At 37.2% G+C, this 118,262-nt stretch overlaps 1 protein-coding gene across 1 annotated transcript; it reads right to left on the bottom strand.

The window, feature by feature from the left end:
• Nucleotides 1-24,519: 24,519 nt before the first annotated feature.
• Nucleotides 24,520-117,833, bottom strand: LOC130681265 (bromodomain adjacent to zinc finger domain protein 2B-like). Its single transcript, XM_057493902.1, has 24 exons — nt 117,718-117,833; nt 117,184-117,305; nt 101,135-101,345; nt 96,407-96,499; nt 96,231-96,292; nt 92,960-93,025; nt 84,110-84,166; nt 73,543-73,602; nt 65,529-65,594; nt 63,837-63,902; nt 59,985-60,125; nt 57,470-57,724; nt 56,311-56,525; nt 55,367-55,441; nt 54,354-54,567; nt 49,362-49,424; nt 47,443-47,587; nt 42,808-43,392; nt 42,436-42,631; nt 41,930-42,227; nt 36,742-37,052; nt 36,219-36,354; nt 28,140-28,276; nt 24,520-27,865 (listed from the first exon to the last, which is right to left on the bottom strand). Exons 2-24 carry the CDS (start codon nt 117,238-117,240, stop codon nt 27,646-27,648), a joined length of 3,729 nt encoding a protein of 1,242 aa, XP_057349885.1. The 5' UTR covers nt 117,241-117,305; nt 117,718-117,833; the 3' UTR covers nt 24,520-27,645.
• Between the last annotated feature and the right edge of the window lie 429 nt (nt 117,834-118,262).

Genomic DNA, 118,262 nt, shown 5'->3' with positions numbered 1-118,262 from the left:
CATATGATTTTTATTCTTTAGTTTGTTGTTGTGATTGATTAGGTTAATTGATTTTTCAAATGGTGAATAATACTTGTATGTCTGGAATAACTCCCACTGGATTGGGATGCATACACACACAAACTTTGATACATGTTTGAAATTGATTTGCTAATGTTTTGGGGAAGACTCTTGCGTCTAGGTTCATGAGAGATACTGGTCTGTAGTTTTCTTTTCTTGTAATTTCTTTCTTTGGTTTAAATATTAGTATCATCCTGGCCTCACAGAATGAATTAGGAAATATTTATTCTGCTTCTAATTCCCAGAAGAGATTGCAGAGAACCAGCATCATTTCTTCCTTAAGTATTTGTTAGAATTCACTGTAATCCCATCTCAGTCTGGCCTTTTCTGATTTGGAAGGTTATTGATTACTGTTTCAATATCTTTAATAAATACTGGCCTGGACAGATTATCTATCTCTTGTATAATTTTGGTAGATTTTGTCTTTCAAGGAATTGGCCCATTTCATCTGGGTTATCAAATGTGTGGGCACAGAGTTGCTCATAATGTTCCTTTCTTAATCATTTTTTATTAAGGGTTTTTTTTTATCATAGTTCTAGGTTCACAGCCTCCCCTACTATCAACATCCCTCCACCAGAGTAGTACATATGTTGCAATACATGAACCTACATTAACAAATCATAATCACCGAAGTCCCTAGTTTATATAGCATTCGCCGGTGTTGTATATTCTATAGGTCTGGACAAATGGTATGATGATGTGTGCCCATCATTATTGTATCATATGGTGTGTTTTTACTGCCCTAAAAATCCACTATGTACCACCTATTCATCTTTCTCCCTACACCCGCCCCTGTCAACCACTGATCTTTTTATTGTGTCCATAGTTTCTCCTTTTAGAGAATGTCATGCAGTTGGCGCCATAGCCCTTGGCATGCAGCCCTTTCAGATCAGCTCCTTTCACTAATATATATTTAAAGTTCTTCCATGTCTTTTCAAGCTTGGTACTTCATTTATTTTAAGCACTGAACAATATTCCATTGTCTGGATGTATCAGTTTATTTATCCATTCACCTACTGAAGGATATCTTTGTTGGTTCCAAGTTTAGTCAATTAAGAATAAAGCTGCTGTAAGCATTCATGCATAGGCTTCTGTGTGGACATAAGTTTTCAACTCCTTTGGGAAACCATTGCAGGATCATATGGTAAGAGTATGTTTAGTTTTGTTAGAAAATGTCAAACTGTCTTCCAAAGTGGCAATACCATTTTACATTCTCAACAGCAATGAATAAGAGTTTCTGTTGCTCCACATCTCACCAGAACTTGATGTCAGTGTTTTGGATTTGGGCTATTCTAGTAGCTATGTAGTGGTATCTCTCTGTTGTTTTAATTTGCACTTCTTTGATGCCATATAACTTGAACCACCTTTTCATGTGCTTATTGGCCATTTGTAAATTTCATTGGTGACCATTCTGCCAAGATCTTTGGCCTATTTTTTAACTGGGTTGTTTTTCTTATATTGTTGAAGTTTAAGAATTCTTTGTATATTTTGGGTCACAGTCATTTTTAGATGTGTTGTTTGCAAGTTTCTTTTCAAGTCTGTAACTTGTCTTCTTATTCCCTTGACATTGTCTTTTGCAGAATAGAAATTTTTTATTTTAATGAAATCCAGGGTCTCAATTATTTTTTGTCACGATTCATGCATTTATTGCTCTTTCTAAAGTCATCACCATACCCAAAGTAATCTAATTGAATAATACCATATTATCTTGTAGGAGTTGCATCGTTTTGCAGTTTATTTATGGGTATGATCGATTTTGAATTTTGAAGGGGTTATAAGGTCAGTTTCTAGATTCATTTCTCTGCATGTGTATGCTCAGTTGTACAAGCCATATTTGTTGAAAAGACTGTCTTTGCTTCATTATATTTCCTTTGTTCCTTGTGAAAGATCACATGACTATATTCATGTAGCTCCCGCTTTGGGCTCTCTGTTGTGTTCCATTGATCTATATCTATATTCTTTCACTATCACACTAGTGGTCTTGATTACTGTAGCTTTATATTAAGTCTTGAGATTGGGTACTGTCTGTCCTCCTATTTTCTTCTCCTTCAGTGTTGTGTTGGCTTTATTATCCTTTTCATGTCCATGGGATCAGTAATGATTGGCCCATCTTTTATTTCTGATACTAGTATTTGTGTCTTCTTTTTTCTTAGTTTTCCTGGCTAGAGGTGAATAAATTTCACTGATATTTTCAAAGAAGCAGCAGGTTTGGTTGATTTCCTCTATTGCCCTTTATATTTTCAATTTCATTGATTTATGCTCTAATTTTTATTTTTTGTATCTTTAGTTTGGATTTAATTTTTTCTTCTTTATCTAGTTTTCTTCAGTATATTTTAGATTATTGGTTTTAGATTCTTTTTCTTTTCTAATATATGCATTAAGTGCTATGAGTTGTCCTCCAAGCCCTGCTTTCACATTATCCCACAAATTTTAAGCTGTTGTATTTCATCTCCATTTAGTTAAAAATTTTTTACTTTGCCTTACATCTCCTCTTTGACCCATGTATTATTTTTCAAGTATGATTTTTAATCTCCGTATTTTCAGATATCCCGGCAATCTTTCTGTTTTTTCTTTCTACTATACTTCCATTGTGATCTAAGCAAACATTGTATGACTTCTACTATTTTAATTTAAGATACGTTTTCTAGCCCAGGATGTGGAATATCTTTTCTAATCCTTTTTGTGAGTTTAAGTAGAACAGGTACTAAAGAAAACAAGGTCACTGATTCAAACAAACATATGCACCCCTATGATTATCACTGCACTATTTATGATAGCAAAGGTATGGAAGCAACCTAAGTGTGCATCAGTAGATGAATAGATAAAAAAGATGTGGTACATATACACAGTGGAGTATTATTCAGCTATAAAAAGAAAAGAAATCCTACCATTTGCAACATGGATGGATCTAGAGGGTATTATGCTCAGTGACATAAGCCAGGCAGAGAAAGAAAAGTGCCAAATGGCTTCACTCATTTGTGGACTATAGAAATAAAGCAAAGTTGAAGGAACAAAACAGCAGCAGACTCACAGACTCCAAGAAGGGACTAGTTGGGGGAGAGGTTGGGGAGAGTGAGTAAGGAGGGAGAAGGGGATTAAGAGGCACTATAATTCACAATCACCGTATAGGTAGGTCACAGGGAAGGCAGGTCACACATAGCACGGAGAAGACAAGTAGTGACTCTATAGCATCTTACTACGCTGATAGACAGTGACTGTAATTAAGTGGGTGAGGACTTGAAAATATGGGTGAATGATGAAACCACAGTGTTGTTTATGAAACCATCTTAAGATTGTATATCAATGATACTTAAATTAAAAATTTTTTAGAAGAAGAATGGATACTCTGCTGTTGCTAAATGAATTATTTTATAATGTCAGTGAGAGCCAGTTGATTACTCATGCTGTTCAGTACAACTACATCCTTACTAATATTTGTCCTTCTGGATTTGTCAGTTACTGACAGAGGGTTGTTGAGAAGGATTCCAAACATAATAGTGGATTCATCTGTTTCTCCATGCAGTTCTGTTATTTTTTGCATCACATATTTTAATGCTTTGTTGTCAGGGGCATATACATTAAGGATTATGTGTCTTCTTGGAGAACTGACTCCTTTACTACTTTATGAGATCACCTGTAAACCAGCGTGAGAAACATTGCTTCTTTTCCGGACACATAACAATAAGCTAAATGGGGCTGCCAATGAAGTGGCATAAGATACATCTCCCATCCTCATGTGACTTAAAAAGTATTTCAAGACGTGAGACTAAAAAACACACTTAATGGAGTAAGGAAGTACCTAATCAAGGAGGTCCCAGACACATTCAAAGAAAGGAAATCACAAAAGGAAAGTGAGATCTTTCGTGGACGGTAGAGTAGAGAACATAATAACACATCAACCATGACAAGGCAAAAAGCAAAGTCAACTTAGAGACATTAGTGAATTCATTCTGGTTTCACTAACATTCATAATTTTAAAACATAACTTTAATGTTGAGAGAAACTGAATTAAGGTAGGGCACATGATTTATTTTAAAAATCAGTATGCTATAGTAACTTTAAAATATAGCACTAGCAGTCTGCCCCAAATTACAAATGAATTACCTTCTATTGACTTGTTTCTGAGTTGGGTGGAAGCTACAGATGTCTTATAGAAACCCTGTTCAGCAGCCTCTGGCAGCCCACAGAAGGCCACATAGCAGGTCAGGCCACCGTGTCATTAAAATGCAGCACTCTAGTAGCCCAGCACCTGCCCACCGCAGAGACCAGGACCATTTTGGAAAGGCGTGTTCTGACTTTGCAGTCCCAGTAGCGCCACTAGAGACTTTCCCTCCCTCTGCCTCCTCCGCGAGGGCACTCCGTCTGTCAGGTCATCGGGGCTGAGTTTTGCCCTGGCTGCTCTGCACAGGAACACTGGCTGGTGAGGTTTCAGAAGGTTATGTCTGGAGTGCCCTGAAAGGGGAAGAAGAGCTCGTTAGCTTTAAACTGGGCTCATCCCAGTAAGTAAACTGTCCTCTTGTTGACATTCAGGTTCACAAGACAAAGTTCCAGGCCCCGGGGCTGTGGCGGGAAGGATGATCACCAGGAGCAGGGGTCAGAAGCTGCTCTTACTACAAAGGGTTCCTAACTCAATGTCCGCATTACCTTCAAAGCCAACAGGGATGAAATACAAGGCCTCAGGACACCTTAGACACACGGCCATCAATTATGGTTCAAAACTACAAATTAACAGAAAGTAGGATCAATTATAAATTAATTGGTATAGAGAATAAATTCTCGAAATAAATTGCCAACCATTGCAAGCAGGTAAAATGTGTATGCATTATCCTGCCCTTTTCTGAATAATTTTACATCCTGTATAACAGGAGCTGCTGTCACTGCAGAAGCAAGGGCACTGTGGATAGGACACTGAGAGGACATGACAGCAGGTTGACCTGTGAGCTGGACCTGGGCAGTTGGAGGCCCTCCCCCCCTTCGCTTGTTCTTGGAATGTGCATTGCATTTGCCTTCACCACTCCCAGAGGCTTCCCCAAGGACATAGCCTTGAGATAGTGATGTGGGGTTGAGACCTTCTGGATGGTGCACATTAACTGAACCCAGTTAAGATCTCTATGTGAACTTTAAGATTTGGCAGGTGGGTGCAGAAATCTACTAATCTTGTGCTGCCTGCAACAAGCTTCATCCAGTTCTGTTTCTTTCTTTGTTTTTTTCTTTGTCTTCCACACACAGAGGCTGATTTCAGATTACACCAAGGATGCTCTCAAGGAGGTTGTGAACCAACAATTGGCAAGACAGTCAGGAAACCAAAGAAATGAACCTTGGGAAAGAGGCATCCATGGGGGAAATCCTGAGCTGGCCATTGACCTGTACGTGGGGTGAGGTGGCCCATGTCAGATGCTTGTAGGCTGCCACACGACTATGGGGGTAACCCCCAAACCCTGGATATTTTAGTGCACTTACTTGAGGAATGGCATGTGGAGCACAACAGCAAAGAGGAATGAACGGTTAGTGAGCTGGCCTCCGCTGTGGCACTTTGGCTAGAAACTAGGGCCCCACCAGAAGCTGAAGCTCAGGTTACAAATTAGGAACAAGAGCTGAGATTAGAAAAACACATGCAGTTGTCCACTATTTTGTTAGCTTTGGGACTAGCAAAGAAGGTGGGGAGAAGAATGATAAGTTGGAGACCTTAGCGTGCCATTTGGCCAAGCTAGGAGGGCACAAGCTGCCACAGGTTAAGGCCCGAGCACCTGTGACGATGCCTAAAACGCTAAGAGGTGGCATCCCTGTGAAAGTGATGAGAAGGACGATGAGAATGTTGTGGCCACTGATGTGGAAACAGGCACATCATCCTATGCTGTCTGACCCATAACACAAAGGAAAAGGTTTTTTTGTAAGTTTTTTAATTGATGTATCACTGATATACAATCTCATGTTGGTTTCAAGTATACAACATAGTGGTTCAACCCCCACTAGTGCACTTGCTATCTGTCAACATAGGAAGATGTTACAAAATCTTTGGCTATATTCTCCAAGTTGTACCACCATCCCTGCCACCAACGTATATTATGACTGAGAATTTCTGTGGCCCTTTATCCCCCTCACCCTCCCCACCCACCCATCCCAAGCCCTCCCCCATGGTAACCACCAATCACTTCTCAGTGTCTATGAGTCTGTTGGAATACAAAGGGAAAATCTTAAATAGCAATTACCCAGAAAACTCCCAGGAGAAAACCTGCAGTCTTCCTCTGTCCCTTGAGGGTGTAAATCTTACATGTCTTTGAAATGTAAACACCCCAGGAGATGCCCAAAATGCTGCCCACAGAGACTGAAGGAAAAAAAGAGGGAGGGAGAGTTTTAAATTTCAACTTGTGTAGACAACTCTAGCCTTTTTCAGATACTATTCAGGTTGTTTAGGAAACAGGAGGGAAGGGAGTGCGGCTGGGTGACAGGGAGGCGGGGCAGGAGTCTGTAAACCAATCATGGAACTGGGATCCAATGCCACGTCATTTCCAGTGATCCCCACCCCACCCCAAGGGGAGACGTGTTCAAAAGTCCAGATGTGAGACTTCAGGCTTCTACATGACTGTGGGATCTTGCAGCACCTGGAGATAGTTCCTTTTGCTTAATTGTTAGTGTTTTACATTAATTCTATTTTCTTTTAGTTCCAAAACTTCAGAAGAACAGACTGGAAGAAAATTGTTAGAAAATGCTTCATGTAAACATCAAGCTTTGACAGGTGTTACTGGGTTTGTGACATTAGCTTCCAAAAGAGGACACAAGAGTTGCAGTCATGTATGAAACACATTATTGTGAACACTCACGTTAATTCCAAGGAATTATTGGCTAAGCATGACTCATAACAATCGCCGGGTATCTAAATAAATTGCTTCACAACGTCTCCTTCAAAGAAAACCGCAAAACTAACAAATTCCAAATGCAGGGAAGCACACACGAGTGCAGGCAGTTGCGAGATCTTTCCAAGGAGCTGCTGCAGAAGTGAGCAGTACACCTCACTGATGCAATTTGAAGTCCACCAACAGGCATATTAAACTGACCACTAGAGTCCTGGAATCTATTCTGAGACAATGCAAAATTTTTCAGCACTAATCTAGAGGAAAATGGATAAGATTAGTCAAAATGAAAAGAAATGAAAAGAGCAGTTATTATATAGCACAATAAACTAGAACACAGAGAGGGTTAAAAAGTTAGTCGTACCCTCCCCGTGGCCTAACGAGCTCCCCACCTTGCAGCATGCCTGGCATTTTAGGATGTAGAGGGAAGCAAAAGCATCTGGCAGCCTAGGGAACAGGTCGGCGGTGACCTGTCTGCTCTTAGCATCTGTCTGTGAAGAGAAAGTAGAAATAAAGGAGAAAATGGTCAAAATTACTTGCAAAGTGCTGCGTGTGCTATGCCGTACCCTTAAGCAAACACTTTTCCCACATTACGTGGACTACTTTCTGCTGTTCTACCCTGCATGTCTAAAACCTACAGTGGTTAGGTAAGAATGGGTTAATATCTGTAAACCCCCAACCTTCACCTGTTGAATAATCAGAATAGTCAGCAAAAGGCATTATAAATGGTAATTGCCTTAAGAATCCCCATTCTTAAGGAGGTTTGAACTTCTTATATTGGATTTTGCCACCTGCTCCCGTGTGTCTGCTCTACATGTCTAAAAGTAACACAGAGCAGCACATGTGCAACTTTAGTGTGTATCATCCCCTGCGGATCTTGTCTGATTCTGATCAATAGCTCTGGTCTGTTTCTAACAAGTTCCCAGGGGATGAGGATGAAGCAAATTTGTGGAAAAAAAATATATATATATTGCACTCATAGAGCAGGTACTGAAATTCTAACGAGTGGGAAATTACTTCATAAAAAGGGATTATTCTGCAAGTGATCAGTATACAGTACTCAGTGGTGCACCATACAAACACACAGGTCACACCCTGGGTGAGGATCCCAGCCAAGGGGACAATCCAGCTCTGAAACTGGTTCAGCTCTTCTTCTCAGACCTGGTGCTTCAGGGGAGAGCCCTGTCTTCCAGGAAGGGGAGCCCTCCAGGGCAGGGATATATCTTCCCACGGTAGGGTCATGTTTCTTTAATTTACACAAAGGCACAGTGTGGGTTATTTGTGGCTATTATGGCAATTTCACTTTAGAGAGAAGAACATAAAAATTTATCTCTTTTGAAAAGAAAAACTTGACCTTTTTAAGAATGAAATTATTTGTATTTATTTAAACTTTAATTTCTGATTTGCTTTTTTGAACAATAACTATATTTTAATTTACTTCTATTTTACTCCTCTAGCTTTTGAAAAGTTTTCAAAGAACAGCATTAGTAAACTCAAGCTCTCAGGGGATTAGAAAAACAAAAAGTTGTACCTTTCTAACTAACTACCAGCATATTAGATTATATTTTCATCCCCCAAGAGCAGCTTATTTGCCTAAATATAAATGATATCTTAAAACATTTCTATATTTCACTGTGTTCCTTGATAAGAAACTTAATTAGAAACAGGATCAATTTGTTTCCTCACCCTGTAACTATATGTGTGTGTGTAGGTGAATGGGGTTCGGGGCACACTACATCAAAATATGGCACGTTGGCATATTGAGTATTTTAAGCAGGTAGATCACACTGACCTCTAACGCCTTACTGTTTTCCTTGTAACAGGTCATAAAATCCTCATGTGAGAGTGACCTTCCTATACGCAGAGGAAAGAAGCATCTTTATGCCTGTGGACAAAGATTCCTAACAAAGAGGGCTTGCTAAGTTTCCCCCAGTTTACTATAATTACCTCATACTCTTTAACCTATCACATTCCTCCACAATTGTCCACTCTTCCTCAAGTCCAGTATAAGAATACAGGTCTGTTGGTCTGTTTCTTTAGGTCTTCATTTCCTCATTAAGGCTCCCATGTTGTGTAAAACATACACTAAATGCGTACACATTTCTCCTGTCAATCTGTTCTTGTCAGTTTGATTTTCAAACCCAGCCAAGAACCCCAGTAGGGTCAAAGAAAAAACTTTTTCCTTCCCTATAGTGTATATGTTCTTCTATTTCAAAAATAATTTAGTATCCATTACAGTAAAACATAACCACAGTAGAATCATAAACTATTAACCTACAACAAGAGATGGAAACAAAGTAATCAATGAAAAAGAGGTGATTGTTCCATACACCTTGGCTAAAACCAGAACCGGTTTTGAGTAGACTGAGCACATATTCCAGCTCTCCTCCCATCAAACACTACAACTTCCTGGAAAGACTATCTATGTGTGTGTGGATGTCCATCAGCATGAGCCAGAGGGTCCCTGGGAAGGCTGGGAATTGCCAGGGGTTACAGGGCATTCTAGACAAGCAGGGAAGCCCATTTTTAGGTAAGCATTCTGGTAAACTTTCTAAGGGATCTCAGAAGAAAAGAACCTGAAGCTCCAAGTCTCCTGAAATGTGTTATGGTTTATTTTCTCATTCAAGCAATTTTGGGTTATTTTCTTTTCTTTAATTGAAGCATAGTTGATATAATATTGTATTCATTTCAGTTATACAACATAGTGATTCAATAGTTATGTTTCACAAAATGCTCACCACGATAAGTATAATTACTGTCATTTTACAAAGATTATTGACTATATTCCCCATGCTGTACCTATTAATTTTATAATTGGAAGTTTGTCCCTCTTTATCCGCTTCACTTATTTCATTGTATTCTTTTTCTTAAAGGGGCCACCCCAATTTGGAGAAGCTTCATGACCCACAAGACTTAGACTACCCTGTATCAGAGACATGAGGAGTGCTACATCCAGGGTGCAAGAAAGGGTCGTCATGAAAAAATGCAGAGGTCTTGAAAGTGAAAATTACAATTGTTGAAATCTAAAAATAAGTGAATATATGGCTTGAAAAGGAAAATGGAAATACCTGAAGGGTGAATGAGAGAGCAAGAAGGTCCAGGAAGGGATTCTTCCATAGCCCATACTGATCAAAATTTAAGAGAAAAGTTAAGAGACATGGAAGATATATCGATCTTATGGCTTTACAATAGCACAGAATAGAATGAATGGAAGTCAGCAACGTGTGAAGGAATGATGGCTGAGAATTGTCCAGGAACAAGAAAGCACAAATCCTTAGACTGAAAGGGCCCACTGGATATGAGAGGATAAGTAAAAACAACAAAAAACACAACAAAAATGACACCAGGCATGTAGTAGTGAGATTTCAGGGTACCAAGCCTAAAGTTCCAAAAGTGACTGGTGAAAAGGGAGATTACCCAAAAAGAACCAGAGCCAAATTGACACTTGCCATCTCCTCAAAAGCACTGGAGCCATGAAGATGGAACACTATCTTCAAGAACAGGAGGAAAAACAATGGAATTTAAATTCTACATCCAGAGAAAATATTGGTCATATGTAAGGTTAAACCCAAGACATTTTTAAGCACCCAAAACTCAAGAAGTTCACCACCTACATACTTTCTCTAAAAGATGTGTTCCAGCATGAAGAACAATTATTCCAGGAGATAAGATGATATACAAGAAGCAATGGTGAGTGAAAAAACTTAATAGCATGTGTTGCACAAATAAATATTAATGTACTTTTAAAATTAAAATTAATATTCCCAAAGATATCAAAAGGAGAAAGACTTTGGGGGCCTTCCATGGAATGTGTTATAAAAGAAAAGTGTGCTTGGGATCCTGTTTTGATAAAGAGAGGTAGATACTAACTCCATATGTTAGAAAAAAGCAACATGAAGCACATGCATGGTAACATGAAGGACAAATTTTATAAATAGAATGCATAGTTTTTAAATCAGTGAAAGTGGAACACTTGAACCAAGAAAATCAAAACAATTCAATGGAAATCAAGAAATCAGGAAAAGGGAGAAAAATTAAAGGGAAAGTACTGTAAAAAAATCCCACAAACACATGGAGGCTCCACAACATGCTCCTAAATAAACAATGGATCAATGACCAAATTAAAACAGAGATCAACTAATATATAGAGACAAATGACAACAATAATTCAACACCGCAAAATGTGTGGGATGCAGCCAAATCTCTGATAAGAGGGAAGTATATAGCAATACAGGCCACCTCAAGAAAGAAGAACAATGCCATATAAGCAGTCTAAACTCACAACTAATGAAACTAGGAAAAGAACAACAAATGAGGTCCTTAGTCAGTAGAAGGAGGGACATAATAAAGATTAGAGCAGAAATAAATAAAATTGAGAAGAATAAAACAATAGAAAGAATCAATGAAAGCAAGAGCTGGTTCTTTGGGAAAATAAACAAAATAGATAAATCCCTTGCCAGACTTATCAAGAGAAAAAGAGTCTACATACAGAAAATAAGAAATGAGAAAGGAAACATCACTATGGAAACCATAGAAATACAAAGAATTATTAGAGAATACTATGAAAAATTATATGCTAACAAACTGGATAACCTAGAAGAAATGGACAACTTTCTAGAAAAATACAACCTTCCAAGGCTGACCAAAGAAGAAACAGAAAATCTGAACAGAACAATTACCAGCAACGAAATTGAACTGGTAAACAAAAACCTACCTAAGAACAAACCTCCTGTACCAGATGGCTTCACCGCTGAATTTTATCAACTGTTTAGTGAAGACCTGACACCCATTCTCCTTAACGTTTTCCAAAACATAGAAGAGAAGGGGATACTTCTAAACTCATTCTATGGGGCTAGCATCACTCGAATACCAAAACCAGGCAAAGACACCACAAAAAAAGAAAATCACAGACCAATATCCCTGATGAACATAGATGCAAAAACACTCAACAAAATACTAGCAAACCAAATTCAAAAATACATCAAAAAGAATCATCCATCATAATCAAGTAGGATTTATTCCAGGGATGCAAGGGTGCCACAACATTCGAAAATCAATCAACATCATCTACCACAACAACAAAAAGTAGGACAAAAACCACATAATCATCCCCATAGATGCTGAAAAAACATTCGACAAAATTCAAAATCCATACATGATAAAAACTCAACACAATGTGTATAGAGGGCAAGTACCTCAACATAATAAAGGACATATATGACAAACCCACAGCCAACATTATGCTTAACAGTGAGAAGCTGAAAGCTTTTCCTTTAAGATCAGGAACAAGACAAGGATGCCCACTCTCCCCACTTCTATTCAACATAGTTCTGGAGGTCCTAGCCACGGCAATCAGACAATACAAAGAACTAAAAGGCATCCAGGTTGGCAACGAAGAAGTTAAACTGTCCCTGTTTGCAGATGACATCATAGTGTACATAAAAAACCCTAAAGAATCCACTCCAAAACTACTAGATCTAATATCTGAATTAAGCAAAGTTGCAGGATACAAAATTAATACACAGAAATCTGTGGCATTCCTATACACTAACAACGAACTACCAGAAAGAGAAATCAGGAAAACAATTTCATTCACAATTGCATCAAAAAGAATAAAATACCTAGGAATAAACCTAACCAAGGAAGTGAAAGACCTATACTCTGAAAACTACAAGACACTCATTAGAGAAATTAAAGAAGATACCAAGAAATGGAAACACATCCCGTGCTCACGGATAGGAAGAATTAATATTGTCAAAGTGGCCATCCTGCCTAAAGCAATCTATACATTCAATGCAATTCCTATCAAAATACCCATAGCCTTCTTCAACAAACTAGAGAAAATCATGCTAAAATTCATATGGGACCACAAAAGACCTCAAATAGCCAAAGGAATTCTGAGAAGGAAGAATATAGCAGGGGGAATTACGCTCCCCAACTTCAAGCTCTACTACAAAGCCACTGTAATCAAGACAATTTGGTACTGACACAAGAACAGACCCATACAACAATGGAACAGGCTAGAGAGCCCTGATATTAACCCAACCATATATGGTCAATTAATATACAAAAAAGGAGCCATGGACATACAATGGGGAAATGACAGCCTCTTCAACAGCTGGTGTTGGCAAAACTGGACAGCTACATGCAAGAGAGTGAAACTGGATTATTGTTTAACCCCATACACAAAAGTAAACTCAAAATGGATTAAAGACTTGAATATAAGTCATGACAGTATAAAACTTTTAGAAGAAAACATAGGCAAACATCTCCTGAATAGAAGCATGAGCAGCTTCTTCCTGAACACATCTCCTCGAGAAAGGGAAACAAGAGCAAAAATGAACTCAAGGGACTACATCAAACTAAAAAGTTTTGTACGGTAAAGGACATCATCTGCCAATCAAAAAGGCATCCTACACTATGGGAGAATATGTTTGTAAATGACATTTCTGACAAGGGATTAACATCCAAAATATGTAAAGAACTCACACACCTCAACACCAAAGCAAAGAACCCGATTATCAAATGGGCAGAGGATATGAAGAGATAGTTCTCCAAAGAAGAAATTCACATGGCCCACAGGCACATGAGAAGATGCTCCATGTGGCTAATCATCAGGGAAATGCAAATTAAAACCAAAATGAGATATCACCTCACACCTGTAAGGATGGCCAGCATCGAAAAGAATAAGAACAAATGGTGGCAAGAATGCGGAGAAAGGGACCCTCCTACACTGCTGGTGGGAATGTAAGCTAGTTCAACCATTGTGGAAAGCAATATGGAGGTCCCTCAAAAACTAAAAGTAGAAATACCATTTGACCTTGGAATCCCACTCCTTGGAATATACCCAAATACAACTTCTCACATTAAAAAAGATATACACACCCCTATGTTTATCGTAGCCCTTTTTACAATAGGCAAGCTATGGAAGCAACCTAAGTGTCCATCTGTAGATGAATGGATGAAGAAGATGTGGTACTTATACACAGTGGAATACTATTCAGCCATAAGAAAGGAACAAATCCTACCATTTACAACAACGTGAATGGAGCTGGAGGACATTATGCTCAGTGAAATAAGCCAGGCGGGAAAAGACAAATGCGAAATGATTTCCCTCATTTGTGAAGTATAACAATGAAGCAAGACTGAAGGAACAAAATGGCAGCAGACTTATAGACGCCAAGAATGAACTAGTGGTTACCAAAGGGGAGGGGTGTGGGAGGGTGGGTGGGGAGGGAGGGAGGGAGAAGGGGACTGAGGGGTATTATGTTTAGTACACATGGTGTGGGGGATGACGGGGAGAACAGTGTAGCACAGAGAAGGCACATAGTGGATCTGCGGCAACTTGCTGCACTGATGGACAGTGACTGCACTGGTGTATGGGTGGGTACTTGATAATATGGGTGAATGTAGTAACCACATTGCTTTTCCATGTGAAACCTTCATAAGAGTGTATATCAATCATACCTCAATAAAATTTTTTTTAAATAAAGGGAAAGTACTGTAAAAAAAAGACTAAAATGAGATGGCAAGATAGGTCTTGAGTAGTCACAATAATTTTAAACAGGGTACATTGTAATATAATGTAAATTATAAATGTAAATGTAAACATGGAATAGAGCAGATGCTGAATGTTAAGTATATGAAAATATTTGAGTATTTAAATACATTTTTGAAACTGCACAGAAAACAGTTATATATAGATATAGGTAAGCGTTAAATCTTCAATATAGGAACATTCACAAAACTCTTGAAATGATGTATTTGCAGAGAGGAGGAACTGGGACCGATGATGGTAATAACTAAAAGATATTATCAATCTGAGATTTATTTCTTAAATAATAATAAATTATACTTGAAACAAACATGACTGAATGTGAACAGTTGCTAATTGTGAATGGTGTTGAGTATGGGCATTTGTCAAATTAACCCTTCGCTTTTCTGTTTTCTTTCTAGTTCTCCAAAATATTATTTTATGAAACTAGGGAAAGAAAGATCAGAGGAAAGGGCAAGCAAGTGGCTGACTACCACAGCTGACTTGGTTTTGACAGCCAAGAAGAAGTCGCATCCCCCCATGGGAGGCCGAAGGGAGAGAGACAGACAGCCGCGTGGGAAGTATCGAGCGCTGGCGGGCATGACGGGCGTGGACACAGCAGCTCGGGGAGGCTGCGGATGTACGCATGCATCAGAGGCCACTCCCCAGTGTCCTACAGTGGGAATCCTCACTTACCACCCCGAACAAAAATATATTCCCAACTTCTCAAAAGAAAGTCAATATTCAAAACTTTGCCTCTAGACTTTATAAGTAGAAATCAGTCTTAACTAAAGAACAAGGAAACCTTTCCTATAATAGCTTCTTATTGACTCTTTTCATTTCATGTCCTGGTGGTGCAATTCCTTGCTGACTTTTCTCTGGCTCTTGGTGGTTTACTTGCTACTTTTCAAAAGCAGTGGTCCCTTCGCTGCTTGCAGAAAGAGAACTAAACTGGAGCTTGAGCACGGAGCTGTAGTCTGGGAGCTGAAACATTGATTGACATCTTTTTTAGCAGAAGGTCAGAAGTGCCCACTCCATTCCTTAAGTGCTAAGAATTGCTATTCAATTTACTTTTTCTTCTCCATCTTAGAATTGATCACAGAGTATAACATATTTGACATTACTGTAAGAGTTTACACACGGGCTCATAGATCAGAAGGTAGAATTTATCCTGTGCACAGTTCTGTAGATTTTCTTTTGTTGACTTTTGAAGAGTTAAAGAAAGTACCTAAATGATAAAAAGTTGAACAAAAATCACTGGGCAAAATATGGTTCCGCATTGGAAGGGAACCATCCCTCCATACTTCTGGGTCAGAAAACTTAGAAAACCATAGTAAAAATGTTTATTATACTAAGAATACAATTTAGCAAGCTGAGTGACAAAATTTATTGAATAGTGTTCTAATGCTCAGGGTTTGTACACCTTCTATCAGCAGCATAATCCAATGCCCAGTGCAATGTCTGCCACACAGGTAGCTAATAACTATATTTTAATAAATAAACAAGTGAATGAATGAATGAAAGAATATAAGATAAAAGGAAAAAGGAAGAAAGATAACTGACCCACACAGCAATGGTGATGGCTGTATCTGCCCTCAATAGCTATCATCACTTTCAAGAATAGGTCTGCACCAGGGAAATAATCAAGAACTGCCGAGCTGTTCTAAGGTCAGTAGAAACAACAACAACAAAAAATAAAATAACTCTTTAGTTTTTACACTGAAATATTGATCTAGTAAAACACCATTCTTAGAAGTTCAGTCTTAGGTGATCCGTGTCTCCCCAAAACAGATATGCTGAAGTCCTAACCCTTAGGAGCTCAGAATGTAACCCTATATGAAAGTAGGATCACGTTAAAACTGTTTACAGAATTAGTCAAGTTAAAATGAGGTCTTCTGGTGGGCCCTAGTCCAAAATGGCTGGTGTTCTTACAAAAAGGGGTAATTTAGAAACAAACTTAGAAATGAACAGAAGGTAGAATTTATCTGGGCAAAAATGGATTCAAATTAGGCAGCACAAACTAGAAGTGGCTGGGAGCCCTCCACTAAAAGGAACTGTTGGAAAGACTTTTATAGAGGAGGCAGAAAGAAATCAAGGGAATGCTTTGGTTATAACTGAAGTGGTTGTGTTATTTGGGAAAGCCCACTTGGATATTTGTGATTGCTTAGCCTTAGAATTTCATTTCATAACGTTGAAGAGTGGGTTTGGTTTGCTTACATGAGCTACTAATACGTTAAAGCCACTTCGTCTAAAGATCTTCTTGTTTAGTTAATTTAACAAGGGTTTCCCATCCACGTTTCTCAGTAGAGATTAGGAAAAGTTGTTTTGCAACCATCATTTATCAAACATGTATTATATATGATTTTGAAACGGTTTAATGTCTAAATATGTGAAGCTCCTTTTTAAAATTATGGAACGTGTCACGTCCTGGGATGTTTTAATTCTGAGAACGTACAGGAATTTTGGAATGTTATTTATTTCATCCAACAAAAACCAAGGTATTCTAGTGAATGCTAGGATATAGTGATGAATAAAAACAGACCTGATACACAGCCAGCCTCCGAAGTTTATAGTCAGGTAGATATTTAAAAGCAAAACTTTAATAAATGTTCTCAAAATAGGTACACAGGAATAAATAACAGGAAGTTGTGACCCAAATACAGATCTCAGGGAACTGTTTTTCTGAAGTATGACTGATTTGAGGACTGAGAGTAGAAGCTCACTTCACTGAAGAGGAGAAATGTTTTGCAGGTAGAAGACGCAATACAGGGAGGCCCAGCAGAGAGTGTGAGGGGCAGAGGGGCAGAGGGGCGGAGAGGAGCCTGCGGCAAGCTCGGACGGAGGAGGAGAGCAGCTGGCTCAGGCGGCAGCTTCAGGCCTATGCCAACAACTTCAGGTGTTGTCTTCAGAGTATCTGTAAATCATTAAACAGTTTTAAACAGAGGGGGTTAATGCTATCAGATGTGATTAGGAAAAATCGCTCTGCCGTTTAACTGCCTCCTGGGGCTTTTTGTTGGCCTGGGTGTGCACCAGCCCCTCCTCAGCTGCTCCTTTAAAGGAAGTAGTTGATGTGCAACAAACGAGCCCAGTGAGCACTGGGCGGCGGCAGGAGGCTGTAGCGGAGGAAGGCGAACTGCTTTTCATTGCCCAGAACTTGTGTTATTTCTTTCTAATGAACACAAACGGCCTTTTGAGTCTTTTTAAGGATACCATTATACTCATTTTTGAGGCTTTCCTGCTTGCTCTATTAGCTGCTTCCTTAAGTGTTAGCTCTTTTTATTACATTTCTTTCTTCTTTCATGGTGTGTTTCCTCAAATGTGTAGTGACTTTCTGTTTTGTCTCTCTGTGCTTTTGAGGATCTTTGTTTATGGATACAAGCTTGCAGATGAGGACTATGGGGGAGACGGTGATAATACTCCAATAGTATTAGAAAAACTATTTTGGTAGTTTACAGGTAAGTTCATTAGCTTTGGGGGAACTTCGCTGTCTCTTGATGCCCAGAACCGACAGTGTTTGCTTTCTCCTTACAGCAAAGGTCACTGCTGTCTGTTGCTCAGTCCAAGCAGAAACTGGTCCATCTGCTCCAAGCATCCTTGCTCCTGAATCACCTGATTGTCCCCGGGGCCTCTCCTGGTAACTTTATTCCTCCAGGACGTGCCCTACACTTTTATAGAAGTTCTCTCTTGCCCCTGTTTTGGAGAAGGTTCCCTCTAGACTTGTTTCTCTATAAATGTGACCCTGTCTGTTTTCCCTCTTTCAAGAATTTCTCAGTTTTAGCTTCCTGATCATGGCACTCTTTCTCATTTTCCACTGCATTAATAGGTTATCCAAGTATACTTTTTTAAAGACTTTCCAAGAAATTTTGATTGATAGAGGAGGTAGAAATCATAATAAACATAATTTAAGTTTTCCTTGATGCTGTAGAAAAAAGAAATTAGAGTGTGGATCCTTAGGATCGCCATTACAAAGATCAATGATAGAGAGTGGTATGCTCTGCAGGAAATCAGGTGACTCCAACAAGAAAATGTTCTGCTGAAAATAACAAGTTCTGTGGAACTATACTGCTGAGACAGGGATGGTGGGTGTAGTCAGAGTAGGGTGAGGTCCTCTGGGAAAAGCAGGGCAGAAAATTTACAGTCAGAGCAATGTAACAATGGGCAAAGAAGTCCCCATTGAAACTCTGTTAAGCGTTATGCAGGGAGGTCAAGGTCACACTAATTCTCGAGCGAAAGATACCTAAGAATACAGACATCTTCAGTGAGATGAGTTAAAGGTCAAAAGGCCAGGAGCAACTTGGCCTGGAGTGTCTGAGTGTTCATAACCCATGACTCCGCTGTCAGCCCTGGCAATCAGACTATGACCGAGCCCACCTTGAGGACAGGGCAGGTGATGCAAGTCCACACCCCTAAGTTTTTATCATGTTCTCAAAAAATCCTCAACTGCCTATAAAACCCCCTAGACAATGCACCACTACGGGCTCTCTTATCCCCTCCTGGTGTGAGCTAGGAGCTCTATTCTCTCACTTTATTTCTATATAAAAGCCTGTACTTTGCTCTCCTACCTTGAGTGTTTGTGAAGCTCATTCTTCGGCTTCGGGAACAAGAACCCCGGCATCACTGGCATTCCTTTATAATCAAGGTTTCTTTATAACACTTGACTTTTCTTTTCATCTCTAGGCTTGTCATGGTTTATTTAGTGTCTGACTGGAGTTCTAGTAGCAGTGGACATTCCATTTCCTGCAGCTATGACATTAATAAATAAAGCAGTGTTAGAACGCCAGAAATGAGTTTTTAAAAATCCTCCTGTGCCCATTATTACCTCAGAGTTAAAGTCCATTCTTTTAAAATTAGACTATGGTTGATATACAATATTATATTGGTTTCAAGTGTATAATGTTAGGCTGGAGGAAGGAAAAACAAGGACATGCAAACAGAACAGAGAGATGCCATAGGGGGAGAACAGACCAGACCCCAAGGTCCATGCCTTACATGGAAAGGGGACAGCTCTCCCTGAATTCCATCCTTCTGATGGGCCAACTAAGATGCGGATGTCAGCCCCCTCCCTCTTGGAAGGAAAAAAGTTTCTAGTCTATTATGTCACCTTTAGCCAATCATACCTCTCCACGCTCCCTAGTATAGCTTGCCCACTCCTCCCCCTCCTAACCCCTTACAAGCCCCCACCTCCCTGACCAGGTGTGACTTCCCCGGCCTGTAATACCCAGACCGCGGAACATCACCCGGGAGTTGCACTCAAGTAAACTACCTGGCCCTTTGTTACCTCTCTTCACCGGCTTATTCCGGCTAAAATTTATCTTACACTTTTACCACATGCAGAATTTTTTAGGAGTGGAGTGATCCAGTTTCGGAAACTTACTTTCAAAATGCTTTGTAAGAGAAAGAGAGAGATGGTGTGCAAATATGGCAAAATGTGAACAACTGATCAGTCCAGGATGAAGGGTAAATGAGGTGTTCCTTTTTTCTGTAGGTTTGAATTTTTTTTTAATTGGGAAAAACACTTAGGAATAAATGCAACAAAAATACAGTGCCTATGTGAACAAATGTATAAAATAATATTTAAGGACATAAAATGCCATTTGAATATCTGAAAAAAGTTGTGAATCATTATAGAAATTAACAGATGTGGAATACTTTTTATCTGCTGTTTGTATTTTTAAAACACCCCCATTTTTACATATTTGGAAGGATGTTAATTTAAATTGTAAAAAGAAAATACAGGAGATTCATTCATTCATTCCTTTATTTTACATTTGCAAACTCATGATACTGGGCCCCAGCACAGAGTCCCATGCCCACTGGCACCCATTCCTCACTCCCTGAAGGTACTGGGCTGGATAGCAGAGAAGTGGGAGGTGGCAGGGGCATCAGAAGCGAATAACCCATGGTTAACACCCAAAATATATAAAGAACTTACACGCCTCAACACCCGAAAAGCAAATAACCTGATTAACAAATGGGAAGAGGATATGAAGAGACAGTTCTCCAAAGAAGAAATTCAGATGGTCAACCGGCACAGGAAAAGATGATCCATGTTGCTAATCATCAGGGAAAGGCAAATTAAAACCACAATGGGATATCACCTCACACCAGTAAGGATCATCACCATCCAAAACACAAATAACAACAAATGCTGGTGAGGATGTGGAGAAAGGGGAACCCTCCCACACTGCTGGTGGCAATGTAAACTAGTTCAGCCATTGAGGAAAGCTATATGGAGGTTCCTCAAAAAACTAGAAAGAGAAATACCATTTGACCTCGGAATCCCACTCCTTGGAGTTTACACAAAGAATACAACTTCTCAGATTCAAAAAGATATATGCACCCCTATGTTTATTGCAGCACTTTTTACAATAGCCAAGATATGGAAGCAACTTAAGTGTCCATTAGTAGATGAATGGATAAAGAAGAGGTGGCATGTATACTCAATGGAATATTATTCAGCCATAAGAAGAAAACAGGACTGTAATTCTCCCTAAATCCAATTTCGGTGGTCCCAGTGACAACAGGTATATAGGGGTGGGGAGAAACAAGAAGGACTCTTAAGTCACCAGCATCCAGAAGTAAGGCCAAGGTCCCTTGTTGGTGCCATGCAGCCTTGGGCTGGTGCATTCTGACCCTTGTAAGTGGATGCAGTTTTAGACATCTCTCTCCAGCAAGGCCATTTGTCCATTCAGTGAAGCAAACCGTGTTACTTTCCAAGCACCTGCTTTTTAAAAATGGCTCTTTAAAAAAAAACAAAAACATTATGAAGGTATGATTGATACACAAAAAGCTGTACATATTTCATGTGTACAGCCTTTTGAGTTGTACATCTACATCCATGACCATCACCATAGTCTATGCCATAATGTAGCCATCACTCCAAGATTCCTCTCCACTCTCCTTTTTATTACCGCTGTGAGGAAATGTTACCTGATATTTAGCTGAATAATCAAAAACTGTCTAATGTAATGTTCACATCCAAATAAACTTCTCTATGTCATTTAGTGGATTAAGAAAATTACAAGCATCAGATATCTTGAACTTAGCCTTGAAAGTTAAAATGAGACTTCATGTCAATAGCAGGGGCCTCTGAGGAAGCTATTGCTTTTGAGACTGTTAAGTACTTAATAACCATTAGCCTTCACTTAGAAAGACAAGAGAGATTTAGCAAACACGTACATACCCTGGTACTAAGTATTTTTAATTGAATCTATACTTATTTTGTATGTTTTCATTTTTTAAAATGTGTTTATAAGTCTGTTTGGTTAGGACAAAAATTTCTAGGTAATATTGAAAGGTTTGGGTTTTCTTATTGTGTCCACCTCAAGACATGGAGGTTTATCATTGGAAATGGTATTTGTTAGATTGCTTGTGGTAGAAAATTATGATGTTCAGGTCAAGCTGTAATCTGTTTACCACAGAGGTTTGGTCTAATTCCCTAATCATGTAATGACTTGCCTGCTGATTCTCACCTTGCTGATCTCTAATGTATTAGCTTAAATACCAAAAGACTATATTGACCATTTGTAAGTCTGGGCAAAGGAAATCCCCGGGCAAAATACGCCTAAAAACCAAAATCAGTTAAATGGAGAAATAAAGTTTAAAACCCGTTTATTGCTCACAAACTGCAGTCCCTGGCCGTCTCTCTTCTCTGCTCAAGCAGCCACAACACCCCCCTTCCCTCTCACCTCTCAGGTACAGATAAGCCCTCTGTTGCCCAGGTAATCACCCATTGATATGGAGATGAACTTCTCCACCCCAGGAAAGATGCAAATGCACTAAAGCCATACTTCTTTCCACCTCAGACCCCTATTGATATGCAGATATACTAAAGCCAGGCAAGATGTTCTGGAAATGTTACAGCCTCAACACCCAAAGAGCAAATAACCCGATTAAAAAGTGGGCCGAGGATATGAAGAGACAATTCTCCAAAGAAGAAATTCAGATGGCCACCAGGCACAAGGAAAGATGCTCCACATCACTAATCATCAGGAGCATGCAAATCCAAACCACAATGAGATACCACCTGACCCTCGTACACTGTGGGTGGGAATGTAAGTTGGTGCAGCCACTAAGGAAAACATTATGGAAGTCCCTCAAAAACTTAAAAAAAGAAAATCCAAAATACCAATTCAAAGAGATATGCACCCCCACGTTCACTGCAGCGTTATTTACAATAGCCAAGATATGGAAGCCACCTAATTATCCATCAGTAGATAATTGGATAAAGAAGATAAATTTACACAAAGGACGATTACTCACCAATAGAAACGAATGGAACCTTGCCATTTGTGACAACATGGGTGGACCTAAAGGGTAATATGGTAAGTGAAATAAATCAGACACAGACAAATACCATATTTCACTTGTATGTGGAAACTAAAAAAACAATACAAACGTAAAACAAAACAGACTCATAGATAAGGAACAAACTGTTGGTTACCAGTGCAGGGAGCAGTGGGTAGTGGGTGAAACAGGTGACAGGGATTAAGAGGTAACTTCCAGTTACAAAATATACATGTCATGAGGATGTAAGGTTCAGCAGAGGGAATATACTAATATTCTAATAACTGTATGGTGACAGACGGTAACTAGACATTTGGAGGTCACTTTGCAATATATAAAAACATTGAAACATTATGATATACACCCTAAACTATGGGCACACCTTGTTTTATTGCACTTTGCAGATACTGTGGTTTTCACACATTGACGTTTTGGGGCAATCCTGAGTTGAGCAAGTCTATTGGTATTTTTCCAGCAGCATTTGCTCACTTGATGTTTGTGTCACATTTTGGTAATTCTCATCGTATTTCACTTTTAAATTATTATTGTATTTGTTATGGTGACCTTGGATCACAAGTGACTGAAAGGTCAGATGATGGCTAGCATTTTTCAGCAACAATGTATTTTTAAGTTATGTACACAGGCTTTTAGACATAATGCTATTGCACACTTAAGAGACTATAGTGTGAAGGTAACTTTTATATGCACTGGGAAACCAAAAAATCCATTTCACTTTCTTGCTTGAGATGCTTTATTGTGGTGTGGAACTGAACCGGCATTGTCTCTGAGATATGCGTGTCATTGGATACTGCATGCCAATTATACTGAAAAACAGAAAATAAACCTTACGAGGAGCTTTTCTGGGTTGTGTGGCTTAGGATCTCTCAGCAAGTTGCAGTCCAGATGTTGTCTTGGGCTCCAGTTATCTGAACGAACGCTTGTCTTGGGCTGAAGGATCCACTTCTAAAATGCCACAGTCACATGGCTTCCAAGTTGGTGCAGTTCTTCGTTCTCCGTAGTTGGTTTCACTGAGAGCCAAGTGATCCAAGAGAACAAGGTAGAGGCAACAGCATATTTTATAACCTAGTCTGGGAATTTACCTGCCATCACTCTGCCATATTATGCCGGTCATCCTGGCTAACCGTGATACAGTGTGGAAAAGGATTACACCAGGGCATGAATACCAGAAGGTGAGAATCATTTGGGACCATTTTGATAACTGGCTTCTACCCATGAGTCCACATATGACATGTATGAGAAGTCATTGCAGTGACAAGGAGCTGCAGAAAACTTAAGTTTGCATTCCTAGAGAAATCTGGATGTTACATGTGATATATCCCTGTGATGGAGTACCTTACAGCATCAAAGTCATTAACTAGATTTATATATTTTATTCAACTTGAAACAAAAACAGAACGAGGTTTCTAGTATAATGCAACTGATAAGTCTAAAAACATTGCATGTACATATATCCTTCACACTTTTTTTTTTTTTTAATTTTAAGGTTATTGATATACTCATAAAGGTTTCCAATGAAAACAATGTGGTTACTACATTCACTCATATCAAGTCCCCACCCATACCCCAATGCAGTCACTGTCCATTAGGGTAGTAAGATGCCACAGATTCACTATATGCCTTCTGTGCTACACTATTTTCCCCGTGACACCCCACACCATGTGTACTAAACATAATACCCCCTCGATCCCCCTCCTCTCTCTCTCCCCACCACCCCGCCCCCACCCCTTCCCCCTCTGGTAACCACTAGTTCCTTCTTGGAGTCTGATGGTCTTTTGTTCCTTCAGTTTTGCTTCGTTGTTATACTCCACAAATGAGGGAAATCATTTGGTACTGACACTATTTATTTTTTTTTTTGAGAGGGCATCTCTCATTTATTGATCAAATGGTTGTTAACAATAAAATTCTGTATAGGGGACTCAATGCACAATCATTGATTAACCCCAAGCCTAATTCTCAAAAGTCTCCAATCTTCTGAAGCATAACGAACAAGTTCTTACATGGTGAACAAGTTCTTACATAGTGAATAAGTTCTTACATGGTGAACAGTGTGCAAGGGCAGTCATATCACACAAACTTTCAGTTTTCATCACGCATCATGAACTATAAACAATCAAGTCAGATATGATTATTCGATTGATTTTTATACTTCATTTATATGTGAATCCCACATTTCTCCCTTCTTCTTTTTTTAATAAAATGCTGAAGTGGTAGGTAGATGCAAGATAAAGGTGGAAAACACAGTTCAGTGCTGTAAGAGGGCAAATGTAGATGATCAGGTCTGTGCCTATAGACTAAATATTAATCCAAGCTAGACAAGGGCAACAAAACATCCACGGATGCAGATTTCTCTCAAAACGGGGGGTGAGGTTCTAAGCCTCACCTCTGTTGATCCCCAATTTCTCACCTGATGGCCCCCCGGCGACTGTGCCTGTCTTAGGTTGTTCCTCCCTTGAGGAATCTTACCCGTCTCTGGCTAACCAGTCATCTTCCGGGGCCATACAGGGAAATGTAAAGTTGGTAAGTGAGAGAGAAGCAATATTCCTTGAAAAGGTTAGCTTTTTACTTCTTTACAGATTTATGCCCTGTGACTTCTATGCCCAGCATTTCACACTACATATTTTTAAAGATACATGTGGCTAAACAAATATATAAAAGGTTGACTGGGAAGACATTAAAGTTATCTATATATGGGGGAAGGAAATTGAAGGGCTCAAGGAAATTAGGGGAATTACCTCAATTGTATATAGTTGAAGTTTTAAAAAAAATGTCTTTTTTTTAAGACAGATGCACCCCTACGTTTATCGCACTATTTACAATAGCCAAGAATTGGAAGCAACCTAAATGTCCATCAGAAGATGAATGGATAAAGATGATGTGGTACATATACACAAAGGAATATTATTCAGCCATAAGAAGAAAACAAATCCTACCATTTGCAGTAACATGGATGGAGCTAGAGGGTATTATGCTTAGAGAAATAAGCCAGGCAGAGGAAGACAAGAACCAAACGATTTCACTCATATGTGGAGTATAAGAGCAAAGAAAAACTGAAGGAACAAAACAGCAATAGAATCACAAAACCCACGAACAGACTAACAGAAACCAAAGGGAAAGGGACTGGGGAGGATGGGTGGTGAAACAGAAAGGGGGCCTTATAATAAGCATGTGCAGTGGGGGGGGGGCTAGGGGAGGGATGTACAACAGAGAAGACAAGTAGTGATTTTACAGCATCTTACTATGCTGATGGACAGTGACTGTGAAGGGGTGTGTGGGGAAGACTTGGTGAAGGGGGGAGCCTAGTGAACATAATGTTCTTCATGTAACTGTAGATTAGTGATACCAAAAAAAAAAAGTCTTTTTTTAAAGGTAGAGTTATAAAATGGCTCAAGCAAGCCTAAGAGATCTTATTGAAGTGAAATTCCTAGTAGATAAGGCTCTACTAGTTTCCCTGTGTTGTATGACAGTCATATTTCTCTGGAAGGAAAATTTTGATTCTCTTAAATACCTCCCTTAACTTCCAGTTGAAATTGAATTATTTTAACAACACAAACTTCTTTCATTTCTTAAATGGAAATACTTAAGATAAAAATAACGTTGAAAGAAGCCCACAAAGAAAACTTACAATAAGGAGTAAATGATTGATATCAGATTTCCATGTTGAGGATGTGTTTAATGAGAGGCTAAATGAATAGGATTTTAAATATTTTGAAAAGGTATTGGGGGTGGAAGAAATGGAAAAAGGAGAACAGAGGGGGTGCATAAGGTACCAAAGGCAGATTAGATACCCTCATTTTAAAATTAGTGCTTTTAACAAATTTCATTTTGAGGTTGAAACCAGGAAAAGAGATCACTGTGCATTTATGATAACTTAATTCTTCTGAGTTCAAGATATCCCCATACCCACACATAACTTTCACTTGATTTGCACTATGGTTAACAACTAAATAAATATTACTTTATTCTCTACATATTATTTCCCATGGATGATATCCTGGGTTTAACAGTAGAGCACTCATTGGTCATCATTCATTGATTACCACTTGAATGGCAATCGAAATACAAACTTGAGGGTCGGCCCGGGATCTATAATCTACAGAGCAACCAGGACAGAAATGATGACGGTTACGGCGAAGGCCTCGTGCATCCGAATGAAAGTATGCTGTGGATACCTGTAGTTGGGTGGCAGCAGAGGCTTAGGAGGACTTTGGTTATTTGAGGAGAACCGTGCCAGGGGCTTGAGGATACACTCACCCTAGGGCACCTCGAGTGCAAGTCAGTCACAGAACAAATGATACCCACACGTACAGTGACAATTAGTACTGGACCAACTGCCATTTTCATACCATGCCCACTACTTCCTGCCCAGCTGCTCCTGCTGAGTATGTACCACCAGTGATGAAAACACCAGCCCAAAGTAGCCAATATGCACACCACGCTTTCCTTTTTTCAGGGATATTGTATTTGTTTAAAAGAAAATGATCATTCTTGAAAGACTGCTCTGTGTGTGTGTTTAACCACTTTATTTCTTGTTGACGAGACCCCCAGATACCAGACATGTTATTATAAAGCTGCTTACGCACTTTTAATAAAAACGTGTCTTCCATCCCTGAGGCGGAAACGCAGACGACTCCGTGTGCTGCACTCCGGCAGTTCTACAAAAGGCCGTGCATCTTCATGACTGTCCATTTCAGTAAGGGTACAAGAGAAAGTAATGTTTGAAATCACTATCCATGCTTTAGTTATCTACCTTTAGGAAAAGATGAGCTTTCATTCTCTTCCAAGTAAAGACAATGCAAATTAATTCATAAAAACACATGAAAGAATACACTTATAGTACAGAGTGGACTTTACATAGGAAAATTCCTATTTACACAAACGGTCATAAAGTCACTTTTAGTATGGTGGAAGGTTTCTAAACAAATACAATGGGATGTTATGAATATATAGGACAGGGGAACAAAAATTATACCTGGAAAGAGTCAGGTCAGAGTGGTCTTGCTTCCTTTTCTTTACAGAATTAAAGCTTTCCTGGTTTGGTAAGTTAGTGAAGGTGTTTTCTTCTATTTTTCTTTTTTTCATGTCTTTATTGAGACGAGTTTGCATTTTAGTAAGGCTTGTACGAGAGAAAATAATGTTTGAAATCAATATCCATGCTTTAGAGTTATCTACCTTTAGTAAAAGTTTAGCTTTCATTCTCTTTCAAAGACAATGCAAATTAATTCATAAAAAAAGATGAAAGGATACGTTTACTTATAGTACAGAGTTTACATTACATAGGAAAGTTCCTATTTACACAGTCAAAAAGTCACCTTTAATATGGTGGACGGTCTTTAAACAAATACAGTGGGGTGTTATGAACATATAGGACAGGGGAACAGAAAGAATACCTGCCAAGAGTCGGGTCAGAGTTGTCCTGTTTCAGTTTCTTTCCACGAGTACAGCGTTCTTGTTTTACTCCAGTACCGCAGGTGTTTTCCTCTATTTTCCTTTTTCTGTTTTTGCGGCCCCTTTTCAGTGAACTTGCCTTTAATTAAAAAAATAATATATGAGGTATAAGAAAATAACTTTCTATAGCCCTTCTATTATTTTAAATTATGAAAATCTGACAGAATAAACAAAAAGAATACTCTTTCTCACCCAAAAAGTTGATAGTTTTATTATTTTCAAGAGATCTATGAATTTGATCTCCGATAATACTAGGCTAAAATCTAATGATGCATGAAAACTCTAAAGAATTCTTAAAACTCGAAGATGTTGATCTCACGGCACCATGTTTGGTGCTACAGAACTTAGCAGTTTTCCTTTAGACTTTGAACGAATCAAAGATACTATTCTTTTGAATGAACTGAATGTCACTAATGGAAGGAATATAAAGACTATCCTTTAGAGCACAATATAATTAAGAACAAAGGTGAATATACATAGAAATATAGAGAATACTAATAAGAAAGTTGAGGAGGTTATTAAAAAGGTACCCGAAACATGAAATAAGGCTCATGAAGTGTCAAATAGGAACAAAAGTCTTTTATAAACGGTCATATCTTCCGGAAACTGTTATTTTTCTGAGAAAAGCATTTGCTGTTAAGAAGAGAGTTCCAGAAACTTGTGGTTCCCAGGTGTGAACAAAGCAGTGTTATTAAAGATGAGGAGAAGAAAAAAAAAAAGATGTTTTTGGGGAAAACAGTAAAGAAATAGCATAAAATAGATCATCTTTGGAATTTAAGTGTATGAATGCCAGCTATGCTCTGTCAGTAATTAGCTATGGAACTTTGTAAAAAAATATCTGTGAGGCTCTGTTTGCTTATCTGTAGAAGAAGATAAGTCACTCAGTTGGTAAGGTCATTCTAGCTCTGAAAGTATATGGAAAAAAACAAACGAATCCCAATGTGGCCCTTATGCAGTCTAACAATTTGTAGGCAGCACATCGATGTAACAATGAGTACCCAGCCTCCTCCCAACATCCCCCAATTTAGAAATTGGGAAATAAGCATCTATTTTGAGAATTAAAGTTACAATGAATATAACAGATCAAAGAAGAGAAATATGCAAGGTCACTGGTAATATATGGTTTGTGTTTTGATTCTTTAGAACAGCGTTTATCCTCTTCTAGAAAATTATTTACTCCTTACTCAGACTGTTAAGAAATCTTGAAATAAAAATCTTAGAATGTGGAGTTAGATATTCAGTCTAGCCCTAATTAAATGTTGCCTATATTCTTGAACTGAACTTGGCGGAAAACATTACTTTAGAGTATTTCGTAACAATTTCCTTGAGGATTTCATGATTCTTTTACCAACATTTTTTAAAAACTGCTTTTAAGCAATTACAATTATTTGGTACTCTATTGGGATGTTAAATGCATAATTAAGGAGTTATTTTAATGGATTAAAATAAGGCAAACTATAAATCTAACACCTTTCCCATATCATATCAAAGAATCACTACCTCTTGCACTGATGGAAATAATTAAAATGTTTTACTAAGTCTCTTCTCCATTTAGTTTATTAATCTTTACTCAATAAAATCCGATTGAGTTTTCATACTATACTGAGCTTTTAGAACCCCCAAATCATAAAAAAAAGAGAAGAGAATGCTGAATATATAATGAGGAAAATGTCCATTTAATTAAGATTAAGTAAGACTGAATAGTTGTCTTACATAAAAAGAACATTTCATGAACAATGGGCTAACGCTTCTAGTTCCTATTTGAACTAAGATGTTACTTGAGATCATTTTCTAACAATACTCACAGTAAGAAAATGTGAAATTTAAACCACAGAATCCAAAGACTTTTGTTACAAAATGGTAATAAAGTCTCTTTTTGTTTCTTTAATTATTGATACTTGTCAGACTACTTCATTAGATTGTGCACATACACTTTTAAAAACAAGCTTTTATTCAGTTACCTGATTACTTTATTAGACAGAGATATTTCCCTTGCACCCTTTCTACCTTGTTAGAATGCACAGAGGACCTTCAGTATGTCTTAAGCAGGACCTATCAGATTGTACATACCATCGCATATTTGTTTTTGTACATTTATGTATCAGAAGTTGTAAAGCGGTGGCTCACAGACCGTAAACAGCCCACAGCATGTGTTGTTACTATGTTTGGCTCATAATGCTTGTAAAAGTTCTGAATTTGTTGCCAACATTTAACATTTGTGAGGACATGCATAAAGATCCATAATCTTGAAATATTGGCAGATCCTAGAACACTGGACCTACATGTCTACATGACAACAATTGGCAGGAGTTGAGTGATGACTGACACTTAAGTGGGGGCATGACTTCCCTGTCTGCCATAGTCTCAACTCTTCTGTGTTATTTGTGTGGCTTTCATAGGCACTGGACTTTGAAACTTCTCGTGTGTGTGTGTCTCTGTGAGTGTGTATAAATACGTATACTTTTTGATACGAATACGAAGGCTTTTTGATTCTATGTATATATCTTGGCATTAATATGCACATACACACAGGATAAAAATACTTAACCACAATAATGTGTATAGAAATAGCCATTGGAGTACAAGGTATACAGCATAAAAATTTGTAAATAACCATGAATTAACTAGGAAGATATTTCTAAAATTTAACTTTAAAAATCCTTATAAATCAAAATAGAATGTTTATTTTTCATTGCTACAAGAAATATAACATCTAATTCACTACATTTAAAAAACTAAGAAGAGGGAAGAGGCTCAGAAAGCTGTATTTACATAGAAGGGCTGGAATGAGGTTATAGATCTTTACATCTCCTGGTCTATACCCTGAATGAGAGAGAGCCAGAATATTATTTAACCAAATTTATCGGAACAGAAATCTCCTATAGCCTACCAGATGATACCCCAGGACTTAAAACCCTAATTTGTTAGTAATTCATAAAGTATTAGAGAAACTTTCTATAGCTTCACTGTGACTAAACTAAAAGATAATTCATGTACAACCAATAAAGGTTATTATTAAACTATAGTTGACTATAGATGACAAAGATGATCACGTAATAAGAAAGCAACTTAGTAAATATGATGCCACGTGAGACCCTCTGCTATTCTGTAAAACAGTCTAAAATACCATACACATTAATATAAATGTGTCACAGAACTTTAAATTCATAAAAATATTTACACTCGTGAACTTATTTGATCTTTACAAACCCCGCCAGGCAGATGCTATCCCACTTTACAGATGATAACCCTGAAGCTAAGAAAGCACTCCAATGCTTATCGATCAAGAAGGTAAGAAAACCAGCACAGGAAACTGAAAAGGAGCAAAGGCAGAAAGAAAACCAAGTATGGTACTAGAAGCCAAGTGAACACAGGGTTGCAAGGAGGGTGTGCTCTGGAACTGATGGGTGGGTCAGGTGAGGCCTAAGCACTGATCCCCAGACTGACGAATGGCCACGATAGGAGCACTTTCAGAGAAGCTGTGAAGGTGAGAATCTGACTAGAAAGAGTCCCAGAGCGACTTGGAGAAGAGAAGTCCGAGAGAATCAGAACAAAGCTGTCCAACAGGAGTTATTCTGTAAAGGAAAGGAGAGAAATGCGGGAAGTGGATGCAGGAGAAGTGAAGCTAAGGAGAAGAACCCAGGGGAGGACGAGATGCTGATGCAGGTGAAGAGAACAAGGGGGCGGGATCTGAGGCACAAGACGGGAACTGGCTTAGGGAGGGGCACTGAGCATGGCACCGAGAGAGGGGTTTTTGTATGAACGCAGTCTGATAATAAGCATATACATTTTAAGTCTCTTGCCAGTCACATTTAAATTAGAAGTGTGAAGGCTCATACCTATTGGTTAAAGCAATATGATAATATAGCAAAAAATGAGTTGGCCGAGTTATAAAGTAAGGAGTAAGAGGTGTAAGGGGCAGCATGAACTGAGGGCCAGACTCTTTACTAGATGTCCCCTCCGTCAGGCACTCTTCTCCCTGTTTACTCTCCTGACCTCATCACTACTGGCAACTACCTTTCCAGAAACTCAGTCCCAAACACCCACCTGCCCATTGCCTCTTTTCCTTTCCAGACCATTCCCTTTAGCACTTGAAACTACTGTGCTAAGGGAAGGCAGATACAAAAGGCAAACTATTTTATGATTCCGTTTATATATAATGACCAGCAGAGAGAAATCTGTGGAGATAGAAGGTAGAGTAGTGGTTGCCAAAGGCTGAGGGAGAAGGGGAGAGTGACAACTAATGGGTACAAGGAAACTTTTTTACGGTCATGAAAATGTTCTGGAGTTAAATAGTGGTGATCATATGTAACTGAATATATTAAAAACCACTGAATTGCACATCTAAAAAGTGAATTTTATGTGAATTCTATCTCAAAAAAATCCTCACAAAACTCTGTAACTCTATTTTGATCTGGCCATTAAAAGGTTCAGTTTCCGATCCCTCTTATATGTGACAAGGGCCGTCATATGTACTGCCATAGACCTAAGATTACAGCTATACCACATGGATACTGCCAGTGTCCTGTATATCTGTATATCCTGGTATAGCTGTAATCTCAGGTCTATGGCAGTTCGTATGACAGCCCTTGTCACAGCCATCACAAAGGAGGAGCAGCTCTTCATTATCGCCCTTTCAACAGATCTGGCAGTACTATAAAACATGAAAAATCATTTAAAATCAATACTATTATGAAGAACAGTTACTGGGATATTAAACACACCATAATTCCTAATTCATATTAGTAATCAACATTCTGCTTGCTAACAAATATACAGTAGCCATACACATCTATGTATCTCTCGTTACACAGATAGGGACCACATGACGGGGTGAGCAGTTTAGTTGGGGTAAATGCACATTTCAGGTACACTGCAAAGAACAAAGCTAGAGGCTGAATGCCTGTACACACTTTCAAAGCATGTACACATTAACATAGGAAATAATTAACATGACATTAGAGCCCATAAAGCAATGAATGGCTTTAATACAGGGTGTGTAATTTTTTAATACATTTCATTTTTTCCTTATCTTAGCATCCTCATGATCTCCTGAGAAAGAAATGAGTTAGAGTAATTTTCAAGATCAAAATTAGGAAACTTGTATTAGTATCAGAACTATGTGTAATAAAAGGATATTCCTATATTTTGACTAAAATTGTCAACCCATTTGTGATTGGTTAAAAAATCAAACATGTCCAACCCAGGAAACTTGGGAAAATCAACAAAAATCAAACAGATGACACAAGTGCAGAAAATGGACCCTACAAAATGATTTCTAAGGGAAAAAAACTTATATAAAAATTAAACCAAATAATTTAAGAAGTCATAGATTTTCCAGAAATAAAAGTAAAATTTCTCTCTTGACAAATTTCTAATACCATTAAGAACTTTAAAATCTGTAAAGGCAATGCTTTTTTTCCCATGCATACATATCCTGTATAACAAGTTTCACAAAGGGAAAGGAGGGAACTTGGACAGTCAAAACTTTCAAGATGCCTTTAAAAAATGGTAAATACTAACATTATATATTTTGACACTTCGTTTATACTCCGTCACAGTAGAGAATATCCTGCAACCAGTATTTTCAAATAATGAAAAGACTTAAACTATAAGTTATTTATACGAATTGAAAGTTACGTATTCATAGATTCTTATAAGCAAAATAGCTTAACTATTCAAACTTAACTTCAATACACTAAGTCTTAATCCACAAAGTCTAAACAGTCTTATATAACACAGTATGTACACTAATGATAGCTTAAGAATCTTATCAAAATGGCAAATAGAAAACTATTCAATTTAGTAAATACCTACCAACTATATGAGATACATGTGTCATACTGAAATTGGCATGTGTACTAAGAGCAAAAGCTGCAGTTTAATGTTCCAACAGTTTTATTTTATGACACTTCCTAATACCATACCACTAAATATGGTATTATTTCTCCAAAACTGAGTTACATCATTACACGTTCTATTGTAAAAATACTCACTGCAAAACATTTGGAAGGTTATATTTCAACCCCTCTAACAACAGATTTAATTCATGAATATTAAGTTAATTGTTTTCTAAATATACTAAAAATACCATGAAGTCTGTTTTACTTCGCACATTTTTCATTTAAAAATAAAATTATTTTCTGACACTTATTAGGAAAGGGTGACAGATAGCAAGCTCATATCACTTTTGAAAAATCACAGTAAACAGCTCACAATATGTTAGAGCAAATGTATTAATATTGGTTTTAATTCCTTTGCTGCTACAGTAAAAAATAGTAGACGTTGCCTACTGTTTAATATTAGCAACAATATGAAGAACACCCTGGACAGAAAATTATCTAGAGGCAAATTATGCCAGCTCCTTCCTGGTAAGGCTGGTGTCTGGCAAATGGGTACTTCTAAAGGCATTGAGCACTTAAACATTCTGCTAGGACTTACGAGGATTATTACGGGCACTGTTACATCTAACTAAAGGTTACAGTGCACTCATTCATCCTGACCATGAAACTCTGCCTTCTTTTTAAGGTAGTTTCACAGCAAATACTGGATTATTGAACATTAAAAAGAGAATTATGAGAGATGGTGTTAATGAGAAATGCGTATTAATAATCTGGAAAAGGTTATGAATTTCCAAAAACAGAAAAAATTCTGTAAATTGTAGGAAGTAAGTCTACTACAAATAAGCAGCTTTTGGTACCAGTTTTGTTTTTTTGTGTAAAGGTTATAACAAAACTGACCACATTGTGATGATTCTCTTGGTGGATGAGTAAAATAACCATTTAAATTTAATTGTGTTGTAGCAATTCAATATTTTTGGATCATTATAGCCTAGACTCCACCAAACACATTTGTCTAAAGTGGCTTTAAAACTGATTTTAATAGTTTTTACAAGAAAATATTTTTATCTGGTAAGAAATGCTACCAGATAAACTGGACACTGTCTTAAAACTCATGGTAAATTCTAGTCTACATGGGGAAAGACCAAAATCTGAGGACATTGTGAAAACTGCAGATTCACTATTCTGTGGACATTTTAGGAAGAACTGAAAAAATACAGAAGAAACCGAATTTATTTATATAGAATGAATAAGGCCTTCAGTAATATAAGCACAGAGATGAGAATGAAGGAAAGAGTGCTAAATTATTTAAGGCTCACTTCTTTTCTTTCGGGAATGACTATTGTTGAGTAATCTTACTTCCAGTCATTCATGCAGACAAATGTCAAATGTTTGAATGTTAAAGCTAATCTATAATTTAAAAGCAAATGGTAAAGCAATTCACAAAAGTCTACGTATAATAAATATTTCTCTATGTGATAAGAGACAAAAGGGACACAGACATGATTTAACACATATTTGGTGTCTGGTACAAAACAGGGGTCACTACATGATAGTGACTAACTGGGCTCAAACACAGAAGATGAAAAAAATTTTTGAAATATTAGAGAAAAGACTTAGAAGATCTACTTTTCATGTGAACTGCATCTGATGTCAAATACATGATATTGGTTAAAGTAAGAGCTCTCTGCTTATTTTCTTTATTATCTAAGAATTTCTTAGCATTAAAAAAATTAAAATTGATAAAAACATAAGGAACATTTTAGGGATGCAATGAATGTATACGACAGGTAATGCTAGCAACTGCCATGTTTACAGAAGCAAAAGAATATTTGGATTAACAACTTCAGAATATTTACATTAAAAACTATTATGATTAGATTAACAACATAATTAACTATTATGCTGACTGAACACAGAAGACAACTTCAGTAAATTATAAACAATATCTAAAGGAGGGAGAATCGCGATTAAAGATAAACACATTTGATAGAGTACTTCAAAAAGCTCACAACAAGGAGGAAAGTATCAAACCGTACAGCATTTAGGAACTAAGAAAACTCAGGTACAGCATACATTATTCTGACAGTAAGAAATGTAGAATTAAGAAAAATCTGGAGGTTGGGAAAAAAACAGGCCAGTGTAAATTAGTTGTAGTATTTCTTAAATAAAAACACTTACAGCTTTCATAATGGATTTTTCCCATGCTATGGATTTCTGTAACTGCTGAATGCACAGAGCCACCTGGGCAGCACTGCGAGCTTCTGATAATGCCCATCGCCACACCCTGAGACCGGGAACAATATCCTCTTCAATTCTGCATTGAAATACAGAAAAATTAAGTAGGTCATGTCCACACTTACGGTTACCGAATCTGAAACAATCAACACACTGAAAGCCAAGTGATGATGAAACATGTAACAGCCGATAAGTATAAGGTTTAAGCAACTAAATTTGATGTAGTGCACAGACTGTGGCTACGTGCCTCAAAGCTTAGTCACAATCAGGTAAATGTAAGATCACTTCGCAGGATTATCAACACACGTAACAAAAGAAAAAACATTTTTTACAAAGCACCATGCAAATAGCATGATCCATGTGGATCACAGACATACAAGAAGATACATAGATAACAGGCAATAGAAAATAGGCTCCAATTAGCAAAGAAGCACAATAATTTTTCAAGTTAATTTCAATAACCTACCCGTCATCATCACCACTAGTGGATGGTGCAGGAGCAGGGCCAGTAACTGTGCCCACATTATCCAGTTTGATCTGAACGGTGGTACTTAAGGGGCTCTTCAGATACCTCCTTTCAATGTTTCGCTCCAACTCAGACAGCCTGCTTACAGCTATATCTAGGGGGTTGTCGCTCTTCCGCTCTAGTGCATGCGCACTGCTTTCTTCTTCGTCAGTAAATTCTCCATCGTGCTCCTTGCACAAGTTAGAAAATGACTTATGTTCAAAATAGACCAAGTCCTCCCTTTCTGATGCCGGTTCTGGACACATCCAACCCTATATATCAAGAGAGTAATGTTAGCATGGTTTCCTCTTAAAATGCCTGACGGGTGAGTTACCTTTACTTAAAATACAGCAGCCGACGCCAACAGAGCTCAAGGATCATTACTACAAGTTTTTACCTTGTGTTTCCTAATGCTAGGTAAAAATAAGGAAGAAAATTATTAGAAAGTTGTAAGAGAAGTTTGAAGAAGAAAATTTAACAACTTTTGGTGTTATGAGAGGTAGAGTGGAGATCAGCCAAGTATTCCGAGGGACTTCACACCAACTGCTGGTTCTTTCACGGGCCCACTTTAAATGGGAATCTCTCGACAGCAGGGACTTTGTGCCTCCTGTCCATCTTCATTCCTTCCGCCACTCCTCCTGCGCAGGCCCTTGCACTGCCCATCCTGGCCTCAGGAGCTCTGCAGAAGCTGCTACATTTGCCCGCAGAGCTTTTCCCCTCTCCTCTGCCCCTAGTTACTGACTCTACTCATCCTGTGGCCCTCACGTGAGAATTTATTTCTTCAGGGAACCCTTCCCTGACCTCTTTTAGGAGGGAAGCCTCCCTCTTACAGACTCTCACAGAACCATGTGATATTCCATACCTGTGGCAGTCACAATCTGATACTGCTGTGATTATTTAATTAATATCTTTCTACTTCTAAATTCCCTGAGGGCACGGACCATGTCTACTTTTACTCATTTCACCTCCAGCAGTGGGAAGGCAAATATTAGACACTCAAAATATACGTTGATTGAATAAATGAATGTCTTATAATTCAGCTTGCTTACAATGATCCTTTAGCTCAAAACCCTTCAGAGTTCCTAATGTTCAGTAAAGTCCAGTTTTACCATGACATTCAAGTACCTCAATCTCCCTCTTTCGCTCATCTTCCCATTCAGGCATCCTACACTGCAATCAAATTCCATGACTTGTCACACACCCCAAACATGTCCTGAGCTTCCTGATCCTGGTGCTCTGCCCAGTTATTAACTCTTCCTAGTAGCACTCCTTGTTCTCTGTCAAAAGCTTCTCCATCTTCTCAAGTTCCATCTGGACTTCTACAGGCAATCTTCCTTGATCTTTCCCCTATGTTCACCACAATCAGTGTATTCCTGTCCTAAATTCATGAATGACTTTCTACATCTTCACAATCCGTTACTAGATTCTGCAGGGCTGTATACACGTACTGTTGCCCTATTGTACGGAATGCTTTCTGAGGGCAGAAACCACATTTTATTCAATTTTGTGGTGTCCACTCTGATGTACAATAGGTACTTTGTAAAAGCATATTAAGTAAAAAGTAGAATGAACATGATCCTTTTTATTAAATCACTTTAGAGAGAATTATTTTTCTTATATATCAGAATTCTTCCTCTTTACCTCAAGAGAATATTCATTATTAGAAAGTATGGATGAATTTATAAAAGGTACATACAAAACATTACTGCATCGTATATGCCATAACAAATGAACCTCAGTCCCGTATTTTGAAAGGGATCTGAAATTGCTAAATCAAGGGAATCCTATAAATGTAACACATCTTGACTTTTGCAAGCAAAAGACAAGAAAATGAGGACTGGATTAGATTTTGAGAAGGTGGATGGTTGAAAATTGTCTGCAAAGCCCTGTGACAGACACAGCTTGCCACCTCAGAAAAGGTCCTCACTGCCACTGTCAAAGGGCTCTCTCTTATTTGGCTTGTCATGTTAATATACTTGTGAACAGCTCGGTTCAACTATTAAATATGCAGGTGACTTAAACTAGGAAGGAAGTTTAATATTCTGTATGACAGGACTGTGATAAAAATAGTTTCATATGCTGAAAAATATACCCAAATGAAATTAATAAAAATAGAGCAATGATAAATGTAAATTTCAGCTTTGAAGTTTAAGCAACCAATCAAAGAAATATTGGATGTGATACAATACACTTAAAAGCACAATGAAAGATGCAGAAGGATTTTTTTCTAATAATGCATACTCAGTTTAGCAACGGTATGGTTTGGATGTTAAAAAGCTAGTATAAATTGGCATGAAGAGAAGTATAGTGCCAGTTTAAAGGAAGTAAAAGTCCCATGAACACATTAGGCATCTCTGTGTATAGTGAGTGGTACATTTAAAGAATATAGACACTGCCGTTTAATCAGAAGAGAATCGTGCGCCTGGAAACCATTTCACTGGACCGATGGCTGAAGGAATTAATCAGCTTACAAAAGAGAAAACTGAAAGAGAGACACAGGAACTGTGTTTACAGGAGCTAGTAGAGTAATTCGGCTTTCTACAGAATCAGGACTAGATTCTTGCAGATTTTCCTACAATATAAAGCAGAATTTCCGTATTATCAGCAATACTGAAAATAGAAATGAATGCATCTAAGTAGTACCACGGCCACCTGCTTAATGTGTCTTCACAATGGCTAGTTCCCAGGGCTGACCACATAAATATTTTGTTTTCAGGAAAAAAAATCATTAAATCTTTTATAGATGGTAAAATGTTTTGTGATTATTTCCATCACTTGTTGTTTAAGATTCCTCAAGACTAATATAATTACCATTCATTTCTTTAAAAAGTCCATAATAACCCCATAATACTGTATTAATAGGATGTTAGAGCATCTCACTTAAAAAACCAATTTCATTTATCTTAGCTGGTGAGAACATGGGCAAGAACATCTAAGCAGTCGGTAATGTGATAAGGTCAATAAACCAAGATCTCAGTATGTCGCCAGGAAAACGTTAGGCCCACGCTCTGACTTTACATACAATTTCAAAATGCTGATGATATGCTTTCCCAACCAACGGCCATCTAGAACCGGCGAATTAAAACCAGAGGGGGATGGTCATGGGAGGAAAACAGGGAGAGTAGAACCAACCAAACTCAAACCAGCAAGTAGTAACAACCAACCATGAGAGATGACGAAGACAGACTATGGAAAGCAGATGTAGTCGTTTAAAAGGTAAAGCACACTAGGGCCTTTTAAATTACTGTAGGGGCAAAACCTCTTCACAGTCCCTGAGGGAATCATTACCCAATAATTGGTCTTCATACTGATGATCCTGTGTCACCAAGAGAATTTAAATCAAACTCACTATTCTCAATTTAAAAAGGAAGGGAACGGTAACCTAAGCGATCCAACACACATGTTAAAAAATGATGGCACTAAATAGAATAATTTTCATTTCTCCAGAAAATTAACTTGTGTAGAAGAAAGAGTTCATTTGTTGAAGATGCCAGATAAGTGAGGCATTTTTATATTGTATTATAATACCAGGAGGAGGATACATATAGTTGGCTAGCACAATTTCAGTAAATGATAAATTTTTGTTTCCCTAAGTGGGTAACTATGTCTGTGGTGAAAAAAGGGACATTTTTTTGTTAGCTCTGGAAAAATGACATTTTTTGAGATGAGATCCTCCAAAGTTTCTGCATGCCAGTAGTAAAGTAATTAATGCAGCTAATTTGTAATCATTGGTAGGACAGTATCATGGCGTAAGTCTCACATTCTGAGAGAAATATGAAATATTCAATCAAATTACACAGAAACGACATTTTCTAAGCCTTTTCAAGTGTCTCTCTCATGCTTATTCATCATCCATCCATTTATTCTCAGAGACATCACATTATCAATTGAGAAGAGACATTTATATTCTTTTTAAAACCAAAAATTTTTGGACAAAGGTGAAGCTTTTCTTTTGTTGTCCTTTCAGTTTCAATCATGGCTGTGACATGGTAATGCCCAGTCAATAAATAATTAAAACTATCTACCTACCACTTCAGCATTTTATTCAAAATAATAAAGAGAGAAATGTGGTATCCACATATAAATCAAGTATAAAAATCAAATGTGTATTCATATTTGAACTGACTGTTTATAGTTCATAATGCATGAGCAAAACCAAAAGTTTCTGTGATGACTGCCCTTGTACTGTTCACCATGTAACTTATTCACTATGTAAGACTTTGTTCTCCATGTAAGAACTTGTTCGTTATGCTTCAGAAGATTGGAGACTGACGAAAATTAGGCTTGGGGTGGATTAATGATTGTGCATTGAGCATTGACTCCCCTATACAGAATTTTATTGTTGTTAACAACCATTTGATCAATAAATATGAGAGATGCCCTAACAACAACAACCAAAAAAAAGTACACACTTCCAATTGTAAAATAAATAAGTAACCGGGATGTAATGTATAGCATAAGGAATATAGTCAAAATATTGTAACAACTTGGTATGGTGATAGCTGGTACCTAGAATTATCATGTATATAAATGTTGAATCACTGTGTTGTACACCTGAAACTAATGTAATGTAATACTGTGTGTCAACTACCCTTCAATAAAAAATAATTATCTAAAAAAAAAAAAAAATAATAATAATAATTAAAACTTTACATATATACATAGGATGTGAGTATGTGTACCACAACATAATGTTTTTAAATTAGCGATTTAAAATCATATAGAGTGAAAGTTCAACATATAACATGGCTATATAACGTGGCTTGCATACTAGACAATTACCAGGCACATATGAAACATTGCAGAAATAGTTTGCCATTACATTTATCGTGGCTGAAACTATGAAATCCTGCTTGTGGTGAAGAACTGCAGACCAGAAATGGTATTTTTCATGCCACTGAGGAGGTGGGCAGGATTTCGTAAGAAGAACTCGGGAGGACAGAGCTGGTTTGATCCCACATTTAGCCACTTACTATATTATGACCACTGACAGGTTACTTACTCTGAGCCTTGTTCCTTACCTGTAAGATGGGGGAAATTAATCAAAGTGAGAACATTTAGCGCAGTAACTGGCATGTATCAGGCATACAATAAATGTCAGTTACCTTCCATTATTCTAAAAACAGATTTTATTCCAAGTCAATTTTACCTTTACTTGCAAACTTGCTGATGCGACTCTCCTTTCCAGATCTTCTACCTGTTGAAGAATCCTCAAATCCACTTCCATTGCTTGTTCTTCTACTGACCAGTTCTCCACAATATCTCGAGTTACCGGGTTTTCTTCATTTTCATTTAATTCAATAATGGTAACTATATTTGAAAGGAAATTTATTTTAAAATCCACTTTATCTCTCAATGATTTCTTCCAGAATGTGAATGAAATTCCAGGGGCACCACGTACAAGTACATTTAACACACACAAATTCACTTGTGAATAAGCAAGGCAGCTGACTCTTGCAAAAGGAGCAGTAAGTACTCTTCTTTAGAAACAGAACAGTATGTTTGCAGGTTGTAACAAACTATCAAAAGTAGTACCAATTTAAGAAAATGTAAATTGTTTTTGGGCAAGATAGGAAAGAAAAAGCCTATTAGTAATAAATTAAGATTAAGACATACTAAAATATGCTTTAAGATGAAAGAATTAATTCTCATAACTAAGCAAGAGAGCAGAAATAAATCTCTTTTAGGTGCCCACCATCCTTATTCTCGATGCAGGCTTGAGTGATGTAATCCAGGTGTTTCTGAATTTGTTTTTGTAATGCCTTTTCTCTTATGCCTCTGGGATGTAGCACTTTGAGCAAAGCTTTTAAATCCTCTGGGTCAGTAATGCTCCACCAGCCAAACTGCATTTCTAAGCCAAGATAAACATGTAGGGCATTTACAGATATTCAGAATATGAATTAATGGCATGCTACAAATGAAAAAATTTATAACTATATAAAAGCATCAAAGATTCAGCTATAATATAGAGATCTGTAACAATACAATAAAGTAAGTGGCTACAGCAAACCCTCTCAAGGTACCCACCTTCTGGAATAGGCTTTGGACTAGGATAATCTACTGGTTTGGCTACTTCAAGAGCTGCAGGTGACTTAGAGGGCGGCTGGGCCCGAGGAGTTGGTGAAGAAGCAGCTGGCGCATCGGCTTGGGTAAGGGAAGTGTCCTCCCAAGGTGTTCTTGGCAGTAACAACTGGTCCCTGGGGAGAGGACTGTAGACCTTGCCTGCACCACCTGAACCGGTACTGACCAGATTCGAGTCTGTCTCTTCCACGCCGTTCTGTGTCACCGTTGGCTGCATGCTGCCCGGTGAGTGTCTCCCACGGTTCTGGTGAGGCAGTGCGCACCCATCTGCACCGCTCTTTGGTTTGGGGGTCGTTACATCTGACTCAGGAGGCACCTTAGCTACTTCTAAAAGCTTGCTTAATTTGGAAAAAGAGCCAGGATTCTGAAGAATTAGATTTCTGTTATCTTTTTCGTTAGGATCTTCCTTTTGCTCACAATGATCCGGATTTGAACAATTTAAAGGGTCGTCAGAAGTATCAAATATTTCTTTGGTCTGGATGCTTTCTGCTTTTTTTCGTTTTTTCCTTTCTTTTGCCATTTCTTTCAGCCCTACAAAATCCAAAAGCATTAAGAAGATCAGTTCCTCTAGATCAAACCATACTATATTTACTGCTATTTATCAAATCATATGCATAAATACTTTAACAAATTTCTCTAGCTTACTTAATACTCTTCATTTTTTTCTTTTATACACTAGCTTGTTACGCTCATTGGAAAAAATTTTGTAATTTTGTAACTAACCACAAAAAATTACAATAATAAAAAATATTAAAAGCCATAATATACAAATTACTGCTAACATTTTTGTATTAATTTTTCCAGGAATTCTCTATGCACACATGAAATCCTATTTTACAGATTTCCAACCTGTACGTTTTACTGAATAATACTCTTTAATTATTCTGATGTGTCAATAAATATATACCTACGCCTTAAATTGTAATTACTATATTCAGTGGAATATATCATAAAAAATCAACCTTCTATTGATAGTTATTAATAGGGTCCGATTATTCATTAGTAGAAACAATGCTAGAAATGATGAATGATCTTAGATCTGTGTTTGGATTTTTTTTCTCCTGATTTACTTCCTTAGGATACATTTCCAGAAAAAAACTGAGTCCTAAGATATTACTTTTCAGAGTTTTTGAAATATATTGTCAAATTGCCCTCCAGAAAGTCTAGATCAATATACAATCATACTTACACAAGGGCATCTGTTTGCCTACACCCTCAACGAAACTGAAGACTATCAATAACTTTTGTCTTTGGAAATATCCGGGAGGTGAGAATCTAAACTCTATTTTTTTCTGATCATTAATAAGACTGGATATTTTTCTGTAGGATAATAGGTATTTCTCCTTAGTGAACTTCTTGTCCATATTTTTTACCAGTGTTTTAATAATAATTGATAAGAAGTGTTAGAAAAATATAAACCTACTTTATTTAATTTGAAAAACGATGTATGTTCACAGTAAAATATTCAGTAATAAGAGGCTAATGTAACCCTTTCCTGCCCTACTCCCTCAGTTCCTATTTCTAATCTTCAGATGTAACTGCTTAATCAATCATGTCCATACATCCTTTGGGAAATCTTACATGCATGCATATGACTATTAGTTTGTGCTGTTACATAAATGGGATGCTACTGTTTTCTGCAACATTTTTATTTGGATAAAATTCAAATGCCTAAGCAAGGCCTCCAACACTGTATGATCTGGTTCCTGAAAACCACTCTTGTCCTTGCTAACCTTGCTCACCTTTCTCCCTTTTTTCAGCTTTTCAAACATGGTAAGTTATGTCCTTTCTTGGGGCCTTTGCACTGGGTGTTCCTCTGCCTGAAATCCTGTTTTGTTGACTAGCTCCTTACCCTTCAATGTTTCAGATTAAGTATCACCTATTCACAAAGGTTTTCCCTGACTACTCTATTTCAAGTAGGGTCCCCATCTTATTATTCACCTTAGAATATCATCATCCTATATGCTTCTTTTGCAGAATTTACCATTATACACATTAACCTGCTAATTTCAAAATATTTCATTCCATACCCCACCCCACACACTACAATTTAACTCAACAAACGTTACTTAAAGGCAGAGCAATGTTTATATTGCTTTAACAGGATCCCAGCTACCTAACATGGTGGCTGCTATGAAACTGGGGCTCAATAAATACTTTTTGGATGATGAAATAAAAGGATGACTTTACTATTTTCACTATATTCCTTAGATTGCTTTCCATGGTGATACATAGAACTGTATCACATTTTCCTTCAATCAGCTGTATAATATTCTTATATGGATATCATAATTTATTTCATATATCCAAAGCTCGCAAATTTCCTTAATTTTGTACAAGTTACTAGCTAGCAAGGAAGTACTAATATTTGTGCTTGATTTATTCTGAGAACTAGTATCTCAAAAATCACTTTCATATATCCAAAAACAAACAGATCGACTAACCACACTAGGTCTGAGACTAGTAGGGGATTTCAGAGGTGATACATTTTAATAGCCTATTCATGGGGTCGTTAACTTTAATATCCAAATTCTTACTTATAGACAGTTAAACCTCTCATTAAAATGTAAAAATTATTTTTAAAATCTTGGAAGTTTATAAGGATGTTAAGTACACAGAGATTTTTTAGATAGTTTTTCTTTCACCAATTTCACACAATCCCCTGTTCTTTCCAGCCCTTACTATGCTTCAACAGACACTTAGATTGGTCCCCTATCTTGGCTATTGCAAATAGTGCTGCAATGAACACGGGGATGCAGATACTGATTTGAGTTTCCATTTTCATTTGTTTGGATAAGTACCCACAAGTGAAAGTGCTGGGTCATATGCTAGTTCTAACTTTTCTGAGGAACCTCTATACTGTTTCCAATAGTGGCCGCAACAATTTACATTCCCTGCAACAGTACCCAAGAGCTCCCTTCTCTCCACATCCTCACCAACACTTATTTCTTGTCTTTTTGATAAGAACCATTCTAACAGGATGAGGCGATATCTAATGTAGTTTGCATTTCCCTGACAGTTAATGATGTCGAGCCTCTTTTCAGGTACTTGTGGCCATCTGTGTGTCTTCTTTGGGAAAATGTCCACTGAGATCTTTAGATTGTTTATTTTGCTATTGAGTCATATTTGCTTTTGAGTTCTTTATATACTTTGGATAACAGGCCTTTATCAGATATAAGATTTGCATATATTTTTTCCCATTTACTAGATTGCCTTTTCATTCTGTTCATGTTTTCTGTTGCTGTTCAGGGGCTTATTAGTATGACAGTCCCACTTACTTATTGACTTATTAGTTACTTAGTTTATGTTTTCCATGCTTTAAAATATTTTTATGTTTAAATATTTTAAGCAATCAGTTAAAAAAAGAACTCACTACACTCTCCTGTTTAACTAACATTCTGACCCATTCATATCAATCTTTAAAAATAAACACAACTGAAGCCTCTAAGTGTCCTCCCTGATTCTATCTCTATCAGCAACTTTTACCCTGGGAAGGCAGACCATGACTTTCACGCATCATTCCAATATACGATTTTATACCCATTCTTCATATTCTTTGACTCACAAGAAATAAATTACTGTGCAGAAGAGTAACTCTGCTTGTTATAGGCCAACAATATTTACATGCCAGCCACTATTCTAAACCATTTTCAATTATTATTAACCGTCCTTTGTGCCCCAAGGGTACTTACATTGTTATATAGTACCTGTTCTAGACACCTATGTGATTAATCAGTCCCTTCTTTACATTGGACTGTTAAACATCTACATGGATGGCATGGACTAATGTTTTGTTTATCTTTGAACATCCAGTGCCCAGAAATGCCCGACACATACTGCGTATTCAAAAAAAACGAGCTGAAAGAAGTTTTCGCCTCCCTACACCACCCTCGGGCAATGGCTACATGTAAGCACTGACTTGACGCTGTGGCCCCATCAGAATCTAAGCATTTGAAAATGCCCAGACATAGTATTCTGAAACATTCAATTCAAGACAGTTTACCGGGCCTATAAATGCACTGTGTACCGCGCTAGTTAATTCACAGAAACGGAGCCAGAAAAGCAGAGTCTAAAGGTAGAATATGAAGGATGTGTGATAATACTTAAGAAAGTAAGAAGTTTAATGGAGAAGAAGGTAATCACAAATTTCAAACACATACAAGACTTCAAGATGAATGAGTCTTATGCTAAGGGTCTTAGATTTCAGCAGTTTACCTCCAGGGCTACCGTCAGGATGGATGGTTGCTGCAAAGGTTAAAGAGTAAAGCACATGTTGGAAAATTTGACAGTGCGAAGGAAGAGAAACGGAGCAGCAGCTACACAGTACAATACAGGTAAAGATCTGTGTCCACTAAATGGGTGGATGTCAGAAAGTGCAGAAGAAGAAAAATCATGGACTGGAAAGGAATACTTATCAGTGAAAGGGGCATTATGAGTTCAAAAGAAATGAAAAACAAGGTTTTACAATGTTTATCCACAATGCACATTTGATTCTGGAAGCACACAATATATCGAAGGAGTAACAGGGTTTTAAAACGTATGGTTTGTTATATTACTTTGTAACAGATTAATGGCTCCTACCTGCAGCGCTCTCCATGCCTTCTACAAAAATCCCCCCACACTGGGGAAAAATCCAATACCGACGTCTGTAACGATCCTGGCCAAACATCACTGAACGTAAAGAGTGAGACGCATCGAAGAGCTCCCTTCTGTACTGACTCTGTTGCTGTTAAAAAATGATGCATACAATTATGCTATGGGTGTTAAGTGCTTTAAAAATGGATATTTAAGTGACTTTATACTTATCATGGCTTTAGAGCAGCAAGATTTCACTATTGAAGAAAGGCAGCAAAAGAACTAATATCACACGTCTGACTTCAGTTCCAGTAACAGTTGTAAAGACAGAAATTACTTTGAGGGTAATTAGAATATTTTTGTTGCCAAGGATTAAAAAACGTTTTGTTTTATTAGATATCTTATCGTAAAGCATGTCTTATATTTGGTAATAAACAATGTGATCAAGTGTTTCACTGAGCCAAAGACAATTGGCTCAATTCTAATGATTACAGTGTGTAATAAATAATACTCACATATACCTGTATTTGCCTATTTTTATACTCATGCTGCAGACCTTAGGCAGCATATGACTAAATTTTGGAATAACTGTGTGATGAATCTAATGACATAAAATGCAGATATCTCATAATACTAATCCTGAAATACTTCACTAATGCTACTGAAATTCAGTTTTACATGAGAAGTACATACATATACAGTCTATAGATCCAGTGCAAAGAAAACCCACAAGTACACTAATGTAAAATAAAACACAGGACAGGTGAGAAATTGGGGATCAACAGAGGTGAGGCTTAGAACCTCACCCCCCGTTCTGAGAGAAATCTTCTGCATACGTGGATGTTTTATTGCCCTCGTCTACCTTGGATTAACACATAGTCTACAGGCACACACCTGATCATCTACATTTGCTCTCTTACAACACTAAACTATGTTTTCTACCTTTATCTTGTATCTACCTACCACTTCAGCATTTTATTAAAAATAATAATAATAAAGAGAGAAATGTGGTATCCACATATAAATCAAGTATAAAAATCAAATGAGTATTCCTATTTGAACTGACTGTTTATAGTTCATAATGCATGAGCAAAACTGAAGGTTTCTGTGATGGCTGCCCTTGTACTGTTCACCATGTAAGAACTTAATTCACAATGTAAGAATTTGTTCTCCATGTAAGAACTTGTTTGTTATGCCTCAGAAGATTGGAGACTGACGAAAATTAGGCTTGGAGTGGATTAATGATTGTGCATTGAGCATTGACTCCCCTATACAGAATTTTATTGTTGTTAACAACCATTTGATCAATAAATATGAGAGATGCCCTCACAAAAAAAAAAAAAAAAAAGTACACACTTCCAATGGTAAAATAATAAGTAACCGGGATATAATGAATATAGTCAAGATATTGTAACAGCTTGGTATGGTGATAGCTGGTACCTAGAATTGTCATGTATATAAATGTGGAATCACTATGTTGTACACCTGAAACTAATGTAATGTAATACTGTGTGTCAACTACCCTTCAATAAAAAATAATTATCTAGAAAAAAATAAATAAATAAATAAATAAATAAAATAAATAAAACACAGGATGCTGAAACTATTAACATGAAATCTGACTGAATTTTAAAAGTTATGAATTCCAAAAAATAAAACCATGCATTTATTGATATTTTGTATTTAAATAAAGAGCTAAAGAATATAGCTCTTGATTAAGTTAGTACCATGTCTTAAGAGGGAGGACTTTAACATTGGCAAGAAACTTTTACGGTTTAATTGTGAGAATGTTTCTGGAGCTCTCCATTTTAATTACTTACAAGAAGCTTGCTTTTATTTAGCAGTCACAAAAAAGGAATCCCATACAAGGTGGATTTTTAAAACACTGCCAAAATGATGTAAGCTATAATCTGAAAACTGCTTACTTTACTCAGCTTTTCAATCTGTCTTTCTAGCTCTTCAACACTTGCTGCTTGGTCACCTTCATCCTATACATGACAAAATACAGTATCATTTAAAGTTTTAAGATTTATTCAATCAATCTGTGGGTATTTAATGAAGGCCTCCTTTATGCAAAGCACTAGGATAGGCCCTATGGGAATGAGTAAGCCTCAGCTCTTGGTTCTTTGTAAACTAATAATCTGGTAGGGAGACACATGCACATCACACTATGGAAATAAAAACCACTACACAGAGGAAGCCATAGGGACCCCAAAAGAGGTAGAGATTTAAGAGTCATGGAGTTCAGGAGAGGGTGAGATTACTTTTAGTGGGAATCTTTACCGAGAGAGGCTACATGGAAGAAGTTGTGTCTTAATTAGCTACCGAAGAATGGTTCGGATTCGATCAATCAGAGAAAGCGCAGGGCATTCCAGAAAGAGTCTGATGTATCTTGACATGAAAGGTACATGAAGAGGTAAGACAGGAGATGAGGCAAGGATGAGTTCAGGGTTAAACGATCTAGAGCTATAAATGCTTGACCATGGTCAATAACGTGATCCTTTGAGGGAGGTTAAACGTGAGAACTACGCTTACAAAGATAATACGGCAATAGTCCTAAGATGGCCTGGAGCAGGGAAAGGATGAACATTGTCAAATCTGGTTAGTATTCCACTGCAGTGACTCAAGAGGGACGGAGAATGTGGGACTTACATAGGTAAAAGAAACAGAAACGGAGAAAAGCAAATGGACGAAAGAGAGTATTACCTAATTAGAAATGTTAAGTCATGGCCACTCATGGGTATGAGGCAGAGAGGGGTGAGGGAGACAAAGGAAGTAGTAAATTATGGTAAGAGTTTAAATCTGGGAGACTGCAAAACTACTGGTACCATTCATTTGGTACCAGTGACTCACTGGAGTCATTTTGAGGGCAAAGAAGGTAAGTTATATTTTGAACACATTGAGCTTTTATAAGAAAAATAATCCCTACGATATATAATACTAACTTCGTAAGTGGTACTTTACTGGTGATTACATGAAATTTTTCATTCTAGAAAATGAATATAGGAAAACAACCACCAAATTATATGTTTTAGAGGGAAAGCATAAAGTAAAAGGCACATGTATTTTCTTTGTATCTTAGCCACGCTACTTCCTATGGGCAAACTACTTAACTCTTCTAAGACTATTTCCTTATCTGTAGATTGATAACAACATTTCCTGTAACATGGGGGCATCTGTGAGGGCCGAGGAGAACAGATCTGAAAGTAACCAGCAAACTTCCAGGCACACAGTGTGCAAACTGGTTACTTTCCCTCTTTCTGAAAATTGTATCTAGAAAATGCAGGTACCTCTTAGGTTTAAAAAAGTAAAATTTGTTTCCGGTGCTCATTTTCTAGAAGCATTTTTAAAAAGCCACACTGCCACCAACCACTCATGAGCAGGTATTTCTGGATGAGTAGTTATCTCCCCAACAAAAGGAAATGGAAAGAAGCTTTAGTATAAGCTATCATTTATCTACTTCTCATCCAGTTTAGGGGAGCAAGTTACAGAGGCATTTAGGCATACTGTTTGTGCTAACAGTAACACAAATTTCCACTTCAGGAAAGAAGTCTTAAAAGAGAACAGGCCCAATGACCCTCAAATAGATAATTACATAATTACATGTCTGTATGGTTCTAAAGTGATCTTTTGACTCGCAGGGCAAATGTTTGATAATATGCTTACACAAAAATACAATTCAAGCAACAGTAATAAAAAATACTTGCAAAAGACATCAAAGTAACTATGTATGAGTCAAATAAACTTAGTGCTGTTTCTAAGACTCTCCCTAAGATGAAAAGGAAGTAAAGTGTCTACTAAGGTTTGTTTAAAGCAAAGGAGTTTTGACTAATAGTCCTTATAATTTTAAGAGATGTGTAGAACTTAAAAGGTCAGAGAGAAAGGCAAGGAGACTAAGCACAAAGAACTCATCTCTGCCGTGGTTCTCCATGATTTCCCAACCAAAAGAGAGGCCACTGTATGTCCCTATGTGTCAAAGTTCAATCATCCACATAACCTGTTACCAGGCCAACTTGTGAAGTTAGAGCTCACGTAGGTTTCAACACAATTCTAAGGTTTAGGTATACAGACTCCATGTGCTGAAGGAATGAGGAGTGTGGAGAAGAGGGAATCATCTTTGAGACAAAGGGGGATGGACTTAGTCAAGGGCAGGACCTTCTAACAGAGAGCGATCACACGGGTCTCAACGGAAAGGCTCCCTGAAATGCATCTTCTAGGGAGTTTTAATTCCTGGCACTCTCCCCAAACTTTAATCAAGAATCTAAACCTACTTTTTGAGGAATAATGTATCTATCCTATCATTGGGCTCATTAAATAGTTAAAATTTTTAACGCAATTGATAAGTGGCTACCAGTTCTTCATCATAACAGATAACTCTAAAATCACTTAAAAGAAATGTTATTTTGACTTGTTAGGTCCTAAAATTATTATCTTAAAAAGTTTTTAAACTGTTTTCTCACATTAATAACATATACATTTGCCAGGATTTTACTCAATGAAACCCTATAATCTAACTATAAATCAATTAAAAAGTCACTTTAAATGATATATGTGGTAAAGAGACATTAATGATATTTAAATAAGTAGTAACAAATTTTAGTAGAGTTTATCTACCTTGCCCCATTGATTATTTTCTTTATATCTTCAACCCCCTCTCTTACTGACTCCCTTCAACCCGAAATCATATTTAGCCTTTCACATCTGAGTAACCCTTGGTTGTCTGTCCCCTTTAGGAACCACCTTTTCCTCTGAGGCACAATGCTTACAGAAGTCATCTCACCTCCTCACCTTCTACGGTGCTCGATCCTTCGCCACCCGGCTCCTGCTCTGACCCGACTAACGACTGTGCTGCCACTGGTCCCCAGTGACCTCTGCCTTGCCCGATCCCACAGACACTTTCGATCCTCATCACACTAGACTCCTGCTACGTTAACATTGTTTATCACTCCCTCTTTTGAAATGTTCAGTTTTCTTGATTTTTGCTACTATTACATGTGTAGAAAAGAGCTGACATTGCAGGTCTGACTGCTCTATTTGAAAGGCCCGCGTACAAGGCTGGTCCCTGGCTGGTGTCTGGGAACCTGGATTTCAGAGGGTTTCCTCCCACGCTGATAGACTGGCTCACTGGAACCCAACTGTGCTAACAATGGGGTGTATACTGAACACCTGTCTTTCTCCTGGGAGTTTTATACTTGTCATAACTCATTCCTAGGAGACTGAAGCCCATCATGTGTGACTCCACTGGGAAAAGACTCTTAACAGTGTGGGTCTGGTTTCCTCTGGGCTGTGGCTCACATGCCTTTTCTCTCTGATTCTGATGTGTGTCTTCCTAGTGAGTCACTGACTCTGGTGATGGCCTCAGAGATCCTTGAACCATTACAGACACCTCCTACCTCTACGACTGCTCCTTCTTCAACAAGAAGCCCTACAGGATCTTCTGAAATATTGACATCCCCTGGGGTTCCAACTTCAGTCTACTGCTCTGTTCCCTAAACCAAACCCCCTGTACAGAAATCACCCACCTCATGATTTTAAACTACTGTCTGTGTGAATAACTTCCAGATCTATATGTTCATGACTGAACTCATCTTTAGGCTTCAGATTCTTATATCCAACTTACTGCAGAACTGCTGCAAAGGCACCTCAACCTTAACATGTCCAAAATGAACCCACCATCGTTTCTTGTCTTCCACTATCTGATCTGCACTCCCCTCCTCCTCTATCATCTATTTATTCTGTTCCTCCTGATTTCTCTAACTCAGTTAATGGCAAGAATACCACGCAGCCTCCCAAACCAGATGGTCGGGCATCAATCCTACCCTTCCATCAACCTACCAGTTCAAATACTACTCATTCTTCTTCCTAAGTATTTACTGAAATCGTTTCCTCCTTCTTCCCAACTACCATCGGGCTCGTTTGGGACCCTACAACTCATTAAACTCTTGCAACATCTCCTGACCGACCTTCCCACCTCTGATCTTGCCCTACCCCAAATCTACTTCTATTTTCCATGGAGCTGCCATAGGGAGCCACTAAAAAAAGCAAGTGTGACTCTGTCATTCTGTCACTTACAAAGAGGAAGCAATGGCTTCCTCCTACCAAAAAAGTGTAAATCCTAGTTCACAGTTGTTGCTACGAGGCTCTCTAATAACAATGAAGCACTTGTCAGTCACTTAAGGCGCATCGTGGTTTCAGATTCCTACGTCCGTTTATGCTGTGCTTTTTGCCCGAGCACTTCTCTACGGGTTCTTCCCCAGGTTAACATTCAGCCCACCTTTTAGCCTCAGCCAGTGGGCCCAGAAAGCCTTCGTTGAGGACCTATTCCTCATAAAGGTTCAATGCCCTTCCTTTCCGCCTGCCTAGCACAGAGTAAATACCACCGGCAAAGCAGTTAACATGTAGTACATTACATTTTCTTACGGCAAATCTTCCTCAATGAGACTGCAAGTTGAGAAAGGACTTTCGGTACCTTACTCATCTTGGATCAAAAGTGCCCAGAGCGAGGCACATAATAAACTGATGATGCTTGAGAAATACATCAGTTTCACTAAATGTGACAATACTTTCAAGGCATGAAGTATTGTACACATATAAGCTAGGATTTTACCAGAATGAAAGAGGATAACTGAAATTAAGAATCTACATGGTTCTTTGAAGAACTCTCAATATGTTCTATAAAAAGAAAAACTTGCCTTTGTTTATTCAGTGTAAGCCCATCCCATGTGTGGGCAATTATTAAACCATCACAAAAAACTTTACAAGGTGATTGTTATAAATATTCAGTTTTCAGATGAAGAAACTGAGGCAAGTAAGTGTCAAAATGGAATTCAAACCCAAATCCACCTGACCCCCAAATTCTGTTTTCAGTATGTTATGTTATCTTTGTCAAGTAATAAAATCTACCTAAACTTGATTACCTCATCTTCACAGACATCGGTTTTCTTTCCTTTTCTGTCTTCCTTGTCTTCCTCCTCCTCCTCCTCCTCGTTGCCATCAGCGTCACTGTCGCCGCCCTTCCTTCTTCGCTTGCATCCTGCTGTGGGGGTGGCCGACGCGTGCTGCTCTTCTCCAAGATCGATGCCACCTGAAGTGTCTCTCTTGCCTGCTTTCTTAGCATAAATGATTCGGAGCCTTTAAAATGTAACAAAATTAGGATGTACAAGAAAACCTTCTCTTCATACATTTTAGAGAAAATAACATGAGTTTTAAACCAAAATTCCTTACGGTGAGTATTAAGTCAATGGCAATAAAATTAGAATTAAAGAAATTTAAGAAATATGTTTCCAGAAATTACAGAATATATTGACTTTTAAGAATTATTCTGGATCTCTCTGGAATTAGAATATATTTTAAAAATAAAACTTAGCTGAAAAAATTAACTCTAGCAATGACCAATGATAATTCCTGATCCCATGCTTTCAGACTGAAAAAATTTCTGTTCAAATTATACAAAGATATCTCCTCTTACATAGAAATTGAGTAATTTCAGCATTATATTTCCTGGTGGGAAACTAATTAAGCTTTAATTCTGAATACATTTGGATATTTTAGACTCTATGAAAGCAAACTAATTAGAAAGCAATTTTTAAAAGTGGCAGTTCTAAACAGATTCTACTTATGACAAAACTAACTTGATAGCCAACAACAATCTTAGAAAACGTGATTGCTTGACTTCTTTGGAAGCAAAAATGTAAACTGACTTTTTTCTAAGTCTGAAGCATAAGATGTTCAATGACTCTAATTACAACTTTTGTCCATTGCAGACTCTCATCCTAGGTTTTATTAATTTCTTAATTCATCTTAATTAAGCTTTACCTTTTTTTATTTCTTACACATAATAAACTTTAAATTCTGTGTTTGGAATTTATGTTTTACTGGGGAATTTGTACAATGGGAAACAGTATACTAACTTTAATAAAACAGGACTTACTTGCGGAGTTTACCTTCTACCATCCATTTATCTCTCCTCAAGTTTGACATATAATCAGTGTTCTTGTCAATTTCACTGTCAATGCAAAAGTTTATTAGAAGACAGAAATTAATCCATTATGCAATATGTTAACATGGTGAGTAAACTGCTGCCATTTCTTGCTAACTAAAAGTGATGTCAATGAGTAGCGAAAACAAGTGAAAAATTATATCAATACAGTATCACAGCTAAGAGATATACAGAAGACTTAGTATGTCCACCAATGGTAGAAATGCATGGCTCTGAAATATACAGATTGATCCTTTTCCTAGAAAGGAAAAGAAGTAAAAGTAACGATAATTAAAATATGTAAAATAATGAATAGAAAGAACAAGATGAATATGGATTTGTTCACCAAAACTTGAAATACTAGAGTGCAAAATTTACTTTGACTCTTAAATGTAAGTTTTTAAAAAGTACAATACATCAATAAACTAATATTAAATTGTTATTAGCACATAATAAAATAAAAAGCTGGATAATTCTATTAATGGCTATGAAGGAAAATCACGTAGTTATTTATCACTGAAAGATGTCAAAGAAAGAAAAAATTCCGGATTCTTGCAAACGTGCTACCTTCTGGTGCCATGGTAAGAAAAAACTATTTTTATGTTTCCTTATATGAATAATTAACAGAATTATTAAGTAAACAAAATGGTAGCAAAGAACATGCAGTAAGATCCAAATTTTCTTTTCAACAGACTGCAGTAAATACATTAAAATAGTAGTAGTAGTAGTAGTCATCTCTGAATGGTGAGGTTAAGTGTAATTTTGTTTTCTTTGTGCTACTCTGTAAACTTTGGATTTTCCATGGGTAATTTGTGTTACTTTGTCATATAAATTATTTCGATTAGACAAATTGAGAACAGGAAGGAAGCGCCAGAGAAGTCTAGGCACGGGCTCACCTCACCACCCTCCTGCTGCACGCCAGCTCACTGATCAGGAAGGCCAGCGCCGAGGCTTTCTGGGCCGGAGTGTGGGCCTGGAAAGCCTTGGTCCTCAGGCTTTCGGTGAGCTCAGTCTGTCCACAACGGGCCTCCATAAAGATCTGCAAGATCTCGGAAACATTGTCTCGATTCATACCAACATTCAGCAAATGTTCTCCAAGAGCTGTTTCGGCCTATAAAAGTTTGGCATTTTTGTCAGTATTGATCCTAACCGTACAGAACATAAAAACAATTAAGATTTTTAAATGTTTTTATTATATTATCTATGTATTACTGAAAAGGGCTTAATTCACACTTGAAATGAAGTAAAGATAAAAATAGACAACAGATGATAGACAGGTATTTGAGTACTTGCGTCTTTCTATTCCTTCTTTAGACCCTTGGTTAACAGGCAGGAAGGAGAGTATGTGAACTCATGAGTAGATATCATACCTTCTTTGACTATAGAAACTATCTCAAGCTTTCTAAGGCTTTATCTAGGCGTTCTATCAGTACTGGTTGCGGGAGGCCCAGGGGCACTACTGTTGTGTTTTCCAGCTCTAGAGTGTCATGGACTTTATTGTCTGGTATCCTAAATAGGAAAATGGAAGAACAAGCAACTGGTGCACCTGGAAACTTCTCTCTCCATCATATTATCTACAGCAAAGCTGACTGAAATGTGTATCTTAGCTGGAATTATGATCCATTTGAATTTCTTGAGTATCCACTGAGAGGTACAGAGTCTTATCATGCTGATCTTAGAGGTGCTGCCATTCGCCTCAATTGTTCACAGTGATTGAGAGCACACAGCATAATTTCAGAAGGCATACATAAATTTTAATTCTTTATGATTTATAAATTCTCTTTTGCTGAATATCACTTTCCTTAAGTCACTTGGTTTTGGCCAAAAGCTAGAGAAAAATAAGAGTAATCTGGGAATATCTACATTCTGTAGGCTTTATGAACCAGGTTTTCCTAGATGTGGACCATTTGCAACTGAACGCAAATCTACACTTAACTTTGTGAGATGCGGAAAAAACTAGATCAGTGTATACACTCTTCTGCTAATATGCTAAAGCCAGTTATCAGTGCACTGAGGGTACAAATTAAAATCATTTTTTGTATTTTGTTTTTTTACCTTGTATCCTGTAATTAGACCTGGATCACACACAGCAGCTGACAGGAGCCTCACAAGCAGGTCTTGTACCTCAGCCATGCTGTCCCCTAGATTCAGCAATCCCTCTTGAAGAATACTCAGGTCTGGAACATCAGTATTCCCATTAAAGCCTAAAGCTTTACCGAAGACTCGTAAGAACTGCACCACAATGAGACAGTTTGAAAATGTACTTCCAGAGAGGACAAGTCCTGGAATACGAGGCAACTCTGGCAAAGGCTGAAAAATAAAATAAAATAAAAAACTAATTAACTAAAACGGCTATGACTTCAGATTTTCTGAAATAGAACAAGTTGCCGTCTTTCTTTGCTCTTGAATTCTGCCAGTGGTTTTCCGTCTAGACTGTGGATTCCCTGAGGGCATTTCTGCAACCCCATAGTACTAAGCACGGGATTTTGAAACCAAGCAACCATCAATAAGTTTTAGTGGAACTCAATACGAACTCAGAATTCTGAAAAAAGAACACAAATTTTAATTAACATATTGATAGAACATGGGTTCCATAACTGGAGCAACAGAAGAAATAAGCATTTCAAAAGTACTTGGCCATGGACATACTAAGTAGGGCACGTGTACTAATTTCTTCTAATGATGGAGACTGATTAATAATTCATGCTTTTTTGGTTGCTCAGAAACTACCGTGTATCTATGGGCCGATGGGAGAATGGTACCATCTTTGGCTAATTAATGCAGATAAACTATTTGGTCCACATGGCCAGAACCCATGATCCTATCAAGAACCCAGTTACACTGCAACTAACAGTCTCTAGGCTTGTAGCAAAACACTAATATTGAATTTCAATACTCCCATTAGAAAGCAGCTTCTTTTGCTACTTCTCAAATGTGCTCACATAGTAACATTTTAATGACAAAACTGTAGTACCAGTTGTCATGAATATTTAGGAAGTAAATAAGGCAATAAGGCCATGAATGAGACTTAATAATAGTATTTCAAATTTTGATTAGAAAAAAATGAACTTTTACATATTTCTATTTCACTGGTCTTTGTTAAACAATGTTCCTCCACCCTGCACTTACTGAAACAACTAACCAAGGACCTTCTCTAGTGATACTGTGTGGAAACAGAACTGCGGATAATATCTGATAGCACACAAACCTTACAGGTTCCATTTGAAAACCATCTAAGTCTGAATCTTTTTTCTTGAACCATATCATACACATACCATGTGATTTAAAAAATTTATATAACAAAGCTATCAAAAGGCTTAAAATGGACTTCTATATTTGATTTACTGCATATGGATTTAAACAGAAATAACAAATTCAAGAAAATAGAGGTCTTTTAGGATTTTTCAAAAATTGCTCACTGTGAGCCTACTAAATGTGTCAACTAACCTATGTACCCTCTCTGGACATAGGAAAATTTAAACATGCAGTTTTACTAAAACTAGTGTTTATACTTTTATTTGTAGTTAAAAGCATTTGTGCTAAGTAAGAATAGTATTATAACTAAATCCCCACTAGGATATTTTTGCTTTAAGTGCTTTAGAAAAAGCTGAAAAGAGACAATCACTCTTTGTATTATCAGATGAACATGGCATATAATATAGATCCTATTGACTAATTATACTATTATTGACAGTATTACAGAAATATGTATTATTGACAATTTTCTACAAATACCATCTTAACTATAGCCAAACATAATTGATTTCTTCTGATAAGTATATAAATTATGCCAGTTAACATGATTATCACGCTCTTTCCAAATTTCTACTTTTACGTATTTTAGCAACACCTGTGAAAACAACAGGAGAGAAAACACATGAGGTCCTCTCACTGGACACATTTCTTGGCTTTCAAGGTGATAAACAGTATGGACCCTGGAGTTTAACAAATTGGAGTTTGGATCCAAGGTGCCACTTATGAGTTGTGTCATCTTGGGCAAGTTCCTTCACCTCTTTGTGTCAAAGTTTCTCACTTGTAAATGGGCATAAATACCTCTTCAACAGGATTGTGGTGAGGGTTAAATGGGAGAATTCATACGTAAAAACACTTAGCACAGTGCCTGGAAAGTAGTCAACATACTCAATGAAGTTAGCTAACAAGTCTAAAGCACTGAAGGAGGTTACAGATTATAAATCCTGATTTATTTAAATATCTAAGGGGGTTTGAGGAGAAGGTAGATCTTTCTGTATCTAAACATATAGGAAGGACCAAATGAAACAGAAATCTTATCTACTTTTATCATTCCCCCTTGTACATTTGTACAGTGTTTTTATTTCAATGAAAAAGATTGGCAGCACTCCACCACTTATATATTTAGAACTTCCATTTCCAGCGCAGGAGGTCAATAGACTTATTGGTGGCCATCAGGAGAAGCACACTGACCTAGACTTGGAAATCCACTGCTCAGCTGAAAGTGAAAGCCTTCGTACTGGCAGCTCGGGCAGACGAATGAGGTGAGAACACAGGAAAAATTAAACTTATTAAGGAAATGGTTTACATGATAACTTACCTTTTGGTCTGCTAAGCACATGTCTTCATTAGGCTTCTTTAGTTCTTTTGCAATTTCTAATTCTAATCTTCGTTGCTCTAGTTTAAGCTCTTTCTTTAATCGTTTCTCATCACGTTTTTCTTGCTTCGACCGTTCTTTTTCCTTAAAAAGAAAACCATGCCCACATAGTCTCTTTAACCATTATTATGTTTGAAAAGCCATTAGTTAAAATTTAAAAAGTGATCTGTGTTATGTCCATGAACAGAACTGTCCAAGCAGGTTTAAGCGACGGACTTAGGACTGCATAGAAATAACTTATTTTGCTTTTCAGTATTGTCACTGTTTGATTTTCAAAATAATCTTATGACTGTATATATTTTTGTGCAGTTGATCCTTAATCAGCACACGCTTGAACTGCATGGGTCCACTTATATGCAGGTTTAAAAAAAATACACACACTGGTAACTTTTTTGAGATCTGCAACAATTTGAAAAAACATTTTCTTTTCTCTAGCTTTATTGTGAGAATACAGCGTACAATACATACAACATAAAAAATATGGTTGATGATCTGCTTATGTTATCAGTAAGGCTTCCCAGTCAATGGTAGGCTATTATAAGTAGTTAAGTTTCTGGGGAGTCAGGTGTTATATGCAGAGTTGTTTCCTTAATGTCACATTGTTCCAAGGCCAGCTGTGTGTTCTGTGTGTGTGTGCATGTGTATTCTTGGGCATCATTTTTAACTAGTGATATGCAGTACTTTTTCCAATTAAAAAACCATACCTATAATATGGAACAGAAGGTAAGAGTGTGGTCAATTTTTAGGATAAAACGGAGATTTCCAAGAAATCTTTGAAAATAGTAGGATCTTTAAAACTTGGTGACAGGCATCCATTTTTGTTTACTAATAAAGATACTTCAAGGGAAACATGGCGTCTCTAAATTCAGTGAATTTAGTGAACTTATCCACCATTTTAATTTATTAGTCAAATTAGTCACTAATTTATTTACTGAATTTTAATGAACTGTATAGGACTAATGCAAATCCTGTGGTTCTCGTGTAAGATGACTCAAAGAACCAGTTTCAAATGGCATATATAGACAGTCACAACCTAGGCCCCCACAAGGTCAGTCTCACGTCTTACTCTCGGTGCATTCGCCAGGCCCTAGTGACACTGACACAGCTGGGTTGGGAAAAGTCTGCGTGACAGTTTGAGGCACTGCTTGGATGATGATGTGATGATGCTGCTGAAGATGGAGGAGGAGGAGGAGAAAGAGGAGAAGCAGCAACAAAGCTAAGACAGGTGTACATACAAGGTTAAAACTGACTCCCTCTGCCCCTTGTCTTCCTCACCCCAAGGGCCCTAACTCAGTCATCAGGCTGTACCTTAGTGTATGTCATCCCCGCCCTGCTTAGAATTCACAGCTCCTCCTCCTCAACACATATGCCTTTTTTTTTTTTTTACTCTTCCCACAACTACTTCAGGCACTTTAATATTTCTTTTTTGGCTCCCACATAACATAGCATTTATTGAACTCTGGGACAATTATCTGTTTAATGTCTCTCACGTTACTGTGAACTTAGAGTGGTCAGAAGAACTAATTTATTCACCCATTTCTTAATGCACCTATTCAATTCTCAGCTGTACAATTTGCCAGGCACAGTTTTGAGGGATTTTTATCCTTTTCCCTGACTCTCATGTCTGTATCATTTCAACATTCCTCACCAACTGATCTAAATATTGTTTTTATTTCTGACTATAGTAATTATCATCTGACTCTAACGGACATATTTGGTGTGCTTTAGCATATAAAACTTATTTAAGCATGAATTAATGATTAATTCTACAAATGCCACATAAATAAAGATACGTTAACATCTGTACTAGTAGTCATTGAAAATATTCAATAGCCAGTCTTTTTCTCTACTTTTTACATTTTATATCGTGGACAAACATAATTGATGTTTTCAATTTTCATCTATACACAAACCTTGTATGCAAAAGCAGAGATAAACACATTTGTTAATAATACTCAAGTTATATTTAGGAATTTTTAAGTATCTGAAATCACAGTCATGAAACCAAATTTTAACCCCTCAAAAGACCCTCAAACAACATCCCGGTAATTAATGGTAACTCTTTTTATTATTGGTAAATAACTGATAACGTTAGGCTTTTGTTTCTATAGGCTTCACTTTTTAATATTGAAACAAAGAGAAAGTTATAATCCAAGGACATAATCAGATTTCAGATGCCATTTGAAACTTATAAACAACACAAAGTAGCTTTAGGGAGATCATTCTGATCGAGAGAAACACCACACAGTACAAAGCATTATCCAACAGTTTGCATTTCTGAGTTGGGGGTCTGCTACTTAAAGAGCTAAAGACATCACAAAAAAACCCATATATAAAGAAACAAATATAAACATACAATAAAAGCACACATTATATACATTTATCTGTGCTAAACATTATTTCATATAGTCATTTTGAGTTTTTATTTTTAATATAATTGATACTGGTATACCATCGCAGCGTTTACTTAAAAAAAAAATAACATGCTGATTCAAAATGGATCAAAGACCTGAATGTAAGTCATAAAACCAAAAAACTCTTGGATAAAAACATCGGGAAAACTCTTTTGGACATAAACATGAGCGAATTCCTAGCAAGGGAACACAAAAGCAAAAATGAACAAGTGGGACTATATCAAGCTGAAAAGCATATGTACAGCAAAGGACACCTTCGTTAGAAAAAAAGGAACCCTGCAGTATGGAATATATGCATGAATGACAGATCTGATAAAGGGTTGACATCCAACATATATAAAGAGCTCGTGCACCTCAACAAACAAAAAGCGAATAATCCTATTAAAAAATGTGCAGAGGAGCTGAACAGACAGTTCTCCAAAGAAGAAATTCAGATGGCCAACAGACACATGAAAAGATGCTGCACATCGCTAGTCATCAGAGAAATGCAAACTAAAACCACAATGAGATATCACCTCACACCAGTAAGGATCGCCACCATCCAAAAGACAAACAACAGGAAATGTTGGCGAGGTTGTGGAGAAAGAGGAACCCTCCTACATTGCTAGGCGGAATGTAAATTAGTTCAACCATTGTGGAAAGCAGTATGGAGGTTTCTCAGAAAGCTCAAAATAGACATAACATTTGAACCAGGAATTCCACTTCTGGGAATTTACCCTAAGAATGCAGCAGCCCAGTTTGAAAAAGACAGATGCTCCTCTATGTTTATCGCAGCACCATTTACAATAGCCAAGAAATGGAAGCAACCTAAGTGTCCATCAGTAGATGAATGGATAAAGAAGAGGTGGTACATACACACAGTGGAGTATTATTCAGCCATAAGAACAAAATTAATCCTACCATTTGCAAGAACATGGATGGATCTAGAGGGTACTATGCTCAGTGAAATAAGCCAGGCAGAAAAAGACAAGTCCCAAATGATTTCACTCGGATGTGGAGTATAAGAACAAAGAAAAACTGAGGGAACAAAACAGCAGCACAACCACAGAACCCATGAATGGACTCACAGCTACCAAAGGGAAAGGAACTGGGGAGGATGGGTGGGAAGGGAGGGATAAGGGCAGGCAAACAGAAAGGGGGCCTTATCTTTACCATGTATAATGTGGGGTGGGGGCCCGGGGAGGGCTGTGCAGTGCAGGGAAGACAAGTGGTGATTCTACAACATCTTACTATGCTGATAGACAGTGACTGGAAAGGGTTTTGTGGGGGTGACTTGGTGAAGGAGGCAGCCTGGTAAACATAATGTTCTTCATGTCATTGTGGGTAAAGGATAACAAAATAAATAGAAAAAAGTAAGAACTCTGACTGTCCTCTAAATTACCTGTTCTCGTTTCTCAGCCTCCAATAACTTGGCTTTTGCAGCTTCTTCCTTCTTTATCCTCTTAGCCTGTGCATATAAAATAGGTCTCAAAGTCATGCAACAGCACCACCACAACCTGAATATGACCTTACACTTGGAAACGGAGCTCCATGCCTCGCAAGGTTCAAACAGTATGTAACATGTATGTAGACAATTACAGATTTCCCCTCAGTTTGTTACATTTAACATACTGATTTCATTTCTAACGTATAGATTACAATTAAGATATACAAAAAAATTCTTAAATTCGTAAGAGAATGTCAGGTTTTTTTCTTCAAACTCTGTAAAAAGTCTGAAATAATTTGAGTGTTACTTTACCTTAAAACTTAATCACAGAAAAAAATGATGTTATGGCATTTTTTGCTTTTTCTGATTTTTGAAAGTAAATTATGATCACTGTAGAAACTTTACAAAAACGGGATCGATTTTAACAATAAAGGTTAAAGGACAAATAAGTAGCATTTAAAAATGCACGTGTCTACTTTACTTGAAGTTTCGTTTGTAATACTTAAAATTTGAGATAAATCCATTACTTAAATAACATTAACTCTATTTAACGTACGGTGGTTAAATTCAAGGTTTTTTCCCTAATATAATAGAAACATAACCTTTAATGAAGCACATTATGAATATCAAGCTCATGCTATCAAATTTGAGCTTTATAATCTTACTCATTAACTAGTAGCTTCATAATTATCTAGTAGTAATTGCCAATGTACTTGAATATTTTCAATTTGGAGGGTTTTAAAATTAATTTGAAATGGGTAAGGGAATATGTGTACATGTTTTTAGAAGGAAAAAACCTGCAACTGTGAAAACCTCAGCTAACCGTATTGCTCAGGGAATAAGCCAATTTTTATGGCAACAGTTTCCTGAACAGCTAAGGGTTTGGATTATAATAATTTTCAACATTAAAAAGCTTGTTTTGGACAAAAGTACTTTGGATAATTTTGAGACATATACACGTACAGCTCAGATAGACACAGTACACTTAACATAATTTGGCTTTTTCTTGAAGACTTGAGCAGTTATTCTTGACATCAGTTACTATACACAGTTTGATAACAGAAATGCCTTTGGGCCATTGAGGTGTTGAAAATTGCTTCCTTTTTAACTACCAGATTACAGACTGTTGCTAGGCTTTGGAGTTTCTGTTTATCCTATTTTCCCTTGCTGTCTTGCAGCTATTCCTTTTGCTGTTGCCAGCATGTCCTTGAGCCCTATTCTGTCAGCCCAGTTCTGTCCGAACTCAGAAAACAAAGCTGGTTAAACTGTTTCCACATTGAACACTCCTACTTTTGTCATGTTTCATTTCTAAATGAAAAGCAGGTATGACTATAAGACTTAATGACGTTGTGAAAAGTAAGGAACATGAATTTTAGCATATGATCTTTATGACTATATTGGCTATTGAGAGGTTTCCCCTTTCTTTTTTTTCCTTTACTTATTTCCTGGATTTTTACTATTAGGATTAGATAAACTTGCTAAGTAAGGTTCGGAGAGGTCCTTATTCTATACATTATGTTTACAGATAATTTGTGATGGACATGTTAATTTGTATGAGTGATAGAACAGACTGATAAAATTTTCATTTTTCAGACTTTAAAATACATGACTATATTACTTTAATCATATCAAATTTAAGAATTCTACCTCCAGAATTTGCTGGGCTCGAAGACCTTTTTCCATTCTCATTTGTTGTATTCTCTTAATTCTTTCCTGTAGGAGAAATTATGACAATTTTAGATAATAAGCTAAGTATCTAGGTGGAAGGTATTTAAGTAGAATCAAATAATTAAAGATATAAGTATAGATTTACCAAATGTTACCCATGCTGGATATAAATTTTAATTATTTACTTTAACATTATATATATGCCACCTGTCTTAAATTGGAATGACTTTATAAAATGTCTCAAAACAATTTTAAAATACAAATGCTAAATAAGTATATAAAAACAACATAAACCAACCTGGTTAAACTCAAGTCTTTATAAATATTTGCAAGTACAAGTAATACTCATTTGGAAATAAATATTGGATAGACAAGTAGGATAAAACAGTCTATCAGGAAATCAGGCCCCTAAGGCTGGTCCTGAGTTACTGTCACTCATTGCATGAACTTGGACAAATAGAACTACTCTTGCATAAAATAGGGGAGGCACTTGCTCTTTTTCTCACTGTCACAATTAAATTAAAAACGATTTAAAAAGTGCACAGTACATCACGATTGTACGAAGTATTAACAATTGCCATAACGTGATAAATTACATTACTTTCAATAACTACAGTAAGCCAAATACAGAAATAATTTGTAGTAACTTATAAGTGGTGCTCAAATTATCTAAATGTAATGTACTAGTTATTGTTTGAATTCAGCAACCTAAATTTTGTTAACCTTACATTCTCATTTCAAAAAATCACTCCATATGCTATAAGCACATCGTTAACAATTTTACATACATAAATCCCTTTGAAAGTCCTATATTGGCCCTGATGAGGATACAGTTTTAAAAAAATACACCTAAATTGCCCTACTTGTAAATTGCAGCTGTCCTAGGATTTTCAGAGCCAACACATTCTATACTACCAAATATTACCATACCCACCCCTACTTCCAGATGCTAGTTGTACCTTTTGAAGCAATACTTTAATACATTTTTATTTCGTTTTTTGCATTGATGTTATTGATTTCCTGCAGGGATCCACTGTAGGATAATGAGATTTCTGGAATTTCTGCTGTGATTTTAGAAGACTGATCACTTTCTATGACTTTGCTCATTGTGAACCTAGGTTTTGATTATAGCTCACAATAATAAAAATACAAGTGTATATTTTCTTTTATTTCCAAGTTTTAGAGAACGCTGCATTTGATCTGCATTTGAAATATTTATTTAGATTAGAACTTGAGACCAAAGTGTTCTCTGAATTTAATCTTTAATCATGTCTACAAAAGCCATTCATTAATCTCTTAAGCACAGAAATAGGTATAGAACCTTGGGCTTAACTCACCCAGTGTAGAGCTGTTGTTTTAGTCTGAGTGATTTATACGGATGTACATATATATACTTGGTAGTGCTTTCATTAGCAATAGCAGAGATAAACATTATTTATAAATCAGTGCAGGGGAAGGAGCCAAGATGGCGGCGTGAATAGAGCGGTGGAAATCTCCTCCAAAAACCCTATATATTTTTGAAAATACAACAAATACAACTATCCCTAAAAGTGAGACCAGAAGATACAGGACAACAGCCAGGCAACATCCACACCTGTGAGAACACAGTGCCTCCGAAGGGGGTAAGATACAAGCCGCAGCCCGGCAGGACACGAGCGTCTCTTACCCCAGCTCCTAGCGGGAGGAGAGGAGTCACAGCAGGGAGGGAGAGGGAGCCCAGGACTGCTAAATTCCCAGCCCCAGCCATAAGCACTAGGAGAGCAGACACACAGCGAGTGGCGAGCTGGATGCTAGAGAAACGGGACAGTAAAACCTGCGAGCTGCCCCCACAGCCGGAGCCCCAAGGACAGAGAAAAGCGAGTGCTTTTTGAAAGTCTTAAAGGGACAGGAGCCTCAAACTGTAGGAAACACCCCGGTGCAATCAGCCCAGTTACTGGGAATCCCGGGAAACTCGGGGCGCCCCGAACCCCTGGGTGGCAGCGCTACTCAGAGGCCCCTCACGGTGACAAACAGCCTCCCTCCCATTTCAACTCCGACGTGGGTCCGCCATAGCAGAACAGTAGTCTGAGGCCGGCCTCTCCCATGGCAGCAGGGCAGAGCTTCCTCCAAAACCGCTGGGCAAGAATAAGAAACCCAGTATGCGTGCAGCTGCCCAGCACAAGCCGCTAGGGGTCGCCGTTCTCCCAGGAGAGGAAGGCCACAAACCAGCAAGAAGGGACGACCTCCCAGCGACATACACACCAGCTCCCCAGAACTACCTCTATCGCCATGAAAAGACAGAAGAATTTGATGCAGACCAGACTAATCCAGACATCCTCCCCTGAGAAGGAACCTCGGGAGATAGACGTAACCAATCTCCCTGAAAAATAATTCAAAATAAAGGTCATAACCATGCTTATGGATCTTCAGAGAAATATGCAAGAGCTAAGGTATGAAGTCCAGAGGGAGATTACAGAAATAAAACAATCTCTGGAAGGACTTAAGAGCAGACTGGATGAGGTACAAGAAGCCTTTAATGGAATAGAAATCAGAGAACAGGAACGCAGAGAAGTTGATGCAGAGAGAGATAAAAGGATGTCCAGGAATGAAAGAATATCAAGAGAACTGCGTGGCCAAACCAAACGGAACAGTCTTCGCATTATAGGGGTACCAGAAGAAGAAGAGACAGAAAAAAGGGATAGAAAGTGTCCTTGAAGAAATAATTGCTGAAACCTTCCCAGAAATGGGGGAGGAAATAGTTCCTCAGACCACAGAGCACACAGAACTCCAAAGAGGACAGCACCAAGACACATAATAACTAAAATGGCAAAGATCAAGGATGAGGATAGAGTTTTAAAGGCTGCTACAGAGAGGAAAAAGGCCACCTATGAGGAAAAACCCATCAGGCTATCATCAGACTTCTGAGCAGAAACTTTACAGGCCAGAAGAGAATGGCATGATATATTTAATGCAATGAAACAGAAGGGCCTTCAACCAGGAATACTATATCCAGCACGTTTATCATTTAATATGAAGGAGGGAGTAAACAATTCCCAGACAAGCAGAAGATGAGGGAATTTAACTCCCACAAACCACCTTTACAGGGTATTGTAGACGGACAGCTCTAGATGGCAGCACTACCAAGGCTAAACAGATGTCACTGGAGAAAATAAAATCACAGCAAAGAAAGCAGACAGACCAAATTCTAACTAAAGGCAAAAAATAGAATCAACTACACACAAAGGCAGTTAAAGGAAACACAAAAGAGCACAGAATAAAACACCCAATTTATAAAGAATGGAGGAGGAAGAATAAGAAAGGAGAGAAATAAAGAATCACCAGACAGTGTCTACAATTGCTCAATAAGCAAGTCAAGTTAGGCAGTAAGATACTGAAGAACCTAACCTTGAACCTTTGGTAACCACAAATCTAAAGCCTGCAATGCCAATAAGTACGTATCCTTCAATAATCACCGTAAATGTAAATAAACTGAATGCACCAATCAAAAGATGCAGAATAATACAATGGATAAAAAAGCAACACCCCCAGCAAAACTGAAAGTTTCTGTGATGACTGCCCTTGTACTGTTCACTATGTAACTTATTCATTATGTAAAAATTTGTTCTCCATGTAAGAACTTGTTTGTTATGCCTCAGAAGATTGGAGACTGATGAAAGTTAGGCTTGGGGTGGATTAATGATTGTGCATTGAGCATTGACTCCCCTATACAGAATTTTATTGTCGTTAACAACCATTTGATCAGTAAATATGAGAGATGCCCTCACAAAAAAAAAAAAAAAAAAAAGGACAGACTTCCAATGGTAAAATAAATAAGTAACCGGGATGTAATGTATAGCATAAGGAATATAGTCAAGATATTGTAACAGCTTGGTAGGGTGATAGCTGGAACCTCGAATTATGTATATAAATGTTCTACCACTGTGTTGTACACTTGAAACTAATGTAATGTAATACTGTGCGTCAACTACCCTTCAATAAAAAATAATTATTAAAAAAAAAAAAAAAAAAAAAAGCAAGACCCATCTATTTGCTGCTTAAAAGAGACCCACTTCAAACCCAAAAACATGCAGTGACAAAAAGTCAAGGGATGGAAAATGATATTCCATGCAAACAAAAGGGAGACAAAAGCCGGTGTGGCAGTACTAGTAGCAGACAAAATAGACTTAAAAACAAAGAAAGTCACAAGAGATAAAGAAGGGCATTACATAATGATAAAGGGGTCAGTGCAACAAGAGGATATAACCATTATAAATATATATGCACCCAACACAGCACACCAGCATATGTGAAACAAATACCAACAAAACTAAAAGGAGGAAATAGAATGCAATGCTTTCATTTTGGGAGACGTCAACACACCATTCACTTCAAAGGACAGATCCACTAGACAGAAAATAAGTAAGGACACAGAGGCAATGAAGAACACACTAGAACAGACGGAACTAATAGACATCTATAGAACTCTACATACAAGAGCAACAGGATACACATTCTTCTCAAGTGCTCGTGGAACATTCTCCAGAATAGACCAAATACTAGGCCACAAGAAGAGCCTCAGTAAATTCCAAAAGATTGAAATTCTACCAACCAACTTTTCAGACCACAAAGGAATAAAATTAGAACTAAATTGTACAAAGAAAGCAAAAAGGCCCACAAACACATGGAGGCTTAACAACATGCTCCTAAATAATCAATAGATCAACGACCATATTAATATAGAGATCAAGCAATATATGGAAACAAATGACAACAACAGCACAAAGCTCCAGCTTCTGAGGGACGCAGCAAAAGCAGTCCTAAGAGAAAAGCACATAGCAATCCAGGCATATGTAAAGAAGGAAGAACAATCCCAAATGAATAGTCTAATGTCACAATTATCGAAATTGGAAAAAGAACAAATGAGGCCTAAAGTCAGCTGGAGGAACATAATAAAGATCAATGAACAAATAAATAAAATTGAGAAGAATAAAATAGAAAAAAAAAATCAATGAAACCAAGAGCTGGTTCTTTGAAAAAATAAACAAACTAGATAAGCCTCTAGCAAGACTTATTAAGAGAAAAACAGAATCAACACACATCAACAGAATCAGAAATGAGAAAGAAAAACTCACGACAGACCCCATAGAAATACAAAGAATTATTAGAGAACACTATGAAAACCTATATGATAACAAGCTGGAAAACCTAGAAGAAATGGACAACTTCTTAGAAAAATACAACCGTCCAAGACTGACCAAGGAAGAAACACAAAATCTAAACAAACCAATTACCAGCAAAGAAATTGAAGTGGTAATCAACTACCCAGGAACAAAACCCCAGGAAGAGATGGATTTTCCTCAGAATTTTATCACACATACAGAGAAGACATAATACCCATTCTCCTTAAAGTTTTCCAAAAAATAGAAGAGGAGAGAATACTCCCAAACTCATTCTATGAAGCCAACATCACCCCAATACCAAAACCAGGCAAAGACCCCACCAAAAAAGAAAATTACAGACCAGTATCCCTGATGAACATAGATACAAAAATACTCAAAAAAATATTAGCAAACCAAATTAAAAAATACATCAAAAGGATCAAACACCATGACCAAGTGGGACTCATCCCAGGGATGCAAGGATGGTACAACATTCGAAAATCCACCAACATCATCCAACACATAAACAAGAAGGACAAAAACCACATGACCATTTCCATAGATCCTGAAAAAGCATTGGACAAAATTCAACAGCCATTCATGATAAAAACTCTCAGTAAAATCGGTATACAGGGCAAGTACCTCAACATAATGGCCATACATGATAAGCCCACAGCCAACATCATACTGAATAGCAAGAAGCTGAAAGCTTTTCCTCTGAGATCGTGAACAAAACAGGGATGCCCAACCTCCCCACTGTTATTCAACATAATACTGGAGGTCCTAGGCACGGGAGTTAGAGAAAACAAAGAAATACAAGAAATTCAAACTGGTAAAGAAGAGGTTAATCTGTCACTATATGCAGATGACATGATATTGTACATAAAAAACCATAAAGACTCCACTCAAAAACTACTAGAACAGATATCGGAATACAGCAAACTTGCAGGATACAAAATTAACACACAGAAATCTGTGGCTTTCCTATACACTAACAATGAACTAATAGAGAAATCAGGAAAACAATTCCATTCACAACTGTATCAAAAAGAATAAAATACCTAGGAATAAACCGAACCAAGGAAGTGAAAGTCCTATACCCTGAAAACTATAAGACTCTCTTAAGAGAAATTAAAGAGGACACTAGCAAATGGAAACTCATCCCATGCTCCTGGCTAGGAAGAATTAATATCGCCAAAATGGCCATCATGTCCACACCAATAAGCAGACTTGTTGCAAACCCTATCAAATTACCAACAACATTCTTCAATGAACTGCAACGAATAGTTCAAACCTTCATATGGGAACACCAAAGACCCAAGATAGCCAAGGCAATCCTGAGAAGGAAGTATAAAGTGGGGGGGATCTCACTCCCCAACTTCAAGCTCTACTACAAAGTCACAATATTCAAAAATTGGAAAACAATATGTAAGAGAAAGAAACCGTATTATTGTCGACCACCATACAAAAAAGTAAACTCAGAATGGATCACAGATCTGAATGTAAGTCATGAAACCATAAAACTCGTAAAAGAAAACATAGGCAAAACTTTCTTGTACATGAACACGAGCAACTTCTTCATGAACGTATTTACCCGGGTAAGGGAAACAAAAGCAAAAATGAACAAGTGGGACTATATCAAGCTGAAAAGCATATGTACAGCAAAGGACACCTTCATTAGAACAAAAAGGTAAACTGCAGTATGGGAGAATATATTCATAAATGACATATCTGATAAAGGGTGGACATCCAAAATATATAAAGAGCTCATGCACCTAAGGAAACAAAAAGCAAATAATCCAATTAAAAAATGACCAGAGGAGCTGAACACACAGTTCTCCAAAGAAGAAATTCAGATGGCCAACAGACACATGAAAAGATGCTCCACATCGCTAGTCATCAGAGAAATGCAAATTAAAACCACAATGAGTTATCACCTCACAACAGTAAGGATTGACACCATCCAAAACACAAAGAACAACAAATGTTGGTGAGGTTATGAAGGAAGGGGAACCCTCCTACACTGCTGGTGGGAATGTAAATTAGTTCAACCATTGTGGAAAGCAGTATGGAGGTTCCACAGAAAGCTCAAAATACAAATACCATTTGACCCAGGAAACCCACTTCTGGGAATTTACCCTAAGAATACAGCAGCCCAGTTTGAAAAAGACAGATGCACCCCTATGTTTATCGCAGCACTATTTACAATAGCCAAGAAATGGAAGCAACCTAAGTGTCATCAGTAGATGAATGGGTAAAGAAGAGGTGGTACATATGCACAGTGAAATATTATTCACCCAAAAGAAGAAAACAAATCCTTCCATTTGCAACAACATGGATGGAGCAAGAGGATATTATGCTCAGTGAAATAAGCGAGGCGGAGAAAGACAAGTGCCAAATGACTTCACTCATATGTGGAGTTTAAGAACAAAGAAAAACTGAGGGAACAAAACAGCAGCACAATCACAGAACCCAAGAATGGACTCACAGTTACCAAAGGGAAAGGGACTGGGGAGGATGGGTGGGAAGGGAGGGATGAGGGCAGGGTAAAATTAAAGGGGGCATTACGATTAGCATGTATAAGGTGGTGTGGGGGCCCGGGGAGGGCTGTGCAGTGCAGGGAAGACAAGTAGTGATTCTACAACTTCTTACTACACTGATGGACAGTGACTATAATAGGGTTTGTGGGGGGGACTAGGTGAAGCGGGGAGCCTAGTAAACATAATGTTATTCATGTCATTGTGGATTAAGGATAACAAAATTCATTTAAAATAAATAAATAATATTTAATCAATAAATTTCAAAAACTAAATAAATTTGAAAAACTAAAAACTCTGACTGTCCTCTACATTTACCTGTTTTCGTTTCTCAGCCTCCAAAAATTTGGCTTTTGCAGCTTCTTCCTTCTTTATCCTCTTAGCCTGTGCATATAAAATAGGTCTCAAAGTCATGCAACAGCACCACCACAACCTGAATATGACCTTACACTTGAAAATGGGGCTCCATGCCTCGCAAGGTTCAAAACAGTATGTAACATGTATGTAGACAATTACAGATTTCCCCTCAGTTTGTTACGTTTAACGTACTAATTTCATTTCTAAGGTATAGATTACACTTAAGATATACAAAAAAATTCTTAAATTGTAACAGTATGTCAGCTTTTCTTCTTCAAACTCTGTAAAAATTCTGAAATAATTTGAGTGTTATTTTACCTTAAAACTTAATCACAGAACAGTGATGTTAGGTCATTTGTTGCTTGTTCTCTGATTTTTTAAAGTAAAACATCATCAGTGTAGAAAGTTTAGAAAAACGGGATTTTAACAATAAAGGTTAAAGGACAAATAGGTAACATTTAAAAATGCACGTGTATACTTTATTTGAAGTTTCTTTTGTAATACTTAAAATTTGAGATAAATCCATTACTTAAATAACTTAAATGAAAAATTAAACCCGACTTAACCTACTGTTGTTAAATTCAAGGTTTTTTTTCCCTAATATAATAGAAACATAACCTTTCGTGAAGCACATCCTGAATATCAAGCTCATGCTATCAAATTTGAGCTTTATAATCTTCAAGTCATTAACTAGTAGTTTCATAATTATCTACTAGTAATTGCCAATGTACTTTAATATTTTCAATTTGGAGGGTTTTAAAATTAATTTGAAATGGGTAAGGGAATATGTGTATATGTTTTTAGAAAAAAAAGATCTGTAACTGTGAAAACGTCAGCTAACTGCCTTGCTCAGGGAATAAGCCAACTTTTATGGCAACAGTTTCCTGAACAGCTAAGGGTTTGGGTTATAGTAATTTTCAACATTAAAAAGCTTGTTTTGGACAAAAGTACTTTGGATAATTTTGAGACATATACATGTACAGCTTAGACACAGTACACTTAACATAATTTGGCTTTTTCTTGAGGACTTGGGCAGTTATTCTTGACATCAGTTACTATACTACACAGTTTGATAACAGAAATGCCTTTGGGCCAGTAAGGTGTTGAAAATTGCTTCCTATTTAACTACCAGATTACAGACTGTTGCTAGGCTTTGGAGTTTCTGTTTATCCTATTTTCCCTTGCTGTGTTTTAGCTATTCCTTTTGCTGTTGCCAGCATGTCCTTGAGCCCTATTCCTTCAGCCCAGTTCTGCTGAACTCAGAAAACAAACATGGTTAAAATATTTCCACATATAACACTTACTTTTACTTTTGTCATGTTTTATTTCTAAATGAAAAGCAGGTATCTAACTGTAATACTTAATGACATTTTGAAAAGTAAAGAGCGTGAGTTTTAGCATATGATCTTTATGACTATATTGGCTATTGAGAGGTTTCCCCTTTCTTTTTTTCCTTTACTTATTTCCTGGATTTTTACTATTAGGATTAGATAAACTTGCTAAGTATGGTTCAGAGAGGTCCTTATTCTATACATTATGTTTACAGATAATTTGTGATGGACATGTTAATTTGTATGAGTGAGAGAACAGACTGATAAAATTTTCATTTTTCAGACTTTAAAATACATGTCAATATTACTTTAAACATATCAAATTTAAGAATTCTACCTCTAGAATTTGCTGGGCTCGAAGTTCCTTTTCCATTCTGATTCGTTGTATTCTCTTAATTCTTTCCTATAGGAAAAATTATGACAATTTTAGATAATTAACTATCTAGGTGGAAGGTATTTAAGTGGAATCAAATAATGAAAGATGTAAGTACAGATTTACCAAAGGTTGCCCATGCTCGATATAAATTTTAATTATTTACTTTAACATTATATACATGCCACCTGTCTTAAATTGCTATGACTTTATAAAATGTCTCAAAACAATTTTAAAATACAAATGCTAAATAAGTATATAGAAACAACATAAACCAAGCTGGTTAAACTCAAGTCTTTATAAATATTTGCAAGTACAAGTAATACTCATTCGGAAATAAATATTGGACAGACAAGTAGGATAAAACAGTCTATCAGGAAATCAGGACACCTAAGGATAGTCCTGAGTTACTGTCACTCATTGCATGAACTTGAACAAATAGAACTACTCTTGCATAAAATAGGGGAGGCACTTGCTCTTTTTCTCACTGTCACAATTATATTAAAAAAGTTTTAAAAAGTGCACAGTACATCACGATTGCGTGAAGTATTAACAATTGCCGTAACATGATAAATGACATTTCTTTCAATAAATGCAGCAGGCCAAATACAGAAATAATTTGTAATACATTATTAGTGGTGCTCAAATTCTCTAAATGTCATGTACTACCTATTGTTTGAATTCAGCAATCTAAATTTTGATAATGTGACATTTTCTTTTTAAAAAACCATTCCATATGTTTTAAGCACATCGTTCACAATTTTAAATTCATATATCCCTTTGAAAGTCCCAAATTGGCACTGATGAGGATACTTTTAAAAGAATACACCTAAATTCCGCTACTTGCAAATTGCAGTTTTCCTAGGACTTTCAGAGCCAACACATTTTATACTACTGTTTATTACAATACTAACCCCTATTTCCAATGCTAGTTGTACTTTTTGAAGCTATACTTTAACACATTTTTATTTCTTTTTTTCAATTGATGTTATTGATCCCCTGCAGGATAATGAGATTTCTGGAATTTCTGTAGTGATTTTAGAAGACTGATCACATTGTATGATTTTGCTGATTGTGATCCTAGGTTTTGAATATTATAGCTTGACTAAAATAAACATACAAGTGTATCTTTTGTTTTATTTACAAGTGTTAGAGAAGGTTGAACTGGATACACATTTGAAATATTTATTTAGATTAGAACTTCAGACCTAAGTATACTCTGAATTTAATCTTTAATCAAGTCAACAAAAGGCATTCATTATTCTCTTCAGCACAGAAATAGGTATAGAATCTTGGCCTTTACTCACCCAGTGTAGAGCTTTCTATTAGTCTGAGTGATTTATATGGATATACGAAAATATACTTCGTAGTGCTTTCATTAGCAATAGCAGAGATAAGCATTATTTATAAATCATTACAGTGGAAGGAGCCAAGATGGCGGTGTGAGTAGAGCGGGGAAACCTCCTCCAAAAACCACGTATATTTTCGAAAATACAACAAATACGACTATCCCTAAAAGAGAGCCCAGAAGATACAGGACAACAACCATGCTACATCCACACCTGCGAGAACCCAGCGCCTCCGAAGGGGGTAAGGTGGAAGCCACAGCCCGGCGGAACACGAGCGCCCCTCACACCAACTACGGGCGGGAGGAGAGGAGTCAGAGCGGGGAGGGAGAGGGAGCCCAGGACTGCTAAATACCCAGCCCCAGACATCCGCACCAGGAGCACAGACACACAGCGTGTGGCGAGCTGGATACTAGAGAAACGGGAAAGTAAAACCTGAGAGCTGTCCCCACAACCAGAGCCCCTGGGACAAAGAAAAGCGAGTGCTTTTTGAAAGTGTTCAAGGGACAGTAGCCTCACAGGTGGACGGAACCGCCCCGTCGAAATCAGCCCAGTAACTGGGAATTCTGGGGAACTCCGGGTGCCCCAACCCCCTGGGTGGCAGCGCTACTCGGAGGCCCCTCACGGTGACAAACAGCCTCCCTCCCATTTCCCCTCCGACGTGGCTCCGCCATAGCAGAACAGTAGCCTGAGGCCGGCCACTCCCACGGCAGCAGAGCAGAGCTTCCTCCACAACCGCCGGGCAAGAATAAGAAATCCTGTCTGTGCACAGCTGAACAGCACAAGCCGCTAGGGGTCGCCGTTTACCCAGGAGAGGAAGGCCACAAACCAGCAAGAAGGGACCTTCACCCAGCCGACATACACGCCAGCTCCCCACAATTATTTCCATCGCCATGAAAAGACAGAAGAATTTGATACAGACCAGACTAACCCAGACATTAACCCCTCAGAAGGAACCTGGGGAGATAGACCTAACCAATCTCCCTGAAAAATAATTCAAAATAAAGGTCATAACAATGCTGACGGATCTTCGGAGAAATATGCAAGTGCTAAGGGATGAAGTCTGGAGGGAGATTACAGAAATAAAACAATCTCTGGAAGGACTTACGAGCAGACTGGATGAGGTGCAAGAGGCCTTTGATGGAATAGAAACCAGAGAACAGGAACGCAGAGAAGCTGACGCAGAGAGAGATAAAAGGATGTCCAAGAATGAAAGAATATTAAGAGAACTGTGTGGCGTGGCCAAACGGAACAATCTTCAGATTATAGGGGTACCAGAAGAGGAAGAGAGAAAAAAGGGACAGAAAGTGTCCTACAAGAAACAATTGCTGAAAACTTCTGCAAAATGGGGGAGGAAATAGTTGCTCAGACCACGGAAGCACACAATTCCAAAGAGGACAACACCAAGACACATAATAATTAAAATGGCAAACATCAAGGACTAGGACAGAGTCTTAAAGAGAGCTAGAGAGAGGAAAAAGGTCACCTACAAAGGAAAACCCATCAGGATATCATCAGACTTCTCAGCAGAAACCTTACAGGCCAGAACAGAATGGCATGATATGTTTAATGCAACCAAACACAAGGGCCTTGAACCAAGAATACTCTATCCAGCACGATTATTATTTAAATATGAAGGAGGGAGTAAACAATTCCCAGACAAGCAAAAGTTGAGGTAATTTACCTCCCACAAACCACCTTTACAGGGTAATGTACAGGGGCAGCTCTAGATAGGAGCATGCCTAAGGCTAAACAGATGTCACCAGAGAAAATAACATCACAGCAGAGAAAGCAGACCAACCAAATACTAACTAAAGGCAAAAAATAATGTAAACTACACACAAAAGCAGTTAAAGGAAACACAAAAGAGCACAGAATAAAACACGCAAAATATAAAGAATGGAGGAGCAGGAATAAGAAAGGAGAGAAATAAAGAATTACCACACAGTGTCTGTAACTGCTCAATAAGCAAGTGAAGTTAGGCAGTAAGATACTAAAGAAGCAAACCTTGAACCTTTGGTAACTACAAATCTAAAGCCTACAATGGCAATAAGTACATATCTTTCAATAATCACCGTAAATGTAAATAAACTGAATGCAACAATCAAAAGACACAGAGTAATACAATGGATAAAAAAGCAAGACCCATCTATTTGCTGCTTACAAGAGACCCACCTCAAACCGAAACACATACAGAGACTAAAAGTCAAGGGATGGAAAATGATATTCCACGCAAACAACAGGGAGAAAAAAGCAGGAGTTGCAGTACTACAAGCAGACAAAATAGACTTAAAAATAAAGAAAGTCACAATAGATAAAGAAGAGCATTACGTAATGATAAAGTGGTCACTGCAACAAGAGGATATAACCATTAAAAATATTTATGCACCCAACACAGGAGCACCACCATATGTGAAACAAATACCAACAGAACTAAAAGGAGCATATAGAATGCAAAGCATTCCTTTTGGGAGACTTAAATACACCACACACTCCAAAGGATAGATCTCCCAGACAGAAAATAACTAAGCATACAGAGGCGCTGAACAACACACTAGAACAGATGGACCAAATAGACATCTATAGAACTCTATATCCAAAAGCAACACGATACACATTCTTCTCAAGTGCACATGGAACATTCTCCAGAATAGACGAAATACTAGGCCACAAGAAGAGCCTCAGTAAATTCAAAAAAATTGAAATTCTACCAACCAACTTTTCAGACCACAAAGGAATAAAACTAGAACTAAACTGTACAAAGCAAGCAAAAAAGGCCCACAAACACATGGAGGCTTAGCAACGTGCTCCTAAATAATCAATGGATCAACAACCAGATTAAAATACAGATGAAGGAATATATGGAAACAAATGACAATAACACAATGCCCCAAGTTCTGTGGGATGCAGCAAAAGCAGTCTTAAGAGAAAGTATATAGCAATCCACCATATTTAAAGAAGGAAGAAAAATCCCAAATGAACAGTCAAATGTCACAATTATCGAAATTGGAAAAAGAAGAACGAATGAGGCCTAAAGTCAGCAGAAGGAGGGACATTATAAAGATCAACGAAGAAATAAATAAAATTCAGAACAATATATAGAAAAAAAAAATCAATGAAACCAAGAGATGGTTCTTTCAGAAAATAAACAAAATAGACAAGCCTCCAGCCAGACTTATCAAGAGAAAAAGAGAATCAACACACACCAACAGAATCAGAAACGAGAAAGGAAAAATCACGATGAACCCCATAGAAATACAAAGAATTGTTAGAGAATACTATGAAAACCTGTATGCTAATAAGCTGGAAATCCTAGAAGAAATGGACTTCTTAGAAAAATACAACCTTCCAAGACTGACCAAGGAAGAAACACAAAATCTAAACAAACCAATTAAAAGCAAAGAAATTGAAGCGGTAATCAAAAACCTTCCCAGGAACAAAACCCCGGGCCAGATGGATTTACTTCAGAATTTCATCAGACATACAGAGAAGAAATAATACCCATTCTCCTTAAAGTTTTCCAAAAAATAGAAGAGGAGGCAATACTCCCAAACTCATTCTATGAAGCCAACATCACCCTAATATCAAAACCAGGCAAAGACCCCACCAAGAAAGAATATTACAGACAAATATCTCTGATGAACGTAGATGCAAAAATACTCAACAAAATACTAGCAAACAAAATTCAAAAATACATCAAAAAGATCACACACCATGACCAAGTGGGATTCATCCCAGGGATGCAAGGATGGTACAACATTCGAAAACCAGCCAACATCATCCACCACATAAATAAAAAGGACCAACACCACATGACCATCTCCATAGATTCTGAAAAAGCATTCGACAAAATTCAACATCCATTCATGACAAGAACTCTCAACAAAATGGGTATGGAGGGCAAATACCTCAACATAATAAAGGCAACATATGATAAGCCCACAGCCAACATCATACATAACAGTGAGAAGCTGAAAGCTTTTCCTCTGAGAGCGGGAACAAGACAGGGATCCCCATTCTCCCCACTGTTATTCAACATAATACTGGAGGTCCTAGGCACAGGAATTAGACAAAACAAAGAAATACAAGGAACCCAAACTGGTAAGGAAGAGGTTAAACTGTCACTATTCGCAAATGACATGATACTGTACAAAAAAAACTCTAATATGCCCACACCAATATGCAGGTTTGATGCAATCCCTACCAAATTACCAACAACATTGTTCAACGAACTGGAACAAAGAGTTCAACAATTCATATGGAAACACCAAAGACCCCGAATAGCCAAAGCAATCCTGAGAAGGTAGAATAAAGTGGGGGGGGGGGGGGAATCTCACTCCCCAACTTCAAGCTCTACTACAAAGCCACAGTATTCAAAAACTGGACAACTACATGTAAGGGAATGAAACCAGATTATTGTCTAACCCCATAAAAAAAAGAAATCTCAGAATGGATCAAAGATCTGATTGTAAGTCATGAAACCATAAAACTCTTTAAAGAAAACATGGGCAAAACTTTCTTGGACATAAACATGAGCAACTTCTTCATGCACGTATCTCCCCGGGCAAGGGAAACAAAGGCAAAAATGAACAAGTGGGACTATATCAAGCTGAAAAGCCTCTGTACATCAAAGGACGCCATCATTAGAACAGAAAGGTACCCTGCAGTATGGGAGAATATATTAATAAATGACAGATCCGATAAAGGGTTGACATCCAAAATATATAAAGAGCTCACGCACCTCAACAAATAAAAAGTGAATTATCCAATTAAAAAATTAGTAGAGGAGCTGAACAGACAGTTCTCCAAAGAAGAAATTCAGTTGGCGAACAGACATACGAAAAGATGTTCCACATCGCTTGTCATCAGAGAAATGCAAATTAAAGCACAACGAGATATCACCTCACCCAGTAAGGATCGCCACCATCCAAAAGACAAACAACAAATGTTAGCGAGGTTGGAGAGAGAGGGGAAGCCTCCTACACTGCTGGTGGGAATGTAAATTAGTTCAGCCATTGTGGAATGGAGTATGGATGTTCTTCATAAAGCTCAAAATAGACATACCATTTGACCCAGGAATTCCACTTCTAGGAATTTACCCTAAGAATGCAGCAGCCCAGTTTGAAAAAGACACATCCACCCCTATCTTCATCACAGCACTATTTACAATAGCCAAGAAATGAAAGCAACCTAAACGTCCATCAGTAGATGAATGGATAAAGAAGAGGTGGTACATACACACAGTGGAGTATTATTCAGCCATAAGAACAAAACAAATCCTACCATTTGCAACAATATGGATGGATCTAGAGGGTATTATGCTCAGTGAAATAAGCCAGGCGGAGAAAGACAAGTCCCAAATGACTTCACTCATATGTGGAGTATAAGAACAAAGAAAAATTGAAGGAACAAAACAGCAGCACAATCACAGAACCCAAGAATGGACTCACAGTTACCAAAGGGAAAGTAACTGGGAAGGATGGATGAAAAGGGAGGGATAAGGGCAGGGGAAAAATAAAGAGGGCCTTACGATTAGCATGTATAATGTGGGGTGGGGGCCCGGGGAGGGCTGTGCAGTGCAGGGAAGACAAGTGGTGATTCTACAACATCTTACTATGCTGATAGACAGTGACTGGAAAGGGTTTTGTGGGGGGGACTTGGTGAAGGAGGGAGCCTAGTAAACATAATGTTCTTCATGTCATTGTGGATGAATGATAACAAAATAAATAGAAAAAAGTAAGAGCTCTGACTGTCCTCAACATTTACCTGTTTTCGTTTCTCAGCCTCCAAAAATTTAGCTTTTGCAGCTTCTTCCTTCTTTATCCTCTTAGCCTGTGCATATAAAATAGGTCTCAAAGTCATGCAACAGCACCACCACAAACTGAATATGACCTTACACTTGAAAATGGGGCTCCATGCCTCGCAAGGTTCAAAACAGTATGTAACATGTATGTAGACAATTACAGATTTCCCCTCAGTTTGTTACATTTAACGTACTAATTTCATTTCTAAGGTATAGAATACACTTAAGATATACAAAAAAATTCTTAAATCGTAACAGTATGTCAGGCTTTCTTCTTCAAACTCTGTAAAAATACTGAAATAATTTGAGTGTTATTTTACCTTAAAACTTAATCACAGAAAAGTGATGTTATGTCATTTGTTGCTTGTTCTCTGATTTTTTAAAGTAAAACATCATCAGTGTAGAAAGTTTTGAAAAACGGGATAGATTTTAACAATAAAGGTTAAAGGACAAATCAGGAACATTTAAAAATGCACGTGTCTACTTTATTTGAAGTTTCTTTTATAATACTTAAAATCTGAGATAAATACATTACTTAAATAACTTAAATGAAACGTTAAAGTCGATTTAATCGACTGTGGTTAAATTCAAGGTATTTTTCCCTAATATAATAGAAACATAACCTTTAATGAAGCACATCCTGAATATCAAGCTCATGCTATCAAATTTGAGCTTTATACTCTTCAAGTCATTAACTAGTAGCTTCATAATTATCTAGTAGTAATTGCCAATGTACTTTAATATTTTCAATTTGTAGGGTTTTAAAATTAATTTGAAATGGGTAAGGGAATATGTGTATATATTTTTAGAAGGATAAGACCTGTAACTGTGAAAACCTCAGCTAACCGCCTTGATCAGGGAATAAGCCGATTTTTACGGCAACAGTTTCCCGAACAGCTAAGGGTTTGGGATATAATAATTTTCAACATTAAAAAGCTTATTTTGGACAAAAGTACTTTGAATAATTTTGAGACATATACATGTACAGCTTAGACACAGTACACTTAACATAATTTGACTTTTTCTTGAGGACTTGGGCAGTTACTCTTGACATAAGTTACTCTACTACACAGTTTGATAACAGAAATGCCTTTTGGCCATAAAGGTGTTGAAAATTGCTTCCATTTTAACTACAAGATTACAGACTGTTGCTAGGGTTTGGAGTTTCTGTTTATCCTATTTTCCCTTGCTGTCTTAGCTATTCCTTTTGCTGTTGCCAGGATGTCCTTGAGCCTTATTCTGTCAGCCAAGTTCTGTCCCAACTCAGAAAACAAAGATGGTTAAACTGTTGGCACATTGAACACTCCTACTTTTGTCATGTTTCATTTCTAAATGAAAACCAGGTATCTAAATATAAGACTTAATGAAGTTTTGAAAAGTAAAGAGCATGAGTTTTAGCATATGATCATTATGACTATATTGGCTATTGAGAGGTTTCCCCTTTTTTTTTTCTTATTTCGTGGATTTTCACTATTAGGATTAGATAAACTTGCTAAGTATGGTTCAGAGAGGTCCTTATTCTAAGCAATATGTATACAGATAATTTGTGATGGACATGTTAATTTGTATGAGTGAGAGAAGAGAAAAGACTAATAAAATTTTCATTTTTCAGACTTTAAATTACATGGCTATATTACTTTAAACATATCAAATTTAAGAATTCTACCTCTAGAATTTGCTGGGCTCGAAGTTCCTTTTCCATTCTGATTCGTTGTATTCTCTTAATTCTTTCCTATAGGAAAAATTATGACAATTTTAGATAATTAACTATCTAGGTGGAAGGTATTTAAGTGGAATCAAATAATGAAAGATGTAAGTACAGATTTACCAAAGGTTGCCCATGCTCGATATAAATTTTAATTATTTACTTTAACATTATATACATGCCACCTGTCTTAAATTGCTATGACTTTATAAAATGTCTCAAAACAATTTTAAAATACAAATGCTAAATAAGTATATAGAAACAACATAAACCAAGCTGGTTAAACTCAAGTCTTTATAAATATTTGCAAGTACAAGTAATACTCATTCGGAAATAAATATTGGACAGACAAGTAGGATAAAACAGTCTATCAGGAAACCAGGACACCTAAGGATAGTCCTGAGTTACTGTCACTCATTGCATGAACTTGAACAAATAGAACTACTCTTGCATAAAATAGGGGAGGCACTTGCTCTTTTTCTCACTGTCACAATTATATTAAAAAAGTTTTAAAAAGTGCACAGTACATCACGATTGCGTGAAGTATTAACAATTGCCGTAACATGATAAATGACATTTCTTTCAATAAATGCAGCAGGCCAAATACAGAAATAATTTGTAATAAATTATAAGTGGTGCTCAAATTCTCTAAATGTCATGTACTAGCTATTGATTGAATTCAGCAATCTAAATTTTGATAATGTGACATTTTCATTTTAAAAAACCATTCCATATGCTATAAGCACATAGTTAACAATTTTAAATTCATATATCCCTTTGAAAGTCCCAAATTGACACTGATGAGGATACTTTTAAAAGAATACACCTAAATACCCATACTTGCAAATTGCAGCTTTCCTAGGACTTTCAGAGCCAACACATTTTATACTACTGTTTATTACAATACTAACTCCTATTTCCAATGCAAGTTGTACCTTTTGAAGCTATACTTTAATACATTTTTATTTCTTTTTTTCAATTGATGTGATTGATCCCCTGCAGGATAATGAGATTTCTGGAATTTCTGTTGTGATTTTAGAAGACTGATCACATTGTATGATTTTGCTGATTGTGATCCTAGGTTTTGAATATTATAGCTTGACAAAAATAAACATACAAGTGTATCTTTTGTTTTATTTACAAGTGTTAGAGAAGGTTGAACTGGATACACATTTGAAATATTTATTTAGATTAGAACTTCAGACCTAAGTATACTCTGAATTTAATCTTTAATCAAGTCAACAAAAGGCATTCATTATTCTCTTAAGCACAGAAATAGGTATAGAATCTTGGCCTTTACTCACCCAGTGTAGAGCTTCCTATTAGTCTGAGTGATTTATATGGATATACGAATATATACTTGGTAGTGCTTTCATTAGCAATAGCAGATAAGCATTATTTATAAATTATTACAGTGGAAGGAGCCAAGATGGCGGTGTGAGTAGAGCGGGGAAACCTCCTCCAAAAACCACGTATATTTTCGAAAATACAACAAATACGACTATCCCTAAAAGAGAGACCAGAAGATACAAGACAACGACCATGCTACATCCACAACTGCGAGAACCCAGCACCTCCGTAGGGGGAAAGATGGAAGCCACAGCCCGGCAGAACACGAGTGCCCCACACTTCAACTCCAGGCGGGAGGAGAGGAGTCAGAGCGGGGAGGGAGAGGGAGCCCAGGACTGCTAAATACCCAGCCCCAGACATCCGCACCAGGAGCACAGACACACAGCGTGTGGTGAGCTGGATACTAGAGAAACGGGAAAGTAAAACCTGAGAGCTGTCCCCACAGCCAGAGCCGCTGGGACAAAGAAAAGTGAGTGCTTTTTGAAAGTATTCAAGGGACAGTAGCCTCACAGGTGGACAGAACTGCCCCGGAGCAATCAGCCCAGTAACTGGGAATTCTGGGGAACTCCGGGCACCCGAACCCCCTGGGTGGTAGCGCTACTCGGAGGCCCCTCACGGTGATAAGTAGCCTCCCTCCCATTTCCCCTCCGACGTGGCTCCGCCATAGCAGAACAGTAGCCTGAGGCCGGCCACTCCCACGGCAGCAGAGCAGAGCTTCCTCCACAACCGCCGGGCAAGAATAAGAAACCCTGTCTGCGCACAGCTGAACAGCACAAGCCGCTAGGGGTCGCCGTTTACCCAGGAGAGGAAGGCCACAAACCAGCAAGAAGGGACCTTCACCCAGCCGACATACATGCCAGCTCCCCACAACTATTTCCATTGACATGAAAAGACAGAAGAATTTGATACAGACCAGACTAACCCAGACATCCACCCCTCAGAAGGAACCTGGGGAGATAGACCTAAACAATCTCCCTGAAAAATAATTCAAAATAAAGGTCATAACCATGCTGACGGATCTTCGGAGAAATATGCAAGAGGTAAGGGATGAAGTCTGGAGGGAGATTACAGAAATAAAACAATCTCTGGAAGGACTTACGAGCAGACTGGATGAGGTGCAAGAGGCCTTTGATGGAATAGAAATCAGAGAACAGGAACGCAGAGAAGCTGACGCAGAGAGAGATAAAAGGAGGTCCAAGAATGAAAGAATATTAAGAGAACTGTGTGGCGTGGCCAAACGGAACAATCTTCAGATTATAGGGGTACCAGAAGAGGAAGAGAGAGAAAAAGGGACAGAAAGTGTCCTACAAGAAACAATTGCTGAAAACTTCTCCAAAATGGGGGAGGAAATAGTTGCTCAGACCACGGAAGCACACAGAATTCCAAAGAGGACAACACCAAGACACATAATAATTAAAATGGCAAACATCAAGGACTAGGACAGAGTCTTAAAGAGAGCTAGAGAGAGGAAAAAGGTCACCTACAAAGGAAAACCCATCAGGATATCATCAGACTTCTCAGCAGAAACCTTACAGGCCAGAACAGAATGGCATGATATATTTAATGCAACCAAACACAAGGGCCTTGAACCAAGAATACTCTATCCAGCACGATTATTATTTAAATATGAAGGAGGGAGTAAACAATTCCCAGACAAGCAAAAGTTGAGGGAATTTACCTCCCACAAACCACCTTTACAGGGTAATGTACAGGGGCAGCTCTAGATAGGAGCATGCCTAAGGCTAAACAGATGTCACCAGAGAAAATAAAATCACAGCAGAGAAAGCAGACCAACCAAATACTAACTAAAGGCAAAAAATAATATAAACTACACACAAAAGCAGTTAAAGGAAACACAAAGAGCACAGAATAAAACACGCAAAATATAAAGAATGGAGGAGCAGGAATAAGAAAGGAGAGAAATAAAGAATTACCACACAGTGTCTGTAACTGCTCAATAAGCAAGTGAAGTTAGGCAGTAAGATACTAAAGAAGCAAACCTTGAACCTTTGGTAACTACAAATCTAAAGCCTACAATGGCAATAAGTACATATCTTTCAATAATCACCGTAAATGTAAATAAACTGAATGCAACAATCAAAAGACACAGAGTAATACAATGGATAAAAAAGCAAGACCCATCTATTTGCTGCTTACAAGAGACCCACCTCAAACCGAAACACATACAGAGACTAAAAGTCAAGGGATGGAAAATGATATTCCACGCAAACAACAGGGAGAAAAAAGCAGGAGTTGCAGTACTACAAGCAGACAAAATAGACTTAAAAATAAAGAAAGTCACAATAGATAAAGAAGAGCATTACGTAATGATAAAGTGGTCACTGCAACAAGAGGATATAACCATTAAAAATATTTATGCACCCAACACAGGAGCACCACCATATGTGAAACAAATACCAACAGAACTAAAAGGAGCATATAGAATGCAAAGCATTCCTTTTGGGAGACTTAAATACACCACACACTCCAAAGGATAGATCTCCCAGACAGAAAATAACTAAGCATACAGAGGCGCTGAACAACAAACTAGAACAGATGGACCAAATAGACATCTATAGAACTCTATATCCAAAAGCAACACGATACACATTCTTCTCAAGTGCACATGGAACATTCTCCAGAATAGACGAAATACTAGGCCACAAGAAGAGCCTCAGTAAATTCAAAAAAATTGAAATTCTACCAACCAACTTTTCAGACCGCAAAGGAATAAAACTAGAACTAAATTGTACAAAGAAAGCAAAAAAGCCCCACAAACACATGGAGGCTTAGCAACGTGCTCCTAAATAATCAATGGATCAACAACCAGATTAAAATACAGATGAAGGAATATATGGAAACAAATGACAATAACACAATGCCCCAAGTTCTGTGGGATGCAGCAAAAGCAGTCTTAAGAGAAAGTATATAGCAATCCACCATATTTAAAGAAGGAAGAAAAATCCCAAATGAACAGTCAAATGTCACAATTATCGAAATTGGAAAAAGAAGAACGAATGAGGCCTAAAGTCAGCAGAAGGAGGGACATAATAAAGATCAACGAAGAAATAAATAAAATTCAGAACAATATATAGAAAAAAAAAAAATCAATGAAACCAAGAGATGGTTCTTTCAGAAAATAAACAAAATAGACAAGCCTCCAGCCAGACTTATCAAGAGAAAAAGAGAATCAACACACACCAACAGAATCAGAAACGAGAAAGGAAAAATCACGATGAACCCCATAGAAATACAAAGAATTGTTAGAGAATACTATGAAAACCTGTATGCTAATAAGCTGGAAATCCTAGAAGAAATGGACTTCTTAGAAAAATACAACCTTCCAAGACTGACCAAGGAAGAAACACAAAATCTAAACAAACCAATTAAAAGCAAAGAAATTGAAGCGGTAATCAAAAATCTTCCCAGGAACAAAAACCCCGGGCCAGATGGATTTACTTCAGAATTTCATCAGACATACAGAGAAGAAATAATACCCATTCTCCTTAAAGTTTTCCAAAAAATAGAAGAGGAGGCAATACTCCCAAACTCATTCTATGAAGCCAACATCACCCTAATATCAAAACCAGGCAAAGACCCCACCAAGAAAGAATATTACAGACAAATATCTCTGATGAACGTAGATGCAAAAATACTCAACAAAATACTAGCAAACAAAATTCAAAAATACATCAAAAAGATCATACACCATGACCAAGTGGGATTCATCCCAGGGATGCAAGGATGGTACAACATTCGAAAACCAACCAACATCATCCACCACATAAATAAAAAGGACCAACACCACATGACCATCTCCATAGATTCTGAAAAAGCATTCGACAAAATTCAACATCCATACATGACAAGAACTCTCAACAAAATGGGTATGGAGGGCAAACACCTCAACATAATAAAGGCAACATATGATAAGCCCACAGCCAACATCATACATAATAGTGAGAAGCTGAAAGCTTTTCCTCTGAGAGCGGGAACAAGACAGGGATCCCCATTCTCCCCACTGTTATTCAACATAATACTGGAGGTCCTAGGCACGGGAATTAGACAAAACAAAGAAATACAAGGAAACCAAACTGGTAAAGAAGAGGTTAAACTGTCACTATTCGCAAATGACATGATACTGTACAAAAAAACCTCCAATATGCCCACACCAATATGCAGGTTTGATGCAATCCCTACCAAATTACCAACAACATTGTTCAACGAACTGGAACAAAGAGTTCAACAATTCATATGGAAACACCAAAGACCCCGAATAGCCAAAGCAATCCTGAGAAGGGAGAATAAAGTGGGGGGGGGGGGGGAATCTCACTCCCCAACTTCAAGCTCTACTACAAAGCCACAGTATTCAAAAACTGGACAACTACATGTAAGGGAATGAAACCAGATTATTGTCTAACCCCATAAAAATAAGAAATCTCAGAATGGATCAAAGATCTGATTGTAAGTCATGAAACCATAAAACTCTTTAAAGAAAACATGGGCAAAAGTTTCTTGGACAAAAACATGAGCAACTTCTTCATGCACGTATCTCCCCGGGCAAGGGAAACAAAGGCAAAAATGAACAAGTGGGACTATATCAAGCTGAAAAGCCTCTGTACATCAAAGGACGCCATCATTAGAACAGAAAGGTACCCTGCAGTATGGGAGAATATATTCATAAATGACAGATCCGATAAAGGGTTGACATCCAAAATATATAAAGAGCTCACGCACCTCAACAAATAAAAAGTGAATTATCCAATTAAAAAATTAGTAGAGGAGCTGAACAGACAGTTCTCCAAAGAAGAAATTCAGTTGGCGAACAGACATACGAAAAGATGTTCCACATCGCTTGTCATCAGAGAAATGCAAATTAAAAGCACAACGAGATATCACCTCACCCAGTAAGGATCGCCACCATCCAAAAGACAAACAACAAAAGTTAGGGAGGTTGGAGAGAGAGGGGAAGCCTCCTACACTGCTGGTGGGAATGTAAATTAGTTCAGCCATTGTGGAATGGAGTATGGAAGTTCTTCATAAACCTCAAAATAGACATACCATTTGACCCAGGAATTCCACTTCTAGGAATTTACCCTAAGAATGCAGCAGCCCAGTTTGAAAAAGACACATCCACCCCTATCTTCATCACAGCACTATTTACAATAGCCAAGAAATGAAAGCAACCTAAACGTCCATCAGTAGATGAATGGATAAAGAAGAGGTGGTACATATACACAGTGGAGTATTCTTCAGCCATAAGAACAAAACAAATCCTACCATTTGCAACAATATGGATGGATCTAGAGGGTATTATGCTCAGTGAAATAAACCAGGCGGAGAAAGACAAGTCCCAAATGACTTCACTCATATGTGGAGTATAAGAACAAAGAAAAATTGAAGGAACAAAACAGCAGCACAATCACAGAACCCAAGAATGGACTCACAGTTACCAAAGGGAAAGTAACTGGGAAGGATGGATGAAAAGGGAGGGATAAGGGCAGGGGAAAAATAAAGAGGGCCTTACGATTAGCATGTATAATGTGGGGTGGGGGCCCGGGGAGGGCTGTGCAGTGCAGGGAAGACAAGTGGTGATTCTACAACATCTTACTATGCTGATAGACAGTGACTGGAAAGGGTTTTGTGGGGGGGACTTGGTGAAGGAGGGAGCCTAGTAAACATAATGTTCTTCATGTCATTGTGGATTAAGGATAACAAAATAAATAGAAAAAAGTAAGAACTCTGACTGTCCTCTACATTTACCTGTTTTCGTTTCTCAGCCTCCAAAACTTTGGCTTTTGCAGCTTCTTCCTTCTTTATCCTCTTAGCCTGTGCATATAAAATAGGTCTCAAAGTCATGCAACAGCACCACCACAAACTGAATATGACCTTACACTTGAAAATGGGGCTCCATGCCTCGCAAGGTTCAAAACAGTATGTAACATGTATGTAGACAATTACAGATTTCCCCTCAGTTTGTTACATTTAACGTACTAATTTCATTTCTAAGGTATAGAATACACTTAAGATATACAAAAAAATTCTTAAATCGTAACAGTATGTCAGGCTTTCTTCTTCAAACTCTGTAAAAATACTGAAATAATTTGAGTGTTATTTTACCTTAAAACTTAATCACAGAAAAGTGATGTTATGTCATTTGTTGCTTGTTCTCTGATTTTTTAAAGTAAAACATCATCAGTGTAGAAAGTTTTGAAAAACGGGATAGATTTTAACAATAAAGGTTAAAGGACAAATCAGGAACATTTAAAAATGCACGTGTCTACTTTATTTGAAGTTTCTTTTATAATACTTAAAATTTGAGATAAGTCCATTACTTAAATAACTTAAATGAAACATTAAAGCCGATTTAACCTAGTGTGGTTAAATTCAAGGTATTTTTCCCTAATAGAAACATAACCTTTAATGAAGCACATCCTGAATATCAAGCTCATGCTATCAAATTTGAGCTTTATGATCTTCAAGTCATTAACTAGTAGCTTCATAATTATCCAGTAGTAATTGCCAATGTAATTTAATATTTTCAATTTGGAGGGTTTTAAAATTAATTTGAAATGGGTAAGGGAATATGTGTACATGTTTTTAGAAGGAAAAAACCTGTAACTGTGAAAACCTCAGCTAACCGCCTTGATCAGGGAATAAGCCAATTTTTACGGCAACAGTTTCCCGAACAGCTAAGGGTTTGGGATATAATACTTTTCAACATTAAAAAGCTTATTTTGGACAAAAATACTTTGGATAATTTTGAGACATGTAGATGTACAGCTTAGACACAGTACACTTAACATAATTTGGCTTTTTCTTGAGGACTTGGGCAGTTATTCTTGACATCAGTTACCCTACTACACAGTTTGATAACAGAAATGCCTTTGGGCCACTAAGGTGTTGAAAATTCCTTCCTAATTTACTACCAGATTACAGACTGTTGCTAGGCTTTGGAGTTTCTATTTATCCTATTTTCCCTTGCTGTCTTTTAGCTTTTCCTTTTGCTGTTGCCAGCATGTCCTTGAGCCCTATTCTGTCAGCCCAGTTCTGTCCGAACTCAGAAAACAAACCTGGTTAAAATATTTCCACATTAAACACTTACTTTTACTTTTGTCATGTTTTATTTCTAAATGAAAAGCAGGTATCTAACTACAAGACTTAATGACGTTTTGAAAAGTAAAGACCATGAGTTTTAGCGTATGATCTTTATGACTATATTGGCCATTGAGAGGTTTCCCCTTTCTTTTTTTTCCTTTACTTATTTCCTGGATTTTTACTGTTAGGATTAGATAAACTTGCTAAGTAAGGTTCAGAGAGGTCCTTACTCTACGCATTATGTCTAAAGATAATTTGTGATGGACATGTAAGTTTGTAAGAGTGAGAGAACAGACTGATAAAATTTTCATTTTTCACACTTTAAAATACATGACTATATTACTTTAATCATATTAAATTTATGAATTCTACCTCTAGAATTTGCTGGGCTCGAAGTTCTTTTTCCATTCTGATTTGTTGTATTCTCTTAATTCTTTCCTATAGGAAAAATTATGACATTTTTAGATAATAAACTAAATATCTAGGTGGAAGGTATTTAAGTGGAATCAAGTAATGAAAGATGTAAGTGCAGATTTACCAAAGGTTGCCCATGCTCGATATAAATTTTAATTATTTACTTTAACTTTATATACATGCCACCTGTCTTAAATTGGTATGACTTTATAAAATGTCTCAAAACAATTTTAAAATACAAATGCTAAATAAGAATATAGAAACAACATAAACCAAGCTGGTTAAACTCCAGACTTTACAATTATTTGCAAGTATAAGTAATTCTCATTCGGAAATAAATATTGGACAGACAAGTAGGATAAAACAGTCTATCAGGAAATCAGGACACCTAAGGATAGTCCTGAGTTACTGTCACTCATTGCATGAACTTGAACAAATAGAACCACTCTTGCATAAAATAGGGGAGGCACTTGCTCTTTTTCTCAGTGTCACAAATAAATTAAAAATGCTTAAAGAAGTGCACAGAACATCGTGATTGTACGAAGTACCAACAACTGCTGTAACATGATAAATGACATTACTTTCAATAACTACAGTAAGCCAAATACAGAAATAATTTGTAATAACTTATAAGTGGTGCTCAAGTTAGTTAAATGTAATGTACTAGTTATTGTTTGAATTCAGCAATCTAAATTTTGATGTTACATTTTCATTTTAAAAAACCATTGCATATGCTGTAAGCACATCGTTAACAATTTTACATTCTTAAACCCCTTTGAAAGTCACAAATTGGCACTGACGAGGTTACAGTTTTAAAAAAATACACCTAAATTGCCCTACTTGTAAATTGCAGCTGTCCTAGGATTTTCAGAACCAACACATTTTATACTACTGTATATTACCATACCCACCCCCATTTCGAGATGCTAGTTGTACCTTTTGAAACTATACTTTAATACATTTAAATTTCTTTCTTTGCAGTGATGTTATTAATTCCCTGCAGGGATCCAGCGCAGGATAATGAGATTTCTGGAATTTCTGTTGTGATTTTAGAAGACTGATCACATTCTATGATTGTGCTGATTGCGATCCTAGATTTTGAATATCATAAGCTCACCAAAAATAAACATACAAGTGTATCTTTTATTTCCAAGTCTTAGAGAAGGTTGCACTTGATCCACATTTGAAATATTTATTTAGATTAGAACTTTAGACAAAAGTATACTCTGAATTTAATCTTTAATCAAGTCAACAAAAGTCATTCATTATTCTCTTAAGCACAGAAATAGGTATAGAACCTTGGACTGAACTCACCCAGTGTAGAGCTTTGTTTTAGTCTGAGTGATTTATATAGATGTACATTGGCAGTACTTTCATTTGGAATATCAGAAATAAACATTATCTATAAATTATTACGATATGTGTTCACCTTGTAATACTGAGTATCCATCCAATGAACTGGGCATTTTATATAAAGTAGCTAATTGATCATTTAAAAAAATAACAATACAGGAGTTGAAATTATCTTCTTTTCACCTAAGAGAAAATTGAAGCTCGTACAAAATAAATATTTTGCCTATAGTCACACAGTGAGTGCAGAGCCCTGGTCAGTTCCCACTGCCTCTGCTCCTGCTTCATAACAATGCCTCCTGATACTTCCGGAAAACTGCCTTGAGGACTGTCGGCTGGTATTTTTGGCCCACTAGGTGGAAAAAATAATCTCGAGGATGAGAAACACATGCTATTATTTTAATTATTTTATTCTAGATCTACTGCAAACTTTAAAATAGACTCTGCACGACTTTAATTTACTTTGCTGGCAATTAGGAATAAGTCAGATGGTAATCTAAGACTAGTCTCAGAGAAGCATCTTGATCAATGTCTAATAGCAGGTCACTTGTATTACTGCTCCTGGAACGTTGGAAAATCAATTTTTTTTTTTTTGATGAGTAGCACACTATGTAGGCTTAGGTCACACAAAGCCTAATTTGAAATGCTAATGGCATACAACTGGTCTCAAGCCATTAGGAAATAGGATAAACTATTAAAAACTGTAACAGAAACAACAGTATTTCAGCTTCAAAGGAACTTATTTTCACATATACTCTAGTAGGCAGTAAATATTTACAGTATTTTAATAAATATATTCATCACACTATATATTTTAAAGTCAACCTTACAGTGCCTTTAGCAGTTACAATTAACAAACTAAGAAAACAATTCAAGTTTACATTAAATTACAGTTAGGGAGTAGACCAAACATTTTGATGTTTTATGTCTATCTTTTAGAAAGCAAGCATTTGCTTTGTGCCAGTCACTGTGGTAGGCACTTTACATTCATTCAATTTTCACATAATACAATTGTTTTTCTTTTGCAGTGGAGGAAATCAAGGCTGAGAGGTTAACTAATTCATCTATGGTCATAAATTATTAAGTAGGAGAGCCGATATTTAACTCTACAAATTACCTACATGCATGACTACAAATTCTAAATTCTCTATCTCAATTCTACATCAACTCTAATCATACTGCTTTAGTCAATACTGAAAGTATTTAAGTAAATGTATTCATTCCATTATTAGAGATAACCACATCAAAAACAAACCAAGCCATTATTTAGCAGCTTGTCTATATAACAACTGACTCAGAAATAACTACTTGCAGTTTAAAATTTTTTAAAGAATAGTACTTCCCCCCATTTCCTTTTTGCTTTAATAGTTCGATGAGTATGTGGAGATAGGAGAGTAGTTTACACATTCCCATCTTAAAGGAAGTTCAGTATATTGCCATGTAGGCTTTATGTGTAAGAGTTAAAAAATTATTTCACCTACCTTATACTTAATTTTAAAAACTACACAGAGGAGAGCACTGGATAAAACACTGGATATGCGAAAATAATGCTTTCTCATTTTCGGGGATAATTTTTAAACATTCAGAAGCAATGGGACCAAATCTTCAAAGTTGTTCAAGATGTTAATTTATATTCAGGCTATCAGGATACTAAAAGTACTTACATAATTGTATTGTTTGGTATCATTTCTTTAGAGACTTGGTTTAAAATTGAGGTGAATTTTAAATAAAGGAAGATGATAACTGTCTAAATAAGATATATAACAAGTATGAAAGTTATTTCAGAAATCAAAATAAGAATAATGTACATATATACATAAGTAAATCGACTCCCAAAGTACCACCTATGTTATAAAACCGGTTGAGTGCATGAACATACCTGTTGTTTCATAATCTTTATCTGCTCTTTTTGCTGTCGCTTCTCCTCAGCAGCCATTATTGCTATGATGAAAAGCCAAAACACAGGTATCGTCAGAAAAGGAACAAAGAAGTGAAGCCTCCTGTGAACTCCCAGTACTCACTCTTCAAGTTTATGTTTTCGTTTAACTCACTCACCTTGTTGTTTTTTAGCTTCTTTGGCAATGTGAGCCTGTTCCTGCTTTTGGAGTTTTCTCAAAAGCTTTATTTGTGCTGCTTGTTGGGCTTTTTCTGAAAAACACAAAATTTCAAGGAATACTTTTAACAACTTTACCTGTTAACCTAAAAACAATTATCTATGTGAATGGCATCATGTAAAGGACATACTTTTTAAGAAAATTTTTTAGATACCAGGTAGAAAAATGGTGTGGCAGAAAATACCACGCTTCCTTTAGAAATTGCCCAACTTTTTCATCACATACAGCCCCATACACAGAAGCACACAAAAATGATGCTTCTCTTAATCCTCATCACAGAAGCTAATTTAAGTACATTTTTTTTCACATTTCACATAATCCCTGTTTAGGAGGAAACTAGCTGCTAATATGGAAAAAGAATGATTTAGCTTTAGTCTTAAAAATAACAATAAAGCAAAAGAACTCAAAATAGAATACAAAGCCCCCCTCCAAACATGGTATTTCACTCAGCTATATAAATGGTAGTTTCTGAATCCAGTGATAATTGCATTAATGAAACAGAGGGACTAAATCTAAATAAAAATAATACAGAATATCAACACGGTTTAAGGACAATCTAGTTCTCATTATTTTCAAGGACAAATGTATGAAACTGGGAGAGATCTACATACTTAGTGGCCCCAATTCCTCATTCCTCCCTTTATCCATGTTACTTGCAAATGGGACTTTGCAGTTCCTTTCATCAAGAAGTGAAATCTACTTTCTTGTCCCTTGATACTAACTTCAGACACGTGATCTTTGGACACCAGGATGTTAGCAGTTGTAACTGCAAGTGCATGTTTCAGAGTGTACTGTGTACTTGTACAAGTGTAGTTTCACTCTTCTGTCTTGACCTTTATCATCAGGACATGTTAAGGCTACGCTGCCAGAGGCTGGAACACAGGGAGTCAGCTGACTCCACACACGTGAACAAAGCCAGGTAAGATCAGTAGAGCTGCCTACCTTACCTGCGGTGGACTCTATCAGCCTGACCGATTACCACGTGGCATTGTTCACCACTGAGTTTTGCGGGTGCTTGTTTCCCAGCATTACTGTGGCAATAGGTGGCTGATACAGAAAGCTTGTAATGTCATGCTTTCTTCTGCTGGCAAACTTGGTCAGAATACTTCTAACTATAAAAGTGGTCTATCATAACATCATTTACAAAATCACTCTAGAATACTTAACATTAGATATTGCTTTAAATTTTGTAGCAGATGAAGAGTTTTAAGAAACCTATATATTATATTCTCACTAGTAATGAATATGCTCGAATAGAACCCAAATCACTTGAACTCTACTAATAATCATTTATTGACCTGCCATATTAAATGTACATGATCTTGTTTAATCTTCATAACAACCTTACAGGATATGCAACATTACACACAGGTTACAAATGAAATAACTAAGGCTCATAGAGGTTAAATTGCAGAGCCAAGATATAAACCCATGTCTTTCTGACTCCAGGTCTATATATGCTACTAGTCCTATGAACCTTTAAGAAAATTTAAATGCCTTGAGATTTTAAAAAGGACTTAACCATAGTGTTCTGCGACAGCTGAGAAACTCTGTAATGTATATGGTATGTATTTCTGTGTGAATTTATCAGCAATTTCAAACTCTACACAAGTGCACAGTTAACTTTTATTTTTAAACCCTTGGGACAGAAAAACACTAAAAAGTTCAACTCGCTATCTTTTCACTTGAGCAAGGAAGACATAATTTTGGTAAGTCATTAAAAATTCATATAGCTTAAAATTTTTTATTATGAGCAGTTAGAGAAGATGGGAAAAATAGGTTAAAGAATCAGGCACACTACGGAGGAAGTACGAGAAGTTAAGAGGCACAGAAACTTCACCCAGGCTCTGAGGAATAAGCTACTAGCAGCATCTCATTTATTTGGTTTATGACTGTTGAATATATTATCTGTGATGACTAACTTTTGAAATGGTAACTTGACAAGTATCTTTTATGCTTTAGGAAATTACTTTCTTAGATATCAAAAAGAAAAGTTTACTTTTCAAATAAAGTGTTTAAACTTGTCTAAACCAGAATGTATCTAACAATTGGCAGCACTTTCCTTCTGCAGTGGCCTATCTTAAAACAATGAATCATTGTACAGCAATGGCATTTCAGATTCTATGATCAATAAAATTGAGTGGTATATTAGTAGATATATTAGAGCATTTGAGATATTAACAGTATTGGCCAATTAACAAGCTAATTTGTTTATATAGTTTGAAAGTCTTTTTTATATGCAAACTGTCAGATTCTTATCTCTATTCTGAGAAGATAGAGGGCTCTCATTTCACATTCAAAATCCACATTTATTTTATTGTTCTAAACCTTCCTTCAAATTAAGTCGCTTTACAAGCCTAGATGAGTCCAACTAGGATAATAAAATATGACAGTAACTTCTAGAATCTCCTCTGACAACACCCCAAAGCGTTAATGTAGAAGTCTTTCAGAATAAAAGGGGTCACAAGGTGACTCATTTCTACTTTCTTTCCTTCCCAAGAAAGAACATGCATATTATACCAAATATACTTGTAAATATTAATAACATTTACTTACATTAACTATTTAATATTTATATACATGTTGAGAAAAAACATGTACATAGGTCAAAGGTAACATAACTTACAAAATGCAATAAAATAGAAGGGAGAGCTACGTCATAGAATACAGACCAATTTGAAATCTAAAACGGGAGAAAACACTGGGCAAAAGTTGAGTGATTACCTTCTATTTTCTTAAAATAAAATTAGTTAATTTTGCAAATTTGAAGTTGCCATTTTGAATACTAAGTATGAATGGTACTTGTGATAGACATGCAAAACAGGCGTGAAAATCCCTTGCTTTGGTTATCAGTTAATTTCAAGCTTTCCTATTTTATGTAAAAAATGAACACTTCCCACTATTATACATTCTTCAGAAAAGTCAGTGGTTTATTGACAATACTAATTTTAAAAATTCATCATGTATGTATATATCTTCATATATTAACATTTTTTAAACCTCCTCGACTAACTATTTAGGAGAGATTAAAGTCTTAATAGTAACCCAATGAAATAACACATAAAGTACTAAATTAACGTACCAAAGGAGACAAAAACTTACAGGACATTAAGTTACAGGCCAGGCAGTTAACTTATATGCCACTGGTGGAAGTATGAATTGGAACAACCTCTTTGGAGACAATATTTGCCTGCTTTCTACCAAAATTGAAAATGCACATACCCTTGGAGTAGAGATTCTATCTCTAAAATTTTATACTGTGGATAGCCATACCCGTCAAAGAATGAAGATATGTGTAATGTTTTTATTGCAGCATTGTTTGCGATAGCAAAGATCAGGAAATAGCTGCAACGCTCATCGAAGGAGACGGAGTAAGTGAAGTATGGTAGAGCCATACTTTGCCTCACCTACTATTCAGCCACTGGAAGGGTAAGGTTGATTTTTAAGTGCTGTATAGAAAGATGCTCAAGAAAAATTAAGTGCAGAAAAACAAAGCTGAATGGTATATACACCAGTAAGTTCATTTATTTTAGAAATCAAAAAGAACATATACATATATGAACATCACGTATGTACGTGTACACATAAGTATGTGCTTCAATGTGTGTCTGTGAGTGTATGTACACACTTCTAGGTAGACTACCAAAAACCTGTTAATTATGATCCAACTTGTGAGTGTCTTTTATTTTAAAGTCAGTGAGAGTCAATGTCTTATTTTAAAGCATTATGCTCTATGAGCTTTCATCATGCATACTTGTTTTATAATGAAAACAACAGAGCTACAGAGAAGTCAGTATTATACTGGTGTATACAATAAATAGAAGTCAGTCAAGCTTTCCCTTCCGAAAAAAAAAACTATGAGAAGTAGTAAAATCCTGTCAGTCTTTTAAGTCAGTTTTTATTATTAAACCCTTATGGATATTATGTTTATGATACAAGCATGTATTGATATACATTTATATATATATGCTTATGAATATAAGACATGAACACATTGATAGATATCGAGACAGCCTCAAGAGGCTTCACACTTGTAACTAGTTAATTCAAACTTCATAGCAGAACTATTTTATTTTAGTCAGCATTCTCTGTGTGAGACACAGCATGGGAACTTCATGTTGATAATTCATGATAATTTTGAATCATGAACACATTTGAGGTTACTTTGAGCACGTTGTACTTGATGAATGATACTTTCTGGTGATCTTAAGATACTTTTTGACCTAAGTTTATTAGTTGGGCATTTTGAAAATAAATGTTATATATCCAGGCTACAGAAGAACCCAAACTAAGACTTGCCACTAATTGGAGTTCTTTGACTGAAAATTTACTCCACAGATCCACATATTTTGGAGTTACTCCCTTGTACCACCGCAAGGAATTGGGAGCTGTTCAAATGAGTTTCCAGCCTGAAAAGTTCATCACCTACCTTTGTAATTCTAAACACACAGGGCATGATGTGTTTACGAGTATGATTCTTGAAAGGCGCTTATTAAATCAAAGAACTCCAGTTACCAGTGGGACTCCTTATTTTCTCATTTTATTTGAACACAATCACCTACCTTTTAGAAACTGAGAGTAGTTATCAATCATTCCTATGTCAAATACATGTAGAAATACTTAACACATTTTAGTACAGTTCTTACAGTGACGGATACATGTTCCCTACCTTGAGCTTGCAGTTGTCTTAGCAATTTGCCATCTGTGTTATCTACACATTCAGCACCGCCAACATCAGGAGGCCGACCGCTCCGCTGTCTCACGCTGGTATCCTCTCCTGGTCGCTCTCCCTCTGGATCCGGTGGTCGTCCCCCATGAGCTTCCATTGCCCTCACACGGGGAATGGCATCCTCTTCTTTCAAAGGACACCACTGCATTCCCTTTTAAGTAACATTTTATAGAAATAAAATATTATGAACAAAATAAACACAAGTGATCAATATGTCAGAAAATTCTAGGTAAACCTACACATTAATTTTTATAAAGCTGTTGTAACCTTTAAAAATTTTAGTTTCTAATTCAAGTTACATTTAGAATTGTTCATGGCTTTTGGTATATATTTCGTATTCTTACTTTAATGATTTCAACTTTAAATACACTGACAGATATATACCTGTACCTATAAACATATATAGACATACATCTTAATCACCATTTCTGAACCATAATGACTGTAAAGTTGGCAGGTATTTGAAAAGATTAGTTGAGTGATGACACCTCTACGGATTGCTTCTCAGGAGCATCAGTTCAACCAAACATGAAGCTATCCAAATAACAAACAAAAGACTCTCTTTATAGAAAAAACACAGCTAATAAATCAAGAAGGAATGTAAGAGTCAGACTATTACCATTTTGCAATATCTCATGGATTAATGGATCTAAGCTTTACATTTGAATGGTTGCCAATCACCAAAAAAGGGAGACAACTGGACCGACAGAAGGAGGTTCACTTCATCACCTATAAACTAATCCTCCCCCTCCCAAAAAACAAAACCTGGAAATGATTAAGTCTCCAGATTAAATCACTAAAACTTAACGGGGAAAATTTAATTGCCGTATATATTAAACTACACGGCAAAATCCAGTCTGAAGGAAATCCCACAAATTACCCAGTTTATTCAACAAACAAATTTCAAGAAGTGAAAACACTGTGGGAAGACTAAAGGGGCCTTAAAGCATGTATCAAACATGCCCAGTGTTTGGATCTTACCTAGATTTTGATTCAAATAGACAAACTGTCCGGAAATTCTGACAGTTAAGAATTTAAACAATGAAAATTTTGAACAATGTCTGATATTTGATGATATCAAGAAGTTATCATTTTAAATTATGATAATGCTATTCTCATACTTTTGTAGAAAACAAGAATTCTTATCTTTTAGACACACTTGCAGATGAAGTACAATGTCTAAGATTTGCTTCATCAGATTATGGAAGAGGAGGAGTAGATGGGAATATATGTAAAACAATATTGTTCATATGATAATTTCTAAAGCTGATGATAGGTACATGATGTACATTCTTTTGTCTACTTTTGTGATATTTCAGATTTCCCACTTTAAGTCTCCTCATGGGAACACATACACCAGCATAACGCTAGTGTATTACAGGAAGAAGCCTGCTTAGTGCATAGGTAATAATCAAGAGCTGGCTGTCCTCCGTAAGGCATCAAAACAAATACACTGTTACATGACCTTATTTGGAGTCTAAAGTAGTATTTCCAGACACAGGAAAAGCATCCTTTCAAAGTAACCTTTCTAAAACAATTTTAAATTACCTTATACTTCTTTTTTGACAGAGAATTCCTTTGCTGTGAACGTTAAGAAAATTTTTAAATGTTTCTTATTCCTTCAAAGAATCTCAAAGCAGGATTCACCTGAACCACTCTGGGCACTTCTGCAGCCAGAGCCAGCAGTCCTGACTGCCCTTTATGCTGTGGTGCCAGGCTCAGAATCATGGCACATGATGACCTCACACAGTGGGTGCCATGGACACAAGCACTGCTCTTCCCCCATCATGGAGGACAGTTAGACCCCACAGTCCAAGCACCGTGCTTTGTCCGAGGCATTTTGAATGCACTCTTTACTTTAATCTTCATAATCATTTTACCTAGGAAGGTGGGTTTTACTGTCCCTGTATTACCATTGAGGGAATCACACACCAAGTGAGGTTAAATCGTTTCCTGAGGTGCCCTGGCAATAAGGAACAGAAATGTGTGATTTGAACCCAGGACTGTCTCTCTCTAAAACCTGGGGTATTAGCCACTACATGTACTTCACTGATATTACAAAGACATTTTTATACTTGATACTCATCACAATATTGAGGCAAGAAAGCACAGTCAAGATGATGCTATGGCAGGGTTACAGAAAAAACCAATGCATATACTCAGTGTCTACACGTCAAAAAAATATCTAAACTAAAGCTGTTCAGTAATTCCTATTTTAAATAATAATTCTGACGAGAGAATTTTTGCTGAGATTTCAAATGAAGTCAGTGGGATCAGCACTTGTACTAACTGCATTTTTACACCATGAAACACTAAGAAGGAAGCCAGCAGAACAGCTTTATGTTCACCAGCATGGGGAGATTTTGACTGAATTTCAAGGGTTCCATCAATTAATCTTTTTTTTATCCAGTAATAATTTTTACACAGTTATATTTTATTCAGATAGGAAAATATACCTGTGTCCAAAAAGGTAGAGATTATGTTGATGTCCAAAATTCACCTGACAAATGACATCATTTACATTTTGCTTTTGGCATTTATAAATAAATACTTTCTAAGAGTGTTTCATGTATTGGGCTATCTTCGAACTCCAGGATTTCATAAAATGAGAAATGGATTGTTAGGAAAATCTCAACCTAGTATTAAAACTTTAATTCACTCAACAGTCAAAACAATTTTGGGTGACGAAAAAAAGTAGTATTTTTCTCAGTAAGCTTTTCCTTAGAAAAAGCAAATTAAATTTATATCATTTGATTCCTATGCTTTTTCATCATTCAGAAATTATGCATAAAAAGTTTATTCTTTTTTTCTTTACTTCTAAGACTAAGATAGTAAATGGTTCTTGAAAATAATCTTTAAGATCTAAAAGAAACAGGATAAAGAGAAAAAAGATGACTAAGAAGATAGAGATGGTGACAGATCAAGCCTTTTATACCGTTATAATTCTCCTTTCTACAGTTACTAATTTAAATCTTTCAGTAACACATTCATTTCTATAAATACTACGGTGAGAGAGAAGAAAAAAAAGGTTTATGGAAACATACAAAAGCATAACGCTAGTGTATTACAGGAAGAAGCCTGCTTAATGCATAGGTAATAAAGAAGAGCTGTTTGTCCTCCGTAAGGCAATCAAAACAAATACACTGTTACATGACCTTATTTGGAGTCCAAAGTAGTATTTCCAGACATAGGAAAAGCATCCTTTCAAAGTAACCTTTCTAAAAAATTTTAAATTACCTTATACTTCTTTTTTGACAGAGAATTCCTTTGCTGTGAACGTTAAGAAAATTTTTAAATGTTTCTTATTCCTTCAAAGAATCTCAAAGCAGGATTCACCTGAACCACTCTGGGCACTTCTGCAGCCAGAGCCAGCAGTCCTGCCTTTTATGCTGTGGTGCCAGGCTCAGAATTATGGCACATGATGACCTCACACAGTGGGTGCCATGGACACAAGCACTGCTCTTCCCCATCATGGAGGACAGTTAGACCCCACAGTCCAAGCACCGTGCTTTGTCCGAGGCATTTTGAATGCACTCTTTACTTTAATCTTCATAATCATTTTACCTAGGAAGGTGGGTTTTACTGTCCCTGTATTACCATTGAGGGAATCACACACCAAGTGAGGTTAAATCGTTTCCTGAGGTGCCCTGGCAATAAGGAACAGAAATGTGTGATTTGAACCCAGGACTGTCTCTCTCTAAAACCTGGGGTATTAGCCACTACATGTACTTCACTGATATTACAAAGACATTTTTATACTTGATACTCATCACAATATTCAGGCATGAAAGCACAGTCAAGATGATGCTATGGCAGGGTTACAGAAAAAACCAATGCATATACTCAGTGTCTACATGTCAAAAAAATATCTAAACTAAATCTGTTCAGTAATTCCCATTTTAAATATTAATTCTGACGAGAGAATTTTTGCTGAGATTTCAAATGAAGTCAGTGGGATCAGCACTTGTAATAACTGCATTTTTACACCATGAAACACTAAGAAGGAAGCCAGCAGAACAGCTTTATGTTCACCAGCATGGGGAGCTTTTGACTGAATTTCAAGGGTTCCATCAATTAATCGTTTTTTTTATCCAGTTATAATTTTTACACAGTTATATTTTATTCAGCTAGGAAAATATACCTGTGTCCAAAAAGGTACAGATTATTTTGGTGTCCAAAATTCACCTGACAAATGACATCATTTACATTTTTGCTTTTGGCATTTATAAATAAATACTATCTAAGGGCGATTCATGTAACCGGCTATCTTCTGACTCCGGGATTTCATAAAATGAGAACGGGATTGTTAGGAAAATATCAAGCTTGTATTAAAACTTTAATTCACTCAACACTCAAAACAATTGTGGGTGATGAAAAAAAGAAGTATTTTTTGTCAATAAACTTTTCCTTAGAAAAGGCAAATACAATTTATATCATTTGATTCCTATGCTTTTACATCATTCAGAAATTATGCATAAAAAGGAGTTTATTCTTTCCTTAATTTCTAAGACTAAGATAGTAAATGGTTCCTGAAAATAATCTTTAAGATCTAAAAGAAACAGGATAAAGTGAAAAAAGATGACTAAGAAGATAGAGATGGTGACAGATTAAGCCTTTTATACCATTATAATTCTCCTTTCTACAGTTACTAATTTAAATCACTAGCAGTAACACATTCATTTCTATAAATACTATGGTGAGAGAGAAGAAAAGGTTTATGTTTTTTCAGACTGAATGAAATAATCATAGTAAATGAGTAAAGTTCACTCTACACTGTAACACATACCAGTATACTATTAGGCTGTGATGCGTCATCATAAAGACAGTTTCCGCTACTTAAGACACTTGAGGCACCTACTCTATACAGGCACATTCTCTACAGAGGTTAAGTGGGAGAGCGTCCTCTCCTCAAAGGACAAGCATCTCTAACTGGGACCTCAGACTCGGGTCACTCTGACTCAGGCGATCCCAGAACGTCACCTTGAGTAGGTGATGAGTCTGAAAAAGGATGCAGAGGTCGGGACAGAAAGTTGTCTCAAATGTCCACTTAACAAATAAAGATGGTCTGACTTAGGGCCTGAGAACTAGAGCTAGAAAAGCAGGTAAATAATGAGGCTCTTTTCTTGGAGAGAGGACTGCCTGGATGTGAGGGAAAGAAGCCCGACTGGAGACCAGGCAGGTCTGAAGTGGCCTCTAAGTAACATGGAAAAGGCAAAGAGTAGGAAAGTTTTCTTCCTGAACGAAGTTAAGATAGAAGATGGAGAAATACTTGAGGAAAATGGCAAATAAATTTATTACTTTCAAGTATTTCAAGATTAGAAAAATTACCTCAAATGAATTGATTTTAGAATGTTTCTATTATTCAGAATTTTTTTAAGATTATGAAATTTTATTTAAATGTGAGTTTTTATTTCAATATTCCCATTACTCTTCATAAATGATACTCCAAAGTATAGCTAAACGTCTCATGAGCAACTGGTCTGTGTTCACTGTGCCTTGTGGACACTGAGCTGTCTAAGTAACTGGACTTCCTGTCTCACTGACAACCAGAGTCCCCTGTCCACCGGCCCGTGTTCAGGTCTTAATAGGACGTGTGATCAAGTCTCACTTGTCCCTTTATATCGTTGCTGTCTTTATGTTCCTTTTGTTGCTCCCATTTTTGTTTGAGTTTATATACTTCAGGATGGTTTAATAGGGAGGGGAGCAGTAAATAAGTAAATGAGGGAACCCATTCCACCAAAAGTCAGCTTTCACTGAATGATTTGCCAACTTACTGAGATTTTTCTTTTTTTGAAGCATACTTGCATATAGTAAAACGCATAAATCTTAGGTACAGAGTTTGAGGGGTTTAGACAAATGTATACATGCATGTAATCCACACACTAATCAAACTGAAGAACAATGCCATCACATGAGAAAGAGCCAATATATTCCAACCTCAAGTTTGGGGATTTAAAAAAAACCTATTCTGAAGTATAATAAACTTCAGAATAATAAACACATCCACTTAAAGTGTACAATTCGATCACATTTATATATATTATTCAATTATGAATCTACAATCACAATCAAGCAAATAGCATTTCGATTACCTCCCAATGATTCCTTCTGCCCCTTTACAGTGCAGTTTTCTCTCTACTCCTGGCCACAGGCAACTAGTAATTTGCTTTTTGACAACGTAGTTTTCTTTTCCTGTAAATTTATAAAATGGGAACCATGCAATATGTACACTATTTCATCTGACTTCCTTCCTTCAGCCTAATTAGTTTAAGATTCATTGATAATGTGTGTATCAACACTTCTTTTTCTTTTTATTAGAAAGTGGTATTTCCTTATATAGATGTACCACTTTTCAAAATCCACTCTCCAGTTAGTGGGTATTATTTCTAGTTTCGGGCTGTTGTGAATGAAGCCACTATGAACATTTGAATCATTTCCATGTGGGTATATTTTTCCATTTGTCTTAGGTAAGTACTAAGAAGTGGGATTGCTAGGAGATACAGTGTTTATTTTTAAGATTTTCTAAAGTGGTTGTATTGTTTCATATTCCCACTTGCAATGTTGAGAGTTCCAAATGCTTCAAACTCTTGCCAATGTTTGTTATTATTAGTCTTTAAATGTAGCCATTGAATGGGTTAGTCTACTGGTATGTATTTATGCTTTTAATTTGCATTTTGAGATAATCCCAGTTATCAATCTTTAATTTATGCATTGCGCTTTGGTGCCAAGAACTCTTCCCCTTCTCCTACTCCTGAATAGTTCTGTGTTCTCTTCTGAAACTCTTACACTTCACATGTTGGCCTATGATCAATTTTGAGTTCATTTTGTTTGTTTGTTTGTTTGAGAGGGCATCTCTCATATTTCTTGATCAAATGGTGGTTAACAATAAAATTCTGTATAGGGGACTCAATGCACAATCATTAATCCACCCCAAGCCTAATTCTCAACAGTCTCCAATCTTCTGAAGCATAACGAACAAGTTCTTACATGGTGAACAACTTCTTACATAGTGAATAAGTTCTTACATGGGGAACAGTGCAAGGGCAGTGATATAACAGAAACTTTCAGTTTTGATCACGCATCATGAACTATAAACAATCAAGTCAGATTTGATTTTTATACTTGATTTATATGTGAATCCCACATTTCTCCCTTATTATTATTATCTTTTTTTTAGATAAAATGCTGGAGTGGTAGGTAGATGCAAGATAAAGGTAGAAAACATAATTTAGTGCTCTAAGAGGGCAAATGTAGATGATCAGGTCTGTGCCTGTAGACTGTGTGTTAATCCAATCTAGACATGGGCGACAAAACATCCATGTATGCAGAAGATTTCTCTCAAAACAGGGGGGGTGAAGTTCTAAGCCTCACCTCTGTTGATCCCCAATTTCTCACCTGATGGCCCCCCTGCGACTGTGCCTGTCTTAGGTTGTTCCTCCCTTGAGGAATCTTACCCATCTCTGGCTAACCAGTCATCTTCCGGGGCCATACAGGGAAATGTAAAGTCGGTGAGAGAGAAGCAATATTGTTTGACAAGGTTAGCTTTTTACTTCTTTGCAGATTTATGCCCTGTGGCTTCTATGCCCAGCATTTGTCTTGAGGTATCTTTACCACTTGGAAGAACTATGATACTCGGTAAATTTGATATGAGGCATGAATTCTATTTAAGGGTTGTAATTAGGAAGGAAGAAGAAAAGCTACAGAAGTAGCAGACAGAAGAAAACATGGGAAGATTGATTATTTCTTTGACATATCTTCTTGTAGAGTAACATAAGCATGTACAGGTTTTATCAAACTACTAATTAAATTGCATACACACATAACAATAATAGGAATACAGCTACATAACAAAAGCAGACCTACAATTACCAGCCATATCCCTTGCTGATATTTTTCTTTGCTGTTGTTTTGTTCTTTAAGTTTTAGTATCACCAAACGTTTGCTTCAAGTATTTCCTCTCAGATCTGCAGTCCTAGGCAACTGTCAATTTCTCACATTAATATTTGGGATGCCTAGCACTTCCTGACTGATCAATGTTATATAAATGAATGAATGAACTTACATTTTTCAGAATTGGAAACTGTACCTATTCTAGGCCTTGCCTGAAATACCTGTGGTGAATGTTTTAAACCTGGATTAAGGTGTCTGGTCTGACGGTTTTAGGTCTGTTAGTCATTCAGTGAATTGATCATTTACCAAATTATTTCTGGCTAAACAATTTTCAGTAAATTTAACTATAGCTCAAATAAAACAATGTTACCTTCTTTTTTTAAAAAAACCACCTTTCTCTTTGTAAGTGTACTTCCAGAATCCTTTATTTCCTGGTAATTAGTTTATAAAAAGACTTTTGGAATATCTTACCTAAAAGAGAATTAATCTTAAAGGCCTGCTTATATATATATATATATATATATATTCTTCACATTGCAGATGAGGGAATTAAGGCCTAGAAAAGTAGGCTACAGAGGGGATTCTGAGAAGACCGTGGCAGAAAAACCCTGGGATCACCTCTTCTCATGTACACACCTAGGAAACTACATGCAATATGCCCCACTCTGGAAATAACCTAAAGACAAAACAGAATTTCCATAGCTAATGACAAGAAGAGGCCACACTGAGAAGGGTAAAAGGGCAGAGCTGTGGTCAGCCCCATCTCCTGTCCTGCCCCAACCCCCATGAATGAGAGGAAGCAGGCATGGGGGGTGAGGGGATGAAGCCTACACCAGGGCCGCCCCAGGAAGATGAGCCCTCTGGCTTTGAGAATCAGTGTGGCTGAACTCTGGGACGGCCAGAGGACTCTCGGAGGCCTAGCCTCTGCTCCTGGAGGACGGGTGTGCTGATGATCCATCTGAGACCCAGCAGTTTGAAAAGCACCTAAATTATATGTGAGTTATGGATTAACATTGGGATGTGTGTCAGAGGGATGGGATATGCTGGAGATGTATCCAGGGGAAGAGGGGCTGTGGGGTGCCATTTTTTCTTGCCGTCCCTCAGCCTAGCTGGCCAGACACTTACAGGAGTCTGTTCTGACACTCTCTGTGGTACTCAGCAAAGGCCGTCCTAAGAGGGAAGTATACTGCGATACAGGCCTACCTCAGAAAAGAGGAACAGTCCCATATAAACAGTCTAAACTCACAGTGAAACTACAAAAAGATGAACAAATGAGGGCCAAAGTCAGCAGAAGGAGGGACATAAGATTAGAGCACAAATACATAAAATCGAGAAAGATAAAACAGAAAGAATCAATGAAAGTGGGAGCTGTTTCTTAGAGAAAATAAACAAAATAGGTAAGTCCCTAGCCAGACTTAACAAGAAAAAAAGGACTCTACACAAGTAAGCAGAATCAGAAATGATAAAGGAAGAATCACTATGGGCACCACAAAAATACAAAGAATGATGATAGAATACTATGAAAAATCATATGCTGACAAACTGGATAACCTAGAAAAAATGGACAACTTCCTAGAAAAATACAACCTTCCAAGACTGACTCAAGAAAAACAGAAAATCTGAACAGACCAATTACCAGCAACAAAACTGAACTGGTAATCAAAAAACTACCTAAAGAACAAAACCCCCAGATCAGATGCCTAAACCACTGAATTTAATGAATCGTTTAGAGAAGACCTAACACCCATCCTCCTTAGTTTGCCAAAAAGTAGAGGAGGAGGGAATACTCCCAAACTCATTCTATGATGCCAGCATCACTCTAATACCAAAACCATGCAAAGACACCACAAAATAAAGAAAATTACACACCAATATCCCTGATGAACATAGATGCAAAAATACTCAACAAAATATTAGCAAACAGAATTCAAAATTATCATCAAAAAGATCATCCACCATGATCAAGTAGCATTTATTCCAGGGGTTCAAGGAAGGTACAATATGAGAAAAGCCATTAACAGAAAGAAGGACAAAAACCACATGATCATCTACATGGACGTTGAAAAAGCATTCGACAAACTTCAACATCCATTCATGATATAAACTCTCAACAAAATGAGTATAGAGGGCAAGTACCCTCAACATAAAGGCCATATATGATAAACCGACAGCTACCATCATAGTAAACAGCGAGAAGCTGAAAGTCTTTCCTTTTAAGATCAGGAACAAGACAAGGATTCCCACCCTTCTCACTTTTATTCAACATAGTTATGGAGGTCCTTGCCACAGCAATTAGACAACACACAGAAATAAAGGGCATCCAGATTGGTAAGAAAGAAGTTAAACTTTCACTGTTTGCAGATGACATGATATTGTACATCAAAAGCCCTAAATAATCCACTTCAAAACTGCTGGATCTAATATCTGAATTCAGCGAATTTGCAGGATACAAAACTAATACACAGAAATCTCTTGCATTCCTATACACTAACGATAAATGAGCAGAAATAGAAATCAGGAAAACAATTCCATGCACATTTACATCAAAAACAATAAAATACCGAGGAAAAAACCTAACCACGAAGTAAAAGACATGTACTCTGAAAACTACAAGACACTCAGGAGAGAAATTAAAGAAGATACCAACAAATAGAAACACATCCTGTGCTCAAGGATAGGAAGAATTAATACTGTCAAAACGGCCATCTTGCCTAAAGCAATCTACAGATTCAATGCAATCTCTATCAAAATACCAACAGCATTCTTCAATGAACTATAGCAAATAGTTCTACAATTTGTATGGAACCATAGAGAACTCAAATAGCCAAAACAATCCTGAGAACAAAGAAAAAGTGGAGGGTTGGGGGGATCATTCTCCTTGACTTCAAGCTCTACTACAAAGCCACAGTAATTAAGACAATTTGGTACGGGCACAAGAACAGACCCGTGCAACAATGGAACAGACAAGAGAACCCAGATATCAACCCAAACATATATGACCAATTAATATAAAATTAAGGAGGCATGGACACACAATGGGGAAATGACAGCTTCTTCAACAACTGGTGTTGGCAGAACTGGACAGCTACATGCAAGAGAATGAACCTGGATTGTTGTCTAATCCCATACACAAAAGCAAACTCAAAATGGATCAAAGACCTGAATGTAAGTCGTGAAACCATAAAACTCTTAAGAAGAAAACATAGCCAAAAATCTCTTGAATATAAACATGAGCAACTTTTTCTTGAACTCATCTCCTCAGGCAAGGGAAACAAAATAAAAAATGAACAAATGGGACTGCATCATGTTAAAAAGCTTCTGTACAGAAAAGGACACCATCAGCAGAACAAAAATGCATCCTAGAGTATGGGAGAATATATTTGTAAATGACATATCCAACAAGGGGTTATCATCCAAAATACATGACTCACACACCTCAACACCCAAAAAGGAAATAACCGTTCTAAAAAATAGGTGGAAGATATGAACAGACACTTCGCCAAAGAAGAAATTCAGATGGCAATCAGGCACATGAAAAGATGCTCCACATTGCTAATTATCAGGGATATACAAATTAAAACCACAATATTGACCTCATACCAGTTAGGATGACCAACATCAAAAGATCAGGAACAACAAATGCTGGCGAGGATGGGGAGAAAGAGGAACAGTCCCACACTGCTGGTGGGAATGTAAAGTAGTTCAACCACGGTGGAAAGTAGTATGGAGGTTCCTCAAAAAACTCAAAATAGAAATACCATGTAACCTGGGAATTCCACTCCTAGGAATGTACATAAAGAAAACAAATTCTCAGGTTCAAAAAGACATATGCAACCCCCCTCCCCCATGTTTATTGCAGCACTATTTACAATAGCCAAGAAATGGAAGCAACCTAAGTGTCCATCAGTAGATGAATGGATAAAGAGGAGTATTCTATATACACAATAGAATACTATCCAACCATAAGAAAGAAGCAAATCCCACCATGTGCAAAAACATGGATGGAGCTAGAGGGTATTATGCTCAGTGACATAAGCCAGGTGGAGAAAGACAAGTACCAAATGATTTCACTCATCTGTGCAGTGTTAACAACCAAGCAAAAACTGAAGGAACATAGCAGCAGCAGACTCACAGAACCCAACACTGGACTAATGGTTACCAAAGGGAAAGGGACTGGCGAGAGTGGGTGGGAAGGTAGGGAGAAGGGGAGTAATGGGCATTACAATTAGCACCCATAGCATAGTCGGGGGAACGAGGAAGACAGTAAAGCACAGAGAAGAGAAGTAGTGACTCTATAGCATCTTAGTACACAGATGGACAGTGACTGTAATGTGGTATGTGGTGGGCACGTGATAATGGGGGGGATCTAGTAAGCACAATGTTGCTCATGTGATTGTGTATTAATGATACCAAAATAAAATAAATAAATATTTGATGAAAGAATAAATGAATGAAAAAAAGGAGAACACTTGCTGTACAAGAGATTCTGGTAGTCGGAGAGCTTCGCTGGAGAATTCTACCAAACTCTTAAAGAATTCATGTCAATCTTTCTCAAACTCTTCGAAAAAACTGAAGAGTACAGAGCACTTCCAAGCTCACTCTATGAGGCCACCACTACCCTGACATCAATCCAGATTAGGATGCCATGAAAAAACATGACTGCAGACCAATATTCTTATTGAAAATAGATGCAACATTCTTAGTGAGGTCATGAAAATGACAGAAAGTCTATGGTCCAGAATGCAGACATATTTTTCTCATAGTTGATGCACTTACTGATATTTAAAGCTGGTCTTCAGGTAAGAATTATCAACAATTTTGATTTTCTAATGTGGGTCATGTAGGATTTCTGTGGTAAATTATGCCTCTAATTGGAAAAATACAGTGGACAATTTTCTATGATGGTGCAAATGTAGTGGTGCAGTGACCACTGGAAAATCTGAATGAAGGAACATCAGGGATATTGCAGGTTTTCTGTAAGTCTGAAATTATCTGAAAACACTCTTCTAAATGACTGTTCATACTATGCCATTAAGTCAATCTGAACACAAAATACGTTACAGACGAAGAGCTTGATTTACCCCAGATGAACCAAGTTGTAAAGCTAAACCTAATCAACCTTGTAAGAAACTGAACATTTAGAAGGCAGTACATGAGTATTGTATTGTTACTGTACCTTCAGTGTGACGGATAATTTGTGGAGCCTGGGGAAACACTGAGAACTTTAAACCCCTTTTTCTATCATGACGCCTTTCCTCACCTGGCTGCTATGAAAACTCTCGAACCCTTGCCACAGGGCACAGGACAGGGACAAGGGCATTCCCTCTTACTGCCGCTCCTCCCGTTAAGGCCCATGGCGCCCCCAAACTACTGCATCCAGTCCTCTCCACGAGGCTGACGGAGGACAGAAGCTGGGGTCTCAGCTGTCATTTTGCTTCTTGCATGGTGCTGCTCTGAGTCTGTCCCTGCAGGTATGACCCAGCAGCATGAAGAGGGGACTGGAGAGAGAGAATCACCACTCTGGCTCTGTTGGGGTGGGATTCTCTAAGGACAAATTACCGGGCAAGCGGCAGGAAGGAGCAACGTGACCTTGAGGGGAATTCATGGTGCAGAGGTATGTGGGCTATGTGATGAACAGACATCCCCTGTGCTGCCGCAGGGGACTACATGGAATTGGTGCACTTTGACACATGTTAACATGACTCAAAAGTTAATACATGGAATATCAAAGGAGAATATACACTATGCTGAATCCAAATCTTGATACAAAATATTACTAAATTCTATGCAAATTAGCACTGTGGAATGGTATTTTGAGTACTGGAAATAAATTTTAGGTGTCTCCTGATAATTTTAAGACTCTCCTGAAAACTGACAATTTAACCAAGCAGCGTGATTATAAGTTCACTCGTTTTTAAAAACACAATGAGACGATATAAATTTGGAAGTATGTTGTATGAATGTAAAACTTTAATAAGGCACACGTATATACTTTATGAATTTGAAAATTAAAAACAGTAAATTGAAAATGTTTCTGGCTTTAGTACAAATATGTAAACTTGAAATATTACATTGTGAGATATAATACATACGCTCTTTAAATATTTAAGAGAAATTCAATTATTCCAAGGTCACAGGAAATTAACCATTATGAGAATTAATAGAAGCATTGGTAGAAAGCATCTGAATTCCATGGTCAGATACTGTCCACAATTCAAGCAGACAATCCCTGACTGTACACCTACTTCCCCTGTGTGTGAATCTGTGTCAGGCTTCCTCCATGAAAGCAATTCAGAAGTAAATCCTACAGCATGCTATAGGTTTTATAGACATAGACACCCTTGTAAAATAAAGATTCTATACAATAGATATGAGAAACTAAAACAAAACCCATGTGAATAGTCCAGAAAATTTTAGATTCCTTTAGTAATTAAGAAAACTCCCTCAGGAGTTGTAACACGTAAAATACACAGTGCTAAACTCAGAAGCACGCTGGCACAGACAGACTCTCAAACTTAATGCACTTGATCATGATGAGATGATCATATGAATCATAAACAAATGGTTAAAAAACAGCTCTAGTGAAAAACCAGGACAATATGTAATTCCTCATGCTTGTTAGAATGCCTGTCATCTAGCTTACCAATAAAGAACATTAGGTAGAAAGTATATTAGAGGAATGTAAAGCTAAAGCAAGGTTTATGTACATTTTTTCTGAAGCTCAAAATAGACCAAAAAAGTAAAGGAATGTGCATGCTAAAAAGAAACTTGAATTTGCAATTATTACAAGAAGGAAGCACATGAAATAGGAAGGAGATTAGAAACATCTCACTGTTATCTCAGAAACCAAGATACACAAAAGTAAAGTACCTTCAGATTTCTACTTGGAACCTAAGGAAATCTGTTTTCCATAAATGCATGTCATTTAGAAAAAGCATCCAATGTTTTGGCTCTTAAGCGTTACGGTGATTTCAGTCCTAAAGGTGTTTTGTGACTGCACAGGCATTCCCTGTCTAATAAAGGCCCTCAGACATCTCAATGATATAGAAGACTGGGTCCATCAAATATGACCCACAGTATGGGAATCAGAATGTGTAAGTTAAGAAGAAAGAAAATGGGGTTTGCAAACCAAGGTAAAGCAAACTAAAATGGCCCAGGACTCTGATTTCCCCCTCAAGGCCACAGACTGACTCTTGACTCACGTATCCTTGACTTGTTTTACAGGTATTTAGGCTCCACCAGACGAGCCACCTCCTGACAATGAGCAAGTGAACTCTAGCCTCAGTGGCGCCAGAAGGCTGACAGCTAACACTCCTCAAACAGTCCCGTCACCTCACCACGGACCCGTCAGAACAATGCCACAAGCTCATCACACATCCTGCAACCCTTTCCCATAACCTTTACAAGCCCTTGCTTGTAAGCCAATAGTGAGTGCAGGGCTTCAAACTTTAGCTATCCGTTCTCCTTGCTTGGGGAACGCCCACCTTCTTTCCCTATGTTAAAAAAAACCACATCCCAAAGTCAGGGTTTGGTTTCACTGCTCAGGTCAGTGTTTGGCTTTGCTGTATGCTGACTGAGTGGAAACAGGTGTGTCTCATTTGGTAACAACTTCACCTTAGATGGTGTTGAGCAGCATCCAGTAGGTGGCATGGAGACAAAAGACATCATCGTATTTTGTTCTAAACCTGATTCATAAAATTTGCTCACTCAAATCATGTATCAAAATAGATAGATGTTCCCTTGGTTACTTTATGCATGTTTTTAACAAATACATTCACACAGAGGTCTGGCAAAGAACATATTAGTGAAGGAAGTTAATTTTTAAAAATTATGTTCAACACTCATTCAGGAGAAATCATCAAGCACAATGATAATCCCATTTGAAAATGACAAGCCACAAGGGATATCAACATATTGATAAGTTAGCTTTTCAAAAGCTAGGGACATAAAAGCATACTAAATTCTGGTTTGGTATCAATAAAATAGTAGAACTCAAAATAATGTTCTGAATTTTAATGTACTTAAACTTCCACTTTTCAGTGGATCTCAATTACTTTAATGTTGGAAAAGTAACAATACAGGTGAGTGAAGGGACTTACTAGGGTGTGACTTTTTTCTCTTTGCCTCAGGTTGCAGGGAAGACTGACTGGTCCCATTTCTTGATATGAATTTTATGACTGTGTATATGATGCTGAAGTGGCATTTCTCTACAGAAATAATCCTGAATCAGAATGATACAGAATAATATAACGTTAATCCTTAGAAACCCTCAGTGAATGAGGAACATTGCGCATTAATTATTACAGGGTCAGATCTTTAAAGATGATTCACACAAGGGCACAAAGCTCTAAGAGCTGGCTCATTCCTCACTTGATCTGCTTCCATAAAGCATTTTAAATTCACAAAATATTATTCTTTCTGGGCACACACTATGCCCCAGACCCTGGAGCTATTATATAATCTAATTCTGGTCTTTCATAACAGTTTTATTGTATAGATAACACCAGCCCTCTTTACCCTTCTAAGAAATTTTATGCAACACTTAAAAAAAAAAAATGTTACAATACTATATGAGAACTTAAATAAAGGAAGCATTTAGGAATATGATAGAAAATGGCAGGTTCTGTACTCACTCTTTACAAAAACATCCAGAAGAAATCATGGCAAAGCTCCATCTGCAGGTGTCAGGACCCCACGCAGGATGCATTTTCCTCCTGGTGGAGTGGGCTCCCAAGTCATCCCAAAGTTGCTGCCCAGCCTCCTGGGTCCTGCAGATACAAAAGCTCAAGTCTTCATTCTAGCAAACGTACCAGAGTGCACAGGAGGAGCACACGTGCGCAATGTGTGCCAGAAAAGGCAGGATCAGGCCTCCCGTAGCTCAAACATAGTCACTACTGATGGTTGGGCCCCTTCTTAGAAGTCCTGGTAAAGGGCTCAAATCCAATATATGATTACTCAGTGAAAATATATGGTTACGTTCAAACAGAAATGGAGCCTGATGTTCTGTGCCCAGATGGGATCCCAAGATCAAAGTGAACATAAAAATTTCTGATTTTCAGTCAACCATTAATATATGATTGGAATATGTAAGAAACAGTATCATTTATATCCACCAAAACTAAAAAATGCAAAAATACAAATGCTCAAATATAAATGCAACAAAATACTTGTAGATCTC

Source organism: Manis pentadactyla, chromosome 16, assembly GCF_030020395.1.
Source record: "Manis pentadactyla isolate mManPen7 chromosome 16, mManPen7.hap1, whole genome shotgun sequence".
Classification (NCBI taxonomy): Eukaryota; Metazoa; Chordata; class Mammalia; order Pholidota; family Manidae; genus Manis; species Manis pentadactyla.
Note: the sequence above shows the minus strand (reverse complement) of the source record. Positions and strands in the feature narration are given on the sequence as shown.

Excerpts from the sequence above, each read along its gene's own strand:
- LOC130681265 (XM_057493902.1), bottom strand. The coding sequence starts at position 117,240 with ATGGGACCAGTCAGTCTTCCCTGCAACCTGAGGCAAAGAGAAAAAAGT. Across the intron at positions 56,526-57,469 it reads GTCTAATTACAGGATACAAG|GCCGAAACAGCTCTTGGAGA; the intron begins GTAAAAAAACAA and ends AAACTTTTATAG. Across the intron at positions 28,277-36,218 it reads AAAAATCCATTATGAAAGCT|GCAAGTTCACTGAAAAGGGG; the intron begins GTAAGTGTTTTT and ends TTTTAATTAAAG.